Source organism: Oncorhynchus clarkii, chromosome 9, assembly GCF_045791955.1.
Source record: "Oncorhynchus clarkii lewisi isolate Uvic-CL-2024 chromosome 9, UVic_Ocla_1.0, whole genome shotgun sequence".
Lineage (NCBI taxonomy): Eukaryota > Metazoa > Chordata > Actinopteri > Salmoniformes > Salmonidae > Oncorhynchus > Oncorhynchus clarkii.
Genome location: NC_092155.1, coordinates 43335531 through 43479709, shown reverse-complemented (window position 1 = coordinate 43479709; position 144179 = coordinate 43335531). Strand labels below are relative to the sequence as shown.

Sequence of the window (144179 nt, the reverse complement as noted above, 5' to 3'; positions counted from 1 at the left end):
AGCTCTGTGACGTCAGTAAAGGAAGGACAGGTGAAGCAAGATATGCTTTTCTAAGCTTAAGGGCTTAGCTCTTTCTTTGGTATCTTCTCAGAGGAGTAGTGCCAAGGGAGAATAACTTTCATCTCTAATTAAGCATATTTATTAGTGTGTGTATGTGCATGCATGCACGTGTGTGAGGGTGCATTTGCGTGTACAAATGATTTTGACTGCAAGTGTGTAAATGTGATCTACAGTATCAGTCAAAAGTTTGGACACACCTACTCATTCAAGGGTTTTTCTTTATTTTTACTATTTTCTACATTGTAGAATAACAGTGAAGACATCAAAACGATTAAATAACACATGTAGTATGGAATGCTTTTCCAACAGTCTTGAAGGATTTCCCACATATGCTGAGCACTTGTTGGCTGCTTTTCCTTCACTCTGCAGTCCAACTCATCCCACACCATCTCAATTGATTTGAGGTCGGGTGATTGTGGAGGCCAGGTCATCTGATGCAGCATGACATCACTCTCCATTTTGGTCAAATAGCCCTTACACAGCCTGGAGGTGTGTTGGGTCATTGTCCCGTTGAAAAACAAATGATAGTCCCACTAAGAGCAAACCAGATGGGATGGTGTATCGCTGCAGAATGCTGTGGTAGCCATGCTGGTTAAGTGTGCCTTGAACTCTAAATAAATCACAGACAGTGTCACCAACAAAGCACCCCCAAACCACACCTTCTCCTCCATGCTTAACGGTGGGAACCACACATGCAGATATCCATTCACCTACTCTGTGTCTCACAAAGACATGGCGGTTGGAACAAACATTCTCAGATTTGGACCCACCAGACCAAAGGACAGATTTCCACCTGTCTAATGTCCATTGCTTGTGTTTCTTGGCCCAAGCAAGTCTCTTATTATTTAGTAGTGGTTTCTTTGCAGCAATTCAACCACGAAGGCCTGATTTACACAGTCTCCTCTGAACAGTTGATGTTGAGATGTGTCTGTTACTTGAACTCTGTGAAGCATTTATTTGGGCTGCAATTTCTGAGGGTGGTAACTCTACTGATCTTATCCTCTGCATCAGAGGTAACTCTGGGTCTTCCTTTCCTGTGGCGGTCCTCATGAGATCCAGTTTTATCATAGCGCTTGATGGTTTTTGCGACTGCACTTGAAGAAACTTTCAAAGTTCTTGAAATGTTAGATATTGACGGACCTTCATGTCTTAAAGTAATGAAGGACTGTCATTTCTCTTTTCTTATTTGAGCTGTTCTTGCCATAATATGGACTTGGTCTTTTACCAAATAAGACTATCTTCTGTATACCACCCTTACCTTGTCACAACACAACTGATTGGCTCAAATTCATTAAGAAGGAAATAAATTCCACAAATGAACTTTTAACAAGGCACACCTGTTAATTCAAATGCATTCCAGGTGACTACCTCATGAAGCTGGTTGAGAGGATGCCAAGAGTGTGCAAAGCTGTCATCAAGGCAAAGGGTGGCTACTTTGAAGAATCTCAAATATATTTTGATTTGTTTAACACCTTTTTGGTTACTACATGATTCCATATGTGTTATTTTATAGTTTTGATGTCTTCACTATTATTCTACAATGTAGAAAATAGTCCAAATAAAGAAAAACCCTTGAATTAAGTAGGTGTGTCCAAACTTTTGACTGGTAAAGCATATATTTGCAGATATCCTTAGGATTGCATCACTTTCTAATTAACCTGTGTGAATAAGGTTAGACAGCGGAGCGACGTGTCTCCCCCTTCCTCTCACTCCGTTTCGAGATGGCCTCCCGCTGAAACGCGAGAACCTCGTGTTTTCTAGACGGGTTATCAAAGAACGCTATGTTTTCCCTCTCTCTCACTAGACAACGACAGACGGGACATCTGCTCTACCACATACCACGCCGGTAAGCGCACACACACACACACACACACACACACACACACACACACACACACACACACACACACACACACACACACACACACACACACACACACACACACACACACACACACACACACTCTTCCCTAAAACATCCGTCTTTTCACCTGTTCTTGCCCTTTCCACATTTCGGCCAATGTCTAATTTCCTTTGTGAATCTCTGCCAATATCTCTCTTGGCAGGGTATTACAATTTGAGTCAATATCAGTGGCATTTTCTTGCTGACATGGGGGTAGTGTTTCTAACATCCTTGTTGAGGAGGGTGACAGGGAGTCAACAGAAAGGCTACGTCTGAGAGGGGATGGCAGCTTTTTGTGGCAGAATTGCATGGCTTGGCAGTTCAGCACCGCATGCACGTGTCCCCTGCATGGACCTGAGGTATAGACAGTTCTCAGAGGAACATGGGGAAAGAGAGGGAGGGGTGAGAGAGATTATAGTAGAGAGAAGAAAGAGAGAGCAGAGAGCCGAGAAAGAGAAAGAGGGAGAGAGAACACATTGTCCTTTATGGTTGTGAGGTCTGGGGTCCGTTCACCAACCAAGAATTCACAGAATGGGACACAGCATGCAGAATTCTGCAAAAATATCCTCAGTGTACAACGTAAAATTCAAATAATGCATGCAGAGCAGAATTAGGCCGATACCCGCTAATTATCAAAACAAAAAGATAATTACTTGACACATTGGAAAGAATTAACAAAAAAACAGAGCAAACTATAATGTTATTTCGCCCTAAACAGAGAGTACACAGTGGCAGAATACCTGACCACTGTGATTGGAAAAATTTGACTATGTACAGACTCAGTGAGCATAGCCTTGCTATTGAGAAAGGCCGCCGTAGACAGACCTGGCTCTCAAGGGAAGACAGGCTATGTGCTCACTGCCCACAAAATTAGGTGGAAAGTGAGCTGCACTTCCTAACATCCTGCCCAACGTATGACCATATTAGAGACACATATTTCCCTCAGACTACACAGATCCACAAAGAATTCGAAAACAAACCCGATTTTGATAAACTCCCATATCTACTTGGTGAAATGTTAAATAGTTCAATTAAGGCTCAATATTTACATTGTTTACATAACACAGTGTGTCAATCACAGCAGGAAGATTTGTGACCTGTGGCCACAAGAAAAGGGCAACCAGTGAAGAACAAACACCATTATAAATACAACCCATATTTATGTTTATTTATTTTCTCTTTCGTACTTTAACCATTTGCAGCTCCTTACAACACTGTATAATATATATAATATGACATTTGAAATGTCTTTATTCTTCTGGAACTTCTGTGTGTGTAATGTTTACTGTTTATTATTGTTGTTTATTTCAATTTTGTTTATTATCTACTTCACATGCTTTGGCAATGGTAACATGCCAATAAAGCCCTTAAATTGAATTGAGAGAGGGGGTGGGGGTTGGGGGTGCATTCATCAGGAGGGCGGGGCTCTGAACCCCGAGTGGGGGCTGGTCGGGAGGACGCCTTGATGGTCTTTGATTGACACGATTGGGTGATTACCACAGGGCCGTGAATAATTCATGTCTCTCGCTCTCTCTCTAAGACACTAATGGGATATCAGACATTTAAATCAAAGAGAGGGAAGGTAAAATAAATCTGAAATAAATAGAGAGAACTGGTGAAGCTAGGCGGTGAGAGAGCGGGAGAGACTGTACTCTCATCCTGGAATATACAAGGTCTGAGGTCCTCTGCCTTTGGCCTAAAGAGTAGGAATCCAGAATTCATCAAAGAAATTGGAAATACAGACATTGTCATCCTACAAGAAACATGCTTATAGAGGAGACGAACCCACTAGGTTGCCTGCCCTCTAGGTTACAGAGAGCTGGTAATCCCATCCACCAAACTACCAGGTGTGAAACAGGGAAGAGTTTTTTTGGTATAGAGCAGATCTAACCCACTCTTAAATTAGTCAAAACACCAAATGAATAAGGATGTCCGTACTCATTTCTAACCAGATGTAAAATGTCTCAACAGAGAAAGATTTCCTTATGTGTGCCACCAATGTGTGCTACCTACTGTATATCCTCCCAATAGAATCCCCATACTTTAACGATGACAGCTTCTCCATCCTAGATGGGGAGATCAACCATTTCCAGGCCCAGGGACATGTACTACAGTAGTCTGTGGCGACCTAAAAGTCAGAACTGGACAAGAACCTGACACTCTCAGCACACAGGGGGACAAACACCTACTTGGAGGTGACAGTATTCCCTCCCAAATATTCTCCCCTAGACACAACTATGACAAAACAACCAACAAAAACGGGGGTCACAACTCCTGCAGCTCTGTCGCACGCTGGGTCTGTACATAGTCAACGGTAAGCTTTGAGGAGACTGGTAGGTACACCTACAGCTCATCCCTTGGCAGTTGTACTTTATCACTGACCTCAACCCAGACTATCAGAGTGTTCACAGTCAGCCCACTGACACCCCTATCAGATCACTGCAAAATCACAGTCTTCTTCAAAAGAGCAATACTCAATCATGAGGCATCACAGCCAAAGGAACAGCACAATATTAAGAAATGCTATAGATGGAAGGAAAGTAGTGTAGAAACCTACCAAAAAAAACAAATAGGTAACAACAAATTCAATGCCTTTTAGAGAACTTCCTGGACAAAACATTTAGCTGTATAAGGTGTGAACTTGGCGGTACAAAGCCTAAACAGTATATTTGAACTTTCAGCTTCCCTATCAAATCCAAACATTTCAAGCAGACAATCTAAGAAAGACTGCAAAAACCTAAGAAATACATTTAGAAAGCTATCCAACCAAAAACGTAGAGACCCATAAAACCTGTGCCTACGTCTTCACTATGGGGAATCACTAAAACAATACAGAAATACACTACGGAAAAAGAAGGAATAGCACATCAGAAATCAACTCAATGTAATTGAAAAATCCATAGATTCTAACCACTTCTTGGAACATTGGAACATACTAAACAAACAACAACATGAAGAGTTATCTATCCAAATTGGAGATGTGTGGATAAACCACTTCTCCAATCTTTTTGGCCCTATAACAAAGAACAAACTGCAAAAACATATATATGATCAATTGCAACTCTTAGAATCAGCTCTTAAAGACTACAAGAACCCATTGGATTCTCCAATTACATTGAATGAACTACAGGACAAAATACAAACCCTCCAACCCAAAAAGGCCTGTGGTGTTGATGGTATCTTCAACGAAATGATCAAATATAGAGACCACAAATTCCAATTGGCTCTACCTAAACTCTTTAACATCCTCAGCTCTGGCATCTTCCCCAATATTTGGAACTAAGGACAAATTTGACCCCAATGACTACCGTGAGATATGGGTCAACAGCAACCTTAGGATAATCCTCTTCATTAACAGCACACTTGTACATTTCCTGAGTGAAAACAATGTACTGAGCAAATGTCAAATTGGCTTTTTACCGAATTACTGTACAACAGACCACGTATTCACCCTGCACACCCTAATTGACAAGCAAACAAACCGAAACAAAGGCAAAGTATTCTCTTGCTTCAAAAAAGCTTTTGACTCAATTTGGCATGAGGGTCTGCTATACAAATTGATGGAAAGTGGTGTTGGGGGGGAGGGGGATACGACGTTATAAAATCCATGTACACAAACAGAAAGTGTGCGGTTAAAATGGGCAAAAAACACTGATTTATTTCCACAGGACTGTGGAGTGAGACAGGGATGCAGCTTGAGCCCCACCCTCCTCAACATATTTATTAAATAAATCGACGAGGGCACTAGAACAGTCTGCAGAAGCCGGCCTCACCCTATTAGAATCTGAAGTCAAATGTCTACTGATGTTGATGATCTCGTGCTTCTTTCCCCATCCAAGGAGGGCCTACAGCAGCACCTAGATGTTCTGCGCAGATTCTGTTAGACCTTGGTCCTGACAGTAAATCTCACTAAAATTACATCTAGAGCACACAAAAAACTATACCTACCTCGGCCTAAACATCAGCACCAGAGAGGTAACTTCCACAAAGCTGTGAACGATCTGCGAGACAAGGCAAGAAGGGCCTTCTACGCCATCAAATGGAACATCAAATTCAACATTCCAATTAGGATCTAGCTAAAAATACTTGAATCAGTTATAGAACCCATTGCCCTTTTATGGTTATGAGGTCTGGGGTCCTCTCACCAACCAAGAATTCACAAAATGGGACAAACACTATATTGAGACTCTGCATGCAGAATTCTGTAAAAAACATCCTCTGTGTACAACGTTAAAACATAAAATAAATTGTGCAATTCTACAATCACCTAAAAGGAAGCGATTCCCAAACCTTCCATAACAAAGCCATCACCTACAGAGAGATTAACCTAGAGAAGAGTCCCCTAAGCAAGCTGGTCCTGGGGCTCTGTTCACAAACACAAACAGACCCCACAGAGCCACAGCACAGCAACACCAACACAATTAGACCCAACCAAATCATGCGAAAGCTAAAAGATAATTACGTGAGACATTGGAAAGAATTGACCAAAAAAACAGAGCAAACTGGGATGCTATTTGGCCCTAAACAGAGAGTACACAGCAGCAGAATACCTTACCACTGTGACTGAAATTAAAGAAAGCTTTGACTATGTACAGACTCAGTGAGCATAGCCTTGCTATTGAGAAAGGACCTGGCTCTCAAGAGACAACAGGCTATGTGCTCACTGCCCACAACATGAGGTGGAAACTGAGCTGCACTTCCTAACCTTCTGCTAAATGTATGACCATATTAGAGACACACATTTCCCTCAGATTACACAGACCCATAAAGAATTTGAAAACAAACCCAACTTTGATAAATTCCCATATTTATTGTCTGAAATACCACAGTGTGCCATTACAGCAGCAAGATTTGTGACCTGTTGCCACAAGAAAAGGGCAACCAGTGAGGAACAAACAACATTGTATATACAACCCATATTTATGTTTATTTATTTTCCCTTTTGTACTTTCACTATTTGCACATTGTTACAACACTGTAGATAGTTATAATATGACGTTTGAAATGTCTCTATTCCTTTGAAACATTTGTGAGTGTAATGTTTAGCTGTTTATAGTTGATTGTTTCTTTCACTTTTGTTTATGCTCTATTTCACTTGCTTTGGCAATGTAAACATATGTTTCCCATGCCAATAAATCCCTTTGAATTGAATTGAATTGAGAGAGACTGCAGATGAATGTAAAAGCATTGGTGAAGAAGCAGCAGCACTCCACCCTGCTAAGTCGGGGGCTCTGTCCTAAAGCCCTGCGAAGCACAGCATAGTTATCTGAAAAGCCCAAATATTTGCTCAGCAGGGCCTGCGAGCACATTACATATTACCTCCATTGTCAGGGGGAGATTTCAGGAAGCACCAACACATGTACAATGCACTCTCTTTCTCTCACACACACACACACACACACACACACACACACACACACACACACACACACACACACACACACACACACACACACACACACACACACACACACACACACACACACATACACTTGCGCACTTGCACGCCCATACGCACACAGACACACACACACAGTGTTCTCATTGGCCGGTTGTTCCCAAATCCGGTCCTCTGGTACCCCCAACAGTACACATGTGTATTGTCGTCCAGGACAAGCACACCTGATTCAACTTGTCAGCTAATCATAAGGCCCTCAATTAGTTGAATCAGGTGTTTTTTTTCTTTGTCAGGGGGTACAACATAACTGTGTCCTGTTGGGGGTACTCGAGGACTAAAGTTGGGAACCACTGTCCTAGGCAACTATGAGGTACACCATGCTGAGGCAGAGAACAGGGAAGGCAGTCTTCCATGATCACATCTATATATAGACAAGTAATTCCCCTGCAACGTCCGTTGGAATTTCCCTTCCACTTAAGTCTTGAGAGAGACATGGGGAACTGTCTGTATCGTTGCCGTGATGGATGACTGTAGCTTCCCTCTTGTTTCTCCACTAGAAGCAATCATACTGTAATTCTAGATTTTTAGGATGGGGAATTATGTGGGTGTGTGACTATCCTTAGTAATTCCGAAATCACATTTTGATATAGTAAATGTAGGTCACAATGTTAGGACTCTTCCTTTACACAGAAAGGGATCACTGCTTATACACCTTTCCTGTATGTTCTTATCCTAGAAATGTCTCCTTACTGTAAATTCCCTTGGTTCATTCATCTGTGTGACGCAAATGTCGTTGGCTAATCCCAAGTGAGATTCCCAGATACAGTCCGTTACTGTGAAGTGCCTTATTTAAGAAATACATGAAGTATACCTGTGAGGACGTAAAAACAACTCCTCTCTTGCGTGTGACATGCTAAATACACCTCTGTCTGTCTGTCTGTCTGTCTGTCTGTCTGTCTGTCTGTCTGTCTCTGTCTGTCTGTCTGTCTGTCTGTTTGAGAAATTCCCTGTTTGCCCATGCTTCAATCTCCCTCAATTAAATATGCTTATGAGAAATGCATCTTTCTCTGAGGTACAGTCGGTACTGTACAGTCTCCTCCCTCAGCGCTAGTAGATCCTGTTAGTGAGATGTCTCTCCTCCTAGAGCTATTAGCTGTGTGTGTGTGTGTGTGTGTGTGTGTGTGTGTGTGTGTGTGTGTGTGTGTGTGTGTGTGTGTGTGTGTGTGTGTGTGTGTGTGTGTGTGTGTGTGTGCGTGCATGCGTGCGTGTGTGCATGCATGCGTGTGCATGTGGTGGGTGATTGAATATATAGAGGTGTGTGGTCTGTAATAGATTGTGTTCAGTGCTGTGTGTAGAGGTGTAGTCTCATTTGTGCTGGCAGGTTATTAGGTTTCTCTATTAGGTGATTTCACGGGAAATGGAGAAGGAGAGCAGTAATTTCACCTGGCAGTTTCGTGATGAACGATCTTAGCTAACAAGGGTTCCTAGGGCAGAAGTAAACCACGACGGGCCTCCCGAGTGGCGCAGCGATCTAAGGCACTGCATTTGATCCCGGGTTCGATCCCGGGCTGTGCCGCAGCTGGCCGCGACCAGAAAACCGTACGAGGCGGCACACAATTGGCCCAGTGTCATCTGGGTTAGGGGAGGGTTTGGCGAGCCGGGATGTCTTTGTCCCATCGCGCTCTTGCGACTCCTGCGGCGGCCGGGTGCATGCACGTTCGCCAATTGTACGGTGTGTCCTCCGACACATTGGTGCGGCTGGCTTCCAGGTTAAGCGAGCAGTGTGTCAAGAAGTAGTGCGGCTTGGCAAGGTCGTGTTTTGGAGGACGCATGGCTCTCGACCTTTGCCTCTTCCGAGTCCGTACGGGAGTTGCAGCGATGGGACAAGACTGTAACTACCAATTGCATATCATGAAATTGGGGAGAAAAAGGGAGAGAATTTTTTTTTGTAAACCACGATACATATTCCCCATCCCCAATTTGCTTTTATAATAAAAATAGATTGAACATAATGATCTAAACGTATCGGTGGGTTGACAGTATTTGTGGTTTTTATGATGCAATTGAAATGCCATTTATTTTATTCTGTTACCTGTCACGTAGCTTTAATATTCTTGCAGATAAGTGTTTTGTGTGTGGGACACCAGGTGATATTTGACTCTGGGGGTTCAGGAATGTCCAAGCCCCGGGGGTGATGAAGGCGATGGATGGGGCGTGGGGTGGTGGGGAGGGGGGTTAGGGGTGTTAAACTCACTCCTCGTTGCCCTGGCTAATTGACCTTAACCTTGTCTAGTGGAATGTCTCCTGGGTTCACAGGAAGGAAGGAAGGGCCTGGGGCATTACCCATGCTGCACTGTGTGTGAAGGTACAGCACGGAGCTGGCAGTGGTGGCGGTGACCTAACGAGTGACCCTCGCTACAGCAATTATATTACCCCTCTTATTCATCTATATCCTGGACAGAAAGTCTTCATCAGCTATTCACACTCTTGTGTGAGCTACTATGTTACTGTAGAATACGACCTCCTTGTCCTTGACTCAGTGAGTTTGCCATTGAAGCTCAATTCCAGTAGAAAACCAAACGCCTGTTGTTCTTCCCACAGAGCACCTGCGTTTTTTGCATGCCTTTTGATTCAAAGCGGTTCACAGAGGAGTAGGACGGTGGATGTGGCCTCATCCGTCTACTCTCTCTCTCTCTCTCTCTCTCTCTCTCTCTCTCTCTCTCTGCATGCTGGGAGAGTTGGTGCATGCTGGAAATTGTATCTGTTTGTTTTCTTTTCTTGGTGGTTTTCCTTTTTCTATGCATGACTGATTTTTTTTTTATTTTTGTGGTAGAATTAAGGTATATTGTAATTCTTATTGGAATTGCCCTGGTTTTTGGTGTGCAAGGCAACCCAGGTGTGTTACTGAAGCTGTTGTCACCGTGGAGGTGTTCCTGGTCGCCGTAGGAGAGAAAGTAGGATATGAAAATGTTGCTTATGCGTCGCAGATGAATAAATCGGGGGTGTTTTTTCTTAAAGAAGAGCTTCTTGTCTATTGGATGGTTGAGCATGGCGTAGTTCTTAAAGGTACGTTTATTCAAGTTACGGCTCTTTTTTCACCATCGGCAAGGGTAACAATTTTGAATGTACCAGAATGAGGTGGACTGACAGTGGTAGAGCAGCCACAAGCACCTGCTGCTGACGAACAAGTTGTTTGTGTTGATGATACTGAGTTGCAGAATGTACCAGAGGGGAACGGAGCGTCTGATGGACAGCAGGAAAATATGGTTGTAGGAGGTAAGGATGGTTCTGGGGAGCCATTTCCCCAGAATGGTGAGGAGATGCCCAGTACGATTGATGGGGTACAGAAGGGGGTGCAGGTGGAGCTAGTCTCCCAGGTAGTGGAGGTGATGCCCGGTACGAGTGATGGGGTACAGGAGGGGGTGCAGGTGGAGCTAGTCTCCCAGGTAGTGGAGGTGATGCCCGGCACGAGTGATGGGGTGCAAGTGGGGAGTGTTGAGAGGGATGTGGCAGAGGGGAGTCAGGGGTCTGTGACCTCAGTTGAGCAGGATCAGGAGAAGGATATGGACATATCTGATAACCCTGTTGATATGATAGCTGGCGACAACTCAATTTACAATCTAGATGGACCAGACTTTTAGGAAATCTGTTAAATTGGCAGATTTCTTGGATGTTGATAAGTTTGTGAGGTCAGATGTGGTGTTACAGAAGACGGTGGGGTTAGACCAGTTGAGTGTGAAGAAGCGTTTCCGCTTGAGGAAACGGTTGTCACGGCACCAAAAGTTAGTGGGGAAACCTGGTAAGGTTAAGAGAAAATGAAATGAAAACAACGATGATTATCATGCCTCATCTTTCTCTTTGTCTGGTTTCTCTGTGGTTTCTTCTGTTTTTCCTTTCTTTTTTTATATGGAGGTACTAATGGTAGGTTCTCTCAAACTTAATGGGGTAAGGGACAGGAATATGGTTTTATAGAAGTAATATAACAGAAAAGGCTTAAAACAGATACGTCTTTCTGCAGGAGATACGTAGTGATGAGGCTAATGAGGTTGACTGGGGTATGTGGTGGGAGGGGCAGTATATACTCATGGTACCAATGTCAATGCTGGGGTGGCAATTTTGTTTTCCTCAGGGGGCTTAGGGGTGACTGTTTAATCAGCTAATGTTTTTGTTTTTTTGTCAAAATAAAAAGAAAGAAATGTATGCTCCTAATGAGGGTACAGAACGTATTGCTGTATTTGATAAAATAAAGGAAATCTTAAGACAGTGTGACCAAGAGGGGCGCATGGTTTTAGGGGGGGACTGGAACTGTACAGTGGATATTACTGTTGATCGCACTGCTGAAGAACCTCACCTGCGTCAGAAATGTGTCTGTCTGGTCTATTAACTGAGTTTGAGCTTTCTGATGTGTGGAGAGAAAGAAATGCAGAAGTTAGGCAGTAGACATGGCGAAAAGTCAATGAAGGTTGTGTCAGTGCAGCAAGGTTAGACAGCTTGTATGTATCTGATCACTACTGTAGTAGGGTTGGAAGGTTAGACAGCTTGTATGTATCTGATCACTACTGTAGTAGGGTTGGAAGTGTCACGTTCTGACCTTAGTTCTTTTGCTATGTCGTTGTTTTAGTATGGTCAGGGCGTGAGTTTGGTGGGTTGTCTATGTTCCTTTTTCTATGAGGTGTTTTTGTGTTTGGCCTGGTATGGTTCTCAATCAGAGGCAAGTGTCGTTAGTTGTCTCTGATTGAGAATCATACTTAGGTAGCCTTTAACCACCTGTGTGGTGTGGGTGATTGTTTTTGTCTATGTGTATGTCACCAGACAGGACTGTTTCGTTTCGTGTCATTCTCTTTGTTATTTTTGTTTTAGTGTTCTGAGTGTACTAAATATCACCATGAACACGTACCACGCTGCGCATTGGTCCTCACCTTCTTCCACCACTGACAAGCGTTACAGGAAGGTTAGACAGCTTGTATGTATCTGATCACTACTGTAGTAGGGTTGGAAGGTTAGACAGGTTGTATGTATCTGATCACTACTGTAGTAGGGTTGGAAGGTTAGACAGGTTGCATGTATCTGAGCACTACTGTAGTAGGGTTGGAAGGTTAGACAGGTTGCATGTATCTGATCACTACTGTAGTAGGGTTGGAAGGTTAGACAGGTTGCATGTATCTGATCACTACTGTGGTAGGATTGGAAGGTTAGACAGGTTGCATGTATCTGATCACTACTGTAGTAGGGTTGGAAGGTTAGACAGGTTGCATGTATCTGATCACTACTGTAGTAGGGTTGGAAGGTTAGACAGGTTGCATGTATCTGATCACTACTGTGGTAGGATTGGAAGGTTAGACAGGTTGCATGTATCTGAGCACTACTGTAGTAGGGTTGGAAGGTGTGATATTACTCCTGTGGGTTTCTCTGATCACCACATTGTTACTGTTGATATTCACTTGTCCTGTCCACGAAGGTCCTCACCTTATTGGTATTTTAATGTTGAGTTATTACATGACGCCATGTTTTGTGAATAGTTTTTGTTGTTTTGGGAAAAATGGAGGGTTGTTAAATGGAATTCTGAGTCCTTGAGACAATGGTGGGAGGTTGGGAAGGCCCAAATACGTGTGTTCATCACCAGTATACTGCTCTGTCTAGTACTGAAGTTAAAGAGACTATCAGGGCCCTTGAACAGGACATCAAATCTATTGAATTGAGTTTGCTCACTCAGAATGAACCCGGACTAGTCATGAACTTACAGGACAAGAGACATGAACTGAGGTCGTTTTTTACATGAAAGAGTGAAGGGTGCCTTGATTAGGTCTCGTTTTGCTACCCTCAAGGATATGGATGCTATTAACGCTTAAAAGAAAAAACCTGGGGCAGTCGACATTGCAACTCAAACAGATGGTCTGCCTTCGTCTCCCTGATGGGAAGGTGACCACAGACGACGGTGAGATGCGCCAACACGCTGTGGATTTCTACTCTGCCCTCTATAAGGCGAAGGATTGTGATCCTCTGTGTGCTGAACAGTTGCTACATGGACTTCTTCAATTGGGCCCCGAGCAGAGAGCTGCTTTGGCATTACTCTGCAGGAGCTGTCCACAGCAGTTATGCAGCTCTCATCAGGAGCCCCTGGCGTCAGTGGTTTACCATCTGAGTTCTATAAGCACTTTTGGGGGTTTATTGGGGGGGACTTTTGTGAAGTGGTGTGTGAATCTTTTCATGAGGGTTCTCTTCCTGTATCCTGTCAACGTGCTGTGCTTTCATTGTTTCCAAAAAAGGGGGATTGGGCTCTTTTGAAAAACTGGCGACCTGTTGCATTGCTGTGTGCAGAATATAAAATGGTATCTAAGTGTCTCTCAAACAGGTATAAAGAGTATCTGGGTCTGTTGGTCCACAAGAACCAGTCGTACTGTATACCTGAGCTCTCTATTGTTGATCACTTGTTTCTAATAAGAGATGTTTTAGACATTTGTAAACTGTCTGATGTGAATGTGGGTTTGCTTTCTTTGGATCAGGAGAAGGCTTTAGGCTGTGTGGACCACCAGTATTTGTTCAAAACAATGAAAGCCTTTGGGTTTGAGGATGTTTTTTTTGGCTTGGATGAGTTTACTGTATGCTGTGGGCCTCATGTATGGTGAAGGTGGGGGTTGGTTTGAGCTGCCCCATCCCAGTACAAAGGGATATTAGGCAGCAATGCTCAATTTCGGGACAGTTATATTGTCTGGTAATTGAACCAATGCTTTGTTTTTTAAGAGCGAGGCTTACTGGTTTCTATGTACCAGGGGTTATGAAGGGACCTACGACAGCACTGTCTGCGTATGCAGATGACCTGTCAGCTTTTGTTACAGGGGCTGAGGATGTTATGGTTCTCTCACGCTTAAAGGTGTATGAGGTGGCCTCCTCAGCTAGTGTCAATTGGGAATAGAGTCAATCACTGTGAGCAGGTCAGCTTCAGATGGGGTCCACTCCATGGTTACCAGGGGGGCTTCAGTGGGGCAGAGATGGGATGAAGACATTGGGGTTTTTTATAGGCTCCGATGTCTTTCAAAAAAAGAACTGGGAGGGTGTATTGGAGACGGTGTGTGCCAGATTGTCGAGGTGGAAATGGGAGCAACCCCAGCTGTCTTATAGGGGAAAGGTGCTGGTAGCCAACAACCTAGCCGTTGTAGCTGAGGTCTGTGTTTCCTTGCCAGTACTTCATCTGCAGTAGGTGACTGACACTTCCAATTCTGATCGGTGGACGGAGGGTCTGGATTGTGTGTTTCCTGCACTGATTGTTAGTGCTGCGGCGGGGGCATTCGAGGAGGATGCTGCTTTCCTTCGATACCTCGGAGTTCGGGGAGTACACAGCGGTGGGAAAGAAGGCCATGTAAATTATATGTGTTAAAGTGTCCTGGGATTCTTCACTGGAAGGGGTAAAATTGACGAGGTGGGCGGGTGTGTTTGGTCCAGGTGCCTCCCCAAAAGGCTGTTGGCGATCATTATACAAACTGCCTATTGAAAAGAGGACAGCTGACCTCCAATGGAGGATAATACATGAAGCTATAGCCACCAATATGCATCTGGCACACCTGGATCCTACAGTTGGGGAAGGGTGTCCATTCTGCATCTGGTACACCTGGATCCTACAGTTGGGGAAGGGTCTCCATTCTGCATCTGGTACACCTGGATCCTACAGTTGGGGAAGGGTCTTCATTCTGCATCTGGTACACCTGGATCCTACAGTTGGGGAAGGGTGTCCATTCTGCATCTGGTACACCTGGATCCTACAGTTGGGGAAGGGTGTCCATTCTGCATCTGGTACACCTGGATCCTACAGTTGGGGAAGGGTGTCCATTCTGTGCCGAGACTGAAACTCTGGCACATCTGTTCTTACAGTGTCCCAGGTTGGTTGGGATGATTGACCTGAACACTAGCTGGTTCTCAGCTCTGGGAGAGGTTTTCTCTTCCCAACTGTTTATATTTGGGCCAAAGTACAGGTTTTGTAGAAGGGGGGTTGTTTTCTTACTTAACTTTGTGTCAGGGGCAGCTAAATTAGCAATTTGGAAGACCCGAAAGAACAGTATTTGGGGACAGGGGTCTGTGGACGTGGTGGGCATGCTGGAGGGGATGTTGGCAGCCAGACTGAGGGTTGAGTTTACCAATTACCAACTGGTTAATAACATTGGGCTGTTTATGAGTATGGGGTATTCAGAGTCGCTCTCTCTCTCTCTCTCTTGCTCTCTCTCTCTCTCGGGAGGGAGGGAGGGAGATCACAGTGTGAAGGAGAGGAGAGAAGCTTTTATAAGAACAGAGGCTCTGGAACAAAGCTCTCACGCACACCAGGATAACAATACCAACAGCAGAGGGCCCTGTCTGTTGTTCTCTGAGCCAGACTGCCTCCTGGGTTGGCCCCTGGCTGGCCTGCTACATGAGGCAGACTCCTGGAAGGTCTTCTGGTTGTCCCCTCTCATATTGACCAAAGAGCATCACTCCTCCAAGCTGTAACTCACACAGAGCCACCCCGGGATGGATGTGGGGGGAGACCTGGCCACGGGCTGATAAGAAAGCTCGTTACATAGTGTGCGTGCGTGCGTGACTCATGTGCATCTCAATCTGAGAGAGAGTGTGCGTGAGTTCCCCCCCCCCCCCCCCCCGCCCCTCCCCCCTTCCATATTCATGTTCCATAATGAGGGACGGTGTATATCCAGAAAAATAAGTACTCCAGCGAACTAGAGCGAGGCTGTGCAAGTTGAATGTGTTATCAGTGTTTACACATCGAGACACAGTCAGAGTGGAGCAGAGAGGAACGGGGAGACACAGGTGCTGCTTTCCCTCCTTAGAGGAGGGGGAGATCACCCACTACCCAGAGTCCCCCAGAATAATAATATGATGAATCCGATAACGCACGAGAGTATGGAAGGCTTTCATTTCAGCACAGACGTGGCGGGGGTGTTCATCATCCAGATACCGATATGCCTCCTCTCTCTATTCAGCCATCTGTGGAGGAGGCTGACGGAGGGATAGAATTGTGTCTCGAATGCCACCCTGTTCCCTATATATGGGCCCTGGTCAAACGTAGTGCACCAAGGAATAGGGTGCCATTTGAGATGCACACAGTGCTTTGTGAGGGGTTGCCGTGATACTATAGTGATAAGCTCCAGTTTAGAATCCTACTGGTTCGTATCTACAGTATAACTGCTGACTGCGGCACTCTGAATTCGATAAGGCACCGTTCATTCAGTACTTCAGTACTCGTGTGTGTGTGTGTAACCGTGCACGCCCCCCGTGTGTGTATGCGCATATGCATGTGTGTGTGTGTGTAACCGTGCACGCCCCGTGTGTGTATGCGCATATGCATGTGTTTGTGCTGCTGGTGTTCATATACGTGCTTAGAGCGTTCACGGTTCGAGCGGGAGGCCATGGTTGTGTCTGTGTTCAGCGGGTTTCTGACGAGCCGGGTCTGTGAGGTGACCGTTCATTCAGTACTTCCCGTGGAGGAGGGTTGCTCCGAGGTTGGAGGTCGGAGGTCAGACCCAATAGTGCTTCAGTACAGGATTTTCCCGGCTGGAGAGATGTGCGGTGTGTGTGAGTAGAATGAGGAATAGAAGAGTGGAACTCTGGAGACATGAAATAGTGTTGTTGGGATTAGTGTTTGGAATCATGTAGAAATGTGTGAGTTATTATGTGTGTGGTAAAGAGTGTTAGTGTGTATTATCTGCATAATGCGTACATCCTGTAATCTACAGGGCTTTCGGAAAGTATTCAGACCCCTTGACTTTTTCCACATTTTGCTACGTTTGCTACTATTAAATCGTTTTTTTCTCTCATCAATCTACACACAATACCCCATAATGACAAAGCAAAAACAGTTTTTTAAAAACTTTTTTGCAGAATAAAAACTGAAATATGACATTTACATAAGAATGCAGACCCTTTACTCAGTACTTTGTTAAAGCACCTTTGGCAGCGATTACAGCCTTGTTTCTTCCTGGGTATGACGCTACAAGCTTGGCACCTGTATTTGGGGAGTTTCTCCCAATCTTCTCTGCAGATCCTCTCAAGCTCTGTAAGGTTGGATGGGGAGCATCGCTGCACAGCTATTTTCAAGTCTCCCCAGAGATGTTCTATCGGGTTCAAGTCCGGGCTCTGGCTGGGCCACTCGACATTCAGAGACTTGTCCCGAAGCCACTCCTGCGTTGTCTTGGCTCTGTGCTTAGGGTTGTTGCCCTGTTGGAAGGTGAACCTATGCCCCAGTCTGAGGTCCTGAGTGCACTGGAGCAGGTTTTCATTAAGGATCTCTCTGTACTTTTCTCTGTTCATCTTTCCCGTCGATCCTGACTAGTCTCCCAGTCCCTGCCGCTGAAAAACACCCTCACGGCATGATGCTGCCACCACCATGCTTTACCGCAGGGATGGTATTGGCCAGGTGATGAGTGGTGCCTGGTTTCCTCCAGACGGGACACTTGGCATTCAGGCCAAAGAGTTGTTTCTGTTTCTGAGCTCTACGGACAATTCCTTCAACCTCATGGCTTAGTTTTTGCTCTGACATGCACTGTCAACTGTGGGACCTTATATAGACATGTACAGTGCCTTGCGAAAGTATTCGGCCCCCTTGAACTTTGCGACCTTTTGCCACATTTCAGGCTTCAAACATAAAGATATAAAACTGTATTTTTTTGTGAAGAATCAACAACAAGTGGGACACAATCATGAAGTGGAACAACATTTATTGGATATTTCAAACTTTTTTAACAAATCAAAAACTGAAAAATTGGGCGTGCAAAATTATTCAGCCCCCTTAAGTTAATACTTTGTAGCGCCACCTTTTGCTGCGATTACAGCTGTAAGTCGCTTGGGGTATGTCTCTATCAGTTTTGCACATCGAGAGACAGAATTTTTTTCCCATTCCTCCTTGCAAAACAGCTCGAGCTCAGTGAGGTTGGATGGAGAGCATTTGTGAACAGCAGTTTTCAGTTCTTTCCACAGATTCTCGATTGGATTCAGGTCTGGACTTTGACTTGGCCATTCTAACACCTGGATATGTTTATTTTTGAACCATTCCATTGTAGATTTTGCTTTATGTTTTGGATCATTGTCTTGTTGGAAGACAAATCTCCGTCCCAGTCTCAGGTCTTTTGCAGACTCCATCAGGTTTTCTTCCAGAATGGTCCTGTATTTGGCTCCATCCATCTTCCCATCAATTTTAACCATCTTCCCTGTCCCTGCTGAAGAAAAGCAGGCCCAAACCATGATGCTGCCACCACCATGTTTGACAGTGGGAATGGTGCGTTCAGGGTGATGAGCTGTGTTGCTTTTACGCCAAACATAACGTCTTGCATTGTTGCCAAAAAGTTCAATTTTGGTTTCATCTGACCAGAGCACCTTCTTCCACATGTTTGGTGTGTCTCTATCTTTAAGAAATTGCTTTCTTCTTGCCACTCTTCCATAAAGGCCAGATTTGTGCAATATTCTACTGATTGTTGTCCTATGGACAGAGTCTCCCACCTCAGCTGTAGATCTCTGCAGTTCATCCAGAGTGATCATGGGCCTCTTGGCTGCATCTCTGATCAGTCTTCTCCTTGTATGAGCTGAAAGTTTAGAGGGACGGCCAGGTCTTGGTAGATTTGCAGTGGTCTGATACTCCTTCCATTTCAATATTATCGCTTGCACAGTGCTCCTTGGGATGTTTAAAGCTTGGGAAATCTTTTTGTATCCAAATCCGGCTTTAAACTTCTTCACAACAGTATCTCGGACCTGCCTGGTGTTTTCCTTGTTCTTCATGATGCTCTCTGCGCTTTTGACGGACCTCTGAGACTATCACAGTGCAGGTGCATTTATACGGAGACTTGATTACACACAGGTGGATTGTATTTATCATCATTAGTCATTTAGGTCAACATTGGATCATTCAGAGATCCTCACTGAACTTCTGGAGAGAGTTTGCTGCACTGAAAGTAAAGGGGCTGAATAATTTTGCACGCCCAATTTTTCAGTTTTTGATTTGTTCAAAAGTTTGAAATATCCAATAAATGTCGTTCCACTTCATGATTGTGTCCCACTTGTTGTTGATTCTTCACAAAATAATACAGTTTTATATCTTTATGTTTGAAGCCTGAAATGTGGCAAAAGGTCGCAAAGTTCAAGGGGGCCAAATACTTTCGCAAGGCACTGTATATTCCTTTCCAAATCATGTCCAATCAATTGAATTTACCACAGGACTCCAATCAAGTTGTAGAAACATCTCAAAGATGATCAATGGAAACAGGATGCACCTAAGCTCAATTTTGAGTCTCATAGCAAAGGGTCTGAATACTTATGTAAATAATGTATGTATTTTTAAATGTGCACAAATTAAAATAAAAAATAAAAACTGCTTTCGCTTTGTCATTATGGGGTAGTGTGTGGACACTTTGTGTGTGTGTGTGTGGAATGCTGAAGAGGGGAGCATTTGTTTATGTTCCTGGAAGATGACAAAAGCCCTCCCCCCACCTCCCTCCCAACCGGCCCCTCTCTTTCCCCCTCAGCCGGGGCCTCTTTAACTTTTCTCCTCCCGCTCTGTTTACTCTAAAGGGGCACCATTGATTTACATCCACCACTGTGCACAGAGCTGAGAACTCTACCACCCAACCATACTTCATATGAGAATGAGGACCTAGGCTATATGGGGACATTGCCCATCCCAAAGTTTGTGATGATGTTCATAAAATCTTGATCACCCTCACCTTTTGAAAGTGTTCTCTTCTCTTGTTCTGTTTAACTCGACAGATGTAGGATCTTAATTTGACCACCCTGTTGCAGGAGAGCTTTCCCGCAGTGTAGGACATATTAAACGTGTCGTGTGTTTGACGTTTGAAAAGGCTTCTTAAGCTTGTAATTTTCACTTCGAAATTTCAGGCTTGATTTTCCCTTACAAAGAATCGATCAACCCCTACAGAAAGGTCCAACAATGATAATCAACATAATAATTCACATTTCCTGTTGCTGCAGGATTATTTTCCTGCTGTAGAAAACTGGCAAAAATTAAGATTCTACATCTGTAAATGTGTCCGGATCGAGCCTGACATTAATAAAATATTGGACCACCTGGCAGATCTTTTAGCATATACTGTTCCTCAGTCACAGACCCAGCTAGACTGTCTTTATAAATACCTATTTTATAAATAGACGACTGAGATTCTACATTGAGCTTTAACATGGTGGTGATGTGAAACATTTAGCAGACAGTGGGCTCTGTTATGTACAGAGACATTTTTTTTGTGGGCATTGTTGGGCTTTTACCTGGTGTGTTTGACAGTCTCCGTGTGTCTGAGGGTGTGTGTGTATGTGTGGTTTGAGAGGGGAAGGGTTCGTGTGTGTGTGTGTGTGTTCGTGTGTGCTCTGCCCGTGTCAGCGTCTTTACAGTCCTGGGGCTCTGCTTGGTGACAACTTTAAACGGTTGGACGATCGATGTGAAAACAGAAACTTCTGGTCTTGGTATGTGGTTAGTGTGATCTTCAAAGGCTTACTAAACCCCATATAAATGTACACACACAGTAAGGGACACACAATTTTCACATGCACACACAACTGTCCAAGAATATACTGCGTAAAGTCAGTCTGTGTGTACGTGTGTGTACGTGTGTGTATGTTTGTGTGTGTGTGTGTTCGTGAGTGGCTCACGCAGAGCTGCTCAATATGTGTAAGACGGAAAGAGAGAAAGCTCATCTCTCTGTAATTATGGCTGTGGATGGAGGTTTAAGTGTGTATAGTGGATTTCTACTGCTGCATCTCTGAGGGGGACTGAGGGTTAATGAGCGCAGAGAGATACTGTACTGGCTCTGTTGAAGGCCAGGCATGCAGCACAAAGATAGCTTTACAGGAGCCCTAATACACACACACACACACACACACGCAACCGCAATATTGGTATGATTACTTATAAAGCTGAGCAAACGTTCTCTCATTTGAAAACGTCTGTGTCAGGTTGTGGCCTCAGCAGTTTTGTGGTGTCAGCATAGCTGCTCATTATTCAGGAAGAACATTCACTAAGGTCTAATAGCGTACAAACATGGCCTGGCACACCTAACCGTACTGGGTTTATATGAGGGAGGAGGAGTGAGCCTGCCTGCCTGCCTGGGGGTGGTTACCAATAGCACTTAATGGATTATTCAAACAGAGCTTCCATCGGGTGCTAAAATGTCTGTGGCCGTGAGGCATAGTTTCAGGTCGTTACATAGTGTACATCACATTACCACAGTACAGGCATCCTCTGACGGACGAGGAGATGCATCCACGTTAGGTGCAATCTGTGGAATCAAGCAACGGTCTTATGTAGGTAATCGTACTATTAAAATAACATCCCAATAAAGGACATGTATTTACACTGTTGCAGAAAGTATACATTATTTTGTCTGTTACTGAGGAAATGGCAAGGTCGTTGTTGTAGCAGTACATGTCTGTGAGGACATCGGTAGTGGCGCTTGTGTGATAGTACTCTGTTGTTTTGTACTCCTCTTGCGCACACTAGGCTGGCCAGGGAGAGGGGGGGGGGGGAGTGAGACAGACAGAGAGACAGAGACCGTGAGAAAGAGAGTGAGAAAGAGAGTGAGAGAGGGGGGGGGGGGGGGGAGAGTGCGAAAGAGACAGACAGAGGGGGAGGGAGAGTGAGAAAGAGACAGACAGAGGGGGAGGGAGAGTGAGAAAGAGAAGAGGGAGACAGAGACCGTGAGAAAGAGAGTGAGAAAGAGACAGAGAGAGAGAGGGGGGGAAGAGTGAAACAGACAGAGAGAGGGGGGGGGGTGAGAGAGAGAGAGAGGGGGGGGTGAGAAAGAGAAGAGGGAGACAGAGACCGTGAGAAAGAGAGTGAGAAAGAGACAGAGAGAGAGAGAGAGAGGCAGTGCTCTGACAGTTTTACTGACCACATTGAATTTGAGGAGCCAGGCAGAGACAGAAAAGGGCAAGAGGAATGAGCAGGGTGCCAGTCTTCATGACAAATCACTCAGTCCCCAATGGTGTCCTCGGGGACACATAGCACTCCCATTGGTCCACACAAATAGAAGAAAGTCGCTCTTTCTCGCTCTAACCCTCTCTCATGTATCTCTTTCACTCTCCCTCTCTCTCTCTCTCTCTCTCGTTTGCTCTTTCTCTCTTGCGTTCTCTCTCTCTCTCTCTCTCTCTCTCACCCTCTCGTGTATCTCTCTCTCTTTCTCTCACCCTCTCTCGTGTATCTCTCTCTCTCTCTTTATCTCTCTCTCTCTCTCTCTTTATCTCTCTCTCTCTCACCCTCTCTCGTGTATATCTCTCTCTCTCTCTCTCTCTCTCTCTCTCTCTCTCTCTCTCTATTAGGTCAGTGACAGAAGTGGCACAGTGAAAGAGAACGAGGAATCTGGCTCTAGGTGGTGTTTTAAAGAGCTGAAATGTAAATACAGAGTCCCTGGTCTGGCTAATCACTTGAAAGCATCTCACTAATGTGTCCTGGCCTGCATCATCGGCTCATCTGCTATCCCTTAGACCTGCAGACGTCCCTCACCAAGCATAGTACCGTGCCATGACTCGGCTCGTGTCCTGAAGCATCCAAACAATTAAGCAATAAGGCCTGAGGAGGTGTGGTATATGGCCAATATACCACGGCTAAGGGCTATTCTTACACGCGACACAACGCAGAGTGCCTGGACACAACCCTTAGCCGCGGTATATTGGCCATATATCACAAACCCCAGAGGTGCCGTATTGCTATTAGAAACGGTTTACCAACCTAATTAGAGCAGTAAAAAGAAATGTTTCATCATACCTGTCGTATATGCAGTGGCGGATTTTGACATAGGCGACATGGGAACCCGCCCGGGGCAGCATCTTGCCGGGGGCGACACAGGGCACCAGCACAAAATATATATATTTTCGCCCAGGGAGCCATACAAGCTAGAACCGCCACTGCATATACGATCTGATATACCACGGCTTTCAGCCTATCAGCATTCAGGGCTCGAACCACCTAGTTTATAACATACAATATAGCACAGGAGTTATGTAAAAATGCAAGACATTTTTATCTCAGTGGCTCTTGTTGTTTTTTTGTGTTTACTGTTGTCTTCCATTCTGGTACAACACGTCTGTACGGTTATCTGATTAGGGAGCTCTAGGCTACTGCACACCAGTGATGGCACATCAGCCAAGTTCACATTGACTCCTACTCTGTCTCTGTCTCTCTCTCTGTGTCTCTCTCTGTCTCTCTCTCTCTCTCTCTCTCTCTTTGTCTCTCTCTGTCCTTCTCTGTCTCTGTCTCTCTGTCTCTCTCTCTCTCCACTTTGACTCGCACTGGTCCCTTTCTCCATTATTGTGGTTGTGATTTGGAGTTGCCACGGTTCCCTGAGTCTGTTTTCATCTGCGTTATCAGTGGAGGGAAACACACACCCTTCCTCGGTTTAGATGGCCACAGCCTTAAACCAGCCAACAAACACCTCTGTTTTTCAGATTTGTTTTTCTTCAGTATGTGAGGGCAAGCCTGAGAGAAAGGAGTTTGATTTCCTGGCATTGCGCTCAATTTCACTTTTAATTGAAGGAGGCCCATTGCCTGCATCCTGCTTTTGTGTGGGATCCGGTCCAGGCCCTTTTCATGTCCGTATACGATCCAATCTGGGACAGTCATCACAGTGGCTTGACTGACCCAGGGATAGACACAAGCAATAGGAGTGCTGATCTAGGATCAGTTTGACATTTTAGGTTGTAATGAATGTGATTACATAGACGGGGGCCGGCGGGGCTGATCCTAGATCAGCACTCCTACTCTGAGACCCTTTATGAATACGGGCCCTGAAGACGGAGAGTGGCCAGACTGGACATGGAGCTCCACACTATATGGATGGGAAAGTTTACCCCAGACACCAATACACATAAGTAGAATATACACTAGCCACTTATCACCATAGTATGACATGGAAGAAAACAATTGAAGAATTGCTCAGATGAGCTGTTCCATTGGTTGCACATATTGATTGATATCTGATTGTTACGTTCGGCAGGGGAAATGTATTAATGCAGTCTTGATGGTCACATGCCTATTTCCAAAGCCTAATCATTGCATTGCTGCTTTATCACAGCCAATCAAACCATTAGAGTGTTCATGCATAGTATAGTGGGCCTGTGCCTTATGCATGGGAAATAGAGAGGAGGGGGTAGTTAAAAAGTTAACCCCTGTCCAGGAGCCACTCACCCCACTGATTGGTGTGAGGGGGATTTGGGCCCCCTAATCAAAGGGCTACGCAGACACCTCTTTTATGCTGCTGCCACTCTCTGTTTATAATCTATGCATAGTCACTTTAACTCTACCTACATGCACATATTACCTCAATTACCTCAACTAGCCGGTGCCCCCGCACATTGACTGTATATCGGTACCCCCTGTATATAACCTCGCTATTGTTATTTTACTGCTGCTGTTTAATTATTTGTTACTTTTATTTTCTATTTTCCATTTTTTACTTATCTATTTTTTAATGAACTCTTAATTTGTTTTATGTTTAATCTTAACTTTTTAAAGCATTGCTTGTAAGTAAGTTAGTAAGAATACTGTTGTATTCGGCGCATGTGACAAATAACATTTGATTCGATTTGGCCCCCAGTTTATGTAGTGTGCAGTGTGCGTTCCCTGTCTGAGTTTTGCTTATGCAGGCGTTTTTCTCGGAGCAGGCCGTAGCCCTTTCCTGCCGTCAAAGGACCTAGTGGTCTCATGGGTAGAATGTTGTTCACATTTTTCAGAAGTTCATCATTAATAAACATTGTTTCAAAAACTCAGCCGAAAACCCGTGTTTCTATGACAAACGGTTTTGTTATATTTCAGTCTTCTGTGATGTATATAACGTGTAATATTGTGATGCAAACACAAAATTGAATACATTTTTTTCAAGCCTATAAATATGTGTGTGAGGTGTATACTTCTGTCTCAAGGTAGATTTGTTTGACTACCAAGAAACACTCTATGTGACCTTGATTTAGCCCACTGCAGTAAAAGGTTAAACAGATGAGGGTTATGGGATTTGGGATCTCGGGGCCTTGAATCTATATCTCTCTCTCGCTCTCTCGCTCGCTCGCTCTCTTTCTCTCAATCACTCCCCCTTTCTCTATCGCTCTTTCCCCTCCTCTACAAATTTTGAAAAAATGAGCTTATTGTGACCCAGCTGCCACCCTTCGAAGGGGACTTTTAAGATCACCCCTCCTTTGGGGTTGAGAAATTATTTATATTTTCCATATTTACATACAGGAATTCCTCAATAAATGGGTGGAAATGAAACCTAAAGGGGGTAGGATCTGTGTCTTCCCTATTGGGAAGGAGGGGAGGGTGGAGGAAGAGGAGGAGTACACTCTTAGAAAAAAAGGTGCTATCTAAAACCAAATAGGGTTCTCCTATGGGGAAAGCTATAGAACCCTTTTGGAACCCTTTTTTTCTCAGAGTGTAGAGAGATAAGGAGTCGAACCATGCTGGTTTGTCTACCCTCATCTTCCCTGATATGGGAGAGCATAGCGATGGTACTTACAAGACCGAGAGCCAGGTTGAGATGAGCCCTTTCCCTCCCTCTCCACCTTGACCTACTTCAACACATATTGAGGACACTCTCAGGCATCAGTTCTGTATCTCAGCCCAGAGTGCCTGACCCTGCAGATCTCCTGACACGGCAGTAACAACAGCAGCAGGCAGAACAAAACATTGGTGCTTACAGACGTCTGTAAATCTATGCACGGATCCGTGTAAAGTCCTTGGGCTAAATTGTCTGTTTAATTTAAGTCCACCTTATTCATTACCTGCGATAATCTTTCTTACGATGATCTCCCTCGCTTCTCCACATTGACCTCCCGACACGGCCACTTTATTTTGTTCTACAATGTTCTCTATTGTACAGTATAAGAGCATCAACGCAGTGAGTAACAGAATGGTGAACTTACTAAATGACTAGAGTTTGACTGTGATATTAGGCTTCTTCTTGTGTAAATATTTTCCGTCTGGATTTGAATGATTTGTGCATCAGGTGAATGTTTAGTTGGTGAGGTGGAGGGGTGGGAGACAGATACTGGGGAGATAGTAGGACAGAGGTGAGGAGGTATTAAATACATTTTTTTCTCTAAATCATTTCTGGGAAACAATTCATTACAGGGATTGTTTTAAATTAAAACGGTTAAAAATTAAGAAAAAAATAGCTTCTTAGAGAGGAGCAATTTCTCAAGTGGAAATTAGCTAGAACTGGCTGAGAGTGGTCTGAATGGGGAGGAGAAAAACTGAAAACGAGAGCCTCTTTACACTTTTCGTAAAAAAATACCACCGGCTACACATATTGCTCAAATGCAAACTTGCATACTTGCTCCTTCTCGACCACTACCTCCGACACTCGGCCGACAGTTGCCCCTCTTGAAGCAGGGCAGTGTAAACAGAGCTGTCTTGTTGAGCCAACACTCCTGCATTATAAAGGCTAACAACAGAGCAATCTTTTTGAAACAGCTGAAATGTATAGACATTTTCCAAATGTCTAGTTTTGTTTACGTGAATTCAACTTCAAATCAACCACAAATGTCACCATGTCATTGGATTTATGTAGGTTAAAAGTTGGGTGGGGAGAAGAAGCATTTCCTTATGTTGATGAGTTTTTGCAAATCCAATCAGTTCTCCACGTTGACTAAATGTCATCAAATTAGATTTTTTTGTTGTTGAAATGACCCCGAAACAACGTTGATTCGGACAGTTTTTTCCCCCCCAGTGGGTTGTTTTATTGAGTTTTTACCTGAAATTGCAGTAACAGCTTGTAACATTCTGATGTTTTTTGCAGTAGCTGCCAGCTGCACTGAGCCTCGTAAAACTACGGAAGCCCATGCCTACCACCAATGTAGATCATACTAATGGGACATGTTTTTTTCACTTGTAACATTGTGTGGTGATTTCAGAGTTGGCACTACAGGTGGTGGAGGAAAATAGTCTTCCTGGGGCTGTCACGTTCGTCGTAGTGAGACGACCAAGGTGCAGCGTGAATTGAATACATGTTACATTTTAATGAAGACGGACACTAAACAAACTACAAAAACAACAAAACGAACGTGAAGCTATACTACAAACGTGCAGACACAGGCAACTAGACATAGACAAAGACAATAACCCACCAAATACCCAAAAGAAGATGGCTGCCTAAATATGGTTCCCAATCAGAGACAAAGAACCCATCTAGGCAACCATAGACATATATAAACCTATATGATAAACAACCCCATAAACCTACAAAACCCCTAGACAGTATAAAAACACATACATCACCCATGTCACACCCTGACCTAACCAAAACAATAAAGAAAACAAAGAATACTCAGGTCAGGGCGTGACAGTACCCCCCCACAAAGGTGCGGACTCCGGCCGCAAAACCTAATCTAAAGGGGAGGGTCCGGGTGGGCCTTTCTCACGGCGGCGTTTCGGGTGCAGGACGTGGACCCCGATCTACCTCAGTCTTGGCCCACTTAGGTGGCGCCTCTGGAGCGGGGACCCTCGCAGCGGACCCCGGACTGAAGATCATCGTAGAGGGCGTCACTGGACTGAGGAGCGGCTCTGGCAGCTCCGGACAGGAGGGATATTCCAGCATCGCAGGCGTGACAGGCGGCATCGGCAGCTCCTGGTTGGCTGACGGCTCTGGCGGCTCCTGGCTGGCTGACGGCTCTGGCGGCTCCTGGCTGGCTGACGGCTCTGGCGGCTCCTGGCTGGCTGACGGCTCTGGAGGCTCCTGGCTGGCTGACGGCTCTGGCGGCTCCTGGCTGGCTGACGGCTCTGGCGGCTCCTGGCTGGCTGATGGCTGTGGCGGCTCTTGGCTGGCTGACGGCTCTGGCAGCTCAGGACAGGAGGGAGACTCTGACGGATCCGGACTGCGACCCGTCGTGGTAGGTTCCGGACTGCGACCCGTCGTGGTAGGTTCCAGACTGCGACCCGTCGTGGTAGGTTCCGGACTGCGACCTGTCGTGGTAGGTTCCGGACTGCGGCCCGTCGTAGGAGGTTCCGGTCTGCGGCCCGTCGTAGGAGGTTCCGGACTGCGACCCGTCGTAGGAGGTTCCGGACTGCGACCCGTCGTAGGAGGTTCCGGTCTGCGGCCCGTCGTAGGAGGTTCCGGACTGTAGACTGTTGCTGGACGCTCTGGACTGGGTACTGTTGCCAGACGCTCTGGACTGGGGACTGTAGCCGGAGGGCACGCACCTCAGGGCGAGTGCGGGAAGAAGGAACAGGGCGTACTGGACTGCCGAGTCGCACTATAGGCCTGGTGCGTGGTGCCGGCACTGGAGGTACCAGGCTGGAGACACGCACCTCAGGGCGAGTGCGGGGAGGAGGAACAGGGCGTACAGGGCTCTGGAGACGCACAGGAAGCCTGGTGCGTGGTGTTGGCACTGGTGGTACTGGGCTGGGGACACGCACCTCAGGGCGAGTGCAGGGAGCAGGCACAGGACGTACTAGGCTGTGGAGGCGTACTGGAGGTCTGGAGTGTAAAGCTGACACAACCCGTCCTGGCTGGATGCTCATTCTAGCCCGGCCAATGCGAGGAGCTGGAATATAGCGCACCGGGCTAGAAATGCACACTGGAGACACCGTGCACATCTCTGCATAACACGTGAAAAAAATTATTGGGGCTGCATCTCGGGTTTCCGTGCTATCTGTGTACCCTTCTATCTTCGCCGTTCCTCCATTCTCCTGTCTCCCTCCTCGCACTGTTCCAAAGAATCCCATGCAGGCTCTTGCACTCTCCCTGGATCGATCGACCAACTCTGAATCTCCTCCCAGGTTGTTACCCATTCGTCCTTCTCCCGGGTCCATTTCTCCATTAAGCGCTGTTCCTCCCAATCACGCTGCTTGGTCCGTTTAAGGTGGGTTATTCTGTCACGTTCGTCGTAGTGAGAAGACCAAGGTGCAGTGTGAATTGAATACATGTTCAATTTTAATGAAGACGGACACTAAACAAACTACAAAAACAACAAAACGAACGTGAAGCTATACTACAAACGTGCAGACACAGGCAACTATTATTATTATCTAATTATCTAACTACATAGATAATAACCAAGGAAATACCCAAAGAAGATGGCTGCCTAAATATGGTTCCCAATCAGAGACAACGATAAACACCTGCCTCTAATTAAGAACCAGGCAACCATAGACATATAACACCTAGATGATAAACAACCCCATGAACCTACAAAACCCCTAGACAGTACAAAAACACATACATCACCCATGAAACACCCTGACCTAACCAAAACAAGAATACTCAGGTCAGGGCGTGACAGGGGCACAGAGTCTTTCCTGATCTGGTATTAGCCGAGGTTAATTCCTTAACCTAGGTGTAGGGTATGACATGGTAATAAATCAAATGTTAAACACAGTTTTATATGGGCTAAGATGGGACCAGATTATTTTTCTAATCAGGTCATATGGTTTTAAATCTCCTGGCACTAGGGAGGATGAAAACCTTAAAAACCCTTTACACAGACAAAGACACAACAACTGCGATTAGGCAATAAAACTGACAGGGCTGAGCTCGCTGTACGCAGGGTTGCATCGTGTAGGCCAGGGGTGTCAAACTCATTCCGTGGAGGGTCTAGTGTCTGCAGGTCTTTGTCATTGGTATCATTGGTTAATTCTAAAATATTAAAATAGCATACATGTATGCTATTTTAATATATGAGAATTAACCAATGATATCAGGCCACACCCGGCCATGATTACAGACACCTGAGTGTCTTTTGACGTGATATAAATGAGTCATCCCTCGGTTTTTGTCATTATACCCTGATGAAGGCAGCTTTTCTGTCGAAACGTTGGACATAAATATTTTTTGCATCTGAGCTCCTAGAGCGTGCGGCTCTCCTTTATTTTTGAATTGATAAAAATGTAACCTGGTGTGTTGTAACGTTGTAAGTTAAGCCTACTGTACTTTTATATTCGTATGAGAGGGTCAATCATTCATTTTTGTTCAGCTAATGCAACTTGATGAAGACATGCTGTTAGCAACTTTGGGCTTTTGTCTTGAAGCTAAAAGGTAATGAGCGTAGCCTACAGTCGAGAAAAAAAAACCTTTGTCTGCACATGCATGTAAATTGATGCATTATTCAAGAGTGTAACATGGTTTGGTTGAATTATCCATTAGTGTAATATGTTTCAGAAGAAAAGCTTGTCATTGTTGAGTAGTTTGTGCTTATTGGCTAGTGGCTACGGTGACTTTTGCGATCAGTTTGAGCTGAGGATCAAGAATGCCGCCTAGAAATCACTTTCGCCACTGCGCTCTTCAGATTCTACTTCATATCTCATAGTGGGAATAGAGTCCTAGCTGTTATTGGCAGAGAGGTTTGGAACTTTCTTATTCGTCTATTAACCATTGTCACCCGGCAGGCCAAAACCTAATCCCATCAAAACAGGTCTGTCTTTTCAAACAAATCTTACACTAAAATGGCATTATCATAATTTTCTAAATGTCACAGCATTATTCCAACCTCATAGTGTGGAAGTATATATAAAACACAGAAAATCACATTTTTGAACACACTGAGCATTTAACTACTGTAAAGTTGTTGACACATGTCCTGGACTGATGAGGTAAGTGTGTGTGTGCGCTCGTGTGTGCATGCTCCCATGTGTGCGCGTGTGTGTGTGTGTGTGTTTGTTTGCGAGCACGCATGTGTCTGCGTGTGCACGGCGAGGGCGGCGCCAGGTCCGTTGGAATGCACCCAAGTGTGAAATGAAATGCATTATGGGCCTGCCAGGCAGCTTGGTGCTGTGGGAAGAGTCCCTCTGGCAACACTCGTGGCAGACTTCCCTCTTTTTTTTCACTCCCTCTCTTTATACATCTTTTATTATATAGTTATATGGCACTTTTTCTTCTTTCCAATCCAATCCCTCTCTGCTTTCTCTCTCTCTGGTATCTGTATCTCACTTTACTTTGATGAATTTGAAGAGAGTTTGAAAGGTGACAGTCTCTCCATGACTGGGGATGCTTCACTGACCAAAATTAAAGTCTAAAATGAAACATGAGATAATAATGGACTTATCTATTTTTGTGATTCATCTCATAGGGTATATTTGTGCTAAATGTTTTAACTCCCTTGACAAGTTCTAAATATAAAGAGGTATAAACATCTAACTTGTGTTACATAAGATGTGAACCCAGTCCCCTAGGACACCTAATGGCCATGAACTGTGTAGCCATTTTAAAAGAGCTGCTCCATTACATAATGACACCGTGATTTATTTCACCCTCTGATGATAGTGTCACCTCTACCCAAACAGGATGTCTTGCTTTGTTTTTAAATGTCGCTGTGGTGAGGTCATTTCCTGTCTGTCCACCAGCCAGTCGGCCGGCCGGCGACATTCAAACCCACACTTGTTTTGTTTTAAAAGGAAGACAGGTCGGAGAGAAAGAGAGAAAAAAGAAACTCAAATCCCAGATGTTTCCAAGAACGTGTAGCCAACAGGATCATGCGCCGCCCCTCTAACCCCTCCCCCTCCCCCTTCCCCAAAACCCCCATAACCCCCGAACGTCAGTTACCCTCTGATGACATCACAGTCAAGTGTAACTAATCAGAGGACAGAGAGCAGCAGCCTGTGTGAGACAGACACAGTGGCGGCCACAGGCGGACTCTCGTGTCTATTTTAGTACATTAGAACACTAGAGGACACAAACAACAAGACGCTACTGTATGTGATGGACACACAGCCGAGAACCATGTTGCATATTCACTGCAGAAAACCTCTATCTCTTTCTCTCTCCTCTCTCACTCCTCAATGTATTCCCCCCCCCCCCCCCCCCACTACCTTCTCCTCCTCTGGCTTCTCTCCCTCCCCTCTTCTCTCTCTTTCTCACTGCCTTCCCGGCGTTTGATCATTTCTCGCTGCAGCTGCCCAGTCAGCTCAGAGAATGCGTACAGGGACAGCTGGGCTGCAGAGAAAGACAGAGTGAAAGAAAGTAAGAAAGAGAGAGAGAGAGGGGAAGAGAGAAAGGACACAGAGAGAGAGAGACCGCAATTTCTCTCCCAAATACCACCATCTCTCACAAATACCATACCCACAACCAATTTATTGTATTGTTATTTCAAGAATAATATAACAAAAACTATATATAATATTTTTTTTCAAACAAACATTTATTTGTGAACTATATGACAAACAGGAGGCAATGAGATCTCAGCTGAACGGGCTACATAGTTGGAATCCCCCCCCCACCCCCAAAACCCCCTAAAAATCCACTCAAAATCACTTTTAATTTATTTTTCTCTTCCTTTCATTTCCTTTTTCAAAACGAGTATGTACAAATAAATGTTCACGTGTCTCTAGAAAGGGGAGAGCGCTACATACTTCAACAGTCAGCTCAGCGCTACTGTAGTCATTCAGCTTTATTCTCTACGCGAGGATAGAAAGAGTACAAATTATACCTCAATGTATTCTTTTCAAGTTACAATACGTGTGATTATTTTTGTTGTTGTTTCGTTTTCAGTCATTGCATTCTTCTTTTCCCAAGAGTCAATGTATTAAAAAGAAAGAAAATATATCAAGCGAATATACAGGCAATCTTTCAGTAATAATTTAGCTAATATTATTAACAGCATAAGCTAAGAATTCATGTACATATTGCCAGTCATTGGGACAGTGGACGGGGAGATAACATAATACAGTCTGCTTTAGGACAGATGAACAATGTCAAAGGTATGGTACAGTGGCATTGCCCTCTCGTGCCTAGCAGTACCGCTCTCTAATTGGACTGTTGCTTTAGAAGGTACCAAGGCTCTCTCCTATCATTGGCTACCTGCCGTGTGACCAGCTACTGTTACCTGAGGGGTTAGGAGCCTGACATACGAGCCTGCCAGACAGGTAGAACGGCTATATCACACCGAAACAACTTCAAAAACACAAGAGGAAAGACCTTTACTGTAAACAGAAAAACCTGAAGTGTATTAAGAAGAAACAGATCATATTTTCAGTTCCCTTTAAATTGACATAATTCAAGGACTTCACTTTTCCATTCACTTCATGTGCTCTGTTAATTGTTTTGGGAAAGTAGAAGAGCAAAGTGGTCTTTGATACTGTGTAACACTTCAGTATGTTCTGATGACAATGAGACGGCAGATGCCTTGCAGAGTAAGCCTATAAACCTGACACTAACTTGACTGTACAGAGAGCGAGGGGGGAAGAGAGAGAGAGAGGGGGAGGAAGAGAGAGAGAGGGGGGGAAGAGAGAGGGGGGGAAGAGAGAGAGAGGGGGGGAAGAGAGAGGGGGGGAGAGAGAGGGGGGGGGAAGAGAGAGAGGGGGAAGAGAGAGAGAGGGGGGAAGAGAGAGAGGGGGGGAAGAGAGAGAGGGGGGGAAAGAGAGAGCGAGGGGGTAAGAGAGAGAGAGCGAGGGGGGAAGAGAGAGAGGGGGGGAAAGAGAGAGCGAGGGGGTAGAGAGAGAGAGCGAGGGGGGAAGAGAGAGAGCGAGGGGGGAAGAGAGAGAGCGAGGGGGGAAGAGAGAGAGAGCGAGGGGGGAAGAGAGAGAGAGCGAGGGGGGAAGAGAGAGAGAGAGGGGGGAGGAAGAGAGAGAGAGGGGGGAAGAGAGAGGGGGGGAAGAGAGAGAGAGGGGGGGAAGAGAGAGGGGGGGGGAAGAGAGAGAGGGGAAGAGAGAGAGGGGGGGGAAGAGAGGGGGGGAAGAGAGAGAGGGGGGGGGGGTGAGAGAGGGGGGAAGAGAGAGAGGGGGGGGGGAGAGAGAGAGGGGGGGAAGAGAGAGAGAGAGGGGGGGAAGAGAGAGAGAGAGGGGGGGAAGAGAGAGAGAGAGGGGGGGAAGAGATAGGGGGGAAGAGAGAGAGAGGGGGGAAGAGAGAGAGAGGGGGGAAGAGAGAGAGCGCGGGGGGGGGGGGGGTGTTACACATTCATTGAGGCTCTCAGGGGTAGCGGCCAAATCAATGTTTTTATGACAGTGACATGCTCATCTTTAAGGCACCTGCCAGGGACTGACTCCTAACCAATAGCCATTTATATAGAATACTGTGTGCCACTGCCAATATAGCAAAAACTGAGCCTTTTCTCTTACCTAAAAGCTCTTTTTAAAATTAGGGAAGAATCTGCACTATTAGTTCAGCACCATTGCAATCCGAGAGAAAAAACAAACAGATATAAACATTTATATATATATATAAAAAAAAATACAAATAATTTACTTCTCTGAAAAAAGTTCCTTGGTATCAAAAGAACGTAAACCATTCGCTCTCTCTCTCTCCGTGCTTTTAAGAGTTGGTGACGACTTGTTACTTCTGTGTACATAAGAGTATACCTTGTGTCTAAAATCATTATAAGAACAACAATCTGGGATTCTAGTTGTTAAATGCCGTTTGGTGCGAGCTGACCTAGTCTAACAGGCACTTCAAAGTCACCATAGTAACAGGCTGACTGACAGCTATCAGACCTTAAAGGGACACTCCAAAATGGAAGGAATCAATCAAATATAATTAGACCATTTCTCAGTCTCTCTCTCGACTCGGAATTCATTTCAAGGTACAAATAACCCTCTTCACAACCAAGGCTTTTGTCGCCCCCCCCCCCCCCATTTTAAAGATATGTTTTTTCATTAAACATATAATACCAAGGATCTCAAGAACTGAGTGATGACGTGAGAAAGTAGCGAGCCCACCTTCTGTAGAGGACGTTGTTACACAAAGCAGGAGAAAAGAGGTCCGGAACACACCGGCAGTCAACGAAAGAGAAACACGCGCACAATTGAACAGATTACCCAGAGTGTCAGTGGAATTGGGACTTAACAAAGGAATGCATTTTGTCTCGAAATGGGACAAGGAGTTTGCGTTGTTTTCCTGGCAGGGAGTTATCTTTACAGCTGGGTTTAAATAGAGTATAGTTCCTCCTATACTCATACAGCCTACAGTACAGTACACACGGGAGACACCCCTCATAGTTCTAAACACCATACTATCATTGTGTGCCAACAGCAGGCAGATGACAAACCTTCAAAAAACCTTCAGGAAACATAGGATCATATCATAACAACGTCGTATATAGTCTTTTGGAAAAACAACAGGTATAACATCAGGCAGTTGTTTTGTAAATGGAGAAATGTTGAACAGGCGTTTTTTGATGGTTGATGGTTGACAACGGCAAGAGGTTGTAATTCAATAGTTCAGGATGTTTTCCCCTGTGCAATTCCGGGTCAAGTAGAGTGCTGAGGGTTCTGACGTGATATAAATCCACACACTGCCCAAAATGGCACCCTGTTCCCTAAATGCTGCACTATATAGGGACTTGTGTGTGAAGTGGGGTTGTCCTGCTGGTAGTTGACAGTGGATATGATGGTCAGAAAGGAATCCTAGGAGATTGTGGTCTTCCTTTGTCCTTGGCGTTAGAATGTTCTGCTTGGGTTTTAGTTCCAATCCTAGACATCTGTGTCTGTGTGCGCGCGCGCGTGTGACAGTGATTCTGTGTGGCAGTTTGTGGGGAATTGTGTGTATGTACATTATGCATGTGGCAGTGTGTTTGTGTGGCGGTTTGCAGGTGTATGTATGTATGTATGTATGTATGTATGTATGTGTGTGTAGCCAAGATGTTTGTGTGTGTGTGTGTGTGTGTGTGTACATTTTGTGACAGTACTGTAGCCTATGTGGCAGTGTGTTGGCGAGGCAGCATGCATGTTCGTGTGTGTGTGTGTGTGTGTGTGTGGCAGTGTGAGCTTCCGTGCTCTCTCTGATCCATCACTCATTGCTTGGATCCAATCTCTCCTCTGTTGCCGTTGGAGACTCCTGGGAGAGGTGGATGCAGAGGCCCGGTGAATGGCGTGTGGCCGAGCGGGAGGGCCGGACGAAGCAGGAAGTCAGAGCCTGGGAGGTGCAATCACACACTGCATCCTGGGACAGGAAGGAGACAGTAAATAGTTACGTTATAATCCAATCCAATGAAAGACGAAGCTGTTTAAATAATATGCTTGGATATGATGTCCTGTGTGTGTGTGTGTGCTTGCGCACGTTCATGTGTATACCCGTCTCTGCGTGAATGTATGTGTGTGCGCCTGTCTCTCTGTGCGTGAGTGCGAGTGTGTATCTGTGTGTGTGGGACCTACCTCAATGCTAGAGCTCATGGTCGGGTCCCTGACGGTGGGGTCCCTGGTGGTGGGGTCCCTGGTGGAGGGGTCCCTGGCAGTGGGGTCCCTGGCGGTGGGGTCCCTGGCGGTAGGTTCCCTGGAGTTGGGGTCCCTGGCATTGGCCCCAAGCTCCTCCCTGGGCATCTGTCTCATGAACCTCTTGTTGACGATCTTGGTGACACTGTCGTTCCCCACCAGCGAGGCCCCGGAGAGGCACTCTGGCTTAGGCTCATCCGTGGCCCCCACCTCCCTCTGCCCTCTCTCCCCTCCCCCAGGCATGGGCGTCCCGGTCCGACCGCATACGTTCCTGAAGAATTCCTGTAAGGGACCGTATTTCTGGGCTCCGGTGTCGGGGGCAGGGCCAGAGGGCTTCCCTGCTGCCTGGCGGGCTGGGCTGACCCCAGGCTCACTCTTCCATAGGGACTCCACACTGCCTGAGTGCTCCACCACACTGAACAGGCTGGACAGGCCGTCGTTGAGGCCACTGAGCACGGGGCTGTCCCTGGTGGTGGTGGAGCGGGCCCAGGCCGAGCCGCTGGAGGTCGAGGAGCGCTGGTGCAGGTTCCACAGGCTGCGATCCCGGGAGGAAGCCGAGGACGACCCCACTCCGTCCAACTTGGAGGAGGAGGCGGAGATGCGGCGCTGTAGCTTGGGGGAGCCGTACTTGGGAGAGCAGCAGGGCCTGTCGATTCGGCTGTGCACCTTATCCAGGGAAGAGGAGATGTGGCGTGAGCGGGCCGAGGCCAGTGAGGACGAGGGCCGGGGGGACCAGGAGGACTTGGTGTGGAGGCCCCCCACCCCCCGAGACCCGAGCCCGTCCGTCTGCAGTCCCACACTCACAAACTGGGCCGTCTGGGTGGAGCGGCTAGACACCCCCACCGTCTGGCTGCCCGCGTCCTTGCTGCACTTCCTCTCCAGAGAGCTGGAGCGGATGGCCTGGCGCACGCAGTTGGTCATCTCCTTCATGTCGTCCGATAGGTTGGCAGAGATCTCCAGGCCGTGGAAGGGCGCCACCCCCGCGCCACCGCTGCTGTTCTCCAGAAGTTCCCTGTGCTGCTCGGACAGAGAGCTCAGCCACTGGTCGTAGGACGAAGAGGAGGAGGCAAAAGAGGAAGAGGGAGGCTGGCCCTCCGGGGCCCCAGCGTCTGACGGAGTTGAAGCCCGGGACAGGTGGCCTTGCTGCGCTTGAGGTTTGTCCTGCTTCTCCTTGGCTAGCCGGCTCTCCATACGGCGCATGGTAGGGGGGCTGTAGTAGATGCGAATACCGGTCTTGTCGGGGGCCGTGTAGCTCCTCTGGATGCTCCCCAGGCCCAGGAAACTACTGGGGGAGCTGGGGCAGTCCCACGTCTTGAAGGGGGCATTACCCTGCTCCATCATAGCCACCTCATTGGTCAGGTACTTCCAGTTCTTCCTGGTGAGGTCACCCAGGTCTGTGTGGGCTAGAAGGGGAGGGGCCTGGGTGTTGGGCCGGTCCTTCTCTCCCTCCTCATTGGCTGTCCCGTTGACCTCCTGACCCGGAAGGAAAGGACAGGCCTCCAGCAGACCCTCTAACTCTGGCATGGACGGGATGGATTTGGTCCTGGGTGGAGAAAAATGACCTCACTAAACATTTTTCATGATAACTGAAATGTCGAGTTTTGAATTCATTCAAAGCCAATGTTACCTTGGTAAATTGCTTCCATTTGTAACAGCGTCTGTTGCAGTTTCCCTTTCGGAGGTGTTTTTTTCGTGCAGAGACTGTAAGGGAGAGAAACAAGGAGAGGTTTTAAGTTGCCGGCCCAGCCAGGCTGTTAGGTTTTATAGGTAGTGTTTAATGGAGGACATGATGAGGATGTGGGCATCATGAAGGAGATACAGTATCTCTCCCTGACAGAGGGCTCGCTGTCCAAGTAGTGACGCTGACTTAGGACCGTTCAGCTCGCAGGGAGATGAGCTCACACACACACACACACACACACAAAACCATTTCCTCTCAGAGGGGAGGGAGGAAAGAGGAGGGGGGAGGGAAGGAGAGAGGAGGGGAGGGAGGAAGGAAGGAAGAAGAGGAAGGATGGGGAAGGCTCATTGGAATCCTACAGTACATGACTGCTGTCTACTTCATGAAGGAAAGGAAACAACTTGTTTGTTTTTTTAAACAGGTTTTGTTTTCAGGGCGTTTTGAAGCACAGCGAACAAAACCAACAGCAGTGCTGCGACAGATTGGAGAAAATAGTAGAGAGAGAAAGAGGCGTCTGTCTGAAATAATGACATGTCCTCTTGTGTGCTTGGCCTCAGTGCTACGTTTCCTGTACAATTCTCTGCCACAATGAGTATCAGAGCGAGAGAGAGAGAGAGTCCTATTTTCCAAGACCAGCCAGTCAGTTTGGGACAGACTGGATGACAGGCACAGGTAATGAGGCTGGGCTGGTAGTAGGGCCAGTCAGACTATACCATGCACGAGCGTGCACACACACACACACACACACACACACACACACACACACACACACACACACACACACACACACACACACACACACACACACACACACACACACACACACACACACACACGCCTCCAGTGTGGTTAGACCACGCAGCAGACACACTCCTGTTCAGCAGCATGCTGTCTGTCCATGCATTCCTGTACTGGCCAGTCATCCACCCACAGTGAAAGTTCTATGGAAAACGCTAAACCTATAGTCATAGAGTTCAGGAATGCATACAAGCGCACAATTTCCTACCCGTGACAACCTCTCTTTCCACCCCATCAAAATACCACCCCGAGGAAGGAAAACGAGGATAGTCATTAGATGTCACAAGGATATTCCGTGTCACTCTCAGTACTCATGGCTAAGTGTCCCTCTCTCAATATACATGGCTAGGCCTGGACTATGCTAGAATAGAATAGAACAGAAACTAGAGTAGAGGCTCTGAGGTGCAACAAAAATCTAGTTACCATCTTGTTCTGTAGCCTCTGCTCCCACTGGCCCCTCTCCTGACTGAAGTGCTCCAGAAGCTCCAGCTTCTCGCGGCTCCAGTTCCTCTCGCCCGTCTGCAGCTGCTTGGTCAGGTCCATGACGGCGGCGTACGAGTCGGCCAGGAGGTGCGGGTACTCCTCACGCTCCCTCTTCAGGGCCATCTTCAGGTCGGGAGGTCCTTGGAGGTCCTTCTCTCCCCCGGCCAGCACAGCTTGGCCCAACTTGCTCTCCAGCTGGAAGGGGGTGACGGAAAGAGTGGATTGGGTGAGGTTCATGAACATGACGAATTATGAGAGGTGTAGTGCGATTGGGGCACAAGTTCTGGTTCCATGCATTTCTGAACAGCTAAATTAGATGTAGGCCTACAGCTGATGAAATGCCCAATTGCAGAAAAACTTCCTGAATTCCACTCTCTCTCACTGATTTCACACTCTTTTTTTTCTCTCTTTCTCTCTTTCTTTCTGTCTGGTCTCTGAGAACAACTGTTAGTGTTTATCTGAATTAGTGATGTGAGGGCTGAGGGTCATGACATATTATGTGGATGAAGGGCGTTGGGTGGCGAGCGGGCGGGCGGGTTGACGAAAGAGAAAACGATGCATCAAAAAAAATCTAAATGTCAGCATCGCTAATATGAATACCTAAACAGACTTTATTTGCTCTTTAGTATTTCTCCCTCTATACAACCAGATACGGAGCAATGAGAAAGCCCTATGAAGAACGACAGCAGATGCTTTGTGTGTCTGTGACAATTTGAACAAGGCGTCCCTTGTTTCTGAGGCGGAAGCGAAAACAGACAGAGAACCTGGAAACTCAGTCACATTAAAGAGACGACAGCTGAAGACGCCCCCACTACGTTTCTCCCCTCCTCCTCTCTCCACCTCTCCCTCCTCTCCAATCCCCCCCATTAGAATGAATCAAGCAGTGCTTCAAGGAGGCGATTGCTCTTTATATTTTTTACGAGTCTGTCTCGTTTCTTTCTTGCATTAGAGTTCACAGCTTTCGGCGGAGGGAGCCCCATCAATCGCTACGGTAGGGACAACTGCAGGTTCCGGCCTTATATGGTGCTAATGGAGTCTGGGCGGCCTATTGGATGACTACGCCATTCGTCTCCGACGGAGCGTTGATCTCATGTGATGATGAATATCCCTAATGAGTTTTATTGGTGAGGCGTTGCGGGGCTGTGACTTAATGGTTGTCTGGAGGTTTATAGCACAAAGAAAGACATTTGCTTTGAACGCTCCCAATTCACCCCAGATTCCCCCCAAAATCCACTGTAGACAGACTTCCTTAGTGGGTTTTCTGTAGGCATCTGTAGGCATTAGGCCCTAAGCCTGGTTCCACAGTGCAACAGCTGCCGGTGCCATGCCACGTTGCCAGGATGGCATCCTACTGATGTGGTTGGCAGAGCAGATCAGGGAGAGATTGGTCCCAGCTGTGCCATCCAGTTCTTGGGCACCAGACCAGTGGGTCTACACAAGACAAGGGCAGCAGTAACAGCATAGTTTATAGAGTGAAGGGGTCATTGTAGAATTGTGTGTGTGTGTGTGTGTGTGTGTGTGTGCGCGCGCGCGGGCATGCATGACTCTCAGGGTGGGGCAGCAGATGACGAATGAGTTTCTCCAAAAAGAAGAAAAGCAAAGTCACCTGTCATCCCTTTCATATGACAAATGATGCCAGACCTGTGGGGGAAAGAGAGCCAACGCTTTGATTATGGCCATAATTCACACAGGTGACGCCATTTTAAAGTGATCCAACTGAATTACTACTCTGGCATTTGGGTCTTCCGGTGAGTTCACAAACAGAACACAAATCAGGACGTTAATTAACCCAAGGCTACAGCATGTGACCCCTTCCTGCAGTCCATGTAGGGCCTTATTTAATCAGGAAATATCAACGAGAAAGAAGTTAGTTGTATCAAGTTTAATAAAGGTCTAGAACTATAGCGCAAGAAGCCCCTTTTACTCTCTCCCAGTCCCTATCCCCCTTTTTCCCCTCTCTCCCTATCCCCCTTTTTCCCCTCTCTCCCTTTTTCCCCTCTCTCCCTCTCCCCCTTTTTCCCCTCTCTCCCTATCCCCCTTTCTCCCTTTTTCCCCTCTCTCCCTATCCCCCTTTTTCCCCTCTCTCCCAGACACACAAATCAAATCAAATCAAATCAAATCAAATTTTATTTGTCACATACACATGGTTAGCAGATGTTAATGCGAGTGTAGCGAAATGCTTGTGCTTCTAGTTCCGACAATGCAGTAATAACAAGTAATCTAACTAACAATTCCAAAACTACTGTCTTGTACACAGTGTAAGGGGATAAAGAATATGTACATAAGGATATATGAATGAGTGATGGTACAGAGCAGCATAGGCAAGATACAGTAGATGGTATCGGGTACAGTATGTACAAATGAGATGAGTATGTAAACAAAGTGGCATAGTATAGTATAAAGTGGCTAGTGATACATGTATTACATAAGGATACCGTCGATGATATAGAGTACAGTATATACGTATGCGTATGAGATGAATAATGTAGGGTAAGTAACATTTATATAAGGTAGCATTGTTTAAAGTGGCTAGTGATATATTTACATCATTTCCCATCAATTCCCATTATTAAAGTGGCTGGAGTTGAGTCAGTGTCAGTGTGTTGGCAGCAGCCACTCAGTGTTAGTGGTGGCTGTTTAACAGTCTGATGGCCTTGAGATAGAAGCTGTTTTTCAGTCTCTCGGTCCCAGCTTTGATGCACCTGTACTGACCTCGCCTTCTGGATGATAGCGGGGTGAACAGGCAGTGGCTCGGGTGGTTGATGTCCTTGATGATCTTTATGGCCTTCCTGTGACATCGGGTGGTGTAGGTGTCCTGGAGGGCAGGTAGTTTGCCCCCGGTGATGCGTTGTGCAGACCTCACTACCCTCTGGAGAGCCTTACGGTTGAGGGCGGTGCAGTTGCCATACCAGGCGGTGATACAGCCCGCCAGGATGCTCTCGATTGTGCATCTGTAGAAGTTTGTGAGTGCTTTTGGTGACAAGCCGAATTTCTTCAGCCTCCTGAGGTTGAAGAGGCGCTGCTGCGCCTTCTTCACGATGCTGTCTGTGTGAGTGGACCAATTCAGTTTGTCTGTGATGTGTATGCCGAGGAACTTAAAACTTGCTACCCTCTCCACTACTGTTCCATCGATGTGGATAGGGGGGTGTTCCCTCTGCTGTTTCCTGAAGTCCACAATCATCTCCTTAGTTTTGTTGACGTTGAGTGTGAGGTTGTTTTCCTGACACCACACTCCGAGGGCCCTCACCTCCTCCCTGTAGGCCGTCTCATCGTTGTTGGTAATCAAGCCTACCACTGTTGTGTCGTCCGCAAACTTGATGATTGAGTTGGAGGCGTGCGTGGCCACGCAGTCGTGGGTGAACAGGGAGTACAGGAGAGGGCTCAGAACGCAACCTTGTGGGGCCCCAGTGTTGAGGATCAGCGGGGAGGAGATGTTGTTGCCTACCCTCACCACCTGGGGGCGGCCCGTCAGGAAGTCCAGTACCCAGTTGCACAGGGCGGGGTCGAGACCCAGGGTCTCGAGCTTGATGACGAGCTTGGAGGGTACTATGGTGTTGAATGCCGAGCTGTAGTCGATGAACAGCATTCTCACATAGGTATTCCTCTTGTCCAGATGGGTTAGGGCAGTGTGCAGTGTGGTTGAGATTGCATCGTCTGTGGACCTATTTGGGCGGTAAGCAAATTGGAGTGGGTCTAGGGTGTCAGGTAGGGTGGAGGTGATATGGTCCTTGACTAGTCTCTCAAAGCACTTCATGATGACGGATGTGAGTGCTACGGGGCGGTAGTCATTTAGCTCAGTTACCTTAGCTTTCTTGGGAACAGGAACAATGGTGGCCCTCTTGAAGCATGTGGGAACAGCAGACTGGTATAGGGATTGATTGAATATGTCCGTAAACACACCGGCCAGCTGGTCTGCGCATGCTCTGAGGGCGCGGCTGGGGATGCCATCTGGGCCTGCAGCCTTGCGAGGGTTAACACGTTTAAATGTCTTACTCACCTCGGCTGCAGTGAAGGAGAGACCGCATGTTTTCGTTGCAGGCCGTGTCAGTGGCACTGTATTGTCCTCAAAGCGGGCAAAAAAGTTATTTAGTCTGCCTGGGAGCAAGACATCCTGGTCCGTGACTGGGCTGGGTTTCTTCCTGTAGTCCGTGATTGACTGTAGACCCTGCCACATGCCTCTTGTGTCTGAGCCGTTGAATTGAGATTCTACTTTGTCTCTGTACTGGCGCTTAGCTTGTTTGATAGCCTTGCGGAGGGAATAGCTGCACTGTTTGTATTCGGTCATGTTACCAGACACCTTGCCCTGATTAAAAGCAGTGGTTCGCGCTTTCAGTTTCACACGAATGCTGCCATCAATCCACGGTTTCTGGTTAGGGAATGTTTTAATCGTTGCTATGGGAACGACATCTTCAACGCACGTTCTAATGAACTCGCACACCGAATCAGCGTATTCGTCAATGTTGTTATCTGACGCAATACGAAACATCTCCCAGTCCACGTGATGGAAGCAGTCTTGGAGTGTGGAGTCAGCTTGGTCGGACCAGCGTTGGACAGACCTCAGCGTGGGAGCCTCTTGTTTTAGTTTCTGTCTGTAGGCAGGGATCAACAAAATGGAGTCGTGGTCAGCTTTTCCGAAAGGGGGGCGGGGCAGGGCCTTATATGCGTCGCGGAAGTTAGAGTAACAATGGTCCAAGGTCTTTCCTCCCCTGGTTGCGCAATCGATATGCTGATAAAATTTGGGGAGTCTTGTTTTCAGATTAGCCTTGTTAAAATCCCCAGCTACAATGAATGCAGCCTCCGGATAAATTGTTTCCAGTTTGCAGAGAGTTAAATAAAGTTCGTTCAGAGCCATCGATGTGTCTGCTTGGGGGGGGATATATACCGCTGTGATTATAATCGAAGAGAATTCTCTTGGTAGATAATGCGGTCTACATTTGATTGTGAGGAATTCTAAATCAGGTGAACAGAAGGATTTGAGTTCCTGTATGTTTCTTTCATCGCACCATGTCACGTTAGTCATAAGGCATACGCCCCCGCCCCTCTTTTTACCAGAAAGATGTTTTTTCCTGTCTGCGCGATGCGTGGAGAAACCTGTTGGCTGCACCGCTTCGGATTGCGTCTCTCCAGTAAGCCACGTTTCCGTGAAGCAAAGAACGTTACAGTCTCTGATGTCCCTCTGGAATGCTACCCTTGCTCGGATTTCATCAACCTTGTTGTCAAGAGACTGGACATTGGCAAGAAGAATGCTAGGGAGTGGTGCGCGCTGTGCCCGTCTCCGGAGTCTGACCAGAAGACCGCCTCGTTTCCCTCTCTTTCGGAGTCGTTTTTTTGGGTCGCTGCATAGGATCCACTCCGTTGTCCTGTTTGTAAGGCAGAACACAGGATCCGCGTCGCGAAAAACATATTCTTGGTCGTACTGATGGTGAGTTGATGCTGATCTTATATTCAGTAGTTCTTCTCGACTGTATGTAATGAAACCTAAGATGACCTGGGGTACTAATGTAAGAAATAACACGTAAAAAAACAAAAAACTGCATAGTTTCCTAGGAACGCGAAGCGAGGCGGCCATCTCTGTCGGCGCCGGAAGTACACAACACATTACTACATTACTACTGCCATGGAGGAGAGAAACAAAAGCCTCTACGGGGGATTCGTAAGGAGGGAGGGAGGATGGAGAAGACCTGGCCCGGCCCACTCCTCCATGGCTGTAAATTGTGACCCAGTTATGGTGTTGAGTGGCTGTGGTGGTTTCACCAGGTGGGGATCCCCCACCATTTACATGTGCCCTTTCAGAGCCGTGGAGGAGGGACCGCAGGGGGAGGGAACAGTCTGACAGGACCAATGAACCATGCTTCAAACTGTTTACTGTACTGTGCCCCTCCCTCTCCTTCTCAACCGCTCACAACCCCCCCCCCCCCCTCCTCTCTCTCCCTTCCTCCATTTATTTCTCCCCCACTCTCTTTCGCTCTCTCTCTCTCTCTTTCTCTCTCATTATTACTCTTCATCTCTCCTCCTAATTACTTTTTTATTTTTCTCCTTCTGTTTCCCCCCTGGTCTGATATTATATATTATCTTGCTGTAATCTAGTGGCCTGTCTCAAAGCATGTTAGTTTAAGTCATTGCGGAGGCTGCTGTTATGAGAACGTCTCAGGCTGGCAGTCGTCTGGATATTAAACTCATCTCTCACTGCCAGATACACACACACACACACACACACACACACACACACAGACAGAGTGAGCGGCGGTCTGAGGGCAAAGCAGATGGCCAGACGGAACACCAGACAAATAGATTGGTACAAATCCACCACCTCAGGATATGAGCAGTTTCAAGCCATTCGTTACTCTGAGCATTGGTGATGAAATGAATACCCCAGTGACTGATTCATACTGATCCGTAACGCAATCCTCCACAGCTTCGGCAGCTTTCTCCAGTGAGTAGATTGTAACAAATGGCAGGTCATGTCATCCTTCATGAACGGGTAACTTGATCTGTGTACAGCTTCACGGCGTGCTCTCCTGCACGCTGAATGGATAGCTATAGTTCCACTATAAAACCTCACTTCAACGGCCGTACAAATCAATGGCTTTGCCCCAGACATCCAGGTAGCCAAAAGGAGAAAGGATTGTAGCTATAGAATATCTGACTGATCTGGCATGGATCTACACTAAAGTAATGACTCTACCGCCTAACAGGGAGAGGCCGTAACCCTGGTGACTAGAGTCCTACTATCTGTCCTCTCTCTCCAGTATGTGTGATTCCAGGGTGCTAAAAGGCCTGATGAATTACTGCCCTCCCAGGGGAGGCTTTACGCTAAGCCTAGATAATGGTCTGTAAGCTACATAATAACCTGGCTTCTACAATAGCCCAAATAACACCTGATGGTTGAGGGTTTTTAGATGGTTTTTAGGTCAACTAGCTATACACTCTTAGAGAAGAATGGGTTCCAAAAGGGTTCTTCGGCTGTCCACGTAGGAGAACCCTTTTTGGTTCCATTTATAACCTTCCTCTGTAGAAAGGGTTCTACATGGAACCCAAAAGGGTTCTAATCGGCAGCCAAAAAGCTTTCTTCAAAGGGTTCTCCTATGGGGACAGCTGAAGAACACTTGTAGGTTCTAGACAGCACCTTCTATTTCTAAGCGTGTAGGTTCAAAACTATGCGACAGAGCGTTTCAATAGAGTCGCTGACACAATACCATGTCAGCCACATTGAGTGCACCTACAGTCAAGTTTCCATTTGAGTAATTCTATTTGAATGCCAGTTATTTTCAGCAGGTGTTCTGGTCTTACCTGGGTGATGAGGCTCTTGAGCTCTGTCCTCTCCACTTCCCAGGAGGCCTTGGCGCGGGCAAACTGCTGGGTGAGTTCCTGTGAGCCCTGGCGCTCCTCTCGCAGCTCTCCGCTCAGATCCTGGAGCGCTCCCTTCAGGTCCGCCAGAGTGCTGCTCACGCCGCTCGTCTAGGCCACGGACAGGATAGAGAATCAGTGAAGGACCTCGTCGATATTGCCTAAAAAGACCTCTAAAATATTGCCTGCTTTAATGCTTTCTTTTCCCGTGTTAACCCTGTGTGTCCTGTACCTGTTTGTAGCTCTTCTCCAGCAGGCAGAGCTCATTGGAGATGCTGGGGCTGAGGGGCTGCTCCTCTGCGGCGGCCATCTTGTTGTCTCCCTGGTGGGCGGCCAGACTCTCCTCCTCCAGCAGCAGGTACAGGTCCTTCAGACTGTTCACCTGTAGGGAAACACACAGCACATTATCTGTCAGTCAGTCTGTTAAACAATTAGTCAGCCAGCCAATCAGCCAGCAAGCCAACCAACCAACCAACCAATTCTGCCACGACTAAGTGACTGATTCAAAAGGAGAAGGTTTCAACCAGTCCCGTACCTCCAGGACATCCTTGGCCTCTGTGTCCAGCTTGCGTCCCAGACGCCACTGTTTGAGGAAGCAGCGCAGCTTGAGGCTCAGCAGCAGCAGGGTCTGCTTGAGTTGATGTGACTCCTGCACCATCAGGTTTCTCTCTTGGCTCCAGAACTTCTGTTGCAGCCGCGTCTGCAGACTCAGACTCTGCAGCTGGAAGTCCCTCCGCGTCAGGGCCTTCTGGTGCTCCTCCTGCAGCTGGACACACACACACACACAGGACACAGGCCAATTAGTGAGGGCTACAGGGACACATTTGTTATTATAAGGGATTAGCTTCATAGCAGTTGTTTGTGAAGTTTGCTAAGTGGGTGCATGTATGTAATAAACTGTTGTTAAATATATAGTAGCGATACAATACTGTTCTCCAGTGGGGCGCATATTCTGTATTAGCATTGACAGGACGTGACAGTGACAATGCTCTGCGTGGTTTAGCAGGGTTTGTCTGTAGTCACTGTGGTGTCCATAGATATAGAACAGTCGTGTCTCCATGGTTGTGCCCATAGATATAGAACAGTCGTGTCTCCATGGTTGTGCCCATAGATATAGAACAGTCGTGTCTCCATGGTTGTGTCCATAGATATAGAACAGTCGTGTCTCCATGGTTGTGTCCATAGATATAGAACAGTCGTGTCTCCATGGTTGTGCCCATAGATATAGAACAGTCGTGTCTCCATGGTTGTGCCCATAGATATAGAACAGTCGTGTCTCCATGGTTGTGTCCATAGATATAGAACAGTCGTGTCTCCATGGTTGTGTCCATAGATATAGAACAGTCGTGTCTCCATGGTTGTGTCCATAGATATAGAACAGTCGTGTCTCCATGGTTGTGTCCATAGATATAGAACAGTCGTGTCTCCATGGTTGTGTCCATAGATATAGAACAGTCGTGTCTCCATGGTTGTGTCCATAGATATAGAACAGTCGTGTCTCCATGGTTGTGCCCATAGATATAGAACAGTCGTGTCTCCATGGTTGTGTACCTGTGAGACTGTCTGAGAACTGCTGTGGGTGTGGTCTCGGTGGGCCTGTCTCTCCAGAGTCAGTTCCTCCTGCGTCCCGTGAGCCGTCTCCCTCGCATCCGACAGAAGGGCCTGCAGCTCACTGATCTGCTGAGGGAAGGGCGGCGGGAGGGAGCGAGAGAGGGAAGGAGGGAGAGAGAGAGAGAGAGAGAAGTACACCATTATAGCTAGAGTAAAATACACCACCTCCCAACTGAAAAAATATCCTCCTTTAGATTGTATAACACAACCAACATGTCTCATTTATTGGTCATAACTGTTCCAAACAGGGAACAACAATCCTCGCCTTTTGTCAGTGAGAGGGGCATCGACCCTTCCCCATAATGTTCTTCTCCTTCACCCTCCGCTAACTCGCGACGGGGGTCACTCCCAGCCCGACCCAGCCCCACCATCACCGTTAACCCACTAACTGCGAACTCAAAGGGCCTCCTTTATACCGACAGGCACAAGGCCAGCCGCTCGATCTCTTCGTTATCACTCGCCGCCAAAATTAGACGAAGCGTGTAACATTTGATAGGGTGGGACACTGGGGACGGGGATGTTGGGTGGAAGACTGAGATACCCTGAGGACATTTTAATACTCTAAAGGCTTGTGAGGTTTGAAAATGAATACTCCATTATTTAATATCCACTGTGTGCATAATGTGCCATGGATATCTGTGCTTAAATGGCGCTTGGCTACTAGTTGCTGCTGTGTTTTGAAGTATAAAGACGGAGACCATTGCGCTTTGTCTTGCGATTCTCAGAGGGCTTTGACAGATAAGTGAAAGTACTGTGTCATTTATTTTTCATATGTAAGCTTGACAGGCGTTGCTGGAATCATGTCTTGGTTGTTGTGCAATTCACCCACCACTCGTCTACCCTTATTGTGTATTCTGAGTGAGTAAACTCTCCTGTCAGCGTAAGTCTATGACACTAGCTCACTATTGCTCAGCAAGTAACATAATTGATTTACAACTGATTTTTTAAAATATCAGTTACACCATAACCAGCTTCTGTAGATCTCGCTCTCCTTCTCCTCTGCAGCCTCTGTAAGTGACTTCTGACACCTTCAATTCCTCACCAAAGGGTTTGAGGAGCAAGAGTGAGGGGAGCTCAATTTCAGCAGGGTAGTTTCCTCACACTTCAATACATATTTTGTGTATAAAGGGCTTACATTTCCCAGGCAAGCCTCAGGCGCAGACTCCGTGTACATAAATGGATAACCTGCTGTCAGTTTCCGATGCCCTTCATAGCTTTATGTCCGTCACGCCACTGCCCTGCAGAAGAATCTCCCGTTTTAAAAGTAGACTCAGCGATATGACGTAGATGCAGAAAGTAAAAAAAACACAAGGGGTCAATTTCCGCAACAAATAAGAGAGTTAAAGCGCAAGGCTCAACTTCTCCACTGCTTCGGTGACCTGGCTACCACGCTGTGAACGGCGTGCGTAGATACTGTGTGTGACTGTGTGAGAGCGAAGTGTTGCATCTCGCTAATCTCAAATATCTCTGGTGCTGCTCATGGCAACATCACGTGGATATAGTACCCTATTTCTAACATTCTGGATAAGACATGGAGTAGCAGATTATCATACAGTACATTACTGAGTTATACCCTGAAAGGGTGGGGTGGAGAGAATGAACAGGTCCAAATTCATTAGGCACCAAACAGAAGAAAACGGACTGAAATGGGGAGAGACTACCTGAACCTGTCCAATAAGAAAAGTTCCTTTTCATTTTCCGTTGCGCAACGTTTTGAAACCACGTTCCCAAATGAGTAGAGCAGTCAACCTGATGGGCCCCAGGTTCCCACCAACACTCCCACATCCACGTCCATACATCAGCCCTGTCTCGCTTCTATCGACGGCCCCGTCTCTACAGGCAGACATAGCACTCAGGCAGTCTGTGTGTGATAACATCATCGCCTGGCACGGTGCCACGGTGTGACTGCCTGACAGTCCTGTCCCCTGTCTTTCCCTCCCCGGGCCCGGTCCTGGACTTCTCTGTCCCTGACCTGGCAGCCTAATCACTGGTCACTGAGAGGAGAAGGGTGGATGACAGATGTGTTAAAGCCAACAGTGGTCTGCAATGTTGTAATTACTGAGAGAGACACAGGTTAAATTAATAGGCCTACAGATCTCAAACACATGGCCCGCGGCCAAAAGTGGCCCACAAGCCAATTTAATATGGCCCGCTATGTTGTCATGGTTCATAGTTGTCATCGCCTACTATTATATCATTCTTGATTTCAATGCGTTTTAATTCTGCAGATACAGAGAAATCAACTGAGTTATTGCACCTTTAATAATCAGCCTACTGACAGCAACAATAAGGTTCTTTAGTTCTCTCAGTATATGAAGAGTGTGGTGTGTTCAGATGACTAACTGATTATGTGCTACAATACAGTCCAGAGAGAAACCTTTCCCTTCATGACTCCCACATTATAAAACCATAATTGTAATATCCTGTAACAGGAGAACAGGCTGTGGCGATTGTGTTTCTCTCTGCTCTTTTCATTGCTTCTGCCGATTCCCCCTCACAGCCCAGGTTTCCAAGGAGACCTATAGAAAGGCCAAACAAACACTGAGCAGCAGACACGTCCTCTCCTCGCCTCAAGAGTTGATGTCATTGTGTTTACAGCAGCAGCGTGAATCCAGCCTGATTCACCCACATGAAAGAACGAGGGAAGCAAGCCTAAAGACAGCCTAAACCGCATGTTGGGGCCATCAAGGAATGCCCAGTGTGTGTGTTTGGGGGGGGAGGTGGGGGACTAAAGTCACAGGACTAAGGTCGAATCTTACTAAGCCGGCTCTGATGCTAGATGGATGTAACAGGGCGACTTGCAAACTATCACGGACTAAAAAGGGAAACCCAACCGTGAGCTGCCCAGTGACGCAAGCCTACCAGACAAGCAAAATGCTTTCTATGCAAGCTTCGAGGTAAGCAACACTGATCCATATATGAGAGCACCAGCTGTTCCGGACGACTGTGTGATCTCGTGCTCTGTAGCCGATGTAAGACCTTTAAACAGGTTAACATTTGCAAGGCTGCACGGCCAGACGGAATACCAGGACACTTTCTCAGAGCATGTGCTGACGAGCTGGCAAGTGTCTTCACAGACATTTTATCCCTGACACGGTCTGCAATACCAACTTATTTCAAGCAGACCACAACAGTCCCTGTGCCCAAGAACGCCAAGGTAACCTGCCTAAATTACTTTTGCTATGAAACGCTTTGAAAGGCTGGTCATGGCTCACATCAACACCATCATCCCAAACACCCTGGACCCACTCCAATTCACATACCGCCCAACATATCCACAGATGATGCAATCTATATTGCACTCCACACTGCCCTCCCCCACCGGGACAAAAGCAATACCTAATGTAAGAATGCTGTTCATTGACTACAGCTCAGCATTCAGCACCATAGTACCCTCCAAGCTCATCCCCAAGCTCTGGACCCTGGGACTGAACACCTCCCTCTGCAACTGGATCCTGGACTTCCTGACGGGCCGCTCCCAGGTGGGGATGGTAGGCAACAACACATCCTCCACACTGATCATCAACACGGAGTCCCCTCCTGTACTCTCTGTTCACCCACAACTGTGTGGCCGTGCACGACTCCAACACCATCATCAAGTTTGCTGACGACTCAACGGTTGTAGGACTGATCACAGACGACGATGGGGCAGCCTATGGGGAGGTCAGAGACCTGGCAGTGAGGTGCAAGGACAAGAACCTCTCCCTCAACGTCAGCAAGACAAAGGATCTTATTTGTGGACTACAGGAAAAGGAGAGACGAGCACGCCACATCGGTGGGGCTGTAGTGGAGCGGGTCGAGAGTTTCAAGTTCCTCGGTGTCCACATACACACAGTTGTGAAAAGGGCACGACAGTGCCTATTCCCCCTCCGGAAGCTGAAAAGATTTGGCACGAACCCTCAAATTCTCAAGTTCTACAGCTGCACCATTGAGAGCATCTTGACTGGATACATCACCGCTTGGTATGGCAACTGAAGGGCAATCGACCGCAAGGCGCTACAGAGGGTGGTGAGTACGGCCGAGCTCCCCTGCCATCTAGGACCTCTATACCAGGCGGTGTCAGAGGAAGGGCCAAAATATTGTCAAAGACTCCAGTACCCCAAGTCATAGACTCTTCCAGACTTAGTACCAGTGCACCAAGTCTGGAACCAAAATTACCCTGAAATGCTTCTACCCCCAAGCCATATGACTGCTAAAGAAGACTAGCAGTCTGGGTAGCCAATCAAATGGCTACCCAGACTACCTACATTGTCCCTTTCTCTTGTACTGACTCTATGCACTCTCCAACACACTACATACAGTTGAAGTCAGAAGCTTACATACGCCGTAGCCAAATACATTTAAACTCAGTTTTTCACAATTCCTGACATTTAATCCTAGTAAAAAATCCCTGTCTTAGGTCAGTTAGGGTCACCACTTTATTTTAAGAATGTGACATGTCAGAATAATAGTAGAGTGATTTATTCCAGCTTTTATTTCTTTCATCACATTCCCAGTGGGTCAGAAGTTTACATGCACTCAATTAGTATTTGGTAGCATTGCCTTTCAATAGTTGAACTTGGGTCAAACGTTTCGGGAAGCCTTCCACAAGCTTCCCACAATAAGTTGGATGAATTTTGGCCCATTCCTCCTGACAGAGCTGGTGTAACTGAGTCAGGTTTGTAGGCCTCTTTGCTCGCACACACTTTTTCAGTTCTTCCCACAAATGTTCTATGGAATTGAGGTCAGGGCTTTGTGATGGCCACTCCAATACCTTGACTTTGTTGTCTTTAAAGGTATTTTGCCACAACTTTGGAAGTATGCTTGGGGTTATGTCCATTTGGAAGACCCATTTGAGACCAAGCTTTAACTTCCTGACTGATGTCTTGAGATGTTGCTTCAATATATCCACATAATTTTCTTTCCTCATGATGCCATCTATTTTGTGAAGTGCACCAGTCCCTCCTGCAGCAAAGCACCCCCACAACATGATGCTGCCACCCCGTGCTTCGCGGTTGGGATGATGTTTTTCAGCTTGCAAGCCTCCCCCTTTTCTCTCCAAACATAACGATGGTGATTATGGCCAAACAGTTCTATTTTTGTTTCATCAGACCAGAGGACATTTCTCCAAAAAGTACGATCTTTGTCCCCATGTGCAGTTGCAAACCGTAGTCTGACTTTTTTTATGGCGGATTTGGAGCAGTGGCTTCTACCTTGCTGAGCGGCCTTTCAGGTTGTGCCGATATAGGACTCGTTTTACTGTGGATATAGATTTTTGTACCTGTTTCCTCCAGCATCTTCACAAGGTCCTTTGCTGTTGTTCTGGTATTGATTTGCACTTTTCGCACCAATGTACGTTCATCTCTAGGAGACAGAACGCGTCTCCTTCCTGAGCGGTATGATGTCTGCGTGGTCCCATGGTGTTTATACTTGCATACTATTGTTTGTACAGATGAACGTGGTACTTTCAGGCGTTTGGAAATTACTCCCAAGGATGAACCAGACTTGTGGAGGTCTTCAATTTGTTTTCTGAGGTCTTGGCTGATTTCTTTAGATTTTCCCATTATGTTAAGCAAAGAGGCACTGAGTTTGAAGGTAGGCCTTGAAATACATCCACAGGTACACCTCCAATTTACTTAAATCATGTCAATTATGTCAATCAGAAGTTTCTAAAGCCATGACATAATTTTCTGGAATTTTCCAAGCTGTTTAAAGGCACAGTCAATTTAGTGTATGTAAACTTCTGACCCACTGGAATTGTGATACAGTGAATTATAAGTGAAATCTGACTGTAAACAATTGTTGGAAAAATGACTTGTGTCATGCACAAAGTAGATAATTTGTTAACAAGATATTTGTTCAGTGGTTGAAAAACGAGTTTTAATGACAACCTAAATGTTCCGACTTCAACTGTACCACGCTCACACATGCATACTCGCACAAACACACTCGTTCACACTCCCCACATATGCTACTGCTACTGTCTATTATCTACCCTGTTGCTTAGTCACTTTAACCCTACCTACTGTATATGTACATTGCTAACTCAATTACCTCTTACCCTTGCACGTTCTCCCTGAATATAGCCATCTTATTTTTACCTGTTATCGTTATTCGTTATTCACGGGGTATTTATTCCTTGCAATTTTTGTGTATCTTTAACTCTGCATTGTTGTAATAGGACCCTTGAATAAGCATTAAACTGTTTGTCTACACCTGTTGTTCACAAAGCATGTGACAACTACAATTTAATTGGATTTGATTTTGTGGGTGTGTATTTTGACTGTACTGTAGCAGCGACCTACCAGAGCTGTGTCCGTCTCCTGTGTTTCCTGGGTCTGGTTGCGGTCAGTGCGGCTGTCACCTTCCTCCCTCTGACCTTTCACATCGCGCTCTGATTGGTCCCTAAAGTTGGGCTGCTGCATTCATGCATGGGCAAGTTAATGAAAAAAATAAAAATAATAATAATAAAAAGAGGGGAAGATGAACAGAGGAGGAAGGGAAGGAAGAGGATGAGGGGAGACGTATTGGGGGTCGATAACAAAACGAGACCAAATCAAAAAAGAGATAAAAACAATACAACCAAAATGGACGATCCATAAGACACTTTCCAAATAAAAAAAATGAAGCTCACAGGACAAAGAAAAGTATGTAAAGGAAAAACAGCTTTGTCAGAGTGGTGTAGGACAGAGTGGAGAACAGAACCAAAACAATGATGAGAAGTGCGAGCAACGGCTGGGGGGGTTGGGTGAGGGGAGGGGAAGGGAAGGGGTGAAGGAGAGGCGATTACAAAAATCAAAAGAGAGGAGAGAGGAAAAGGAAACAAGTGCAGAAAACGGCGGTCACGGTGCCCATGCAGTGAGGAGGAGGGGAGGGGGGGAGAGATCGGACGGGGTTGGCACTCAGTAGGCCTCTAATGTAGCTTAGCATAGAACCAACTTTACTAGGCTGACTTAAAGTTATATCCTAAACACTTGGCCTAGGTGTGCTGAGCTACATATAGTAAGTAATACATGCAACTAACTACTCAATGAGCAAACCAACCACTATTGATACACTGTTTGCTTCTGTCTTCATTCTCCTCCATTCTGAACCACACAGCCACGTCCTTGGCCTTTACAACATTCATTATCAGAATAACAGGGTACTCAACAAGTCTAATTCAATACGCTCTTTTATTACACCTTAATAGCCCTACTCGCGCATACAGAGTACATTTACATGGCTATGACAAGTGCCTCTTGATGTGTGTAAATAGACGGTGGTTTATGGTTTCTAGGATTTCCTTATCACCCTATCATGTCATGCAGCACAGTGGTGGCTGCATTTGAGGCCGGAGCTCTATGTAGCATCTATAGCAGGCTGTAAGGCGTCAAAGCAGCATGCGTATCATGTGTACTGGCAGCATTCTGTGCCAGGGAGAAACCAGTGTGAGCTGGGATGGAGGAGGAGCATTAGTAAGCCGTAACGTGGTTCAAAGAGCAAACAGGACAGAAATAATAGATTTGTTACAACAACAAAAAAAGAGGATATAAAAAGAAAAGGAAAGAAACACGATCGATAATAAAGGAGGGGTGGGAAGAGGAGGAGTAGGGGGGTTTGTTCTTACCTTCTGCTCTGCGGGGATCTCACCCGCCTGGTCGTCTGGAGGGCAGGGGTGAGAGGCAGAGGGTGCACCCACCACAGAGTCCCCAGCCTCGGACAGTAGAGGCAGGGGGGATGCCCCCTCCACCTGTGCCCTCCCTGAGGGGGTGGTGCCTAGGCTCTCAACCCGCTCCACAAAAGCCTGGAGCTGGGTGTGCAGTGCTCGCAGCCTGCCCGTCAGAGCCTCCACCAGGGGAAGATCCTGGAGCTCCGAGGGCTGGGCCTGCTGGCTCTTCTCTGGGACACATGGCTCTGCAGCCTCCCCGGAGGAGATCTTGCGGTAGAGGGAGATGGAAGGGCAGTTGGAGTCCGAGGCAGTCAGCAGCTGGATGGCTGTAGAGATTAGGCGGGCTTGGTCCCTCATGGCTAGCAGGGATTCACGGTCCTTCAGCCCCAGGGGGACAGGAAACCCAGTGGACGTCTTCTTCTCCTTCTCCTCCAGGGGCTCGTTCTCCCCTCCGATGGGGCCCTCGCGGTGAGCCTGGCTGGGGAGGCACTCAGCTGAGTCCCCTGCCTCTGCGTCGGTCTCCAGGGCGGGCCTGGAAGAGCTGTGGTAAGAGGCCAGGTCGCAGCGCTGCAGGTTGGACAGCAACACACGGTTCTCATACTGGAGCTTCTTCACCTTGCCACTCAGATCCCCGATCTGGAGCCTGGCGGCCTGCAGCAGCTCCTCCTGGGGGGCCTCTGTGCTGATCAGAGCCCCCCCACCATGACCGTCCTCCAGGAGAGAGATGGACGAGGAGTCGTCCTGGTCTGGGTCCGACGCCAGCGGCAGCTCCGACTTGTAGCGGTTGATCTCGTTCATCAGCAGCTTGTTCTGCTCCTCCATCTCCAACAGTGAGCGCCGCAGCAGCTCCGCCTCCTCCTCGACAAACTGCAGGTGCCTCTGGAGCTCCATCACGTTCTCCAGACCTCCTCCTCCATGTCCTCCCATGCCGCCGACCCCCAGGCCTGGTGGCAGCTCCTGGCCCTTCATATCGTCCATCTCGGCCCGCAGGCCGCGGTTCTCCACCTCCAGTTCCACAATGCGCCGGCTCAGCAGGTTGGCCTCCTCCTCCACCAGCTTCAGGTGAACTCTGACCTCGGCCTCGCGCGTGTGGGGCGAGTCGTTGACCTCCTCCACGGTGAGCGAGGCGTCTACATCGCCGTACATCGAACGGTACTTGGCCAGCTCCTCCCGCATTTCCTCGCTGTCCTTAGCCATCTTGGTCAGCTTCTTGCACATGAGCGCTGACTCCTCCTTGGCAAAGTGGAGCTGGCACTTGAGGTCAGAACTGTCCTCCTGCTGGCCACATAGACAGGTAGTTAGGAACACTGACAACACACTAACTAACTCACACACAAAAAGACAAGATATCTCCAGCTAACATATCACAGAGAGAAAGTTTATGAGGCCAAAATGACAAATGAAAAAAGTTAATTGTTTCTTCCCGTTAACATAATAGCTTGAACTCATCTGACATCCTCATGGTAACCCCAGCAAATAGTTAGACCAATGCAAAGTTATGGATTTTTTTAGGCAAAGTGGATGCAACAATGGGAAGTCATGCACGCTGTATTACAGTGATATGAAATGTGTGGTGGCTAGGGGCACTTAGGGACATTGGTGTATTTATAACAGACAGAAGCCATTTTGAATATTAAACCCACATTTATTTTGCAGAGGGTATTACTCAGATTCCCTTCCATTTATTATTTAACCAAGCGGCCCAAAATGATCCAGGCCCATTAAATAATACTTTGTGTTGTGTGATTTATTGGTTATAGACTATTTGCCAGAACATTAAACACAGTCTGGAGAGGGTTTATGCTCTTTACAGTATGTTTGCACTCCAATATTATAATATTAAGCATGAACCTCATCCCCACAGGAATGAAGGACGAGAGAGAGGCTTTTAACGTCCTCATTATACTAAAAACACCACATCCCCCCCCCCCCCCCCCCCCCCCACACACACACACACATTGTGTACCACCACAACCTCAACGCGAGAGAGAGGAGAGAGAGGAATGTGCACAAAAGCTTGATCTGCTATTGTCAAACTAGTCAAAAGTTGCGCTAACTTGGAAGTGTATCATCTCCTTCCCAGGTCGCGAAAGTGAGAACAATCAGTTTAACTGTCTCTGTAAGTCTGGGTTACCTGGGGAGACAGCTTCTTCTCTGGCTTGTTGTTTGGCCGAGCGCCTCGCTTCTTCAGAGAGTTCTGAAAATAGAGGTGAAACACATGTATTGACAATAATTAGTATCAATCACTCAATCAACAAATCAAATTAACCAAGTGCTTTCACAGTAACCCACCCTAGGCCCTAGACCCCCAAAGAGCATGCAGCAGCACATTGGCCAAGGTGTTATACAACATAATAATAATACCACCAATCTCCAAGCCTTCTCCCCCGCCACTCGCTCACCCAACTTGCCCCTGTCGCCCCCTTCACCCCTGCCACTTTACCCAGTTTATCATCACCATGGAGATGTTAATCCCCACAGTGACACTGATAGGGGTGTGGAGCTACAGTTGACCGCATTCCTGCTATGTAAACAGAGAGGATGGGGTGGCGAAGGGGAGACAGAGATAGAGAAAGAAAGAGAAAGCTGAAGAGAGGAAGATCGTAAACTGAGATGAGACCATAAAGAGAGAAAAGGAACAGCGTTGCTAACGATAGCCAGCCCCTCCCGTTGGTCACCTGGGCTTCAGTACACGGAGTTAAATCCTAATAAATCCAAATTCCTACCAGAGTGCAGAGAGACACAAACACACACACACACACACACACACACACACACACACACACACACACACACACACACACACACACACAGACAGACAGACGCGCTGCAGTACAAGCTTATCTCGCCAAGGCGTTTCCATGGAAACTGGCTACTTTCTCCGCACTGAGCTGGCTGGTGAAAAAGGCAAAGATATCCACAGTCCATTCTGCTGTGTTTTATTAAATCAAGCTGAAAACAAACAAGACCCTGCTACCACAGTACAGTATAGAGCCTTTAACACAGTGGACACATATGTACAGTATGCACACACACACACGCACAACATCCAGTGCAAAAAAATCCAGCTAGAGAGCAGAGTAACTAGATTGGATTTAAAGCGGTGCCGGTACAGCATAAAGAGATGCATCCAATCCTCAACCCTCATTTTGCCTTTGCTGACAATGTCATGCAGTTTAGCAGCTGGTGGCTGAGAACCTTTTAATGGTGCTAAACTTCAAGGTAGAATCAATGTAGAGATACTGGAAGTATTGATCCTTGCCAAGTATCGCCCAACCTTGGGACACTTTTTTTCATTTTGTTTTGACCATTGGTTTCGACAGGCCAGCTGTAACAGGGATGTCGTGGTGCCACTGTGACATGGCAGGCTTACACCATTTGAACACAGAGCTAAACCCCAATACCCACTCATCTATAAAACACCTATAGGATACAAACATCTCACATCATTTTTTTCTGCCCCCCTCACCTATTTTGTTATCTCCAGGGGTGTGGCGGTTATTATCATGCAAAAGACTGCCGGTCTCACCGTAATTGACTGTTCATTAAAACCTGTTATGGCTAGACGTTCCGCTAACTTCCAGTGAAATTACAGAGCCCGAAATTCAACTTAAATTATTAGAAATATTTAACTTTAATAAAATCACAGTGCAATACACCAAAATAAAGCTTAACTTCTTGTTAATCCAGCCACCGTTTCAGATTTCAAAAAGGCTTTACGGTGAAAGCAAACCAAGCGATCATCTGAAGACAGCGCCCCATCATACAAACACATCATACATAATATTTCAACCAAGCAGGTGCGACACGAAAGTCAGAAATAACGATATAATTCATGCCTTACCTTTGAAGATCTTCTTCTGTTGGCACTCCAATATGTCCCAGAAACATCACAAATTGTAATTTTGTTCGATAAATTCCTTCTTTATATCCCCAAAATGTCAATTTATTTGGCGCGCTTGATTCAGAAATACACTGGTCCCAACTCGCCCAACATGACTACAAATGATCTAATAAGTTATCTGTAAACTTGGTCCAAACATTTCAAACAACTTTCCTTATCCAACTTTAGGTATCCTAAAACGTAAATAATTGATACAATTTAAGACGGAATATACTGCGTTCAATAGCGGATAAAATCAAAGTGGAGTGAGCTCCAGGTCGCGCGCACCAAACAAAAGAGTCCACTTGGCTTGACACTTAGAAAGTACAGCCGTACTTCTCTTCATTTCTCAAAGGAAAAACATCAACCAATTTCTAAAGACTGTTGACATCTAGTGGAAGCCATAGGAACTGCAACCAGGTGCCTCATAAATCTGGTTTCCCATAGAAAATCAATAAAAAACACAGTGACCTCAAATATTTTTTGAATTTTTTTGAACCACTAGCCTACCTGCTGCCCCTAGTCTCAATGAAATCTTGTCTTTACTAATATGTAAAATTAGTTTAGATTTAGAATGGCCCATTATCAGACTCGGGCTCCCGAGTGGTGCAGTGGTCTAAGGCACTGCATCTCAGTGCAAGAGGCATCACTGCAGTCCCTGGTTTGAATCCAGGCTGCATCACATCTGACCGTGATTGGGTGTCCCATAGGGCGGTGCACAATTGGCACAGCGTCGTCCGGGGTAGGCCATCATTGTAAATGAAAATCTGTTCTTAACTGACTTGCCTAGTTAAATAAAAAAATAATGCACTCAAATAACGAATTGGAGGCTGCACACTTTCCCACCAGTCCATTCTATAGGCTACTTCGGTTTTATAGAGGAGCTGTGCTTAATATGATCAGCCGAGATATAAATACAACAACACTTATTTCACTCCATTCACTCCATCAACCACTGTTTTTGAGGAGTATGCTGATATTTCACCCAAACTCTGTATGCCATAGGCTCTCCAACCCTGTTCCTGCAGCTACCCAGTGCTTCATTTGGGGAACCAAGTGAAATCTGTTCGGGAACATCGATAGTAACATGTTTTTCACAACTAAACATATTTCACTAAACTGTTGACAGCCCGTCGCGCGCTCTAGAAGGGAATAAAGGAGAGAGAGGAGGAGATGGAAACGCACGGTGGTGAGATATTCTGTATAGCTAAAGGTAATGTGTCACCCAATTAATTATGAAAATATAAAATGACCTATTACTAGGCTATTCTAAATCAAATAGAAATTTGCTAATTGTAGACTAACTGTAAGCCGCCCTGCACAATCAATGAAACAACAGCATCGCCTAGCTAGACTATCCGTTCTCTCCCAGACTCATGAATATACATTCTGGAGCGTGCAATAAGATAACCAGTCCCTTTAGTTTGCATAAAAATACCGTCCACACTCGAAGGCAATTACTCAAATGTGTTTAATTTTGGAGTATAGGCTAGACCAATTATGCACCAAAGACATCTTAAATCAATTTTGTTGTATGTTTTTCTCCCAGGCGTAATATGCATTAGGCTTTGTACAATGTCATTTTAATTCCGTCCCCCCCCCCAGGATTGCGCTCAGAAGCCTATGTGTATGGTGGTTTTTAATTCATCTTCACTCCGTCCATTTCGTTGTTAGGCTTTGAAACAACACCCACAACAACCATGTTTTACACTGTTTAAACCTGCTGTTGAACTTCTTTCTTCAAATTGATCATCACAGCAAGGTGATTCTAACAGTTTTACAAGTATGATAGCCATACTGTTTTGATAAGTGTTTGATGCGATTTTCGATCCCCTATGCATTGATGTCAGAGTGGTTAGAGGGGCAATATAGCCCTGAGTACCAGGCCATTAGCGACTTGATGGTTGTTAGCAAGTTTGGTACTACCAAAGCATGCCCAGAGTGCATAAAAGGAGATTACCTTGACTCAATGGTCATATGGAATTTTACTGCGGTCATATGGAATTTTACTGCGGTCATGACTCATGACTGCAGGTGTGGCGGTAATACGGTCACCCCAATAGCTGTATCAAATATCAATCATTGTCACACTCAAAAAGGTTTCTCCTATGGGGACAGTCGAAGAACCCTTTTGGAACCTTTTTTTCCCAAAGAGTGTAGGGTGTAATTTGGGACACAGCCTTCCTGCTCTGCAATCTCACACCCCCAAAACAAAACCAGACAAAATTCCACCCGCTCTGCCAAGTTGATGTAATCGTCCGGCCCTCTCTGTGCAACAGCTACGTGTCATTCAGAACACAAGGCCACTCACACAAACAATGCAGCGCTGACTCAACCTCAGTAAAACACAGAGGCAGAACCGGGACAACATCAGGGAGATGAGGTTTGAAATTATGTCTCTGTACACTGTAAATGGGTCACCGTGAATTTAACAATAGCTCACAGGCTACTTGATGGCAAGTAAAAATCTGTATTTCATATTATAGTACACTTACTGTAATTTAAGTACGGTATCAAAGCAAATACTGTGTAAAAAGAAAGTAAATGCTACCATAATCTGAATTAATTAATTAATGGATTAATGAAATTCATTGAGGGGAGGGCTTTGTATTTCACAGTATTTTACTATAATTACAAGGGATTGGTGCAAGCAGATTTGCTGCTATAGTGTTTACACATTATAGAATGTGAATGAATATTTAGTGTTTTATGTCACTTGTACATCTAGAGGCCTTAACAAAAGCTTCCAAACAGGTGGCAAATACAGGGCAAAACAGACCAGAAAGACATGGAAAAATGGTAAACCATTTCAGGTTTAAGAATTCCTGCCACTCCAATCTGTCCCATATACAGTTTAAATTCATGGGTCTCTATAATCACATAGGAGTTAAAAATGGGTACATCATTCTCACTCACGGGTGCAACAAATATAGCCTCTTACACGGCATGCCTCAAAATATGTTAATGATCCAGCAACAACAATACCATCCACCCACTAGTGGTCAAAAGGTTTTCAGCCCTCTAAAGATACGGTACTGTATTCTGTAGATTGGAATGACAGAGCCATTCAAAATACCACAATTTTCCCACAATGCATCATCATTTACAATACGCAGTAAAACATTAGATTTTTTTTTTTACTGTTGATAATATCTAAAACTACAATTTTCTGTTCCAGTGTATGTAAAGTGGTGCCAGTCCAAGTCTGCCTGTGTCATGCCTAAACACACCTGCACAGTTAAAGACACACACGTGCACACACATACAGATGCGTGCACGCACGCACACCCTATCCCCAGCAAAAGAACCTGAGCATTCAAAGGCATGTGTCTGTGCTATCTGATGACATGGTTCTGTGTGTGTATGTCAACAGGCTGTAACTCTAGTTGTGTGGGCTGGGTAACCGGAGGCTTGGAGGGGGTAGGTTGGTAGGCTGATCCCTGGCTAGATGTCTCTCTCCTGCGAGAGGGAGGTCGAGACGTGTAGGTCCCCCTTAGACATGTGAAATTGCATTTTCACTAGTAAAATAGCTGTTTTCACACGTTGATGTTAAAATTCACCCGTTGAAACCATATTTTGACATGTATTACATTTAGGGTTCACATGTTAACACCACCTTTTCACGTGAGGATAACAACGTGTTTTCACCTCGCATGTGAATTGCCGTTTCACATGTGACATTATCAGTGTCGCATGTTCAAAACTTTCATGTGGAAATCGGATATGTAGTTTCACATGGAAAACATTCACATGTGAATATCTCACTTTCGCATGTGGAATTGCAAGTTCACGTGTGAAAAACAAGCTTCCACATGATTGTTTTTCACAACTGAGCTTGCAATTCCACATGTGAAAGTGAAAATCGAACCGGCAGTTTCCTGTTTAAGAAAACTCCACGTGAATATCTCACTTTCACATGTGGAATTGCAGGTTCACGTGTGGGGTTGAAAATAACGTTATGGTGTGAAAAGACGGTGTTAGCATGTTGCATTAGCAATGTTTCCAACGGTAGAATGAGGGTGACCACATCTAAAAAGCCCAAGACGGGAACGATTTAGCGGGAAAATTTGTGAAACAGAGGATACAATAAAAAAATTTAGTAGCAGGTTCATAAATGCTGCAAATAGATCAAATTTGTTTTGATCAGTCATGGAAATAAAAGCGATGAAAACATGTTTGATCGTTATTTAAAAAGATGGAGTACAAAGCCATAGGATGAAAAATAACGGAGTTTTGGCGCAGGTACTGCCGACTAGTGCTAGCTAACGCTACCTAGCAATTAAAAAAAACGATTAGATAATTCTATTTAAAAAAATTACAAATGGATACTTGGGGTCAGAGTATCAATATAATATTGTCCAAAATAATGTTGCGATATTCATAGCTTTCCCCCATCACTAGTTATTATATGGTGCAATCCTCTAGTGAGCGAGTTACTTTTGTGACATTAATATGAAGCAAAACTTCTGAAGTCGAGAACACAATTCTTAGTATGGCAAACAAAAAGAATGATGTCGAAAGCAAAACATAAACCTTAAAGTATTGATGGCAAAACAAAATACTGCAAGAAGATAATTAAAATCTGTGAGAACAAATGAATGTAAATGGATGCAAAAATAGTTTCCCGTGAAAACGCCTCCCTCTTTCCTGCAATTTTCCCTCTATTTGGTTATATTACCCTTGGCCTTTGCTTTCACTGCCTTTGTTTGGCACGCTCATTCCAGCAGCAGAGCACCCTGTATCCCACTGCTGGTTTGCCTCTGAAGCTAAGGGACTATTTAGGTCCTGGTTGGTCCCTAGATGGGACACAGGAAGTATGGAAAAATGCACATGTGGGGGAAAATATAATTCATATGATATGTTCACAAGTGTGTTGAAAAACCATGTGTTTTTTTTGTAAGGCTCCGGCCTGGCCATCATGTCTGCACACTTAAGCCCAGTACAGCTCTGCTTGGCTTTGCCCTATAGTGTAAATCAGGAAACAGTCAGCCAGACTGGACTTGGGAAATAACGCCTGGTGCAGAGAAAAGGACGGAGACGTTGTTACACAACCTCACAGTCCAGGACATGGAAAAATTAACTTGTGCAACAATGAATGTTAGGATAGGAACAGACATCATCGCAACACTAATGTGGGTTTACTGGATTTGGTGGACATCTGATGGCGCACACACACACACACACACACACACACACACACAGATGTAGGATCTTCATTTCAGACAGTTTGCGACAGAAGGAAAAGAATCCTGCAGCAAAAGGAAATGTGAATAATTATGTGGATTATAATTGATTATAATTAATGAAAAACAGAGGAAGAAAGAGGAGTGTAGGTGTGGGAGAGAGTAAGAATGAGAGAGAGAGTAAGAGAGAGAGGGTGAGAGTGCTGACTGGGATATGCTGACTAGTTAATAATGGAGAGTAATAGTGTGCAACAGTTGAGGCTGCTGAGGGGAGAATGGCATCAAACCTATTTGATTCCGTTCCAGCCATTACCACGACCATGTCCTCCCCAATTAAGGTGCCACCAACCTCCTGTGGTGTACAAGGGACCCTGGCATGCCTAGATAGACGAGGGGTCATGACTCTGGTGGCGGCTCGACCAGAGGGGGGGGGGGGGGGGGGATAGTCCCACACTCCTACTGATGACTCTGTCAGGCACTCAAACAATGGATTGCTCCGCCAGCCCGGAACATAATCACACAGAACTACTACTTCGGTCTGCGCCCAAGGCAACCAACACAACCATCACACAATATGGCTTTATCATATTGCTACACCATTTAATACGGCGGAAGCATGAAACAAAGGGAGCAATAAAAGTGTCATCAAATTAGAAATATGAATATCCAAATCGGTAGGATTATTAAAAAGCAATCGATGCTATTCTAGTCGTAACATCAAATGGTGTTATTGCAGTAATGGAGGAGGCACTTTCTAAATAAATGTAATCTTTATTCTATCTGCACTCCAAAGAGGGAAGTGAAGTAGAATAGTATATTTGCATGACACTTCCCAGACTGCTATAGCAGAACTGTGGGTGATGTGAGTGGAGATGACAACAACGCCAGACAATACACCCCCCCGCTTTGCTTTTGGTCAAATCCAAAGAACAATCAATGGTGTTCGGATCAACCCAAGTTTGAGATCCAGTGGGTGGAGCTATGTCTCTTTGTTACCAAACTCACTGCTGCTCACTTTCAGACATTGTAGGAAGGCTGTGGGACAGAAGAGCGTGGTTGGTTGGTCTGACCCTGTGTGTCCACTGGTTAAATATCTTTCTGAAAGCTTGTTATTAATATGATTGGTCAATTTCAAGTAGAGCAAACAGAGTAATGTGTGTGTGTGTTTCTGTCTGTTGGTGTGTCAGTCTGTGTGCAGTGTTAGAGTTTAGAGAAAGCATGGAGTCTGTGCAACAATGAGTTGGGGAGAGAGAGAGGAAGGTGGGAGGGAGGGAGGGAGGGAGAGAGGGAGGAGGGGTCTGTAGATGTCCTCTAAAGCCTGTCAGCAGAGCAAAATCCAGGGGGACAGCCTAAACACCAGCCCCCCCTCTGTCTCAGTCCCTCCTCTCCTCCTATCGTCCTTTTACTGCACTCACAATGGACCAGCAGCACAACCCCAAATCTACATACACAGAGTCCCCGGAACCAAATGTAATCCACAAATCAAATCAAAGTGTATTGGTTACATACACAGAGTCCCCGGAACCTAATGTAATCCACAAATCAAATCAAAGTGTATTGGTTACATACACAGAGTCCCCGGAACCAAATGTAATCCACAAATCAAATCAAAGTGTATTGGTTACATACACAGAGTCCCCGGAACCAAATGTAATCCACAAATCAAATCAAAGTGTATTGGTTACATACACAGAGTCCCCGGAACCAAATGTAATCCACAAATCAAATCAAAGTGTATTGGTTACATACACAGAGTCCCCGGAACCAAATGTAATCCACAAATCAAATCAAAGTGTATTGGTTACATACACAGAGTCCCCGGAACCAAATGTAATCCACAAATCAAATCAAAGTGTATTGGTTACATACACAGAGTCCCCGGAACCAAATGTAATCCACAAATCAAATCAAAGTGTATTGGTTACATACACAGATTTGCAGATGTTATTGCAGGTGCAGCAACATGCTTTGTTACTAGCTCCAACAGTGCAGTAATTACCTAGCAATAGAAAACAATACACAAAACCCCCAAAAATACAAAATAAAGAGATTAAGAAATATCAGAAGGAGCAAAAATAAATATTCTGTATATACACATAATGTACACATATACACACACAGTATATATACATATAATGGTGTGTATAGACAGTATGGGCAGTATAGGAATAGAAAAGGTGTGTACAGCAGTAGTTATATGGGATGAACCTTGACTAGAATACTGTATATACATATGAAGTGGGTAAAACAGCATGTAAAAACATTAAAAGTGACCAGTGTTCAATGACTCTATGTACATAGGGCAGCAGTCTCTAACGTGCAGGGTAAAGTACTGGGTGGTAGCCAGCTAGTAACAGTGACTAAGGTTCAGGGTAAGGTACTAGGCAGTGGTGACTGTTTAGCAGTCTGATGGCATGGCGATAGAAGCTGTTTATCAGTTTCTCGGTCCCAGCTTTGATGCACCTATACTGTCTCCGCCTTCTAGATGGTAGTGAGGTGAACAAGCTTAGGCTTGGGTGGCTGAGGTCCTTGATGATCTTCTTGGCCTTCCTGTTGATGTCCTGGAGAGTAGACATTGTGCCCCCGGTGATGCGTTGGGCTGACTGCAACTCCCTCTGGAGAGCCCTGCGGTTGCGGACGGTGCAAACATTTTTGACCCTCTCCATCGCGGCCCCGATGGGGGTGTGCTCCCATTGCTGTCTCCTGTATTCCATGACCACCTCCTTCGTTTTGTTGACGTTGAGGGAGAGGTTATTTTCCTGCCACCACTCTGCCAGGGCTCTCATCTCCCCCCTGTAGGTTGTCTCGTCATCGTCAGCAAACTTCATGATTGAGTAGGAGACGCGTGTGGCCACGCAGTCATGGGTGAACAGGAAGTACAGAAGGGGGCTGAGCAAGCGTGTTGCTGCTGTGACGACCCTCCCACTCTGTCTGCCGTATTCTGTCTTTGTTCTTGTTTCCTTATTAGGACGCCAGTGGGCGGAGTTGAGAGGGTCGTCAGCTTCATGGGAAACACCTGGGCCCGGTGTCTCCCAGGATAAATAGACCTCTTCCACATTCATGGAAGAGACTCTCTCCATGCAGACACCTTTGTAGATTGTGCTGTGGTTCTTGGTGGCTTTTTGTTTGTTTGTTTGCTTTGGCACCTTTCAACACCCTGCATTATCACATTCATGCATGCAAAACACTCACTTACACTACTGATTACTGATTACACACGCCATTGTATATTTTCCTTAGTTGCTTTAGTTAATAAATATATATTTTGTTACTCCTTATCGCCACGTTGTCTCCCTTTGTTACGGGCTTTGAGCCGGTTCGTGACACTGCCTATTTTCACCACTTGCAGTTGGCCCATCAGGAAGTTCAGGACCCAGTTGCACAGGGAGGGGTTCAGACCCAGGACCCTGAGCTTAGTGATGAGATTGGAAGGCACTATGGTGTTGAAGGCTGAGCTCTAGTTGATGAACAGAATTCTTGCATAGGTATTTCTCTTGTTCAACTGGGATAGGGCAGTGTGCAGTGAAATGGCGATTACATCGTCCGTGGATCTGTTGGGGCAATATACGAATTGTAGTAGGGTCTAGGGCAGGGATATTCAACTCTTACCCTATGAGGTCCAGAGCCTGCTGGTTTTCTGTTCTACCTGACAATGAATTGCACACACCTGGTGTCCCAGGTCTAAATCAGTCTCTGACTAGAGGGGAACAATGAAAAAAACGCAGAGGAACTGGTCAAAGATTTTAGTTGGAGGGGTCTAGGGTGATCTGGTCCTTAACTAGCCTCTCAAAGCGCTTCATGATGACAGAAGTGAGTGCTACAGGGCGAGAGTCATTGTTTGTGCTAAGGCCCTATTCCCACTGCGAGAGATGAAGGCGAGTCTGAGAAGTGGAGTGGCGAAATCACATCACATCCTTGCCTTACCTTTAGTCGTGACTGGCAAGGCAACATTCTTAGTCAGCAGCTCAACATGAGCCGTGAATATCACAGTAGCCACTAGGCAGTAAGCACAAACTATTTAACAAGCTGAGCAACTTTTCTTCGAAAACATATGATATAATAGTTAATAATGCAACCGAAACATATTACACTTTTGGACAATGAAACAATCCACACGCATGTGCAGACAATTAAAGGGTTTACTTCAAATTAGCTGACCGTACCCAGCTAACTCCTGCTAGCTATGTATTATAATATAGGCTACATAGCTCGGTAACATTAGCTAGCTAGTCCAAATGTGACTCGTTTCAGAAAGCTTGGTGTATGACAAGAGGTTACTATTTCACAGGAGAGGCGTTTGAATGTAATAAACAGTTGTTGTTTTTTCCATCTAAAGGCATTTTTTTTAAGCTGGCAAAGTATACCTACAGTTTTTAATACAAGTGTTGCCCTGAATACAGCTGCTGGTATCGACACAGGATTATTTTATGTGTTTCAGCCAGCCATGAATCAATAATCCATAAACAGGTACGAGTCTACAGTTAAAATGCCAAGATGGCTACATGTACATACGTTATTGTCTCAACTGTATCACCACGTTGTTTTCGTTGCTAGCTATTGTTAGCTATATAGCTAGACAGTTGCATACAGGTAACGTTATAACAAGCTAACGTTAGCTAGCAGAGATGGAATGTTGCATTCTGCAGTTAATGTTGATTGCTGATGTGCTAAACCATGCATGGCATGATGATAATGTCTGTCAGTTTGTCATGTTTAACTAGCTAGCAACCGAAAATAGCCACTGTGGTGTGAATGCTAATCGATTAGCCAGCTAATCAAGTCCCATGGTTAAGTGATAAGGACACATGCTAAGTTGGTAAGCCAGCTAGCCACAATTAAAGCTAGCTATTGGATCTGTAGATTTTGTGGTCGTTTTGTGCCTGTTCAACTAGCTGGCTAACTAGATGAATACCATTTACATCTAGCCAGTTGGTAATTATCAAGCTAAATGTTCTCTAAATCTAGCTAGTTATCTTGTAGTGTCTGCATTGCAAGAGATGATCGAGGGTGAACAAGCAACAGTTCAGGTATTTTGTCTTATTGCTTAAACTTGGGGGGCAATAAATGTTATTTCTGGTATGCAAGATTTTAATAATGTCTTGTTTATTTTTGTCTGCCTTCCTCATTTACCGCTTCAACAGTCTGGAGCCTGGTGTTGTTGTGGCCAAGGAGCTTCCACTCAGATGGAACCAGGTTTCAGCTGTTGTGCAATGTTGATGTGCTTCCTTCCAGAGATGTGAAAACAGGTTAGGGTTAGGCATAAGGTTAGCAGTGTGGCTAGGGTTAGGTTTAAAAACAGATTTTAAGAAGATACATTTTAGAAAAGGAAGGGGAGTATGACAGTGGCTGTGGTAACTAGTGACGATGCTGGACGTCGCTGGCGGTTCAGTGCAGTCAAGCAAAAATGCACTATTTAGATTTAAAACTACGGTGACATTTTCAGAATGTAACAGGCCGTTACTGCAATTTCAGGTAAAAACTCAATAAAACAAGTCTCCAAAATAAAGAAAAGGTCTATACATTTCAGCTGTTTCAAAAACATTGCTATTACAGTTTTTACCGTCAGGAGTGTTAGCTCAACGAGACAGTTTACACTGCCCTGCTTAGAGGGGGGCAATTTTAGGGCGTGTGTCGTGCGGTCGAGAAGTGACAAGTTTGCAAGTTTACATTGCAGTATATGCATAGGCGAGGGTATTTTTGCGGAAAGTCTAGCAAGTGTGAATACCTAAGAAAGGAGCTCTGCAGGTGTAGAGAGAGAGAGAGAAAGAGAGATCTAGCAAAGGTACAGGGAGGGATATATTCTGGGTGACAAATGAGAGAGGGAGGAGTGGGGGAGATAAAGCCAATCTGCATAGAGTAAGAGAGGGAAGGGAGAAGGAAGAGAGGAGGGAGAGAGGAGGGAGACGTATAAGAATGAGTATTTAAGTATTTAAACTACAGTGAATGTTTGATTCAGAGATTGGGGGGGTTATCCCACCACCTCCACCGCAGACCTTAATGGGTTCCCTTGACAACCGCTTGTGCACTCCCTCGTTCAGTTCCTGACAGTAGAGGCCAACAAAACAAGTTGGTGAAAGATGGAGGGTGGAGGATGGGAGGGAAAAAACATGGACGACAGGAAATCCCTATTGACATGAGACAGATCCACTCTTCAAAAACCAATGGAAATAACAACAAACACAAGAACCCCCCCTTTCACGTCCTTTCGGGTAGCCGGATATTCGATTAACTTTGCCCATCCCTACTGGAAATGGGATTATTTGCATATGGATTACTCAGAGGTGTTAACGTGCACATACATTATTGCACACACTATATTTTCTAATGTTGTATTTACCAGTATACTAAACACATACGCCTGACAGATATATACAAATACACATCTTGAAAATCTGTTCTGTACATCCAGACAATACAAAATCATTGAGGTAGGACCTGGACAGTCATTCACTTCATCCCTCTACCCCTCACCCCCTTCTATTCAGCATATCTTGGCTTTACTGTACATGCAGGGCCGGCCTTGGGCAAAAGCAACATAGGCATTATTTTTGGGGGGGCTCAGTCCCGTTAGAATAGTAGCATTTCTAAATGTGGTTGTGTCAGCAGTTTTCCACTTGTTATGCTAGTCAATCAATTAGCCCACGTCAGCACGTTTATTTTGATGAGTAAAGTTAGTCTACCAAGCTATCTAAACTTGTTGTAATCATGTCCAAATTGCCCAGGGGCCCTGACCTCCAGGGGGCCCCCCATTGATTTTGTTAGTCACTCTCACTCAGATATCATATTAACATGGCATAAGTCATGGCAAAAGGTGTATAATTTCAGGAGATTGGCTTTAAAATTGAAAACAAGTTCTCTCTGCCCCATGGCAAAACGTGTAGAATTGAAACATGTTTCTCTCCGGCGTCCAGAGGGGGGCCACGAAAATCTTTCGCCTAGAGCCCCCTTCTGTGCACATGTCCATTGTCTACACAAGGAGCTAGCAGATTGGCCAGCTCCTGAAAGCCTGATCCCTTCTGCAGGCAACACTCCCGCCCCCTCCTTCTCTTTCCCTCTCCTCCCCCTCTCTCGCTCTCTCACTCTTAACACGGAATCACAGCACGCACCCATATACCATCCCAAACAAACAGACCCTGTTACAACCCTAAAAATAGACCCCCATCTTTGACAACAGAGCCACCTCGCCCCTCTGTAGCCATCCTCCACACCACCCACGTAGAGCAGCAGTGACACCTTCCATCATATGCTTCTGAGACTGGGAGAGAGAGGAGCAGTGTTTATGACGAGGTGATTGGACGTGTTGCAATTAGCACTGTGAAACACTGTTATAATGGGGCATATAGGGGTTGAGTGGCCAGAGTGAGGGAGTTGTTTCTGAGCCTGAGGGGAAACAGCATGTTGACTAGCTTTATTAGTTTAGATAAAGAGTTGACTCCAGAGTGCAGAGGAGGTCATTTCTAGGCCGCGATAGAAGGACGTTGAACGGTGGAGACGGTGTCTTTGGTTGTATCACGTTGACCAAGTCACGGTCACAATAACACTTTGCAAATTGGCCCATTAGAATCCATGCACCGTGGAACAAAAGGTAGATAAAAGAAAGGATTGAAGTGAAGGCGTTATCCCTCCATCCGACTGCCCTTTAGATGAGTGTCACAAACAGCCCCACAAAGACTAGGATCAAACCCAGCTGAGCCCCCGACGTCCCCCCCTTTCATCTCTCCCTTTAATGTCCTGAAGCCAACGTCACTTCCAGGTGACGTCCCAAATGGCACTCTATTCTCTATGGGCTCTGGTCTAAAATAGTGCACTATATAGGGAATAGGCCATTTGGGACGAACCCCCTAGGTCCTGCCCTGACTGCTTTGACTGCCATTTAACTACCAGTAACGGCCCAAACGTCGGGGATTTTACTGTTTGTCTACTGGAATTAAACATCACACGAATCGCTCTCTGAAACCTCTTTTCATCAAACACTTTCCTGGAGACATGACTTGTGTAATCCAGGCAATCTCCCCTTTCTGACAGGACATCAAAGTTGAAATGGGAAATTGATGAAACGTAACTTTAATGCAATTGTCTCTCATGGCACATTTCTGTTATGACCTTGTGTAGTTGCTCTACGCTCGGCTCTAAACGCAGGCGAGGCTTACACTGTACACTCCCACACGGAGAGGGGGAAGAGAGAGAGACAGAGACAAAGAGAGACACACACAGGGAGCAAAATAGAGAAAGAGGGATGGAATGATTGAAATGAGAAATCATAAATAAGTAACAAAAGAAAACAAAGCCATCTGTATGTGCTCTTCCCACCTGCAGTAGAAACATGGTTAATTACACACAAGTGTGGGCCAATCAAATTTACCCACCAAAACATGTTTCTCATTATTCTAACCAAAATGGTGGCCACTGAGTTAATACAGACTATGGCTGCGGTTCAAACTCATAAAAGACACACCCTCGTCCACTTACCCTCGCCTTATGCCCTTGGGGGAATCCCCGTCGCCATCTTGGAAGGCGGTCCAAATGATTAGCCAAGCAAGGGAAGTTTGCAACGTAAGCCCCCCAGCCCTCGTTTTTAGTCGAGTTTGCGAGTGTACAATTATGTTCACCCCGGGGCCTGAAACTCCCCATAATTCAATTTGCGACGATTGTACATCGGCTAAGAAAAGTCAGCGAAACCTTAACTTAAAAACAACATCAATGGAGAAGTCAACATTCAAGTGTAAGTGAAAACGAATGCAAATGAGTTTCGTAACGCCTTGTAAAAAGTAAAAACACGCCTCGTAAAAAGTAAATATGTTTTTGTTTGGTTATCTTTTGGAAATTGTAGAAATAAAACATTTTCCTTCTTCAGAAGTTCCAGCTAGGCAGGCTAACACTAGTTAGCTAATTAATTTGCTAGCTATCATACAGTTGGCGTATATTAATAATTATATATTTAATATAAGTAGACATGCACTCATAATTGACTGTAGCGCATGTAAAGGACCCACAAGCCACCGGTGGCAGAAAACACAATCATCGCAGGATGAACGAGTGACAAATTTCTGGCCAATGGCAGTCCATTTAAAAGTAATTCCTTCCTTCCTCCCTCGCCCCTTGCCCTGCAAGTGTATACTCTTCAGACGTCATGATACGTCATCAGAAATGTCAACTTAATTTGAGAGCTGGGGGGATAGGGTGTGTCGTTCAAGTGTTTGGACTGCAGCTAGTGTCCCGCTGATTTAAAGATGGATAACTCCAGTTCTCAGGCCCCTGACTGGTGTCCCACTTTTGCCCCAGCTGACACACCTGACTCCAATAATCAACTAATCATCATCTTCAGTTTAGAATGCAATTAGTTTAAATCAGCTGTGTTTGCCAGGGATGGGGGGGGAAAGTGTCACGCCACTCCGGCATGAGGACTTGAGTTGCCCATCCCTGCTCTGATGGAACTACAGGGAAACATAAATCTGATACCATTGTTATGAAATATGTCAGGCCAGATATTACACATTTCTGACACAGAATTCTGGCAGTAGAGGAGTAAAAAAAGTAACATTTTAGCCTTATTTTTCCTAGTAAGTTGACTGAGAACACATTCTCATTTACAGCAATAACCTGGGAAATAGTTACAGGAGGGGGGATGATGAGCAAATTGGAAGCTAGGGATGATTAGGTGGCCATGATGGTATGAGGACCAGATTGGAAATTTAACCACGACACCAGGTTTAACACCCCTACTCTTACAATAAGTGCCAAGGGATCTTTAGTGACCACAGAGAGTCAGGACACCTGTTTAATGTCCCATCTGAAAGACAGCACCCTACACCAGGCAATATCCCAAATCACTGCCCTGGGACAGCATATACATATATATTTTAAAGAAAGAGTGCCCCCTACTGGCCCTCCAACAACACTTCCAGCAGCATCTGGTCTCCCATCCAGGTACTGACCAGGACCAAACTTGCTTCGCTTCAGAGGCAAGCCAGCAGTGGGATGCAGGGTGGTGTGCTGCTGGCATTACTAGGCCACTCAGCTCAGAGCAGAATGTAGTCAATTAGATATTTCATTTCAGAGCGGCAGATACTGGGTAGTGTGGAAAGGTTCTCTCTCTATTGCTCCGTCTCTCTCGACTGGGATGAGAGATAGCAAAATAAGTCAAATCAGCTTTCAAAGTCAAATCAGAACTGTGAGGCCAGTTTGACCCCCCCCCCCCCACACCACCTGGCACCTCGCCTGCTTTTGGATGTGTGTTTAAAAGGGCTATCCATCAAATGCCTGTCTGCCTTTACTGTCTATTAAGAGTTACTGAGGAGTAGAGGCAGGAGGAGACAAGACCTAAACAGTATATATCCCAACTGCCCCATAGACAAGACACCGTCTCTCCTCTCCTCTCCTCAACTCTCCTTTCAATAGAATTCAGTTAAGGAGCATGTGCTTCTCGCGCCCCTGCTCTCGCTCGTTAGGAGAATCTGGTGCACCTGACGCTCATTAAGCCGTCAGTTAGCTGGTCGCTAACGGAGACAGACGCTCAGCCGAAGGAGAGGGGCGCGACAGTCCCCTGCATTCCCCTCATAGCTCACCTCATCTCTTCATTAAGCCTCCTACACAACAACAACAGTGGCAACGGGGCCTTCTCCCAATTCTTTCCAGACTGAAGAAAGATGCACAAGGCCATCGAAATGGATTCAGTTTCAATCTATAAGAGATTGTATCTCGGGGCATGCTGTTCAAGAGGGAAAGCTTTTCATTTGGCATTTTTTCTGTTGAGTGGGCAGGTGCACACTTAACACATAAAGACACACAGACACACACAAACTCATGCACGCACACACACAAATATGCAAACACACGCTCACATACACACAGACACCAGCCCCCCCCCCAAGACCCACACACACTCTCCCACACAAACTCACACCAATCATCCTCTTTCGACTAAACCCCTCACACTCTCAGTAAAGAGGGGCTGTCAGCCAATTTATTTTCCTTTCTGCCACAAAATGAGTTTGGAGAGCTCTCCACCTCCCCGAGAGAGACGAGCACTGAACGCTACGCTGCTCTGATAACGTCGCTGGGAGGAGATAGAAGTATAGACATTTACAAAAGCCACGTAGCTGTGTGACAGCTAAGCAACTATCTATGTGCTCTCATGACCAAGCAGGACCAAACAGGAGCGCTGAGGCTGAAACTGGCCATCAGCTCATCCCGGGCTGTAGTGGTGGTGGTGATGGGTGGTTCAATAGAGAGAAATAAAGAGAGAGATGAATACCCGCTGGTATGGACTAAATACAACCAACAGTCATCACACGGTCATCCCGCAGAAGACAGATTCCCTCTTATGTCGTGATGGTTTGTCCAGCAAGTCCTATCTATATAACACTACTGATCATCTCACGAGCCACGTACACGAAGGTCATGAAGGTCAAGAGAGACTACATTACCACGACGTGTGCATAATTGCGGTCTTACAAGCATTTCGCTACACCCGCAATAACATCTGCTAAATACGTGTATGTGTCTAATAAAATGGGATTTGATCTGACTACGCTGAGGCTGGAAGTGCCAGAAATAGTCGTCAATCTGTAGGTGATAATTGATGAGGGCTTCATTTCACTGTGTGCATCCAGCCTTCTCTCTTACAGTCTGCGGCTGCCTGGGAGTTAACTGATAATTATCAGAGGAGAGAGAGGAAGAGAAAAGCATGTCACAGCGCGCGGGTTAGTGCTGGGCTCTAGGAGAGACAATGCAGGGGTGGGTGTGTACAGTATATCACGCCACTGCAGCATGCTACTGCTACACACACACACACACACACACACACACACACACACACACACACACACACTAATGCAGGCAGGCAGACACATGACCACACACACTCAGAGAAGCCTGCCCAGTCAAGCCCCTGTATACTCTAAGCAGAGAGAAGGTGATAAGAACTCAGACCACGCCTCAGACCACGTTGTAATTGTTTAACGGTCTACACACGGTGGTTTTGATGATCTCACCAGGTCCTCTAAAACCACATCAAATACTGGAGGACATACAGTTACAATCATTTTTATGCCTGGGGGGTCATTTTGTATCTAGATGTCCCCCATGGTTCCCTATCTCTCTCTCTCTACCTCCCTCCATCTCTCAGGGTCTGACAGGTCAGTGTACGGCGCACTAGTAATGGAAGGTGCAATTTTCCTCATCCAATTGAGCAATCAATCCCACGTCTCATTTGCTCCACTCAACCACGTCACACAGCTCAGTAGCCCAGTGGTCTGGGGGAGCGTGACTGGCCTCGAGGACTCATCCCTGGGTAGAGGAGAGCAGGGAGGCAGGAAGACTGATCATTCTGGACATGGAACAATGCTATGTCAGCTCAGCATACAGCTAGGGTTTATGGACCGAGGGTTACGTAAGGAGAGGTGGATCCCACCATCTCCGAGTCTGCTGGACAGGACACTCACTAATGGCTCAAGACGGAGAGACCCAGAAACACACACACACTTAGGAGTCAAACTCCAGTTCTTCAACAGTCAAACTCAAGGATTTGGGACTCTCCGATTCATTATCGATGTCTCATTCCCTGCCAATTTAATCAGTAATGATCTAAATCCTGCTTTGCTGGTTTTAAAATGACTTCATCTGCAAGGCTCTTAGCCTGACTCTTTGCTGTCCAACTGCCTTAACAGTCTCAACAGCACTCAGACAGACAGACAGACAACGCGAGAGAGAAACAGAAGAGAGAGAGAGAGTGAGAGAGCGACAGAGAGAGAGAAACAAAAGAGAGTGAAAAATAGAGAGATAGAGAGAGAGAGAATGAGCTAGAAATAGAGACAGACAGACAGAGATCAAGTTCAAGTGGAGCTCAGCTCCTTCTCAGCCTCCTGATGCAGGCCGACATGTCGCTCTCTTACATAACAGGGTGTTTTTTTCTACGAACATGCACGGGCGCAACTTTGGTTTTAGAAGTGGGGGGGACATATTAATAATAATTATATATGTATTTTTTAATTCATTCGGATAAACGCTTCAAACAGCATACCCGACCGCTCGGAGGCACCCGCATTGTCATCGTTTTGGGGGGGGTGCAATTTCAGAGGGTGGGAGCAAACATGCACACACACACACACACGCACACACACGCACACACACACACACACACATGAGAGGAGCGGGAGACTCCGGGAGAGTTAGGATCTACCGATCCTCTGTCAGTGAGAGAGACAGGAATGTTCTGACAGGCCCTAATGAGGAGAACAGAGAAAACAAAGAACACGTAGAACTAGGTGATGTAACGGTACACGTCTTCGTACTGCTCGGTTCGGTCCGCACTGTGAACACCAGTGAATACATCCAAAATACAGTCAAAAAGAAACACTAGGCCATTAACTGCGTTGTATGCCATTGCCTGGTGAGTGAATCTGAGCTGGAAAAACCATTGTAGGCTATTTTGGTAAAAACAAGTACAGCTTATGCGCATGTTGTAATCAAAGTTCTAATCTTAAGTGGCGGATTTCAAACTGTCCTTTTGTGAGGCGCAGCCGGGAACTGTTGATGTGGTGGGGGCGGGTGGTAGGATCCATAAACCAGGAGGATCCTCCGTCATCTTTTAAAATCTCCAGTTTGGGAACATGTTGGCTTCACAGTCGATTACAACGGCGACGGACAGAGAGTTGTGGATAAAAAGTGAATAGGATGCTCTCCGCTGTAGTCTATGCAGTGTGGCGTTTGTGTAGCTTGTTGTTGTTGTCGGGCCAATCACAAGTCATCAAAGCGCCACTACAGTCATAGAGCCTCTGTGTGTGGCAAAGCAAGTTAGGACCTGATCTATTCAATGGAAGTTGGAATTAAAAGGATGGAATTAAAAGTTAAATGAGAAGTATATGTTACAATGAACAAGAGCCAAATGGCAGGCTGCTATTTAATAGTCTGAATGGAGGTGTTGTTATTTGTAACTGACAGGAAGAAAGATAGCCGGCTAGCTATTTTAGCCAACTAAAGTAAACTCACCCCATTCCGTACAAATGTGCGCAACCGCAACATTCAAACGAGGCTACAAAAAAAACAAATGGGACTGTAGCGACTGTGCTGACGTCAAAATCGGGGGGGGGGGGGGGGGGGGGGGGGGGGGGGGTGAACTACGTTTCTATTCAAGCGTTGATCGACATGGTAATGGCTCAATAGTGTTGGAGAAAAGTTGAAAAAAACGGACCCTCAGTTACATCTTGACGTGTCATGTCGTAACGTACAGCACGCATAAAGCAACTATTTCTGTCCTACAGTCTCTCTCCACCAGGTGTAGCACTTCTCTCATCGTTGAAAAACAAGAAATGGACAGTGACGGGGGTAAGGGGGGATACCTAGTCATTTTTTTCGTCATCATTGCATGTGATCATCATTCTCAAAGCCGCTGTTTACTTCTAAGATCACTTTAGCACCGCCCTAAAAACACGATTCAAATTCGACACAAACCTTCAAATAAGTACGTAATGACACATTATATAAACTCTTTATAGTGTTTTATTTACATTTTAGAGGAGATAAGGTGATAAGTTGGACAGATCGAGTGAAAAAAAGCAATTTTCCCACACAACATCTCTCCGTCTCACTACGCATTAGTTTCGCTTCCCCACCCGCCATTTTAAAAAAGACCCGACGGAGCTCATTGCCTGCTTGAATTATGCAGAAACGGGCAGCGTTTAGGTCATGTAATTGATTCTGCTGGAAAGGGGAGAAATTGTGCTTTACAATGGTATTGACATTACAGTTGATCTGGAAGTATTACGTTTTTGGGGCACTAAAATAAGGGCAATTGTACGGACCAAGGCGATGTACGAGTTTACGTGAGTTTACGTTAGTTTACGTGAGTTTACGTTAGCTTCTCTCGGTTTGATGCAGTCAAGACAGGTACTACGCAATAATTTTGGATGATAAACAACCGAGCTATGATCTACTAGCGCAAGTCCTCCCTCCCTCCCTCCCTCCCTCTTTGCTCCCGTTTCACTTGCTCACAGTACACACACCCATCCTCTGCCTCTCCCTATCGCTGTATCAGGTCTGGTTAATAAAGTAGCTTACAAATGGACTTTTCTGCTGCTTCCTTTACTCAGATCCGACCACGTCCGTACGAAACTGGTCGTCCTCGGTTCCGTTAGGAATGGGTCTCTATATTGAAACATTTATTTATGCATATTTGTCCGGGTGGGAAAGCCCCAGGTACATTTCGGAACGGGTCCAACTTTTTAGACCTCTACTTGAGGCCCAACATATCAATCCCTGTCACAACAGGCAACGGCAGGAACACTGTGAATGATGTCACAACAGACAACGGCAGGAACACTGTGAATGATGTCACAACAGACAACAAACAGGAACACTGTGATTGATGTCACAACAGACAACAGCAGGAACACTGTGAATGATGTCACAACAGACAACGGCAGGAACACTGTGAATGATGTCACAACAGACAACAAACAGGAACACTGTGATTGATGTCACAACAGACAACGGCAAGAACACTGTGAATGATGTCCCAACAGACAACGGCAGGAACACTGTGAATGATGTCACAGAAACTGGACTTGTGCCACAAATAGGGTGCTTTTTAATTCTGCGTATTTTGCCAAATAAACAACAGTTAACAAGAGTAACTGTTGGGAATTACATTTTTTACGCTGTACCAAAACCGAACCGTGACCCCAAAACCGCATACCGAACCCCGTTACATCCCTACAACCCTGGAGAACAACCTTGGTTCAAAGCTCCTGACGTGGAAGCAGACGTACATACACTACATGCCGTGATGTAAACCATTGGTGGTGACATTCTGTAGTCACACAACTGCCATTCGTTCAATATACTCATTCTATACGGCCACATTTTCGGGATAATAAATCGTCCCTACTGTCCTACTATGTTACGATTCTGTCTTTTGTTTTCTCTGTCAGGGATCTGCCATAGGCTTATTATAGTCTTTACCATAAGCCTCGCTATAAAACCTATTCCCAATTGATGTGACCGAAAGGCTAATATGTCTAGCCAAACAGGTGTCTGAGTTTGGGTAGCCATGGCAACCAAGGTCCAAAGTGACAGCATAGCCAGCATAACATGTCATTGGCCTATTCCCATTGCCTTGTTGAATATCAGAGTAAACACAGGTGCAACTGGCAGCATGTTGATGATGTCACTACCTTGGTCTGGTTGGACGACAGGGATTGTGGAGTCTGGGACCTTATCTGAGCCAGAGCTCCGAATAGACATCTGGTGAAACTATTATTAGTCTTGGGCCAAGGCAGTCGGTTCAGACAGGGTGTGTGGCGGTGGGTGACTTTACAAATGACCTGCCAGGACAGGAAGCCTATCACCCAGTCCTAATCACCGCTCGGTCTGATAGGCCCCGCTCCTCCTGGAGAATCCGTATAAATGTGCCAATCATCATAAATCACAGACACATCCCTGCATCTGGGTTTCTTCCCCTGTCAAAATGGCCGAGAGGGTTACTTCGGGTCCTCCGATAAGGAAATATGAGAAGGGGCTGCATGCGAGATCGCTCAATGACGATTCCCTTCGGTTCTTTGTTTCCCTGAAAGCAGCATGTTGAGTAAAGTGGCACCTTGTAGCACATATGAAACTTGGGCAATTAATGCCACAGTCTAGTGCGCAGATTATTCTGACATACAGTACCAGTCAAAAGTTTGGACACACCTACTCATTCAAGGGTTATTCTTTATTTTTACTATTTTCTACATTGTAGAATAATAGTGAAGACATGAAAACTATGAAATAACACATATGGAATCATGGAGTAACCAACAAAAAGTGTTAAACAAATCAAAATATATATATTTTTTGAGATTCTTCAAAGTAGCCACCCTTTGCCTTGATGACAGCTTTGCATTCTCTCAACCAGTTTCATGAGGTAGTCACCTGGAATGCTTTTCCAACAGTCTTTAAAGGAGTTCCCACATATGCTGAGCAAGTGTTGGCTGCTTTTCCTTCACTCTGTGGTCTAACTCATCCCAAACCATCTCAATTGGGTTGAGGTCAGGTGATTGAGGAGGCCAGGTCAACTTATGCAGCACTCCATCACTCTCCTTCTTGGTCAAATAGCCCTTACACAGCCTGGAGGTGTGTTTTCTCCACGCATCGCGCAGACAGGAAAAAACATCTTTCTGGTAAAAAGAGGGGCGGGGGCGTATGCCTTATGACTAACGTGACATGGTGCGATGAAAGAAACATACAGGAACTCAAATCCTTCTGTTCACCTGATTTAGAATTCCTCACAATCAAATGTAGACCGCATTATCTACCAAGAGAATTCTCTTCGATTATAATCACAGCCGTATATATCCCCCCCCAAGCAGACACATCGATGGCTCTGAACGAACTTTATTTAACTCTCTGCAAACTGGAAACAATTTATCCGGAGGCTGCATTCATTGTAGCTGGGGATTTTAACAAGGCTAATCTGAAAACAAGACTCCCCAAATTTTATCAGCATATCGATTGCGCAACCAGGGGAGGAAAGACCTTGGACCATTGTTACTCTAACTTCCGCGACGCATATAAGGCCCTGCCCCGCCCCCCTTTCGGAAAAGCTGACCACGACTCCATTTTGTTGATCCCCGCCTACAGACAGAAACTAAAACAAGAGGCTCCCACGCTGAGGTCTGTCCAACGCTGGTCCGACCAAGCTGACTCCACACTCCAAGACTGCTTCCATCACGTGGACTGGGAGATGTTTCGTATTGCGTCAGATAACAACATTGACGAATACGCTGATTCGGTGTGCGAGTTCATTAGAACGTGCGTTGAAGATGTCGTTCCCATAGCAACGATTAAAACATTCCCTAACCAGAAACCGTGGATTGATGGCAGCATTCGTGTGAAACTGAAAGCGCGAACCACTGCTTTTAATCAGGGCAAGGTGTCTGGTAACATGACCGAATACAAACAGTGCAGCTATTCCCTCCGCAAGGCTATCAAACAAGCTAAGCGCCAGTACAGAGACAAAGTAGAACCTCAATTCAACGGCTCAGACACAAGAGGCATGTGGCAGGGTCTACAGTCAATCACGGACTACAGGAAGAAACACAGCCCAGTCACGGACCAGGATGTCTTGCTCCCAGGCAGACTAAATAACTTTTTTGCCCGCTTTGAGGACAATACAGTGCCACTGACACGGCCTGCAACGAAAACATGCGGTCTCTCCTTCACTGCAGCCGAGGTGAGTAAGACATTTAAACGTGTTAACCCTCGCAAGGCTGCAGGCCCAGATGGCATCCCCAGCCGCGCCCTCAGAGCATGCGCAGACCAGCTGGCCGGTGTGTTTACGGACATATTCAATCAATCCCTATACCAGTCTGCTGTTCCCACATGCTTCAAGAGGGCCACCATTGTTCCTGTTCCCAAGAAAGCTAAGGTAACTGAGCTAAATGACTACCGCCCCGTAGCACTCACATCCGTCATCATGAAGTGCTTTGAGAGACTAGTCAAGGACCATATCACCTCCACCCTACCTGACACCCTAGACCCACTCCAATTTGCTTACCGCCCAAATAGGTCCACAGACGATGCAATCTCAACCACACTGCACACTGCCCTAACCCATCTGGACAAGAGGAATACCTATGTGAGAATGCTGTTCATCGACTACAGCTCGGCATTCAACACCATAGTACCCTCCAAGCTCGTCATCAAGCTCGAGACCCTGGGTCTCGACCCCGCCCTGTGCAACTGGGTACTGGACTTCCTGACGGGCCGCCCCCAGGTGGTGAGGGTAGGCAACAACATCTCCTCCCCGCTGATCCTCAACACTGGGGCCCCACAAGGTTGCGTTCTGAGCCCTCTCCTGTACTCCCTGTTCACCCACGACTGCGTGGCCACGCACGCCTCCAACTCAATCATCAAGTTTGCGGACGACACAACAGTGGTAGGCTTGATTACCAACAACGATGAGACGGCCTACAGGGAGGAGGTGAGGGCCCTCGGAGTGTGGTGTCAGGAAAACAACCTCACACTCAACGTCAACAAAACTAAGGAGATGATTGTGGACTTCAGGAAACAGCAGAGGGAACACCCCCCTATCCACATCGATGGAACAGTAGTGGAGAGGGTAGCAAGTTTTAAGTTCCTCGGCATACACATCACAGACAAACTGAATTGGTCCACTCACACAGACAGCATCGTGAAGAAGGCGCAGCAGCGCCTCTTCAACCTCAGGAGGCTGAAGAAATTCGGCTTGTCACCAAAAGCACTCACAAACTTCTACAGATGCACAATCGAGAGCATCCTGGCGGGCTGTATCACCGCCTGGTATGGCAACTGCACCGCCCTCAACCGTAAGGCTCTCCAGAGGGTAGTGAGGTCTGCACAACGCATCACCGGGGGCAAACTACCTGCCCTCCAGGACACCTACACCACCCGATGTCACAGGAAGGCCATAAAGATCATCAAGGACATCAACCACCCGAGCCACTGCCTGTTCACCCCGCTATCATCCAGAAGGCGAGGTCAGTACAGGTGCATCAAAGCTGGGACCGAGAGACTGAAAAACAGCTTCTATCTCAAGGCCATCAGACTGTTAAACAGCCACCACTAACACTGAGTGGCTGCTGCCAACACACTGACACTGACTCAACTCCAGCCACTTTAATAATGGGAATTGATGGGAAATGATGTAAATATATCACTAGCCACTTTAAACAATGCTACCTTATATAAATGTTACTTACCCTACATTATTCATCTCATACGCATACGTATATACTGTACTCTATATCATCGACGGTATCCTTATGTAATACATGTATCACTAGCCACTTTATACTATACTATGCCACTTTGTTTACATACTCATCTCATTTGTACATACTGTACCCGATACCATCTACTGTATCTTGCCTATGCTGCTCTGTACCATCACTCATTCATATATCCTTATGTACATATTCTTTATCCCCTTACACTGTGTACAAGACAGTAGTTTTGGAATTGTTAGTTAGATTACTTGTTATTACTGCATTGTCGGAACTAGAAGCACAAGCATTTCGCTACACTCGCATTAACATCTGCTAACCATGTGTATGTGACAAATAAAATTTGATTTGATTTGATTTGATTTGTTTTGGGTCATTGTCCTGTTTAAAAAAAAAACGATATTCCCACTAAGCGCAAACCAGATGGGATGGCGTATCGCTGCAGAATGCTGTGGTAGCCATGCTGGTTAAGCGTGTTGAATTCTAAATAAATCACTGACAGTGTCACCAGCAAAGCACCCCAACACCATCACACCGCCTCCTCCATACTTCACGGTGGGAACCACACATGCGGAGATCATCCGTTCACCTACTCTGCGTCTCACAAAGACACAGCGGTTGGAACAGAAAATCTCAAATGTGGACTCATCAGAAGGACATATTTCCACCGCTCTAATGTCCATTCCTCATGTTTCTTGGCCCAAGCAAGTCTCTTCTTATTGGTGTCCTTTAGTAGTGGGTTCTTTGCTGCAATTCAACCAACCAGGCCTGATTCACGCAGTCTCGTCTGAACAGTTGATGTTGAGATGTGTCTGTTACTTGAACTCTGTGAGGTGCAATCTGAGGTGCAGTTAATTGCTGATTTCTGAGGATGGCAACTCTAACGAACTTATCCTCTGCAGCAGAGGTAACTCTGGGTCTTGCTTTCCTCATGAGAGCCAGTTTCATCATAGCACTTGATGATTTTTGCAACTGCACTTGAAAAAACGTAAAAGTTCTTGAAATTTTCCGGATTGACTGACCTTCATGTCTTAAAGTAATGATGGACTGTCATTTCTCTTTGCTTATATGAGCTGTTCTTGCCATAATATGGACCTGTTCTTTTATCAAATAGGGCAATCTTCTGTATACCATCCTTACTTGACACAACAGAACTGATTGGCTCAAAAGCATTAAGAAGGAAATCAATTCCACAAATGAACTTTTAACAAGGCACACCTGTTAATTGTGTGCAAAGCTGTCATCAAGGCAAAGGGTGGCTACTTTGATGAATCTCAAATATTGTTTAACACTTTTTAGGTTACTACATAATTCCATATGTATCATAGGTTTGATGTCTTCACTATTATTCTACAATCTATCTAATAGTCTAAATAAACTTTTGACCGGTATGTACAATTCATGTGTAATTCTCCGACCAGCAGCCGTTAAGCATCACACACACACACACACACACACACACACACACACACACACACACACACACACACACACACACACACACACACACACACACACACACACACACACACACACACACACACACACAGAACAGATGTACTCTTGAGAGCAATTAGTCTTCCCCACTAAACGTTGGTGAGGAAAGGTAAGGATATCAATAAAACCGTCTACATCTCCATTCACACATATGACCTCAACCCCACCTCCCCCTGGCTTTAATAACATGTTGTTTTCCAGACTACAATGGCTCCCCGAAGACTGCATGGTCCAAATTGAACCTTGTAGAAGACCTCTCCTCGCCACACCCAACGGTTCCCACTGCGTGAGATAATCTGACACTTTAAAAACCTTTTAATGTCTATAAAACAGGAGGAGAGGGGGGGGTAGAAAGGGGGAGAAAGAAAGCTGTTAAAACAACAACCAGCAGATGTTGAGAAGACGTCTGGCTCAGGGGGGTGATGAACGGAGAGGTAGTTTTAGATGTGTCTGCTCTCTCTCTCTCTCTCTCTCTCTCTCCTGCAGACTGGCTCAGGTGTGGATATTCTGTCTGGGGATGGAAAGACTAGCAGGGGATGGATATAAAATGCCTTTCATGTAACCTGTCAGGGCTCTAGCGCTCTGCATTCACTCTGTCTGCTGCATGTGTTTCTATGTCCACAGTATTTTCACTCTGCACTGAGGAGGAGGATGCAGGCTATACAGCCTGAGGTCGCTGTCTGAGGCTCTATTCATTCCACAGTTGGCCTGACTCTTCTCAATTTTCATGTGGATTTGTATTGGAGCATTAAATTACCAAAGGGGGGTGTTTGAACAATTCAACACTGTTTGTTTGCTTGGCTGTGCCTGACTCGTGCATGAGGAAGGAAATATGCCCATGCAGCTCCAAGATGTCACATGGATTTTGTGATGAGCATATGCGTTTATTTTTTGGGGGGAGACGTGTGTGTGTGTGTGTGTGCGTGTGTGCGAGCGTTTGTGTTCTTCTGCAGGTATTTTATGTTCCTCCATAGGGATCGCTGGTCCTTCAGCAGCTCCTCACACACCTCTGAATGTCCCGCAGGGTTTTTTACATTTTTTTTTATTTCATCTTTATTTAACCAGGTAGGCAAGTTGAGAACAAGTTCTCATTTACAATTGCGACCTGGCCAAGATAAAGCAAAGCAGTTCGACACATACAACGACACAGAGTAACACATGGAGTAAAACAAACATACAGTCAATAATACAGTATAAACAAGTCTATATACGATGTGAGCAAATGAGGTGAGATAAGGGAGGTAAAGGTAAAAAAAGGCCATGGTGGCAAAGTAAATACAAAATAGCAAGTAAAACACTGGAATTGTAGATTTGCAGTGGAAGAATGTGCAAAGTAAAAATAAAAATAATGGGGTGCAAAGGAGCAAAATAAACAAATTAATTAATTAAATACAGTAGGGAAATGTGTAGTTGTTTGGGCTAGATTATAGGTAGGCTATGTACAGGTGCAGTAATCTGTGAGCTGCTCTGACAGTTGGTGCTTAAAGCTAGTGAGGGAGATAAGTGTTTCCAGTTTCAGAGATTTTTGTAGTTCGTTCCAGTCATTGGCAGCAGAGAACTGGAAGGAGAGGCGGCCAAAGAAAGAATTGGTTTTGGGGGTGACTAGAGAGATATACCTGCTGGAGCGTGTGCTACAGGTGGGTGATGCTATGATGCTATACCTAGCAGGGTCTTGTAGATGACATGGAGCCAGTGGGTTTGGCGACGAGTATGAAGCGAGGGCCCGTCAACGAGAGCATACAGGTCGCAATGGTGGGTAGCATATGGGGCTTTGGTGACAAAACGGATTGCACTGTGATAGACTGCATCCAATTTATTGAGTAGGGTATTGAAGGCTATTTTGTAAATGACATCGCCGAAGTCGAGGATTGGTAGGATGGTCAGTTTTACAAGGGTATGTTTGGCAGCATTTAGTTTTACTTGTATTTAAGAGCAATTGGAGGCCACGGAAGGAGAGTTGTATGGCATTGAAACTTGCCTGGAGGGTTGTTAACACAGTGTCCAAAGAAGGGCCAGAAGTATACAGAATGGTGTCGTCTGCGTAGAGGTGGATCAGAGACTCACCAGCAGCAAGAGCGACATCATTGATGTATACAGAGAAGAGAGTCGGTCCAAGAATTGAACCCTGTGGCACCTCCATAGAGACTGCCAGAGGTCCGGACAGCAGACCCTCCGATTTGACACACTGAACTCTATCAGAGAAGTAGTTGGTGAACCAGGCGAGGCAATCATGGAAACCAAGGCTGTCGAGTTTGCCGATGAGGATGTGGTGATTGACAGAGTCGAAAGCTTTGGCCAGATCAATGAATACGGCTGCACAGTAATGTTTCTTATCAATGGCGGTTAAGATATCGTTTAGGACCTTGAGCATGGCTGAGGTGCACCCATGACCAGCTCTGATTGCATAGCAGAGAAGGTATGGTGAGATTCGAAATGGTCGGTAATCTGTTTGTTGACTTGGCTTTCGAAGACCTTAGAAAGGCATGGTAGGATAGATATAGGTCTGTAGCAGTTTGGGTCAAGAGTGTCCCCCCCTTTGAAGAGGGGGATGACCGCAGCTGCTTTCCAATCTTTGGGAATCTCAGACGACATGAAAGAGAGGTTGAACAGGCTAGTAATAGGGGTGGCAACAATTTCGGCAGATAATTTTAGAAAGAAAGGGTCCAGATTGTCTAGCCCGGCTGATTTGTAGGGGTCCAGATTTTGCAGCTCTTTCAGAACATCAGCTGAACGGATTTTGGAGAAGGAGAAATGGGGAAGGCTTGGGCGAGTTGCTGTGGGGGGTGCAGTGCTGTTGACCGGGGTAGGAGTAGCCAGGTGGAAAGCATGGCCAGCCGTAGAAAAATGCTTATTGAAATTCTCAATTATGGTGGATATATCAGTGGTGACAGTGTTTCCTATCTTCAGTGCAGTGGGCAGCTGGGAGGAGGTGTTCTTATTTTCCATGGACTTTACAGTGTCCCAGAACTTTTTTGAGTTAGTGTTGCAGGAAGCACATTTCTGCTTGAAAAAGCTAGCCTTGGCTCTTCTAACTGCCTGTGTATAATGGTTTCTAGCTTCCCTGAACAGCTGCATATCACGGGGGCTGTTCGATGCTAATGCAGAACACCATAGGATGTTTTTGTGTTGGTTAAGGGCAGTCAGGTCTGGGGAGAACCAAGAGCTATATCTGTTCCTGGTTCTAAATTTATTGAATGGGGCATGCTTATTAAAGATGGTTAGGAAGGCATTTAAAAAAAATATCCAGGCATCCTCTACTGACGGGATGAGATCAATATCCTTCCAGGATACCCCGGCCAGGTCGATTAGAAAAGCCTGCTCGCTGAAGTGTTTCAGGGAGCGTTTGACAGTGATGAGTGGAGGTCGTTTGACCGCTGACCCATTACGGATGCAGGCAATGAGGCAGTGATCGCTGAGATCTTGGTTGAAGACAGCAGAGGTGTATTTAGAGGGCAAGTTGGTTAGGATGATATCTATGAGGGTGCCCGTGTTTAAGGCTTTGGGGAGGTACCTGGTAGGTTCATTGATAATTTGTGTGAGATTGAGGGCATCAAGCTTAGATTGTAGGATGGCTGGGGTGTTAAGCATGTTCTAATTTAGGTCGCCTAGCAGCACGAGCTCTGAAGATAGATGGGGGGCAATCAGTTCACATATGGTGTCCAGAGCACAGCTGGGGGCAGAGGGTGGTCTATAGCAGGCGGCAACGGTGAGAGACTTGTTTTTAGAGAGGTGGATTTTTAAAAGTAGAAGTTCAAATTGTTTGGGTACAGACCTGGATAGTAGGACAGAACTCTGCAGGCTATCTTTGCAGTAGATTGCAACACCGCCCCCTTTGGCAGTTCTATCTTGTCTGAAAATGTTGTAGTTTGGGATTAAAATTTCTGAATTTTTGGTGGTCTTCCTAAGCCAGGATTCAGACACAGCTAGAACATCCGGGTTGGCAGAGTGTGCTAGAGCAATGAATAGAACAAACTTAGGGAGGAGGCTTCTAATGTTAACATGCATGAAACCAAGGCTTTTACGGTTACAGAAGTCATCAAAAGAGAGCGTCTGGGGAATAGGAGTGGAGCTAGGCACTGCAGGGCCTGGATTCACCTCTACATCGCCAGAGGAACAGAGGAGGAGTAGGATAAGGGTACGGCTAAAAGCAATAAGAATTGGTCGTCTAGAACGTCTGGAACAGAGAGTAAAAGGAGGTTTCTGGGGCAATAAAATAGCTTCAAGGTATAATGTACAGACAAAGGTATGGTAGGATGTGAATACAGTGGAGGTAAACCTAGGTATTGAGTGATGAAGAGAGAGATATTGTCTCTAGAAACATCATTGAAACCAGGAGATGTAATCGCATGTGTGTGTGGTGGAACTAATAGGTTGAATAAGGTATAGTGAGCAGGACTAGAGGCTCTACAGTGAAATAATCCAATAAACACTAACCAGAACAGCAATGGACAAGGCATATTGACATTAAGGAGAGGCATGCTTAGTCGTGTGATCAAAAGGGTCCAGTGAGTAGAGAGGTTGGTTGGGGTCACGGCGATTTAGACAGCTAGCCGGGCCATCGGTAGCAAGCTAGCATAGGATGGAGGTCTGTTATTAGCCACCTCGTGCGTTTCCGTCGGTAGGATTAGTGGGGTTCCGTGTGGTAGAGGGGATGAATCCAAATCACACAACAACAAAAAAAACAATAGATATAGTTATAGAGGCCCAAGAGAAAAAATAAATAAATAAATTGTCCGATAGGTCTATTCAGATAGCAGCCGATAAGACAGCTAACGGTTAGCGGACCGCAGATGGGCGTTCAGGTAACGTCGCGACGGAGGAGCCAGCCGGATAACTCCTTCGGGTAGATAACGTCGGCAGTCCAGTTGTGAAGGCGAGATCCAGGTATGAATGTCCAGAGTTAGCGGTTGAAATCCAGGGACATGGAGAGAAAAATAGGTCCTGTATGTTCCGTTCCGAGCCGCGCCGTACAAAACTGGCGATAGATTTTCGAGCTAAAGGATAGCTAGCTGATGACCACAAACCGTGGTTAGCTGAATACTAACGATTAGCCAGTAAAGAAGCTAACTAGCTTCTGATTAGCTTCTGGCTAGCTTCTGGATTAGCTTCTGGCTAGCTTCTGGTTAGCTTCTGGTTAGCTTCTATGGAAGATTACAGATTTGAGGTAAATAATACTTTTTTATAAATATAAATTGGTGAGGCGGCTTGCATGATGAGTTTATGGAAGAAAAAAAAAATATATATAAAAAAAGTTGTAAATATATATATATATATACGGGACACGACAAGACGAGGACAAAAGACGTCTGAACTGCTATGCCATCTTGGGTTCATTGTGTGAAGCTTCTTTCTATCCACCCAGAGATGCTACATTCCTTTGTCTTCACTGGCCTTCTATCCTCACCTTTCTTTTTTAAGCTTTACTCTCCATTTCTCCTGCTTTCTGCTCTCTCTCTCTCTATTTTAGTCATTACGCTAATAAAAAGGTACGGTGGCCTATATTTACATCCTATTTAGCGCCGCACGACAGTGATTACATTTCAGTAGTTGCTCTTCTCCAGAGCAACTTACAGTCGTGAGTGCCTTCCTTTTCGTACTAGTCCCCCCGTGGGAAATGAACCCACTACCCTGTCGTTGCAAGCGCCATGCTCTACCGACTGAGCCACATAGTTGAGGTCCTGGTCAATCACAATGACCCAGAACAACAGCCTTCTATCCAGTGCCTCCATAACCCATCTGCTTTGTTACCATGATAATAGGTTTGTTTGCACTTGGCACAGTCCTGGAACACACCCAGCACAGGGCGCTCCTCATCAGAGACAGACAGCTGGCCAGCTAAATCATCATTAGGGTGGGAGAGGTTTTGACCAGGGGTAAGCACCTCTGTTTTTAGGATGGACAGTTTGAGGGGAGCGGGAAAGAGACAGTCATTATCAGAAAAGGGCTCCGTTACATGCTGGAGGTTTGCAGATCTGGAGATCTGCAGCATGGTGGGACTCAGTTCAGCCCAAACCACTGGGATTGTAAGCAGCATGGTGAGGCGTTCTAATCAGAGCACACACACACACACACAACGACAGCAGCCCGACTGGGACAAGTGATCGTCGCCCACAGCGACCTGATTGGTTGGCAGGGGCAGAGCGGAGAATCCCAGATTAAACCTGAGAAGCACTTAGGACCCACCTAATGCAGCGGAACAGGTGTGTGTGTGTGTGTACTACTGTATGTGTATGTGTGCCCATAGTGAAATACCTGACCAATTCCACTGTAACTAACTGAATAACACCCCCGTTGGGTGTTAACTAAAGTGGACCACAGTGGAAAAGTGCCAGAAGATGGAACATTTTCCAAGGTACCAAAGAAAACAACGTTGTCTACTACCCACATTTTCTTTTTAAATTACACTTTACCAGAGAATACTGTAGAACACAATATGGTCTATACTTGGCATGTAGGTTTCTCAGTTATTATAGACCATATATTGTGTTCCCTACAGGTTATAGAAAAGAGCAGAAGCTCTGAACTATCTATTCAGAACCAAGCTCTACCTAACAAGGTCATCCACGATACAGTGTTTGACATCAGTCCATGTCTGAGGATGTTGGGAGATAACGTGGAACCTGGACAGAGGGGGCAACAGTGAGCGCTGTTTAGTTTAAGTAGGTTTCTATTTTGCTTGGGGGATGGCGAATGGGCATAAGCATCTGCCTCTGATTCCAAAGTTTGTAAGATTACATCCAGCAATTGAAAAGGGTTTTTGATAAGCCTATCCCAAACCTGAACCCTGACCTGAACCATTCAGAGTTAATGCCTAAACTTAACCTTAAACACTTTGACATTTGGAACAACTTTGAAATTTGAGGTTCGACAAACATGGATGAACGTTTCATTCTGACTGGAGACTGTGAGAGCTGGTAGGTCCTACCGACTTACAGGTTCTGGAGCATTTGCTCTTTTAATATTTCTCCAGTACGTTTCCTGGAGGAGAAAGTCTCCACTTCTATGTCAAAGGTAATGAAACAAAACACTATAGTAAACACTACAGTAATGTCCGCCAAAACACTATAGTAAACACTACAGTAATGTCCGCCAAAACACTATAGTAAACACTACAGTAATGTCCGCCAAAACACTATAGTAAACACTACAGTAATGTCCGCCAAAACACTATAGTAAACACTACAGTAATGTCCGCCAAAACACTATAGTAAACACTACAGTAATGTCCGCCAAAACACTATAGTAAACACTACAGTAATGTCCAACAAAACACTATAGTAAATACTACAGTAATGTATGCCAAAACACTATAGTAAGTACTACAGTAATGTCCTCCAAAACACTATAGTAAGTACTACAGTAATGTCCTCCAAAACACTATAGTAAGTAATACAGTAATGTCCGCCAAAACACTATAGTAAATACTACAGTAATGTCCGCCAAAACACTATAGTAAGTACTACAGTAATGTCCGGAAAAAAACACTATAGTAAATACTACAGTAATGTCCGCCAAAACACTATAGTAAACACTACAGTAATGTCCTCCAAAACACTATAGTAAATACTACAGTAATGTCCTCCAAAACACTATAGTAAATACTACAGTAATGTCCGCCAAAACACTATAGTAAACACTACAGTAATGTCCGCCAAAACACTATAGTAAACACTACAGTAATGTCCGCCAAAACACTATAGTAAACAATACAGTAATGTCTGCCAAAACACTATAGTAAACACTACAGTAATGTCCGCCAAAACACTATAGTAAACATTACAGAAATGTCCGCCTAAACTCTATAGTAAACACTACAGTAATGTCCGCCAAAGCACTATAGTAAACACTACAGTAATGTCCGCAAAAACACTATAGTAAACACTACAGTAATGTTCGCCAAAACACTATAGTAAACACTACAGTAATGTCCGCCAAAACACTATAGTAAACACTACAGTAATGTCCGCCAAAACACTATAGTAAATACTACAGTAATGTCCGCCAAAACACTATAGTAAACACTACAGTAATGTCCGCCAAAACACTATAGTAAACACTACAGTAATGTTCGCCAAAACACTATAGTAAACACTACAGTAATGTCCGCCAAAACACTATAGTAAACACTACAGTAATGTCCGCCAAAACACTATAGTAAACACTACAGTAATGTCCGCCAAAACACTATAGTAAATACTACAGTAATGTCCGCCAAAACACTATAGTAAACAATACAGTAATGTCTGCCAAAACACTATAGTAAACACTACAGTAATGTCCGCCAAAACACTATAGTAAACATTACAGAAATGTCCGCCAAAACACTATAGTAAACATTACAGTAATGTCCGCCAAAACACTATAGTAAACACTACAGTAATGTCCGCCTAAACTCTATAGTAAACACTACAGTAATGTCCGCCAAAGCACTATAGTAAACACTACAGTAATGTCCGCAAAAACACTATAGTAAACACTACAGTAATGTTCGCCAAAACACTATAGTAAACACTACAGTAATGTCCGCCAAAACACTATAGTAAACACTACAGTAATGTCCGCCAAAACACTATAGTAAATACTACAGTAATGTCCGCCAAAACACTATAGTAAACACTACAGTAATGTCCGCCAAAACACTATAGTAAACACTACAGTAATGTTCGCCAAAACACTATAGTAAACACTACAGTAATGTCCGCCAAAACACTATAGTAAACACTACAGTAATGTCCGCCAAAACACTATAGTAAACACTACAGTAATGTCCGCCAAAACACTATAGTAAATACTACAGTAATGTCCGCCAAAACACTATAGTAAATACTACAGTAATGTCCGCCAAAACACTATAGTAAGTACTACAGTAATGTCCTCCAAAACACTATAGTAAATACTACAGTAATGTCCTCCAAAACACTATAGTAAACACTACAGTAATGTCCGCCAAAACACTATAGTAAATACTACAGTAATGTCCGCCAAAACACTATAGTAAACACTACAGTAATGTCCGCCAAAATACTATAGTAAACACTACAGTATTGTCCGCCAAAACACTATAGTAAATACTACAGTAATGTTCGCCAAAACACTATAGTAAGTACTACAGTAATGTCCGCCAAAACATTATAGTAAACACTACAGTAATGTCCGCCAAAACACTATAGTAAATACTACAGTAATGTCCTCCAAAACTCTATAGTAAACACTACAGTAATGTCCGCCAAAACTCTATAGTAAACACTGCAGTAATGTCCGCCAAAACACTACAGTAATGTCCGCCAAAACTCTATAGTAAACACTACAGTAATGTCCGCCAAAACTCTATAGTAAACACTACAGTAATGTCCGCCAAAACTCTATAGTAAACACTACAGTAATGTCCGCCAAAACTCTATAGTAAACACTACAGTAATGTCCGCCAAAACACTATAGTAAATACTACAGTAATGTCCGCCAAAACACTATAGTAAGTACTACAGTAATGTCCTCCAAAACACTATAGTAAATACTACAGTAATGTCCTCCAAAACACTATAGTAAATACCACAATAATGTCCGCCAAAACACTATAGTAAACACTACAGTAATGTCCGCCAAAACACTATAGTAAACACTACAGTAATGTCTGCCAAAACACTATAGTAAGTACTACAGTAATGTCCGCCAAAACACTATAGTAAACACTACAGTAATGTCCGCCAAAACTCTATAGTAAACACTACAGTAATGTCCGCCAAAACACTATAGTAAATACTACAGTAATGTTCGCCAAAACACTATAGTAAGTACTACAGTAATGTCCGCCAAAACACTATAGTAAACACTACAGTAATGTCCGCCAAAACACTATAGTAAATACTACAGTAATGTCCGTCAAAACACTCTAGTAAACACTACAGTAATGTCCGCCAAAACACTATAGTAAATACTACAGTAATGTCCGCCAAAACACTATAGTAAACATTACAGTAATGTCCGCCAAAACACTATAGTAAACACTACAGTAATGTCCTCCAAAACTCTATAGTAAACACTACAGTAATGTCCGCCAAAACTCTATAGTAAACACTGAAGTAATGTCCGCCAAAACACTACAGTAATGTCCGCCAAAACTCTATAGTAAACACTACAGTAATGTCCGCCAAAACTCTATAGTAAACACTACAGTAATGTCCGCCAAAACTCTATAGTAAACACTACAGTAATGTCCGCCAAAACTCTATAGTAAACACTACAGTAATGTCCGCCAAAACACTATAGTAAATACTACAGTAATGTCCGCCAAAACACTATAGTAAGTACTACAGTAATGTCCTCCAAAACACTATAGTAAATACTACAGTAATGTCCTCCAAAACACTATAGTAAATACCACAGTAATGTCCGCCAAAACACTATAGTAAACACTACAGTAATGTCCGCCAAAACACTATAGTAAACACTACAGTAATGTCTGCCAAAACACTATAGTAAATACTACATTAATGTCCGCCAAAACATTATAGTAAGTACTACAGTAATGTCCGCCAAAACACTATAGTAAACACTACAGTAATGTCCGCCAAAACACTATAGTAAACACTACAGTAATGTCCGCCAAAACACTATAGTAAACACTAGAGTAATGTCCGCCAAAACACTATAGTAAACACTACAGTAATGTCCGCCAAAACACTATAGTAAACACTACAGTAATGTCCGCCAAAACACTATAGTAAACACTAGAGTAATGTCCGCCAAAACACTATAGTAAACACTACAGTAATGTCCGCCAAAACACTATAGTAAACACTACAGTAATGTCCGCCAAAACACTATAGTAAACACTACATTAATGTCCGCCAAAACACTATAGTAAACATTACAGTAATGTCCGCCAAAACACTATAGTAAACACTACAGTAATGTCCGCCAAAACACTATAGTAAACACTACAGTAATGTCCGCCAAAACACTATAGTAAACACTACAGTAATGTCCGCCAAAACACTATAGTAAACACTACAGTAATGTCCGCCAAAACACTATAGTAAGTACTACAGTAATGTCCTCCAAAACACTATAGTAAATACTACAGTAATGTCCTCCAAAACACTATAGTAAACACTACAGTAATGTCCGCCAAAACACTATAGTAAATACTACAGTAATGTCCGCCAAAACACTATAGTAAACACTACAGTAATGTCCGCCAAAATACTATAGTAAACACTACAGTAATGTCCGCCAAAACACTATAGTAAATACTACAGTAATGTTCGCCAAAACACTATAGTAAGTACTACAGTAATGTCCGCCAAAACATTATAGTAAACACTACAGTAATGTCCGCCAAAACACTATAGTAAATACTACAGTAATGTCCTCCAAAACTCTATAGTAAACACTACAGTAATGTCCGCCAAAACTCTATAGTAAACACTGCAGTAATGTCCGCCAAAACACTACAGTAATGTCCACCAAAACTCTATAGTAAACACTACAGTAATGTCCGCCAAAACTCTATAGTAAACACTACAGTAATGTCCGCCAAAACTCTATAGTAAACACTACAGTAATGTCCGCCAAAACTCTATAGTAAACACTACAGTAATGTCCGCCAAAACACTATAGTAAATACTACAGTAATGTCCGCCAAAACACTATAGTAAGTACTACAGTAATGTCCTCCAAAACACTATAGTAAACACTACAGTAATGTCCGCCAAAACTCTATAGTAAACACTGAAGTAATGTCCGCCAAAACACTACAGTAATGTCCGCCAAAACTCTATAGTAAATACCACAATAATGTCCGCCAAAACACTATAGTAAACACTACAGTAATGTCCGCCAAAACACTATAGTAAACACTACAGTAATGTCTGCCAAAACACTATAGTAAGTACTACAGTAATGTCCGCCAAAACACTATAGTAAACACTACAGTAATGTCCGCCAAAACTCTATAGTAAACACTACAGTAATGTCCGCCAAAACACTATAGTAAATACTACAGTAATGTTCGCCAAAACACTATAGTAAGTACTACAGTAATGTCCGCCAAAACACTATAGTAAACACTACAGTAATGTCCGCCAAAACACTATAGTAAATACTACAGTAATGTCCGTCAAAACACTCTATTAAACACTACAGTAATGTCCGCCAAAACACTATAGTAAACACTACAGTAATGTCTGCCAAAACACTATAGTAAATACTACATTAATGTCCGCCAAAACATTATAGTAAGTACTACAGTAATGTCCGCCAAAACACTATAGTAAACACTACAGTAATGTCCGCCAAAACACTATAGTAAACACTACAGTAATGTCCGCCAAAACACTATAGTAAACACTAGAGTAATGTCCGCCAAAACACTATAGTAAACACTACAGTAATGTCCGCCAAAACACTATAGTAAACACTACAGTAATGTCCGCCAAAACACTATAGTAAACACTAGAGTAATGTCCGCCAAAACACTATAGTAAACACTACAGTAATGTCCGCCAAAACACTATAGTAAACACTACAGTAATGTCCGCCAAAACACTATAGTAAACACTACATTAATGTCCGCCAAAACACTATAGTAAACATTACAGTAATGTCCGCCAAAACACTATAGTAAACACTACAGTAATGTCCGCCAAAACACTATAGTAAACACTACAGTAATGTCCGCCAAAACACTATAGTAAACACTACAGTAATGTCCGCCAAAACACTATAGTAAACACTACAGTAATGTCCGCCAAAACACTATAGTAAGTACTACAGTAATGTCCTCCAAAACACTATAGTAAATACTACAGTAATGTCCTCCAAAACACTATAGTAAACACTACAGTAATGTCCGCCAAAACACTATAGTAAATACTACAGTAATGTCCGCCAAAACACTATAGTAAACACTACAGTAATGTCCGCCAAAATACTATAGTAAACACTACAGTAATGTCCGCCAAAACACTATAGTAAATACTACAGTAATGTTCGCCAAAACACTATAGTAAGTACTACAGTAATGTCCGCCAAAACATTATAGTAAACACTACAGTAATGTCCGCCAAAACACTATAGTAAATACTACAGTAATGTCCTCCAAAACTCTATAGTAAACACTACAGTAATGTCCGCCAAAACTCTATAGTAAACACTGCAGTAATGTCCGCCAAAACACTACAGTAATGTCCACCAAAACTCTATAGTAAACACTACAGTAATGTCCGCCAAAACTCTATAGTAAACACTACAGTAATGTCCGCCAAAACTCTATAGTAAACACTACAGTAATGTCCGCCAAAACTCTATAGTAAACACTACAGTAATGTCCGCCAAAACACTATAGTAAATACTACAGTAATGTCCGCCAAAACACTATAGTAAGTACTACAGTAATGTCCTCCAAAACACTATAGTAAACACTACAGTAATGTCCGCCAAAACTCTATAGTAAACACTGAAGTAATGTCCGCCAAAACACTACAGTAATGTCCGCCAAAACTCTATAGTAAATACCACAATAATGTCCGCCAAAACACTATAGTAAACACTACAGTAATGTCCGCCAAAACACTATAGTAAACACTACAGTAATGTCTGCCAAAACACTATAGTAAGTACTACAGTAATGTCCGCCAAAACACTATAGTAAACACTACAGTAATGTCCGCCAAAACTCTATAGTAAACACTACAGTAATGTCCGCCAAAACACTATAGTAAATACTACAGTAATGTTCGCCAAAACACTATAGTAAGTACTACAGTAATGTCCGCCAAAACACTATAGTAAACACTACAGTAATGTCCGCCAAAACACTATAGTAAATACTACAGTAATGTCCGTCAAAACACTCTATTAAACACTACAGTAATGTCCGCCAAAACACTATAGTAAATACTACAGTAATGTCCGCCAAAACACTATAGTAAACATTACAGTAATGTCCGCCAAAACACTATAGTAAACACTACAGTAATGTCCTCCAAAACTCTATAGTAAACACTACAGTAATGTCCGCCAAAACTCTATAGTAAACACTGAAGTAATGTCCGCCAAAACACTACAGTAATGTCCGCCAAAACTCTATAGTAAACACTACAGTAATGTCCGCCAAAACTCTATAGTAAACACTACAGTAATGTCCGCCAAAACTCTATAGTAAACACTACAGTAATGTCCGCCAAAACTCTATAGTAAACACTACAGTAATGTCCGCCAAAACACTATAGTAAATACTACAGTAATGTCCGCCAAAACACTATAGTAAGTACTACAGTAATGTCCTCCAAAACACTATAGTAAATACTACAGTAATGTCCTCCAAAACACTATAGTAAATACCACAGTAATGTCCGCCAAAACACTATAGTAAACACTACAGTAATGTCCGCCAAAACACTATAGTAAACACTACAGTAATGTCTGCCAAAACACTATAGTAAATACTACATTAATGTCCGCCAAAACATTATAGTAAGTACTACAGTAATGTCCGCCAAAACACTATAGTAAACACTACAGTAATGTCCGCCAAAACACTATAGTAAACACTACAGTAATGTCCGCCAAAACACTATAGTAAACACTAGAGTAATGTCCGCCAAAACACTATAGTAAACACTACAGTAATGTCCGCCAAAACACTATAGTAAACACTACAGTAATGTCCGCCAAAACACTATAGTAAACACTAGAGTAATGTCCGCCAAAACACTATAGTAAACACTACAGTAATGTCCGCCAAAACACTATGGTAAACACTACAGTAATGTCCGCCAAAACACTATAGTAAACACTACATTAATGTCCGCCAAAACACTATAGTAAACATTACAGTAATGTCCGCCAAAACACTATAGTAAACACTACAGTAATGTCCGCCAAAACACTATAGTAAACACTACAGTAATGTCCGCCAAAACACTATAGTAAACACTACAGTAATGTCCGCCAAAACACTATAGTAAATACTACAGTAATGTCCGCCAAAACACTATAGTAAACACTACAGTATAGTCCGCCAAAACACTATAGTAAACACTACAGTAATGTCCGCCAAAACACTATAGTAAACACTACAGTAATGTCCGCCAAAACACTATAGTAAACACTACAGTAATGTCCGCCAAAACACTATAGTAAATACTACAGTAATGTCCGTCAAAACACTCTAGTAAACACTACAGTAATGTCCGCCAAAACACTATAGTAAATACTACAGTAATGTCCGCCAAAACACTATAGTAAACATTACAGTAATGTCCGCCAAAACACTATAGTAAACACTACAGTAATGTCCTCCAAAACTCTATAGTAAACACTACAGTAATGTCCGCCAAAACTCTATAGTAAACACTGCAGTAATGTCCGCCAAAACACTACAGTAATGTCCGCCAAAACTCTATAGTAAACACTACAGTAATGTCCGCCAAAACTCTATAGTAAACACTACAGTAATGTCCGCCAAAACTCTATAGTAAACACTACAGTAATGTCCGCCAAAACTCTATAGTAAACACTACAGTAATGTCCCCCAAAACTCTATAGTAAACACTACAGTAATGTCCGCCAAAACACTATAGTAAATACTACAGTAATGTCCGCCAAAACACTATAGTAAACACTACAGTAATGTCCGCCAAAACTCTATAGTAAACACTACAGTAATGTCCGCCAAAACACTATAGTAAATACTACAGTAATGTTCGCCAAAACATTATAGTAAGTACTACAGTAATGTCCGCCAAAACACTATAGTAAACACTACAGTAATGTCCGCCAAAACATTATAGTAAGTACTACAGTAATGTCCGCCAAAACACTATAGTAAACACTACAGTAATGTCCGCCAAAACACTATAGTAAATACTACAGTAATGTCCGCCAAAACACTATAGTAAACATTACAGTAATGTCCGCCAAAACACTATAGTAAACACTACAGTAATGTCCTCCAAAACTCTATAGTAAACACTACAGTAATGTCCGCCAAAACTCTATAGTAAACACTGAAGTAATGTCCGCCAAAACACTACAGTAATGTCCGCCAAAACTCTATAGTAAACACTACAGTAATGTCCGCCAAAACTCTATAGTAAACACTACAGTAATGTCCGCCAAAACTCTATAGTAAACACTACAGTAATGTCCGCCAAAACTCTATAGTAAACACTACAGTAATGTCCGCCAAAACACTATAGTAAATACTACAGTAATGTCCGCCAAAACACTATAGTAAGTACTACAGTAATGTCCTCCAAAACACTATAGTAAATACTACAGTAATGTCCTCCAAAACACTATAGTAAATACCACAGTAATGTCCGCCAAAACACTATAGTAAACACTACAGTAATGTCCGCCAAAACACTATAGTAAACACTACAGTAATGTCTGCCAAAACACTATAGTAAATACTACATTAATGTCCGCCAAAACATTATAGTAAGTACTACAGTAATGTCCGCCAAAACACTATAGTAAACACTACAGTAATGTCCGCCAAAACACTATAGTAAACACTACAGTAATGTCCGCCAAAACACTATAGTAAACACTAGAGTAATGTCCGCCAAAACACTATAGTAAACACTACAGTAATGTCCGCCAAAACACTATAGTAAACACTACAGTAATGTCCGCCAAAACACTATAGTAAACACTAGAGTAATGTCCGCCAAAACACTATAGTAAACACTACAGTAATGTCCGCCAAAACACTATAGTAAACACTACAGTAATGTCCGCCAAAACACTATAGTAAACACTACATTAATGTCCGCCAAAACACTATAGTAAACATTACAGTAATGTCCGCCAAAACACTATAGTAAACACTACAGTAATGTCCGCCAAAACACTATAGTAAACACTACAGTAATGTCCGCCAAAACACTATAGTAAACACTACAGTAATGTCCGCCAAAACACTATAGTAAACACTACAGTAATGTCCGCCAAAACACTATAGTAAGTACTACAGTAATGTCCTCCAAAACACTATAGTAAATACTACAGTAATGTCCTCCAAAACACTATAGTAAACACTACAGTAATGTCCGCCAAAACACTATAGTAAATACTACAGTAATGTCCGCCAAAACACTATAGTAAACACTACAGTAATGTCCGCCAAAATACTATAGTAAACACTACAGTAATGTCCGCCAAAACACTATAGTAAATACTACAGTAATGTTCGCCAAAACACTATAGTAAGTACTACAGTAATGTCCGCCAAAACATTATAGTAAACACTACAGTAATGTCCGCCAAAACACTATAGTAAATACTACAGTAATGTCCTCCAAAACTCTATAGTAAACACTACAGTAATGTCCGCCAAAACTCTATAGTAAACACTGCAGTAATGTCCGCCAAAACACTACAGTAATGTCCACCAAAACTCTATAGTAAACACTACAGTAATGTCCGCCAAAACTCTATAGTAAACACTACAGTAATGTCCGCCAAAACTCTATAGTAAACACTACAGTAATGTCCGCCAAAACTCTATAGTAAACACTACAGTAATGTCCGCCAAAACACTATAGTAAATACTACAGTAATGTCCGCCAAAACACTATAGTAAGTACTACAGTAATGTCCTCCAAAACACTATAGTAAACACTACAGTAATGTCCGCCAAAACTCTATAGTAAACACTGAAGTAATGTCCGCCAAAACACTACAGTAATGTCCGCCAAAACTCTATAGTAAATACCACAATAATGTCCGCCAAAACACTATAGTAAACACTACAGTAATGTCCGCCAAAACACTATAGTAAACACTACAGTAATGTCTGCCAAAACACTATAGTAAGTACTACAGTAATGTCCGCCAAAACACTATAGTAAACACTACAGTAATGTCCGCCAAAACTCTATAGTAAACACTACAGTAATGTCCGCCAAAACACTATAGTAAATACTACAGTAATGTTCGCCAAAACACTATAGTAAGTACTACAGTAATGTCCGCCAAAACACTATAGTAAACACTACAGTAATGTCCGCCAAAACACTATAGTAAATACTACAGTAATGTCCGTCAAAACACTCTATTAAACACTACAGTAATGTCCGCCAAAACACTATAGTAAACACTACAGTAATGTCTGCCAAAACACTATAGTAAATACTACATTAATGTCCGCCAAAACATTATAGTAAGTACTACAGTAATGTCCGCCAAAACACTATAGTAAACACTACAGTAATGTCCGCCAAAACACTATAGTAAACACTACAGTAATGTCCGCCAAAACACTATAGTAAACACTAGAGTAATGTCCGCCAAAACACTATAGTAAACACTACAGTAATGTCCGCCAAAACACTATAGTAAACACTACAGTAATGTCCGCCAAAACACTATAGTAAACACTAGAGTAATGTCCGCCAAAACACTATAGTAAACACTACAGTAATGTCCGCCAAAACACTATAGTAAACACTACAGTAATGTCCGCCAAAACACTATAGTAAACACTACATTAATGTCCGCCAAAACACTATAGTAAACATTACAGTAATGTCCGCCAAAACACTATAGTAAACACTACAGTAATGTCCGCCAAAACACTATAGTAAACACTACAGTAATGTCCGCCAAAACACTATAGTAAACACTACAGTAATGTCCGCCAAAACACTATAGTAAACACTACAGTAATGTCCGCCAAAACACTATAGTAAGTACTACAGTAATGTCCTCCAAAACACTATAGTAAATACTACAGTAATGTCCTCCAAAACACTATAGTAAACACTACAGTAATGTCCGCCAAAACACTATAGTAAATACTACAGTAATGTCCGCCAAAACACTATAGTAAACACTACAGTAATGTCCGCCAAAATACTATAGTAAACACTACAGTAATGTCCGCCAAAACACTATAGTAAATACTACAGTAATGTTCGCCAAAACACTATAGTAAGTACTACAGTAATGTCCGCCAAAACATTATAGTAAACACTACAGTAATGTCCGCCAAAACACTATAGTAAATACTACAGTAATGTCCTCCAAAACTCTATAGTAAACACTACAGTAATGTCCGCCAAAACTCTATAGTAAACACTGCAGTAATGTCCGCCAAAACACTACAGTAATGTCCACCAAAACTCTATAGTAAACACTACAGTAATGTCCGCCAAAACTCTATAGTAAACACTACAGTAATGTCCGCCAAAACTCTATAGTAAACACTACAGTAATGTCCGCCAAAACTCTATAGTAAACACTACAGTAATGTCCGCCAAAACACTATAGTAAATACTACAGTAATGTCCGCCAAAACACTATAGTAAGTACTACAGTAATGTCCTCCAAAACACTATAGTAAACACTACAGTAATGTCCGCCAAAACTCTATAGTAAACACTGAAGTAATGTCCGCCAAAACACTACAGTAATGTCCGCCAAAACTCTATAGTAAATACCACAATAATGTCCGCCAAAACACTATAGTAAACACTACAGTAATGTCCGCCAAAACACTATAGTAAACACTACAGTAATGTCTGCCAAAACACTATAGTAAGTACTACAGTAATGTCCGCCAAAACACTATAGTAAACACTACAGTAATGTCCGCCAAAACTCTATAGTAAACACTACAGTAATGTCCGCCAAAACACTATAGTAAATACTACAGTAATGTTCGCCAAAACACTATAGTAAGTACTACAGTAATGTCCGCCAAAACACTATAGTAAACACTACAGTAATGTCCGCCAAAACACTATAGTAAATACTACAGTAATGTCCGTCAAAACACTCTATTAAACACTACAGTAATGTCCGCCAAAACACTATAGTAAATACTACAGTAATGTCCGCCAAAACACTATAGTAAACATTACAGTAATGTCCGCCAAAACACTATAGTAAACACTACAGTAATGTCCTCCAAAACTCTATAGTAAACACTACAGTAATGTCCGCCAAAACTCTATAGTAAACACTGAAGTAATGTCCGCCAAAACACTACAGTAATGTCCGCCAAAACTCTATAGTAAACACTACAGTAATGTCCGCCAAAACTCTATAGTAAACACTACAGTAATGTCCGCCAAAACTCTATAGTAAACACTACAGTAATGTCCGCCAAAACTCTATAGTAAACACTACAGTAATGTCCGCCAAAACACTATAGTAAATACTACAGTAATGTCCGCCAAAACACTATAGTAAGTACTACAGTAATGTCCTCCAAAACACTATAGTAAATACTACAGTAATGTCCTCCAAAACACTATAGTAAATACCACAGTAATGTCCGCCAAAACACTATAGTAAACACTACAGTAATGTCCGCCAAAACACTATAGTAAACACTACAGTAATGTCTGCCAAAACACTATAGTAAATACTACATTAATGTCCGCCAAAACATTATAGTAAGTACTACAGTAATGTCCGCCAAAACACTATAGTAAACACTACAGTAATGTCCGCCAAAACACTATAGTAAACACTACAGTAATGTCCGCCAAAACACTATAGTAAACACTAGAGTAATGTCCGCCAAAACACTATAGTAAACACTACAGTAATGTCCGCCAAAACACTATAGTAAACACTACAGTAATGTCCGCCAAAACACTATAGTAAACACTAGAGTAATGTCCGCCAAAACACTATAGTAAACACTACAGTAATGTCCGCCAAAACACTATGGTAAACACTACAGTAATGTCCGCCAAAACACTATAGTAAACACTACATTAATGTCCGCCAAAACACTATAGTAAACATTACAGTAATGTCCGCCAAAACACTATAGTAAACACTACAGTAATGTCCGCCAAAACACTATAGTAAACACTACAGTAATGTCCGCCAAAACACTATAGTAAACACTACAGTAATGTCCGCCAAAACACTATAGTAAATACTACAGTAATGTCCGCCAAAACACTATAGTAAACACTACAGTATAGTCCGCCAAAACACTATAGTAAACACTACAGTAATGTCCGCCAAAACACTATAGTAAACACTACAGTAATGTCCGCCAAAACACTATAGTAAACACTACAGTAATGTCCGCCAAAACACTATAGTAAATACTACAGTAATGTCCGTCAAAACACTCTAGTAAACACTACAGTAATGTCCGCCAAAACACTATAGTAAATACTACAGTAATGTCCGCCAAAACACTATAGTAAACATTACAGTAATGTCCGCCAAAACACTATAGTAAACACTACAGTAATGTCCTCCAAAACTCTATAGTAAACACTACAGTAATGTCCGCCAAAACTCTATAGTAAACACTGCAGTAATGTCCGCCAAAACACTACAGTAATGTCCGCCAAAACTCTATAGTAAACACTACAGTAATGTCCGCCAAAACTCTATAGTAAACACTACAGTAATGTCCGCCAAAACTCTATAGTAAACACTACAGTAATGTCCGCCAAAACTCTATAGTAAACACTACAGTAATGTCCCCCAAAACTCTATAGTAAACACTACAGTAATGTCCGCCAAAACACTATAGTAAATACTACAGTAATGTCCGCCAAAACACTATAGTAAACACTACAGTAATGTCCGCCAAAACTCTATAGTAAACACTACAGTAATGTCCGCCAAAACACTATAGTAAATACTACAGTAATGTTCGCCAAAACATTATAGTAAGTACTACAGTAATGTCCGCCAAAACACTATAGTAAACACTACAGTAATGTCCGCCAAAACACTATAGTAAATACTACAGTAATGTCCGTCAAAACACTCTAGTAAACACTACAGTAATGTCCGCCAAAACTCTATAGTTAACACTACAGTAATGTCCGCCAAAACACTATAGTAAATACTACAGTAATGTCCGCCAAAACACTATAGTAAGTACTACAGTAATGTCCTCCAAAACACTATAGTAAATACTACAGTAATGTCCTCCAAAACACTATAGTAAATACAGCAGTAATGTCCGCCAAAACACTATAGTAAACACTACAGTAATGTCCGCCAAAACACTATAGTAAACACTACAGTAATGTCTGCCAAAACACTATAGTAAATACTACAGTAATGTCCGCCAAAACATTATAGTAAGTACTACAGTAATGTCCGCCAAAACACTATAGTAAACACTACAGTAATGTCCGCCAAAACACTATAGTAAACACTACAGTAATGTCCGCCAAAACACTATAGTAAACACTAGAGTAATGTCCGCCAAAACACTACAGTAATGTCCGCCAAAACTCTATAGTAAACACTACAGTAATGTCCGCCAAAACTCTATAGTAAACACTACAGTAATGTCCGCCAAAACTCTATAGTAAACACTACAGTAATGTCCGCCAAAACTCTATAGTAAACACTACAGTAATGTCCGCCAAAACTCTATAGTAAACACTACAGTAATGTCCGCCAAAACACTATAGTAAATACTACAGTAATGTCCGCCAAAACACTATAGTAAGTACTACAGTAATGTCCTCCAAAACACTATAGTAAATACTACAGTAATGTCCTCCAAAACACTATAGTAAATACCACAATAATGTCCGCCAAAACACTATAGTAAACACTACAGTAATGTCCGCCAAAACACTATAGTAAACACTACAGTAATGTCTGCCAAAACACTATAGTAAGTACTACAGTAATGTCCGCCAAAACACTATAGTAAACACTACAGTAATGTCCGCCAAAACTCTATAGTAAACACTACAGTAATGTCCGCCAAAACACTATAGTAAATACTACAGTAATGTTCGCCAAAACACTATAGTAAGTACTACAGTAATGTCCGCCAAAACACTATAGTAAACACTACAGTAATGTCCGCCAAAACACTATAGTAAATACTACAGTAATGTCCGTCAAAACACTCTAGTAAACACTACAGTAATGTCCGCCAAAACACTATAGTAAATACTACAGTAATGTCCGCCAAAACACTATAGTAAACATTACAGTAATGTCCGCCAAAACACTATAGTAAACACTACAGTAATGTCCTCCAAAACTCTATAGTAAACACTACAGTAATGTCCGCCAAAACTCTATAGTAAACACTGAAGTAATGTCCGCCAAAACACTACAGTAATGTCCGCCAAAACTCTATAGTAAACACTACAGTAATGTCCGCCAAAACTCTATAGTAAACACTACAGTAATGTCCGCCAAAACTCTATAGTAAACACTACAGTAATGTCTGCCAAAACACTATAGTAAATACTACAGTAATGTCCGCCAAAACATTATAGTAAGTACTACAGTAATGTCCGCCAAAACACTATAGTAAACACTACAGTAATGTCCGCCAAAACACTATAGTAAACACTACAGTAATGTCCGCCAAAACACTATAGTAAACACTAGAGTAATGTCCGCCAAAACACTATAGTAAACACTACAGTAATGTCCGCCAAAACACTATAGTAAACACTACAGTAATGTCCGCCAAAACACTATAGTAAACACTAGAGTAATGTCCGCCAAAACACTATAGTAAACACTACAGTAATGTCCGCCAAAACACTATAGTAAACACTACAGTAATGTCCGCCAAAACACTATAGTAAACACTACAGTAATGTCCGCCAAAACACTATAGTAAACACTACAGTAATGTCCGCCAAAACACTATAGTAAACACTACAGTAATGTCCGCCAAAACACTATAGTAAACACTACAGTAATGTCCGCCAAAACACTATAGTAAACACTACAGTAATGTCCGCCAAAACACTATAGTAAACACTACAGTAATGTCCGCCAAAACACTATAGTAAACACTACAGTAATGTCCTCCAAAACACTATAGTAAACACTACAGTAATGTCCGCCAAAACACTATAGTAAACACTACAGTAATGTCCGCCAAAACACTATAGTAAACACTACAGTAATGTCCGCCAAAACACTATAGTAAACACTACAGTAATGTCCGCCAAAACACTATAGTAAACACTACAGTAATATCCGCCAAAACACTATAGTAAACACTACAGTAATGTCCGCCAAAACACTATAGTAAACACTACAGTAATGTCCTCCAAAACACTATAGTAAGTACTACAGTAATGTCCGCCAAAACACTATAGTAAGTACTACAGTAATGTCCGCCAAAACACTATAGTCAACACTACAGTAATGTCCGCCAAAACACTATAGTAAACACTACAGTAATGTCCGCCAAAACACTATAGTAAACACTACAGTAATGTCCTCCAAAACACTCTAGTAAACACTACAGTAATGTCCGCCAAAACTCTATAGTTAACACTACAGTAATGTCCGCCAAAACACTATAGTAAATACTACAGTAATGTCCGCCAAAACACTATAGTAAGTACTACAGTAATGTCCTCCAAAACACTATAGTAAATACTACAGTAATGTCCTCCAAAACACTATAGTAAATACAGCAGTAATGTCCGCCAAAACACTATAGTAAACACTACAGTAATGTCCGCCAAAACACTATAGTAAACACTACAGTAATGTCTGCCAAAACACTATAGTAAATACTACAGTAATGTCCGCCAAAACATTATAGTAAGTACTACAGTAATGTCCGCCAAAACACTATAGTAAACACTACAGTAATGTCCGCCAAAACACTATAGTAAACACTACAGTAATGTCCGCCAAAACACTATAGTAAACACTAGAGTAATGTCCGCCAAAACACTACAGTAATGTCCGCCAAAACTCTATAGTAAACACTACAGTAATGTCCGCCAAAACTCTATAGTAAACACTACAGTAATGTCCGCCAAAACTCTATAGTAAACACTACAGTAATGTCCGCCAAAACTCTATAGTAAACACTACGGTAATGTCCGCCAAAACTCTATAGTAAACACTACAGTAATGTCCGCCAAAACACTATAGTAAATACTACAGTAATGTCCGCCAAAACACTATAGTAAGTACTACAGTAATGTCCTCCAAAACACTATAGTAAATACTACAGTAATGTCCTCCAAAACACTATAGTAAATACCACAATAATGTCCGCCAAAACACTATAGTAAACACTACAGTAATGTCCGCCAAAACACTATAGTAAACACTACAGTAATGTCTGCCAAAACACTATAGTAAGTACTACAGTAATGTCCGCCAAAACACTATAGTAAACACTACAGTAATGTCCGCCAAAACTCTATAGTAAACACTACAGTAATGTCCGCCAAAACACTATAGTAAATACTACAGTAATGTTCGCCAAAACACTATAGTAAGTACTACAGTAATGTCCGCCAAAACACTATAGTAAACACTACAGTAATGTCCGCCAAAACACTATAGTAAATACTACAGTAATGTCCGTCAAAACACTCTAGTAAACACTACAGTAATGTCCGCCAAAACACTATAGTAAATACTACAGTAATGTCCGCCAAAACACTATAGTAAACATTACAGTAATGTCCGCCAAAACACTATAGTAAACACTACAGTAATGTCCTCCAAAACTCTATAGTAAACACTACAGTAATGTCCGCCAAAACTCTATAGTAAACACTGAAGTAATGTCCGCCAAAACACTACAGTAATGTCCGCCAAAACTCTATAGTAAACACTACAGTAATGTCCGCCAAAACTCTATAGTAAACACTACAGTAATGTCCGCCAAAACTCTATAGTAAACACTACAGTAATGTCTGCCAAAACACTATAGTAAATACTACAGTAATGTCCGCCAAAACATTATAGTAAGTACTACAGTAATGTCCGCCAAAACACTATAGTAAACACTACAGTAATGTCCGCCAAAACACTATAGTAAACACTACAGTAATGTCCGCCAAAACACTATAGTAAACACTAGAGTAATGTCCGCCAAAACACTATAGTAAACACTACAGTAATGTCCGCCAAAACACTATAGTAAACACTACAGTAATGTCCGCCAAAACACTATAGTAAACACTAGAGTAATGTCCGCCAAAACACTATAGTAAACACTACAGTAATGTCCGCCAAAACACTATAGTAAACACTACAGTAATGTCCGCCAAAACACTATAGTAAACACTACAGTAATGTCCGCCAAAACACTATAGTAAACACTACAGTAATGTCCGCCAAAACACTATAGTAAACACTACAGTAATGTCCGCCAAAACACTATAGTAAACACTACAGTAATGTCCGCCAAAACACTATAGTAAACACTACAGTAATGTCCGCCAAAACACTATAGTAAACACTACAGTAATGTCCGCCAAAACACTATAGTAAACACTACAGTAATGTCCTCCAAAACACTATAGTAAACACTACAGTAATGTCCGCCAAAACACTATAGTAAACACTACAGTAATGTCCGCCAAAACACTATAGTAAACACTACAGTAATGTCCGCCAAAACACTATAGTAAACACTACAGTAATGTCCGCCAAAACACTATAGTAAACACTACAGTAATGTCCTCCAAAACACTCTAGTAAACACTACAGTAATGTCCGCCAAAACTCTATAGTTAACACTACAGTAATGTCCGCCAAAACACTATAGTAAATACTACAGTAATGTCCGCCAAAACACTATAGTAAGTACTACAGTAATGTCCTCCAAAACACTATAGTAAATACTACAGTAATGTCCTCCAAAACACTATAGTAAATACAGCAGTAATGTCCGCCAAAACACTATAGTAAACACTACAGTAATGTCCGCCAAAACACTATAGTAAACACTACAGTAATGTCTGCCAAAACACTATAGTAAATACTACAGTAATGTCCGCCAAAACATTATAGTAAGTACTACAGTAATGTCCGCCAAAACACTATAGTAAACACTACAGTAATGTCCGCCAAAACACTATAGTAAACACTACAGTAATGTCCGCCAAAACACTATAGTAAACACTAGAGTAATGTCCGCCAAAACACTACAGTAATGTCCGCCAAAACTCTATAGTAAACACTACAGTAATGTCCGCCAAAACTCTATAGTAAACACTACAGTAATGTCCGCCAAAACTCTATAGTAAACACTACAGTAATGTCCGCCAAAACTCTATAGTAAACACTACAGTAATGTCCGCCAAAACTCTATAGTAAACACTACAGTAATGTCCGCCAAAACACTATAGTAAATACTACAGTAATGTCCGCCAAAACACTATAGTAAGTACTACAGTAATGTCCTCCAAAACACTATAGTAAATACTACAGTAATGTCCTCCAAAACACTATAGTAAATACCACAATAATGTCCGCCAAAACACTATAGTAAACACTACAGTAATGTCCGCCAAAACACTATAGTAAACACTACAGTAATGTCTGCCAAAACACTATAGTAAGTACTACAGTAATGTCCGCCAAAACACTATAGTAAACACTACAGTAATGTCCGCCAAAACTCTATAGTAAACACTACAGTAATGTCCGCCAAAACACTATAGTAAATACTACAGTAATGTTCGCCAAAACACTATAGTAAGTACTACAGTAATGTCCGCCAAAACACTATAGTAAACACTACAGTAATGTCCGCCAAAACACTATAGTAAATACTACAGTAATGTCCGTCAAAACACTCTAGTAAACACTACAGTAATGTCCGCCAAAACACTATAGTAAATACTACAGTAATGTCCGCCAAAACACTATAGTAAACATTACAGTAATGTCCGCCAAAACACTATAGTAAACACTACAGTAATGTCCTCCAAAACTCTATAGTAAACACTACAGTAATGTCCGCCAAAACTCTATAGTAAACACTGAAGTAATGTCCGCCAAAACACTACAGTAATGTCCGCCAAAACTCTATAGTAAACACTACAGTAATGTCCGCCAAAACTCTATAGTAAACACTACAGTAATGTCCGCCAAAACTCTATAGTAAACACTACAGTAATGTCTGCCAAAACACTATAGTAAATACTACAGTAATGTCCGCCAAAACATTATAGTAAGTACTACAGTAATGTCCGCCAAAACACTATAGTAAACACTACAGTAATGTCCGCCAAAACACTATAGTAAACACTACAGTAATGTCCGCCAAAACACTATAGTAAACACTAGAGTAATGTCCGCCAAAACACTATAGTAAACACTACAGTAATGTCCGCCAAAACACTATAGTAAACACTACAGTAATGTCCGCCAAAACACTATAGTAAACACTAGAGTAATGTCCGCCAAAACACTATAGTAAACACTACAGTAATGTCCGCCAAAACACTATAGTAAACACTACAGTAATGTCCGCCAAAACACTATAGTAAACACTACAGTAATGTCCGCCAAAACACTATAGTAAACACTACAGTAATGTCCGCCAAAACACTATAGTAAACACTACAGTAATGTCCGCCAAAACACTATAGTAAACACTACAGTAATGTCCGCCAAAACACTATAGTAAACACTACAGTAATGTCCGCCAAAACACTATAGTAAACACTACAGTAATGTCCGCCAAAACACTATAGTAAACACTACAGTAATGTCCTCCAAAACACTATAGTAAACACTACAGTAATGTCCGCCAAAACACTATAGTAAACACTACAGTAATGTCCGCCAAAACACTATAGTAAACACTACAGTAATGTCCGCCAAAACACTATAGTAAACACTAGAGTAATGTCCGCCAAAACACTATAGTAAACACTACAGTAATGTCCGCCAAAACACTATAGTAAACACTACAGTAATGTCCGCCAAAACACTATAGTAAACACTACAGTAATGTCCGCCAAAACACTATAGTAAACACTACAGTAATGTCCGCCAAAACACTATAGTAAACACTACAGTAATGTCCGCCAAAACACTATAGTAAACACTACAGTAATGTCCGCCAAAACACTATAGTAAACACTACAGTAATGTCCGCCAAAACACTATAGTAAACACTACAGTAATGTCCGCCAAAACACTATAGTAAACACTACAGTAATGTCCTCCAAAACACTATAGTAAACACTACAGTAATGTCCGCCAAAACACTATAGTAAACACTACAGTAATGTCCGCCAAAACACTATAGTAAACACTACAGTAATGTCCGCCAAAACACTATAGTAAACACTACAGTAATGTCCGCCAAAACACTATAGTAAACACTACAGTAATGTCCTCCAAAACACTCTAGTAAACACTACAGTAATGTCCGCCAAAACTCTATAGTTAACACTACAGTAATGTCCGCCAAAACACTATAGTAAATACTACAGTAATGTCCGCCAAAACACTATAGTAAGTACTACAGTAATGTCCTCCAAAACACTATAGTAAATACTACAGTAATGTCCTCCAAAACACTATAGTAAATACAGCAGTAATGTCCGCCAAAACACTATAGTAAACACTACAGTAATGTCCGCCAAAACACTATAGTAAACACTACAGTAATGTCTGCCAAAACACTATAGTAAATACTACAGTAATGTCCGCCAAAACATTATAGTAAGTACTACAGTAATGTCCGCCAAAACACTATAGTAAACACTACAGTAATGTCCGCCAAAACACTATAGTAAACACTACAGTAATGTCCGCCAAAACACTATAGTAAACACTAGAGTAATGTCCGCCAAAACACTACAGTAATGTCCGCCAAAACTCTATAGTAAACACTACAGTAATGTCCGCCAAAACTCTATAGTAAACACTACAGTAATGTCCGCCAAAACTCTATAGTAAACACTACAGTAATGTCCGCCAAAACTCTATAGTAAACACTACAGTAATGTCCGCCAAAACTCTATAGTAAACACTACAGTAATGTCCGCCAAAACACTATAGTAAATACTACAGTAATGTCCGCCAAAACACTATAGTAAGTACTACAGTAATGTCCTCCAAAACACTATAGTAAATACTACAGTAATGTCCTCCAAAACACTATAGTAAATACCACAATAATGTCCGCCAAAACACTATAGTAAACACTACAGTAATGTCCGCCAAAACACTATAGTAAACACTACAGTAATGTCTGCCAAAACACTATAGTAAGTACTACAGTAATGTCCGCCAAAACACTATAGTAAACACTACAGTAATGTCCGCCAAAACTCTATAGTAAACACTACAGTAATGTCCGCCAAAACACTATAGTAAATACTACAGTAATGTTCGCCAAAACACTATAGTAAGTACTACAGTAATGTCCGCCAAAACACTATAGTAAACACTACAGTAATGTCCGCCAAAACACTATAGTAAATACTACAGTAATGTCCGTCAAAACACTCTAGTAAACACTACAGTAATGTCCGCCAAAACACTATAGTAAATACTACAGTAATGTCCGCCAAAACACTATAGTAAACATTACAGTAATGTCCGCCAAAACACTATAGTAAACACTACAGTAATGTCCTCCAAAACTCTATAGTAAACACTACAGTAATGTCCGCCAAAACTCTATAGTAAACACTGAAGTAATGTCCGCCAAAACACTACAGTAATGTCCGCCAAAACTCTATAGTAAACACTACAGTAATGTCCGCCAAAACTCTATAGTAAACACTACAGTAATGTCCGCCAAAACTCTATAGTAAACACTACAGTAATGTCTGCCAAAACACTATAGTAAATACTACAGTAATGTCCGCCAAAACATTATAGTAAGTACTACAGTAATGTCCGCCAAAACACTATAGTAAACACTACAGTAATGTCCGCCAAAACTCTATAGTAAACACTACAGTAATGTCCGCCAAAACTCTATAGTAAACACTACAGTAATGTCCGCCAAAACTCTATAGTAAACACTACAGTAATGTCCGCCAAAACTCTATAGTAAACACTACAGTAATGTCCGCCAAAACACTATAGTAAATACTACAGTAATGTCCGCCAAAACACTATAGTAAGTACTACAGTAATGTCCTCCAAAACACTATAGTAAATACTACAGTAATGTCCTCCAAAACACTATAGTAAATACCACAATAATGTCCGCCAAAACACTATAGTAAACACTACAGTAATGTCCGCCAAAACACTATAGTAAACACTACAGTAATGTCTGCCAAAACACTATAGTAAGTACTACAGTAATGTCCGCCAAAACACTATAGTAAACACTACAGTAATGTCCGCCAAAACTCTATAGTAAACACTACAGTAATGTCCGCCAAAACACTATAGTAAATACTACAGTAATGTTCGCCAAAACACTATAGTAAGTACTACAGTAATGTCCGCCAAAACACTATAGTAAACACTACAGTAATGTCCGCCAAAACACTATAGTAAATACTACAGTAATGTCCGTCAAAACACTCTAGTAAACACTACAGTAATGTCCGCCAAAACACTATAGTAAATACTACAGTAATGTCCGCCAAAACACTATAGTAAACATTACAGTAATGTCCGCCAAAACACTATAGTAAACACTACAGTAATGTCCTCCAAAACTCTATAGTAAACACTACAGTAATGTCCGCCAAAACTCTATAGTAAACACTGAAGTAATGTCCGCCAAAACACTACAGTAATGTCCGCCAAAACTCTATAGTAAACACTACAGTAATGTCCGCCAAAACTCTATAGTAAACACTACAGTAATGTCCGCCAAAACTCTATAGTAAACACTACAGTAATGTCTGCCAAAACACTATAGTAAATACTACAGTAATGTCCGCCAAAACATTATAGTAAGTACTACAGTAATGTCCGCCAAAACACTATAGTAAACACTACAGTAATGTCCGCCAAAACACTATAGTAAACACTACAGTAATGTCCGCCAAAACACTATAGTAAACACTAGAGTAATGTCCGCCAAAACACTATAGTAAACACTACAGTAATGTCCGCCAAAACACTATAGTAAACACTACAGTAATGTCCGCCAAAACACTATAGTAAACACTAGAGTAATGTCCGCCAAAACACTATAGTAAACACTACAGTAATGTCCGCCAAAACACTATAGTAAACACTACAGTAATGTCCGCCAAAACACTATAGTAAACACTACAGTAATGTCCGCCAAAACACTATAGTAAACACTACAGTAATGTCCGCCAAAACACTATAGTAAACACTACAGTAATGTCCGCCAAAACACTATAGTAAACACTACAGTAATGTCCGCCAAAACACTATAGTAAACACTACAGTAATGTCCGCCAAAACACTATAGTAAACACTACAGTAATGTCCGCCAAAACACTATAGTAAACACTACAGTAATGTCCTCCAAAACACTATAGTAAACACTACAGTAATGTCCGCCAAAACACTATAGTAAACACTACAGTAATGTCCGCCAAAACACTATAGTAAACACTACAGTAATGTCCGCCAAAACACTATAGTAAACACTAGAGTAATGTCCGCCAAAACACTATAGTAAACACTACAGTAATGTCCGCCAAAACACTATAGTAAACACTACAGTAATGTCCGCCAAAACACTATAGTAAACACTACAGTAATGTCCGCCAAAACACTATAGTAAACACTACAGTAATGTCCGCCAAAACACTATAGTAAACACTACAGTAATGTCCGCCAAAACACTATAGTAAACACTACAGTAATGTCCGCCAAAACACTATAGTAAACACTACAGTAATGTCCGCCAAAACACTATAGTAAACACTACAGTAATGTCCGCCAAAACACTATAGTAAACACTACAGTAATGTCCTCCAAAACACTATAGTAAACACTACAGTAATGTCCGCCAAAACACTATAGTAAACACTACAGTAATGTCCGCCAAAACACTATAGTAAACACTACAGTAATGTCCGCCAAAACACTATAGTAAACACTACAGTAATGTCCGCCAAAACACTATAGTAAACACTACAGTAATGTCCTCCAAAACACTCTAGTAAACACTACAGTAATGTCCGCCAAAACTCTATAGTTAACACTACAGTAATGTCCGCCAAAACACTATAGTAAATACTACAGTAATGTCCGCCAAAACACTATAGTAAGTACTACAGTAATGTCCTCCAAAACACTATAGTAAATACTACAGTAATGTCCTCCAAAACACTATAGTAAATACAGCAGTAATGTCCGCCAAAACACTATAGTAAACACTACAGTAATGTCCGCCAAAACACTATAGTAAACACTACAGTAATGTCTGCCAAAACACTATAGTAAATACTACAGTAATGTCCGCCAAAACATTATAGTAAGTACTACAGTAATGTCCGCCAAAACACTATAGTAAACACTACAGTAATGTCCGCCAAAACACTATAGTAAACACTACAGTAATGTCCGCCAAAACACTATAGTAAACACTAGAGTAATGTCCGCCAAAACACTACAGTAATGTCCGCCAAAACTCTATAGTAAACACTACAGTAATGTCCGCCAAAACTCTATAGTAAACACTACAGTAATGTCCGCCAAAACTCTATAGTAAACACTACAGTAATGTCCGCCAAAACTCTATAGTAAACACTACAGTAATGTCCGCCAAAACTCTATAGTAAACACTACAGTAATGTCCGCCAAAACACTATAGTAAATACTACAGTAATGTCCGCCAAAACACTATAGTAAGTACTACAGTAATGTCCTCCAAAACACTATAGTAAATACTACAGTAATGTCCTCCAAAACACTATAGTAAATACCACAATAATGTCCGCCAAAACACTATAGTAAACACTACAGTAATGTCCGCCAAAACACTATAGTAAACACTACAGTAATGTCTGCCAAAACACTATAGTAAGTACTACAGTAATGTCCGCCAAAACACTATAGTAAACACTACAGTAATGTCCGCCAAAACTCTATAGTAAACACTACAGTAATGTCCGCCAAAACACTATAGTAAATACTACAGTAATGTTCGCCAAAACACTATAGTAAGTACTACAGTAATGTCCGCCAAAACACTATAGTAAACACTACAGTAATGTCCGCCAAAACACTATAGTAAATACTACAGTAATGTCCGTCAAAACACTCTAGTAAACACTACAGTAATGTCCGCCAAAACACTATAGTAAATACTACAGTAATGTCCGCCAAAACACTATAGTAAACATTACAGTAATGTCCGCCAAAACACTATAGTAAACACTACAGTAATGTCCTCCAAAACTCTATAGTAAACACTACAGTAATGTCCGCCAAAACTCTATAGTAAACACTGAAGTAATGTCCGCCAAAACACTACAGTAATGTCCGCCAAAACTCTATAGTAAACACTACAGTAATGTCCGCCAAAACTCTATAGTAAACACTACAGTAATGTCCGCCAAAACTCTATAGTAAACACTACAGTAATGTCTGCCAAAACACTATAGTAAATACTACAGTAATGTCCGCCAAAACATTATAGTAAGTACTACAGTAATGTCCGCCAAAACACTATAGTAAACACTACAGTAATGTCCGCCAAAACACTATAGTAAACACTACAGTAATGTCCGCCAAAACACTATAGTAAACACTAGAGTAATGTCCGCCAAAACACTATAGTAAACACTACAGTAATGTCCGCCAAAACACTATAGTAAACACTACAGTAATGTCCGCCAAAACACTATAGTAAACACTAGAGTAATGTCCGCCAAAACACTATAGTAAACACTACAGTAATGTCCGCCAAAACACTATAGTAAACACTACAGTAATGTCCGCCAAAACACTATAGTAAACACTACAGTAATGTCCGCCAAAACACTATAGTAAACACTACAGTAATGTCCGCCAAAACACTATAGTAAACACTACAGTAATGTCCGCCAAAACACTATAGTAAACACTACAGTAATGTCCGCCAAAACACTATAGTAAACACTACAGTAATGTCCGCCAAAACACTATAGTAAACACTACAGTAATGTCCGCCAAAACACTATAGTAAACACTACAGTAATGTCCTCCAAAACACTATAGTAAACACTACAGTAATGTCCGCCAAAACACTATAGTAAACACTACAGTAATGTCCGCCAAAACACTATAGTAAACACTACAGTAATGTCCGCCAAAACACTATAGTAAACACTACAGTAATGTCCGCCAAAACACTATAGTAAACACTACAGTAATATCCGCCAAAACACTATAGTAAACACTACAGTAATGTCCGCCAAAACACTATAGTAAACACTACAGTAATGTCCTCCAAAACACTATAGTAAGTACTACAGTAATGTCCGCCAAAACACTATAGTAAGTACTACAGTAATGTCCGCCAAAACACTATAGTCAACACTACAGTAATGTCCGCCAAAACACTATAGTAAACACTACAGTAATGTCCGCCAAAACACTATAGTAAACACTACAGTAATGTCCTCCAAAACACTATAGTAAACACTACAGTAATGTCCGCCAAAACACTATAGTAAACACTACAGTAATGTCCGCCAAAACACTATAGTAAACACTACAGTAATGTCCGCCAAAACACTATAGTAAACACTACAGTAATGTCCGCCAAAACACTATAGTAAACACTACAGTAATATCCGCCAAAACACTATAGTAAACACTACAGTAATGTCCGCCAAAACACTATAGTAAACACTACAGTAATGTCCTCCAAAACACTATAGTAAGTACTACAGTAATGTCCGCCAAAACACTATAGTAAGTACTACAGTAATGTCCGCCAAAACACTATAGTCAACACTACAGTAATGTCCGCCAAAACACTATAGTAAACACTACAGTAATGTCCGCCAAAACACTATAGTAAACACTACAGTAATGTCCGCCAAAACACTATAGTAAACACTACAGTAATGTCCGCCAAAACACTATAGTAAACACTGCAGTAATGTCCGCCAAAACACTATAGTAAACACTACAGTAATGTCCGCCAAAACACTATAGTAAACACTACAGTAATGTCCTCCAAAACACTATAGTAAACACTACAGTAATGTCCGCCAAAACACTATAGTAAACACTACAGTAATGTCCGCCAAAACACTATAGTAAATACTACAGTAATATCCGCCAAAACACTATAGTAAACACTACAGTAATGTCCGCCAAAACACTATAGTAAACACTACAGTAATGTCCGCCAAAACACTATAGTAAACACTACAGTAATGTCCGCCAAAACACTATAGTAAGTACTACAGTAATGTCCGCCAAAACACTATAGTAAATACTACAGTAATGTCCGCCACAACACTATAGTAAGTACTACAGTAATGTCCGCCAAAACACTATAGTAAGTACTACAGTAATGTTCGCCAAAACACTATATTAAATACTACAGTAATGTCCGCCAAAACACTATAGTAAGTACTACAGTAATGTCCGCCAAAACACTACATGAATTACTATAGTTGTCACGACTTCCGCCGAAGTTGGTCCCTCTCTTTGTTCGGGCGGCGTTCGGCGGTCGAAGTCACCGACCTTCCAGCCATCGCTGATCCTCTTTTCATTTTCCTTTGGTTTTGTCTCGTCTTCCATCACACCTGGTTCCAATCCCATCAATTACATGTTGTGTATTTAACCCTCTGTTCCCCCTCATGTCCTTGTCGGTGATTGTTTATTGTAAGTGCTTGTGCACGGCTGTCCTGGTGCGCGTCAGGTTATGTGCCCATTATTTGATTGTTCTTTTTACCGGTGGTTTTTTGTTGTTATTAAACTGTGCCGTTTGGAAACACAGTTTCTGCTCTCCTGCGTCTGACTTCTCTGCCGCCAGTACGCACCCCTTAGAATAGTATTGACTACAGTCTTTTACTACAGTATTTATACTATAGTTAACTGTAAATACTATACAGTATTATACAGTAATCTACAGTAAATAATATAGTAAATACTACAGAATTCACTGTAGTGTTTTTTGCTGACTTTAGTGTTTTTGCTGACTACAGTTAAAGTCAGTAAAAACACTACAGTGAATACTAAAGTATTTTTCTTCCTTTTTCTAGGCAAGTCAGTTGAGAACAAATTCTTATTTACAATGACGACCTAGGAACAATGGGTTAACTGCCGTGTTCAGGGGCAGAACGACAGATCAGATCGGGGATTCAATCTAGCAACCTTTCAGTTACTGGCCCAAAGCTCTAACCACTAGGCTATCTGCTGCCCCATAGTAGTATAGTATACTATAGTATTTTTTACGCGGGTATTCATTACATGAATACACCCCTCAGCTCTTCTGCATGTTGTAAAGCACTGAATGATCAATGGCTCAAGCCCAGAGCATAATCATTCATTCATTGGGAGAAACAACCATGTGACTGATAAGGAAGTAGCTCACGGTCACATGTCCTCCATCTCCACTGACTTTCCCTTTGCCTGTAAGGCTCCTCCCCCTCTCTCTGCTCAAGGACATGCTTCTCCCAGCCTCCGACAAACAAAGGGACAACAGCACTTCCTGAAGGCATAAATAAAATGGGGGCTGGCTCGGTATAGTGTTTCCTTGATAAGTAATGGCGTAATGAGTGGCGTTTGCAACACAAAATAAGTGCATTAGGCCTTGGGATTGACTGCTACAGAGGTCGGTGTCCCTAAGCTGTCTCCACTGCGATCCCACTAAATCACTGGGGTAATGAAAGCCCACAAATACACACCAGTAAACATAAAAGACTGCCCAGTCTGCCCATGACCTCCAAGAGAAAAATTATTATAGGGAGAGATAGCCATTTGCACATCGCTACAACATGACATTTGAAATGTCTTTATTCTTTTGGAACTTGTGTGAGTGTAATATTTTTTTATTTCACTTTTGTTTATCCACTCCACTTGTTTTGGCAATGTAAACATGTGTTTCCCATGCCAATAAAGGCCCTTTGAATTGCATTGAATAGAAAGAGAGAGAGAGAGAGAGAGAGAGAGAGAGAGAGAGAGAGAGAGAGAGAGAGAGAGAGAGAGAGAGAGAGAGAGAGAGAGACAGAGAGAGAGAGAGACAGAGAGAGAGAGAGACAGAGAGAGACAGAGAGAGAGAGAGAGAGAGAGAGAGAGAGAGAGAGGGGGGGGGAGAGAGAGAGAGAGAGAGAGAGAGAGAGAGAGAGAGAGAGAGAGAGAGAGAACTTGCGAGGAAGCGACTGGGAATGAAAGTGGGAGAGGGGTGGCGAGATTTAGAAAAATAAAGACAGAGGGAGAACAAGCTAAAGAGAGAGCAAGAGCAAGAGCAGAGCAGAGCAGAGGTCAGGATCAGAGCTCCTGCATTTTTCAGCATTTTCTTTAAAAAAGATAGATTAGGAGTTAGATAAACTTGGATTTTTTGTCAGGAACACATACTGGATTCTACCCTCTTCAACATAACCCCTACTTCAAATCAAAACTTAAAACCTACAACCTCATTTTGGACGGAATTACGGAATCACCTGGAAAGTTCACAACAACCAAGGATTTTTTACCCTATACAGCAAATTCTCTGGAAAACAACAGAAACCTGAAAACACCATCCAACCTGGAACTGAGTGAGTAATGTTTAGTCTGAAACAATATTTTATTTCCAAAAGCCAAGAAGAAAAATACACAACATTACTTTATAAGGACTGAATTCTAACATAATTCTACCAAGCTTGATACAGCTTCAACTAGCACTGACGTGTCAAGTGAGAGGTGTCAAAGCCCATTAGCCCAACAATGGCAGGAGAGTCACACAGTCTACCCCAACCAAATGGAGAGGCCTTAGAAGCTCCCTCCCGCTGTTCAGAGGTAATTAAAATACAGTACCCTTTGCATGTAAAGAATGATAAGGCAAGAAAAGACCACAAGAAGAAGCTCCTTATGGAAAATCAAGAGACACTTTTTGCTGACTATTACAAAAATGGGAACATCAGCAACCTTATCTTCCACACAAACCATCCCCTGGCATGGCACAGTGCTATATTAGCACACTACCCCTTTGTTACGAGAGGGGGGATTAACGAGGGGTGGAAACTCAGAATACTTGATAACGAGGACTCTGAGTTAAGTAATATAAATATCTATAAATCCGGATCAGTAATGGTACAGAATAACCACAAACAGTTTCAGCTGGACTTTCACCTAATCAAAGAATTAGCCCAGCAGGAGAAGCTCTGCCTTGATAATGATACCCCCACACAGAGCGGGTCAGACCAGACCTCTTCATTATGTAACCCCACAGATGAGCAACCCCCAGTGGAGAGTCAACCTCCCAGCACAGATTACCACTCCCTCATTGAAATGAAGGACAAATTCACCCAGCTGGAGGTAAGACAGGTGGAGCTGGAACAGCAGGTGATTACACTTCAGTCAGCGCAGACCCAGACAACAGTCCAGCACAACAACAGCCCCTTAACCAGACCCGGAGAGCTGGAGGTGGACAGAGACATATCTGCACTTTGGACAGTGGTGAGACAAATACAACAGGAGAAAGAGGAGCAGAACAGAGCACTAGAGGAGAGTATCAGACTGCTGGTGGAGGAGAGGTTGAGGGGGATGGAGGAGAAGTTGATGGGGACGGCGTGTGACAGAGAACAACCCACTAGAGAGGTGGCCACCCCCACAGAGAAGCCAGCAGAACAGCCCACTTCAGCACCCAACAAAAGTCTCGACACCACAGCAGAACAGTCCACACCAGACCCTGAACATAGAGTCGACACCACAGCAGAACAGTCCACACCAGACCCTGACCATAGAGTCGAAATCACAGCAGAACAGACAAATGAAGAACCCCAAGCCCAGAGGCTCTCACCCCCTCTGAGCACCCCCCCTGTCAGCCACCCTGATAGCCCTTTTGACAACCCCCCCACACCCACTGAGGACAAACACAAGACACAGATTGTACTACTTATGGACTCAAATGGGAAATATATAGAAGAAAAAAAAACTTTTTCCCAAACACAGTGTGTCTAAACTCTGGTGTCCAAACACCCAGCGTGCCCTCGACCTTCTGTCTGAGGCCAAACTAGGCTCACCCAGCCACATAATAATACACACAGGCACAAACGACCTGAGAGCACTGCAGGAAAGAGTGGCCACAGCACTGAAGAGAGTGATTGAAAAGGCTTCTTCTACTTTCCCCAACGCACAAGTGGTTATCTCCACCCTGCTACCACGAAAAGACTTCCACCCTGCCACAATACAGCGGGTAAATGCAAGTATTTCCCGTGACTGTGCCTCAAAACCAAACGTTTTCCTGGCCCACCACTCCACCCTGGACTTGAACAGCCTCTATGACCAGGTCCACCTCTACAAGGCAGCAGTGCCCACCTTTGCCCGAACTCTAAAGGACATCGCTCTCAAACGTATCCCCAACACTTCACACAGGAGCAACAGATCAATAGACACCCCATCCAGACCAGCGAGACACCCTCCCAGATCTGCAGGACCCCCCCCTGGACCTACACATAGAGGACCCACGCCAAGAGGAATTACATCCAGACCACAGTACACCCAGACACATCCACACCCCCACCCCAACCAATCAACACCCCCCCACGTCAACCATGCCCACACCCCATTTAGGCCCACCCAGGTCAGACCTATGCCACTCCTGCCCACCCCATGCACCCCACCCCCGCAAAGAGGGCCTCAACATGGAAGCCACACATACGCCCAGGTAGTGAGCGGGCAAACAGTCCCAACCCCCACTCTCACACTCGCCGAAGCCAATGGCATGTACCAGATGCTCAGCAGGCTCTGCTCACACTTACTGGCCTGAGGCCAAACCACGACCAACAACATTGGACACTCTATGGAACAAAAAGCCTTCACTATATTATCATGGAATATCCAAGGCCTGAGGTCATCTGCCTTTGGCCTAAAGAGCAGAAACCCGGACTTCACCAAAGAAATCGGTAATACAGACATTGTCATCCTGCAAGAAACCTGGTATAGAGGAGACGGACCCACTGGTTGCCCTCTAGGTTACAGAGAGCTGGTAGTCCCATCCACCAAACTACCAGGTGTGAAACAGGGAAGGGACTCAGGGGGTATGCTAATTTGGTATAGAGCAGACCTAACTCACTCCATTAAATTAATCAAAACAGGAACATTTTACATTTGGCTAGAAATTCAAAAGGAAATTATCCTAACAGAGAAAAATGTCCTCCTGTGTGCTACCTATATCCCCCCACTAGAATCCCCATATTTTAATGAAGACAGCTTCTCCATCCTGGAGGGGGAAATCAATCATTTCCAGGCCCAGGGACATGTACTAGTCTGTGGCGACCTAAATGCCAGAACCGGACAAGAACCTGACACCCTAAGCACACAGGGGGACAAACACCTGCCTGGAGGTGACAGCATTCCCTCCCACATATGCCCCCCTAGGCACAACTATGACAACATAACCAACAAAAACGGGTCACAACTCCTGCAGCTCTGTCGCACGCTGGGTATGTACATAGTCAACGGTAGGCTTCGAGGGGACTCCTATGGTAGGTACACCTATAGCTCATCTCTTGGCAGTAGTACTGTAGACTACTTTATCACCGACCTCAACCCAGAGTCTCTCAGAGCGTTCACAGTCAGCCCACTGACACCCCTATCAGACCACAGCAAAATCACAGTCTACTTAAACAGAGCAATAATCAATCATGAGGCATCAAAGCCAAAGGAACTGAGTAACATTAAGAAATGCTATAGATGGAAGGAATGCAGTTTGGAAACCTACCAAAAAACAATTAGGCAACAACAAATTCAATCCCTTTTAGACAATTTCCTGGGTAAAACGTTCCGCTGTAATAGTGAAGGTGTAAACTTGGCAGTAGAAAATCTTAACAGTATATTTGACCTCTCAGCTTCCCTATCAAATCTAAAAATCTCAAATAGAAAACCGAAGAAAATTAACAATAATGACAAATGGTTTGATGAAGAATGCAAAAATCTAAGAAAGAAATTGAGAAACCTGTCCAACCAAAAACATAGAGACCCGGAAAACCTGAGTCTACGCCTTCACTATGGTGAATCACTAAAACAATACAGAAATACACTACGGAAAAAGAAGGAACAGCATGTCAGAAATCAGCTCAATGCAATTGAAGAATCCATAGACTCTAACCACTTCTGGGAAAATTGGAAAACACTAAACAAACAACAACAAGAAGAATTATCTATCCAAAATGGAGATGTATGGGTAAACCACTTCTCCAATCTTTTTGGCTCTATAACAAAGAATAAAGAGCAAAAACATATACATGATCAAATACAGATCTTAGAATCATCTATTAAAGACTACCAGAACCCACTGGATTATCCAATTACATTGAATGAGTTACAGGACAAAATAAAAACCCTCCAACCCAAAAAGGCCTGTGGTGTTGATGGTATCCTCAATGAAATGATCAAATATACAGACAACAAATTCCAATTGGCTATACTAAAACTCTTTAACATCATACTTAGCTCTGGCATCTTCCCCAATATTTGGAACCAAGGACTGATCACCCCAATCCACAAAAGTGGAGACAAATTTGACCCCAATAACTACCGTGGAATATGTGTCAACAGTAACCTTGGGAAAATCCTCTGCATTATTATTAACAGCAGACTCGTACATTTCCTCAATGAAAACAATGTACTGAGCAAATGTCAAATTGGCTTTTTACCAAATTACCGTACAACAGACCATGTATTCACCCTGCACACCCTAATTGACAACCAAACAAACCAAAACAAAGGCAAAGTCTTCTCATGCTTTGTTGATTTCAAAAAAGCCTTCGACTCAATCTGGCATGAGGGTCTGCTATACAAACTGATGGAAAGTGGTGTTGGGGGTAAAACATACGACATTATAAAATCCATGTACACAAACAACAAGTGTGCGGTTAAAATTGGCAAAAAACACACACATTTCTTCACACAGGGTCGTGGGGTTAGACAGGGATGCAGTTTAAGCCCCACCCTCTTCAACATATATATCAACGAATTGGCGCGGGCACTAGAAAAGTCTGCAGCACCCGGCCTCCCCCTGCTAGAATCCGAAGTCAAATGTCTGCTGTTTGCCGATGATCTGGTGCTTCTGTCACCAACCAAGGAGGGCCTACAGCAGCACCTAGATCTTATGCACAGATTCTGTCAGACCTGGGCCCTGACAGTAAATCTCAGTAAGACCAAAATAATGGTGTTCCAAAAAAGGTCCAGTCACCAGGACCACAAATACAAATTCAATCTAGACACTGTTGCCCTAGAGCACACAAAAAACTATACATACCTTGGCCTAAACATCAGCGCCACAGGTAACTTCCACAAAGCTGTGAACGATCTGAGAGACAAGGCAAGAAGGGCATTCTATGCCATCAAAAGAAACATAAATTTCAACATACCAATTAGGATTTGGCTAAAAATACTTGAATCAGTCATAGAGCCCATTGCCCTTTATGGTTGTGAGGTCTGGGGTCCGCTCACCAACCAAGACTTCACAAAATGGGACAAACACCAAATTGAGACTCTGCACGCAGAATTCTGCAAAAATATCCTCCGTGTACAACGTAGAACACCAAATAATGCATGCAGAGCAGAATTAGGCCGATACCCACTAATTATCAAAATCCAGAAAAGAGCCGTTAAATTCTACAACCACCTAAAAGGAAGTGATTCACAAACCTTCCATAACAAAGCCATCACCTACAGAGAGATGAACCTGGAGAAGAGTCCCCTAAGCAAGCTGGTCCTGGGGCTCTGTTCACAAACACAAACACACCCTACAGAGCCCCAGGACAACAGCACAATTAGACCCAACCAAATCATGAGAAAACAAAAAGATAATTACTTGACACATTGGAAAGAATTAACAAAAAAACAGAGCAAACTAGAATGCTATTTGGCCCTAAACAGAGAGTACACAGCGGCAGAATACCTGACCACTGTGACTGACCCAAAATTAAGGAAAGCTTTGACTATGTACAGACTCAGTGAGCATAGCCTTGCTATTGAGAAAGGCCGCCGTAGGCAGACATGGCTCTCAAGAGAAGACAGGCTATGTGCTCACTGCCCACAAAATGAGGTGGAAACTGAGCTGCACTTCCTAACCTCCTGCCCAATGTATGACCATATTAGAGAGACATATTTCCCTCAGATTACACAGATCCACAAAGAATTCGAAAACAAATCCAAATTTGAAAAACTCCCATATCTACTGGGTGAAATTCCACAGTGTGCCATCACAGCAGCAAGATTTGTGACCTGTTGCCACGAGAAAAGGGCAACCAGTGAAGAACACACACCATTGTAAATACAACCCATATTTATGCTTATTTATTTTATCTTGTGTCCTTTAACCATTTGTACATTGTTAAAACACTGTATATATATATATAATATGACATTTGTAATGTCTTTACTGTTTTGAAACCTCTGTATGTGTAATGTTTACTGTTAATTTTTGTTGTTTTTCACTTTATATTTTCACTTTGTATGTTGTCTACCTCACTTGCTTTGGCAATGTTAACACATGTTTCCCATGCCAATAAAGCCCTTGAATTGAATTGAATTGAATTGAATTGAATTGAATTGAGAGGGAGGGAGAGATGTCCTGCTGGATGTTTACACTTGAAGGTGTTATATCTTTCCTGACTGCCTGCCCATTTCGCCTATTCGAGCTGCAACCCAACCACCCAACCCCCTCCCCGCCCGACCTCAACCCAACCCAACCCCCTTGCATCACTCCATCCCTCCCTCCAATCCAGCCTCATCACCTTCAGAGGGTCAAAAAAGCTGCAATGGGAGTCGATGCAGTTGGAATTAGAGGAGGAGTGAACAGGGAGCGGTGAGGAATGGAGGGGATATAGAAATACCTTCATCAGCAGTGTTCTGTCTGTGTTACAAGCATTCCACTTTCCTTAATCCATTTGTGTGGAATCATTTCTTGTCAAAAAGGTAGCTGGTTAACTATAGGGCAAAGCTCTAGACACAGGCAGCCGAAACCACAAAAAAAATGTATCTAATCTCAGAGAGTTCTCCTTACTTAGCCTCACCGGTGACCCTACTTCTAATCCCAACATTTTCCATTGGTTTAGAGGGGCGGATGGCGGATCCTTCGCAATGCATTTACATGACGAAACGCAGAGAGCCTACGACGGGTTTTAAACAGATTGTCTTGGGAAGACATATGAGAAATAGTCAACAGCCCATCTGGGTTTAACCTAGGGGTTAGTGGTTAATCCATCCTACATATGGACTCAAATGTTACTGACCACATCTTTCAACACAACTGAGGTTAAAAACATTGAAATGTTTTTTTTGGGGGGGAAATGTCTGATGTCATAGAGCACAGTACATCACAGCCTGCCACAAGCTAAGGGAGGAAACATAAACTGTCCTATTTTCTCCACGTTTTATAAGTAATAGACAATATAAGTGCCGCCAGTCATTTTACATTTTGTTTGTTGAATTAGATTCTGAGTGGATTGTTATTCAATCATTAAAATGGACCATTATTACATGTCTGCATTGAAACAGAGGAGAAGGAAAACGCGGCAAATACGCCATATTGGCTTTCTCTTTTCCCCTCTTCCTTCTCCCTCTACCTGGCCAGCATCTTCAGCCCCTCCACTATCCCAGGAGACAGACGGTCCAGCGGGCAGAATCCGATGGAATAGCCGGGCCCCGGCAGCTACCCCAACACTGCAGCAGCAGCATCACTTCCACTCCCAGACAGGAGCCACAGAATACCAAATTCATTACTTACAAACCGCCTTTTATTCCCCTTTAATACACACAGCCCTGATTCTCAGGGACGGAGACATTCCTAACTGACCGGGGAACAGAGACGGAGTGGGCAGAGTGAAGCCAGGGATCGGCGGGCACACATAATAGTTCTGGATCTGGAAGGGTGTCAGCTATGCAAAGAATTCTCCCTCTCCATTGGGGCGAGCACAACACAGCAGCGGTACCTCGCTTAGCATAGGGTCCGCCAACCACAAAGCTAGCCAACCAGCCTGCCAGCCAGCCAGGCAGTGACTGAGTGAGTTAGCATTGCAGCCAGCCAGACACCCAGCTACCCAACCAGCTACCCATCAAGCCAGCCAGCCCAAACCTCATTCTGAGAGCTGGGCCAAGGCTACGGTCAGTCATCAGTCCCCCCTCCCTGCTCTCCTCTCCTCCATAAAGGGACAGCAGGAGAGAGAGGGGCCTCCTTTTGTCCACTCCAGATTAGTCAACACAGGGGGAGGGCCGAGACTGAGAGAAGAGGGCATTTGATTTCTCCTTAGAGCATAACTGAGCCTAACGCAATATCTGTAGATCGCAAAACAGTGTTTTTAGCAGGAGCATTTATCGGGATAGAAAGACGAGCACAAAGCAACTTCCTCCCACGGTTTTCTACTCAACTCTTTCCAGTAAACATACGGCGAGGCCAAATGAAGAAAGGCCAAATGTCAACATTTGGCTTAAAGGTTACCAGTCCCAATTTGAGTCCAAACAAAAAACACAACCCTCTATCATAAAACTCAAACCGGTCACTTCACAACATATAGGACAACATACAATTGTGGTTCAGTCTGACCGTGTATGTGGTGCATGAAACCTTGAAGAAAGGCAAAAAAACAGATCGGCTCAGCTAAACCCAGCCAACTTAACCCAGCCTACTTAACCCAGACTACTTAACACAGCCTACTTAACCCAGCCTATTCAACACAGCGTAACCTATAGCCAAACCCAGCTAAACCCAGCCTACTTAACCCAGCCTATTTATCACAGCGTAACCTACAGCCAAACCCAGCTAAACCCAGTCCAGCTCAGCCCAGCTAGACACAGCCATGGTCAACCCAACCAAGCCCAGCCCTGCCACACCACACCATGTCTCACTTCTCTGGCCCTATCCACACGGCCCAACCATGGTAATCCCAGCTCAGCCAATCCCACCCCACCCAGCCTTGTCCTACCTAACGTCTTACCTCTCGTTGCTTCTCCATCTCAGCCTGCAGGACCTGCTTGGCCACCTCGAGCTCCTGGAGCCTGAACCTCATCTCCTCGTTCTCCTGCTCCAGACGACCCCTCTTCTTCTCCACAGAGTCCAACTCGGTGTGCAGCCGGATGGACACGTCTTTAGCCACCTGGCGTCCAAAGGAGGAGACGAGAGAGAGAAGACATGAGGGAGGGGTGGGGGGGTCAACATCAGAGGTTCATTGATCAAGCATGATCCACAATGCCATGGTCCAGAGTCATACTAAATTACTTTATGAATGCCCTTTGTAAATTGTGATTTGTTTCCAGTATGACCATATACACACTGAGTGTACAAAATGTTAGCAGGCCCTTTTGCCCTCAGAACAACCTCAATTCGTCCAGGGAATGGGCTCTACAAGGTGTTGAATGCGTTCCACAGGGATGCTGGCACATGCTGACTCCAATGCTTCCCACAGTTGTGTCAAGTTGATGTCCTTTGGGTGATGGACCATTCTTGATACACACAGGAAACGGTTGAGCATGAAAAATACTGCAGCTTTGGTCGCAGGTGCGACTGGGATTGACTATCATACCCCGTTTAAAGGCACTTAAATATTTTGTCTGACCCATTCACCCTCTGAATGGCACACATACACAATCCATGTCTCAATTGTCTCAAGGCTTAAAAATCCTTCTTTAACCTGTCTCCTCCCCTTCATCTACACTGATGGAAGTGCATTTAACAGGTGGCATCAATAAGGTACCATAGCCTTCACCTGGTCCTGGTCAAATCAAGTCAAATGTTATTGGTCACATACACATAGTTAGCATTGTTAGCATAGTTAATGCGAGTGTAGCGAAATGCGTGTGCTTCTAGTTCCGACAGTGCAGTAATATCTAACAAGTAATCGAACCATTCCCCAACAACTACCTAATACACACAAATCTAAAGGGTGTGAATGAGAATACGTACATATAAGTATATGGATGGTCAGTCTACGTCGTGGAAAGAGTGTTCTTAATGTTTTGTCCACTCAGTGTATATGGGTAAGTAAAATACGTCTCTCTGCTGATGGTGTATTCACAGCACAGTAAGAAATGACACCATACTGTAGCTTATCATTAATGTGTTCCAGTATTATTACTAATGTGTTCCAATATTATCATTAATGTGTTCCAGTATTATCAATAATGTGTTCCAATATTATCATTAATGTGTTCCAGTATTATCAATAATGTGTTCCAGTATTATCATTAATGTGTTCCAGTATTATCACTAATGTGTTCCAGGATTATCACCAATGTGTTCCAGTATTATTATTAAGGTGTTCCAGTATTATCACTAATATGTTCCAGTATTATCATTAATGTGTTCCAGTATTATCAACAATGTGTTCCAGTATTATCACCAATGTGTTCCAGTATTATTACTAATGTGTTCCAGTACTATCACTAATGTGTTCCAGTACTATCACTAATGTGTTCCAGTATTATCATTAATGTGTTCCAGTATTATCATTAATGTGTTCCAGTATTATCACTAATGTGTTCCAGTATTATCATTAATGTGTTCCAGTATTATCACTAATGTGTTCCAGTATTATCACCAATGTGTTCCAGTATTATTACTAATGTGTTCCAGTATTATCATGAATGTGTTCCAGTATTATCACTAATGTGTTCCAGTATTATCATTAATGTGTTCCAGTATTATCACTAATGTGTTCCAGTATTATCACCAATGTGTTCCAGTATTATCACTAATGTGTTCCAGTATTATGATTAATGTGTTCCAGTATGATCACCAATGTGTTCCAGTATTATCACTAATGTGTTCCAGTATTATGATTAATGTGTTCCAGTATGATCACTAATGTGTTCCGGTATTATCACTAATACGGTTAGGAGTGGAGTAGAGCAGAGACCAGCTCTTATATCATCCTGTGTTGACATGTTGCTACAGAACAAGACTGTTATTAAGGCTGATCTTCTTAAAGTTGGATATAGGTTCCCCTGAGGGGTAGGAAGAGCATTAAATGCAGTTGGGGATCAACACAGACACTATCCAGATGAGCGTATGATGTTCTGCTGGGCCAACAACAACTTGTGTGTGTGTTTCTGTTTGATTGTATATCACCAGGGCACTGACAGGATGTTCAATCCAAATGCAAACCCAGCTGCCTGGTTTAAATTGTTTATAATGAAAGGAGGTGACATGTCAAGGGTGCTCTATTCATACCATAGACAGGAAACACATCCAAAACATCTGAGTGGATTGTCATATTGATGTGCTTGAAAGCATTGTATCATTCAAAATGGTAATATAACATAATGATATCTAAGGCACAATATGATGATTATTATTTAATGTTCTCTCTCTATTTGTCTACCTCTGCAACATCATAGCATGGGATGGGAGTCTTTTGGTGCAGTGTGGACTGGGGTACAGTGCTGATCTCATTAAAGGAGAAAGGGGGTCAGAGCAAACAGGGCTCCTGTGTGTGTGTGCGTATATGTGTGTGTGTGTTTGAATGTGTGTGCGTGCGTGCCTCTGTGTGGGGTACAGTGCTGATCTCATTAAAGGAGGAAGGGGGTCAGAGCAAACAGGGCTTCTGTGTGTGTGTGTATATGTGTGTGTGTGTTTGAATGTGTGTGCGTGCGTGGGTCTGTGTGGGGTACAGTGCTGATCTCATTAAAGGAGGAAGGAGGTCAGAGCAAACAGGGCTTCTCTGTGTGTGTGTGCGTATATGTGTGTTTGAATGTGGGTGCGAGTGCGTCCACGTGTGTCAGAATTGGGGTATTCTCTCTGGCCCTATAACCAGAGCCAATGTGCAGCTGGGAACCACAATGCCCCTCTGTGCTGCCCACTCTGAGAGTGGACCAACCAACCAATTCCCCATCATGCTCAAATTCATCTCTCTCTCTCTCTCTCTCTCTCTCTCTCTCTCTCACACAGACTTTCTCTTTTTTCGGTCTTCCCCTCCTTCTCTCATTCTGCCCTTGCCCCTCCCTCTCTCTTCTCCATACTTTAGAAGGTAGAAATGTACATGCAAAGAGACAGACTGCATGGTCAAATCAATGCTCCCTTTCATTAGCGTTCTGGGGGGGTTCCAGGTTATGTTTTTAGACTGGCGGTATATGGCGATCGGGCCCCTTCACAGTAAACAGCAGTCTGTATTAACGGCCTGTTAACTTACTACATCTACAGGATTCCCTTCTCTCTCTTGCTGTTCAGCCTCTTTCCATACACTGCCTTGGCTGCCTTCGCCTCCCAATCAAATATCATGCTTTGATATGTAAAAGTAAAACACATGGATTTCAGCACTCTGTGGGTGAAGTTTCCCCTAGATACAGATCTAGGATCAGCTTCCCATCTCCAACCCCTAACCTCAACCACTATTGAATTTTTTTTTAAAGAAGAAAACTGAACCAAGATCAGTGTCTAGGGTCACTGCACTAGCGGTTTTAGCATTGGCGAGAGGGGTTCCAGCTGGAGAGCTAGAGGACGTGAATGGCATACAGAGGAGAGGAGAGAAGGTCTTGCAGGACTGGTACATTATAGTCAAGTCCCAGCCTTAAGACTCCTAACGTCGATCCTATCCACACCCGGCACTTGGACACACATACCAAATTAAAAAGAGCCATTTACCCATCAAAGGGGTCTCTTTCACATGTTTTTGTGGGTGAGTGTGTGTGTGATAGAGAATATTTTGCATCTCTGAGGGTGGGTTCATTGGTGTGTGTTTGTGTGTGTGCACGCGCACATGTGTGTGCCTGCATGGGAGTGTGTGTGCCTGCATGGGAGTGTGTGTGTGTGTGTGTGTGTGTGTGTGCGCGCTGAAGCGGCACCATGTTCCCCTTCTGATCCTGCCTGTCAGCACTGTCACAGCTGTTCCTCCACACGCCTTTTAACAATGACTTCCCTGTAGATTTTATCATCAGCGTTTTGCATGTTGGCAGTACGCACAGGAGGGGGGAGTGTGTAAAGTATCGGCCACGTCTGTGTCCCAAATGGCCCCATATTCCCTATGTAGTGCACTACTTTTGACTAGGGCCCATAGCCAGGGCCTTACTGTACATAACCTTGGAGAGATATTGTATTTTCTACTTTAATGAGCTAAGAAGTGCTTACAAAGGAGAGCATACTCTATGAAATCATTGAGTATTTACCATCTAGCTTAGACATTTAATGATAGGATCTAGTATTGCAGTATCAGCTAACAGGCTCAGCCAACTGGTGCACTTTTATGTAACAATCATCTAGTTGTTATCCTTCCTGTTGCAGCCTCTAGAAACTGAAAATAATAATCTTCTTCCCTTCTGTCTATCTATAAAAGGCTTTTTAGTAGTGAAAGAGCAGACCCCTGCACGACAGTTGTTTAGTGGTTACAGAATAATCCACATGGTGGGGCATCCACACATGCTCCTGCTAGTGCTGTGCTGAGCAGGCACAGGGACAAAAATACTTCCTGATACTCCTTGAGCCAGCCAATCGGCTCTCTGATCCGGGCGTGTCTGGCTGACACATGGAGACGGTTTCTATTGGTATCTCCAGGATGCTGCTGTTACTGCTGCCCAGCCGTTATCTGCTGCTGAGAGAGGGATGGAGAGAGGGAGATAGAGGAGAGAGAGAGGGAATCCACCCTCTCTCTCTCTCTCTCTCTCTCTCTATCCCTATCTCAACAACCCCTACTTTCCTTCCCTATATGTCACATCACGCCATACTGCAACTCGGCTGTTGCTATGCAGGAGTGCACAGAGGCTCAGCCCACTCATCCTATACATGTGAAGTTAAGAGGGGAAGGATATGGTATCTTTCACACCCCAACCCATCACAGATCACAGGCAAAGTGCGAAAGCCTGTGCCTTTGACTCGAAATAAAATACCTCAGTCAAGTTTCCCCAGCAAACAATGACGGTAGCATCATAACATCCAGGCTGGGAGAGATGTTGTTTATGGAATGATTATGGAATGAAAAGGCTAGCTGCCCTGAATAAAATCCACTGACCCAGACAGTGTAATGAGAGACTGATTCTATATCATACTGGTATCTACTGTATATCCCTTAGCACATTTCCATTGTCGTGGAAGACCTCAATGTTTTCCATTTCCTATGTTTCATAGCTCTGTAATTAGGACAGTGGGTCAGAAAGGACAGGAAGTGACCAGGAGAATCCCACGACCATCTCCAGATATCACACACACACACACACACTCGTACTCGCACGCTGAAAAATGCACGCATTGCACATTCACGCCACTCCCCCTGCGGAGCGCTGAAGAGCAGGATGCAACAGGAAGTGGGAACAGCTCACTGTGTATGTCACAAGGGAACAAGGACTTAGGAGAGAGAGCAATAATTATGTTAAGCCAATTTAAAGTATAGCCCTACTGGCACAGCCCTATCAGCTTACAGTATGCTATTTTATGTGATCACGTTGGTTGAGTACTGTGTGACTAATAGAGACTGACCATAACCACAAAGTAGTTATTTTCGTCTAATGGAACCTACCGACCCCAATGTGTTGAAACTACCTGTATTTACTGAATGAACCTAACACGCAGAATACATACTAACTGTTCAATAACTCATTGCTGTGCCACAAACACAAAGTCGTGGGTTCTTGCTGACAAGTGAAAGAAAGTCTACAATGGCTGGTACAGGACAGGTCTCAAATATCACATGGAATACAGCCCAAATCCTCTCAAACATGTCAAGACACATTTCCTTCCCCCGGTGCTTGGTTGGTGCGTGAATAAGCCTGTCTGAGAACACAGCCGGCCTCACGGTTAGAGGAACTCCGTTTGAAGGGAGTCTAGAGTGCATGGGAGTGATCTGGTTTAGTTGGTAGCCAGCAGAAACAATCAGGTATGTGTTGAGTGACTGGCCCTAGCTGTTTAAGAATACAGAGAGGGAGACGGAGAGGGGAGGCCGAGGTCACATCCCTGTGGTTTGTTTTTGGTTTCCTGTGTTAATGGCCTTCTTTGACTGTCTTCCCCCGGCCCGTTGAGCTCTTGCGCCCACCCGCTGCGCCCCGATTGGCTGCTGAGGACTTAACTCGGGAGCGACACCAAATCCTTATTCCCCAGAGTCAGCACAGACGGCCGGCACAGAGGCACAATATTACCTGGCCAGAAAGAAGGGGACACCCCCCCCCCCTCCCGTTTCTTTTTTTCTCTCTTTAAAAAAAAGAAAAAGATATACAAATGGACCGTTTTTAGAGAGGGACAGCGGGAACGGGGCCTGCCTTCAGGGGATGACATCATTACCCTCTCCCCTCTATTCCCTCCTTCCTCGACTCCTGAGAAAGGCCACATTGTGTTTCTGTCACATGGAAATAGATCACAGACGGCTGTGAATGTGGGACGTGTAACCACAGCCTCAGTTCAGTAGGAAGACCAACAACCAACGTCTCCATTAACAAGAAATCCCATCAATGGTGTGTGAATGTATGCATTTAAAGCCAAATGTAACCTTTGTCCTTTGACCTGTTATGTCACCCCCCCACCCCTCCACTTTATTTTTTAAGTTTACGAAAATCTGCAAGGACATAAATGCTAGCAATTACCCAAAGTTCAGTCTCTCGTCAAGTTCTGTTTGTGTTGCTGACATACACGATTTAGGCATAGCCTTACACAAAGACACACACACATCATCTTGGCTGCCCATCGAAAGTCGATGACAGGCATACACGCGCACGCTCTCCATTCCAGATTCACCTTGACGTCCTGCTCCAGGGTACGGATGAGCTCCCCGTCCACCTGTCCCGTCTGGGCCACGCGGAGGCTGCGTCTCTCGGCCTTGCGGAGGCGGTACTGCAGGATGCGGCAGGTCTTGTTGGCCTGCTCAAACTGCTGCCTCAGCTCCTGCAGCTGGTACACATCCTCCTCCATGTACATGTCCCTCATCTCCAACATCTCCGAGCGCAGCTCCTCCATCTCGTCCTGGGGGAGAGAGAGAGGGGGTCGGGGGAAGGGTGGAGGAGAAGACGGTTTGAGAATTGTTAGAAAATGGTCTGGATGAGCTAGTGCAATCATTCGACTACATATAAGAATTCTTATAGGGACTGTCTCAGCATCAGATCACCAGTCATTGTCAACACCCTCTTCATTAGTTTATCCTTAGCAGGGTGTGTATCGTCATCTCAGACTCAGTAGGCCTTTCCTGCAGTCAAATTACCTAGTGGCCTCATGGGAATGTTATTCATAATTTTCATAATTTCAGAATTAATCAACCTTTTTTAAATGTATTTTTTAAATCTGAATGAAAATCAGGTGTTTCCATGTCAAGCGGTTTTGTTATATTTCTGTGATGTATATAACGTGTAATATTGGGATGCAAACTCAAAATTGAATACATTTCAACTCTATGTCTGACATGGTACAGGTGTCTTCTTGTATAAAGGCCATCACCATGTGTGTGAGGTGTAAACGTTCGTTTTAACGGGAGATGTGCTGATTTAGCCCATGGCAGTAAGACTGTAGCACTAACAACCCCATTGCCTACATAACCCCACCAGGGGCAAACCAGTGTAGAACACAGATTAATACAGAACTGAACTGTGCCCACCTGATAGAAAGGTGTATAATAACAATGGCAATGTATGATTGAAATCAAACCCCAAAAAGCCTTCCTAGAATTCCCTACTACTACTTACATAACAACACGGTTGAAGAGGCATTAGCCCAAATCCTTACAACCCCCCTGACAGAGGCGCAGTAATAAGGCAGATCGAGTATTTATAAGGGCGGTGGTGGGAGAAGTGTGTAGTAGTAAATACAAGTCTTTTATCGCATTGCTAATATGCCGAGAGGGCTGCCAGGGGGAATGTGGGTCACTCACTGCAGAGCGCGTCACGTGGTGCGGCCCCGGTATAAACAATGGTGTGTGGAGTGAGTGAGGACAGTGGGCGCTCTCGACTGCAGCATCTGCACGACGCAGGCTAACCCCCAGCAAACAGCTGTACTAGTCAGACAGGCGTGCCGAAGACAGGCGAGAGAAAGCACGGGATAAATAAATAAAGTTGTCGCGCTCTAGGACTACTCTGGCTGCACGAATGACCTGATTTAAAAAAAAAACTCATAATTAGACTTAAGAAAAAGGATGTGGCACCCCATGCCTGTTTATGGTAATTAACCAGTAAGATGGATTTGATGATTATGGTCTGAAATGAACCAAAAAGTGTTATTGGTGGGTAAGTGTGTATTACACATTCATGCACAATGGACTGTCCTAGTAAACTGCCTTCTTTTGAAGGGCCATCTTAGATGGCCACCAAATAGGCTAGTAGTCTATTAGGCCCATGTACACCATAATCATCTTAATATTGCTGTCCCAGACCAGTTAAATATGAAATAAAACGTGCTAATAGTAGCCTAGAAATTGTTTGGATAAAGCGTTATGCTGCGCAGACCTGTAGGATAATCCAATGTATTAGTGAACCCCTCTGACTGAGGCCGTGTCTGTGACGCATGCCAATTATTTTTTTAAATGTTATTATTTGATTGAACCTTTATTTAACTAGGCAAGTCAGTTAAAACCAATTCTTATATACAATGACGGCCTACGCGTAAAGCCCCCCGGCCTTGATAACATTGTTTAACAAAATACAATTAGTTTATATGTTTTAACCAGGTACTACAACCAGCTGCATGTCCGACCACCTCTGATGGTTTGGGCATTCACCACCTGACCATCATGAGCTGTGAACACAACAGCTGAGAAAACATTGATAATGAATTCCCGAAATAACACTGACCAACCCTGAAGTCTCCGTGCCTTCAAAGGGTGGTATTTTGTTGTTGTTTTTGACAAGAGGGAGGAGGGAGTAATCAATTATGCACTCAAGATGTTGTTGGCTTTGTGGCCAGTTTGGGTTTGCATGGATTGCTCTGCTTTTCTCCTGAAGAGCAGAACAGTGATAATGCATAAATATCTTAGGTTTTGATTTTGTTGATCCAATTAAAATAGTTTCTCCGGAACCATCTCTTATAGAACTGTTATTGGAGAGCTTTTTTAAATAATGTTTTAAAAAACAAAACCTTTTCACTTTCACAAATGAGAGCAAACAGAGGAAGGAATGTCTGTAGCAAATCTGGAAAAATATGCTTACTTTTAGGTAATCGTTTTCTGATCTCAGTTCCTCGATTTCCCTGACAAATTCTTCATGCATGCCATCCATGAACTCTTCTGTCAGGTCGGAGAAAGCCAGGGAAGTGCTGGCAGGCACCCGGCTGTCGAACGAGGTGAGAGATCGTTCATCCCCCGGAGAAATGCTCCCCTCCCCGGTCTCCACTCCAAAGGAGAGTCGGTCCTTATCTACGGGGGTCTTGGCATGATGGTCACCACGAGTACCCCTATCCGGTGGTCCATCTCCGCAGTCACTGCTCCGTTTCTCGCCCTCAGCCCCCCCGCCTCGGCTGCTGGATTCGGTGTCACTACTCAGAGCTTCGGTGGAGAGTTTATTCTCCTCCGAGGCGCAATCGGAGATCTCAGAACTGCTATCCGTTGGCGACAGCTTGCCCGCGGCGCAACCAGAGTCTTTGCTCAGGTCGTCCGAGGCGTTGCTTGCATCCGCCACCTTCTTCCGACCACCTTTCATCGATTTACTGCCGCTCTTCTGGGCACTGGCAACCGATAGTGTGGATTTCCCGGGCAGTTTTCCTTTCTCTGATTTGGTCTCTTTTCCGCTACCTGGACTACGCCTGGACACCCGGCTGCCTAAATGTATGGATCCTGGTTTAACGCTCAGTGTTGGTGTACCGATGCCTCCCCGGATCTTGGTGAGGGACCATCCAGGCACATCCTTGGGTCTAGCGGGTGACGGAGCCCGGTTGATCTTTTTCTTCTCGTTCACTTGGATGGACTGCACTACGGGCTGTTGCTCGAACTGGTGCTGTTGTTGGGGCTGCGCCTGCCCGCCGTTGGTGTTCTCCGTCCCGCTTTCCATTTTGTGCCTGTGTCTCCTTTCCTTGGGCGAGACAAAGTGAGTTGGCGAATGAACATCAGCCTTTGTCTTTGTCATTCATTCCGCTTTGACAACTACAGAAAACAGAAACGAAACCCCTATCAGAAGAGGTAGAAGTTGAAATTTATCTCACAACTGCAAACAAATACACTGTAGCAATCCCGAAAAACCCGGATGCAGCAGCGTAGAAAGACAGGAACTGCAAGTTGTAACACGTTGTGATGATGTTTCCCCGGTTTTAGGATGACTTTCGTTGAGGTTTTTGCCCCTCTTCTACTTATCTTGCATTAAGCGACTCTCTCCCCGGCGCGGTTTGAAGTGGTAGGAACAGTGGCAGTGTGCTCCCGAGGTTTATTTCTCCGCCCAGCTAGCGGTTCTGTCTGTGACGAATTTGGAGCATCACTTGGAGCTCTCTGCTGCCACCCAGACACGTAGATCGTTTCAAGAAGCACACGTGAGACTACAATAAAACTAGGATGCATATAGACCTACTACAAACATAGGCTATAGGCTGCCTATTTAATTCAGGATCAAACTCGATTTGGACAGTGTCTAATACGCATGGTCTAATACGCAGTACTTAATTTGTAGATCGGGAGGTAGCGGGAGGTACCGAAACAAAATGTTTGAAATGTAACCTTTATTTAACTAGGCAAGTCCGTTAACAACAAATTCTTATGTATAATGACAGCCTACACCGGCCAAACACGGGACGACGCTGGGCCAATTGTGAGTCGAACTATGGGACTCCCAATCACCGCCGGTTGTGATACAGCCTGAATGTACTCTTGAAAGTTGTAATAGTAGAATGCGCAAGGTGCAATTTCGAAATTGGGTAGTGCATCATCACCTTCGAGATCTACTTATAACTTGTCAGAAATGTCCAGATCAACTTGCCCATGTCAGCCAAAGATGTTTTATTTGTATTTATATTTATTAAGGATCCCCATCAGCTGCTGGCAAGGCAGCAGCTACTCTTCCTGGGGTCCAGCAACATTTTAGTCCATAGTATTGTTGTATTTTTTTTTGTCACTGAAATATCACATGAATACAAGTTAGACGTGGCACAATGAATAGAATTGCAAGAAAATGAGCTTCAAAACTCCAACATTTTCTTTGTTCCTCAATGCTAGAAAAGTTTGGGAACCCCTGCTATAAG

General features: G+C 43.8%; 1 protein-coding gene across 4 annotated transcripts; it reads right to left on the bottom strand.

Annotated features, from left to right (window-relative positions):
• Positions 1-34204: 34204 nt before the first annotated feature.
• Positions 34205-143318, bottom strand: LOC139416382 (microtubule cross-linking factor 2-like). 4 transcript variants are annotated; one of them, XM_071164943.1, is made up of 14 exons: positions 142166-143318; positions 139773-139997; positions 133060-133218; positions 58141-58203; positions 55965-57284; positions 54661-54774; positions 48317-48445; positions 47301-47531; positions 46998-47147; positions 46709-46876; positions 39359-39613; positions 38084-38157; positions 36400-37999; positions 34205-36187 (listed from the first exon to the last, which is right to left on the bottom strand). In XM_071164943.1, exons 1-14 carry the CDS (start codon positions 143075-143077, stop codon positions 36035-36037), a joined length of 5553 nt encoding a protein of 1850 aa, XP_071021044.1. In that variant the 5' UTR covers positions 143078-143318; the 3' UTR covers positions 34205-36034. The 4 variants fall into 4 exon arrangements, with proteins under 4 accessions (XP_071021044.1, XP_071021046.1, XP_071021047.1 ...); XM_071164945.1 differs by having other exon boundaries at positions 48317-48442; XM_071164946.1 differs by having other exon boundaries at positions 54661-54771.
• Between the last annotated feature and the right edge of the window lie 861 nt (positions 143319-144179).

What these genes read in the sequence shown, in the direction of transcription:
- LOC139416382 (XM_071164943.1), bottom strand. Translation starts at nt 143,077, where the DNA reads ATGACAAAGACAAAGGCTGATGTTCATTCGCCAACTCACTTTGTCTCG. An exon ending in TCAAGAGCCTCATCACCCAG is followed by an intron (nt 39,614 to 46,708) that starts GTAAGACCAGAA and finishes ACCCCCTTCCAG; the next exon opens with CTGGAGAGCAAGTTGGGCCA. An exon ending in AATGGAAGCAATTTACCAAG is followed by an intron (nt 38,000 to 38,083) that starts GTAACATTGGCT and finishes TTCTCCACCCAG; the next exon opens with GACCAAATCCATCCCGTCCA.